Raw genomic sequence first — 144,179 nt, forward strand, 5'->3', positions numbered from 1 at the left:
CACAGTACAAGGATGCAAAGCAAGAGCGACAAAGGGCACGACTTGAGTGGAGACACGGAAGACTACCACCAGTGCATTATCCGACAGTTCTTGAGAGCCTACCAACATTCATGATCTTAAGATGGTTAGACAATGCCTTGAAAAGCATATAATAGTGCGATGAACAGGTAACTGAGGAGGAGTGGGAGTACTCATGAGGATGGATGCCCAAGGTATGCTTATAATCTTAGACCCATGGCTTGTTTTTTGTAGTGGCGGCCACTTATTATCCTTGTTGGTTGTGTTATAAGTCATACACATTAGCATGGTGTAAAGGTCAACATTTCAAGATACAACAAATTGACAAAAAGCGTTTTACACAAGATTGTGGAGTCATGGAAATATTTAAGCAATCAAGTTTCACGACGGTCCTCCAATGCAAATCTTATGGTAGCAAAACTCACTTACTTTGGCACTCTACACAAAATTTTTAGGGTAGACAACATAGGATTTTTCGTGGACTTGTTTGACGTACAATATCAAAACTAATGCTCGCATATGCATAAAGTTGCTCCACAATTTGGAATAAGCAAGCATAAACCGGGACAAACTGCTCAATTGAGTGTAAAACGCATAACCATATACACAAGTAGAGAGAAAACTAGCTCAAAACGCATCCCACAAGAGAAATTGCCTGCAAAAATCGGCAAAAACTTGTGAAATGTGTGACTGTCTATCTGTAGCCACACAAGACACAATCCTCACTCCTGCGAGAGTGGGTAGAAGAACACCAAATTGTGTCCAAGCTGACAAAACCTATCAAAGTGAGAGTAAACACTTGATCACTGTCAAAGTGGGAATATATCTATCAATGTACAAGATGGCATGACACTACCCTGTGATTTATTTTTTAGTGCTCCTGTGAGCTCGCAATAGTATTTTAATAACATTCTTACAAAAATCTTATAATTTATATCAAACAAAAAATCTATACATGTTCTTAGTTAGATTCAATTTCTTCTTTCTTCATGCCCTAAGAAATAGAAGGCATTCCCTAGGTACCAGAAGTAAAAAATCTTTTCCAGAGGATGGGTCTACAAACTTACTTTGAGCTCCCTCCCTGTGGAGTGGACTTCAAAAGAGCTCATGAGTTGCTATCCACAATTATAGAAGAAGGAACAACCCAATTATGAGACACAAACTTAGGGGAGATTAAGCCTTAAGGATATCAAAAGATGTTATTGCAGAAGCCCTAAAGCTACCAATATCCGTCCAGCAGTGAGTTAACCAAAGGGAAGTCTAGTGTAGATGCCAAGAACTTTGGATCCAACTAAGATATTGAACGATACGTAAAGTCTACTCCTCAATGAGGTGCTTATTGTTTGTGTCAAGGACTTCTCAAGTACTCTACAAACTTCAATGCACTCAACGGTTTCTATATACACATATCTAGCTTTCATTTTGTCAAACATTGAGATAGTTTGTATAGATAGGCCCATTCCAAGAGTTATAAAACCAAATTATAAGGCAATATTATCAAAAAATTGTTGATACTAGTATAGCTATTGAATTACCCACATAAAATGGAACAATGTACACAATAGGGCGGGCGCGAGGGGGGGTGTATAGAAGCTTACCTCTTGCTCTATGTCCACGATTGGATGTTCTAGCTCCATCACATGCTTGCTCATTTTCTTTGATTTTTTTGAGCTTTCGTGAGTGCTTGTAGGTCGACACATATTATGGGTAAGATCATAGAGCTTGGTCTGCTCAGATTTTCGATCTGGGCACATTTTGGTGTTTGTTTCCACTACATGCAAAACTGCACGTGCTATTTTATCATTTTGTGCAGAATTTTTGTCAGTGTTGTTTTTTGTATAATATGTCCCATATAGTCTTCTACAATTTGTGCTAGATAGAACGTGTTGTTCCCGCTTTGTTTCTCCTCTTTGTTGCGCAATTTTCACATCAGGTGCAACATTCGTCATGGCTGACAACAACACAAATGTGGTCAAGATGTTTGTTGTTGTTGAGGACAGATTGGATGGGGACAATTACCCTATGTGGGCTTAAATGATGTAACATCTCCTTGTGTCAAAGGGCATTTGGAACATTGTGTAGGGCATTGATGTACATCTTGGTTATGAGGATGTAGGCGATATTCAGGATGTTGCAGGTTTTGGTGGCAGAATTGATGCTACCAGAGCTATTTTGCCTACTACTGACCAAGCTCGTTGGGATGTAAAAGATGTGTAGGCTCATGCATTGATTGCGTGCGCACTTTTACTCCTCGCATTCGTTCAGCAAAATTTACAAAACAGGCTTGGGATATTCTGGCTAGTCTTTATGCAATTCGCAATGAGGCAAAAATTGCATTGCTACATAAATTATGCATGAGGAAGATGACATGGACACTTTCCTTGATGGCTTTGACAATATCAATGAGCAACTTATTTCTGCAAGTGAAGTCGTTTCAAACAGTTTCCTTGTGCAGACTGTTCTTGATGCCTTGCCAGATTCTTACCAAACTTTTGCTAGTACTTGGAGACTTATGATGCAAGGAAATCCCGAAGTTGTCAGGTTTGATGCATTATGCACATTCTTGTTGCAAGAGCCACTTTCTAGAAAAAACAGGACTAGACATCATGAAGTTGAACAGGCCTTTATTGATGCTCAAAGAAAGGGTGGTAACAGCAATGTAGCCACTTTTCATGGTTCTTCTGCGAGTGGTAAATCACATGTTCCTAATGCATCTACTGGCAGCAATTTGTCAGGGAATTTTGATGAAAAGGGCAAAAAGAAGATGTGTTGCCACTATTGTAAAGCTAATGATCATTTGATCAAGCGGTGTCCTAAGTTGAATGCCAAAGAGGCTAAGAAGAAAGAGGCTTGTTCCACTACTAATGCTGGTTCCACTACAAATACAACTATTATTGAGTCTTCTGTGAAAGGAGACAATGATGCTGATGTGCAAGCTCCGTCCTTGAGAAATTACCTTTATTTTGTGACTTTTATTGAAAATTACTCCAGGAATGCATGGGTGTATCCACTTAAGGCAAAGTTCAAAGTATTTATGTGCTTCAAACAATTTTTGACTATGGCTGAAAATGTCTCAAAATGTACTATGGGCACCCTCGGTTTAGATCGAGGGGTGGAGTATATGTCTCATGAATTTAATGCATTTCTGGCTAGTCATGGGATAAAACCCCAATGTACAATGCCCTATATCCCTCAACAAAATGGTGTTGCAACATGCCACTTACAAAAATGGCACAATGTATGGTCAAAAGTCAAGCTTTGTCGCATTCATTTTGGCTTGAGGCCATCATGTGTGCCACTTATGTACTAAACAGGTGTCACTTATGTACTAAACATGTGTGCCACTTATGTACTAAACAGGTGTCCTAAAAAATCTTTGCAGTCTATAACTCAATATGAAGCATGTCATGGTAGAAAGCCTTCTATTCAGTACATGTGTGTTTTTGGATGTTTGGCATACACTTTTGTGCCACAAACACGGCGCAAAAATTTGGATGATAAGGTTGTCAAATGTATTTTTGTTGGTTATAATGTTGAACGCAAAGGTCAAAGGTTGTATCATGTCCACAAACAAAGCGTATCTTGGTCTCACGAGATGTTGTGTTTGTGGAAGATTATGTTCAGCCCTTGCTGGCATGTACTAGAGACAAGAATGTTAGCTCACAGGACATTTATCAAACTTTGTTGCCTCTTTTCAGTGGTGAAAGTTCAAATGTAAGTTCCAATGAGGCAAATGTACAGCCTATGAGGGTTTCCAAAAATGTTACAGATAAGTCTATTACTAATGCGAATGTACATTATGTACTTGATGTGAAAAGTGTTGAGAATCAATAGGCTAGAGGTATGCCAAAATGGTTGGTGCATACTTTGTGTGACTATAAATTGGATGCACATTTGTCTAGTCATACTCGTTCAGGTTCTTGCCATGCATCTTATGCATCAGATTGTTATGCTTTGGCTGTGTCTAGCTTACATGACGTTGAGGAACCTCTATCTTTTGATGAAGCACAAAATTTAGAAAATTGGTGGATGGTTGCCATGCAATCCAAATATGATGCACTTCTAAAAAATGACACATGGACTTTATGTGATTTTCCTCTTGGCAAAAAGGCCATTGGTACGAAGCGAGTTTACAAGTTGAAACGCAAGTCGGATGGTGAGATTGATCGCTATAAGGCTCAACTTGTTGCAAAGGGTTATGCACAACAAAAAGGCATATATTATGAAGAGACTTTTTCTCCCTCTTGTTGTATGACTATTGTGCATTTTCTATGTGCATTGGCAGCTCATTTTGGTTGGGATGTACATCAATCAGACATTGTTACTACTTTCTTTGATGGTGACACATTTGAGGAAGTTTATGTAACGCAGCCTTGCGGTTTTGTCAAGAAAGGACAAGAGGATAAAGTGTGCAGATGTAAGAAATATTTGTATGGGTTGCAGCAATCCCCTCGTGCTTCGTATGAGAAAGTTGACACTCATTTGATCGATCGAGGCTTTCGTAACCGTCCAACAAAAAGCACATTGTATGTAAAGCGTGAGGGTGATGTACTTCTCATTGTGGTTCTTTATGTGGATGATTTACTGATCAGTGGAAAAAATGAGAGTCATATTGTTGAATTTAAGGCTAATTTGGATGCTACATTCAAGATGAAAGATTTGGGGTTGTTGCATCATTACTTGGGTATACAGTTTAAGTAGTGTGATGGTGGTATTGCCTTGTGTCAGAAAAGTTACATACAGACATTGTTATGTAAGTTTGGACTTGAGGATTGCAAACCTATTGCCACTCCCATGGAAATAGGTTTGCAATTGAGTCTTCGTGATGTTGATGATCCTGCAGATGTCACTCTTTACCAAATTGTATGCCTCATTTATGTATGCAATACGAGGCCGGATATTCAATTTGTAGTCTCAGAGGTCGTCAGATTTATGCATAGCCTAGGGTTTAAGCATTGGCAAGCTGTCAAGAGAATTTTTTGCTACTTGAGTGGCACTTTACATCTTGGCTTGTTTCATGGGGACATCATTGCCGCCAGATTTGCATGCTTTTTTGGACTCAGATTGGTCTGGTTGTTTTGACACACGAGTGTCCACAATTGGTTTTTGTTTCATGCTTGGCAGGTCATGCATATCATGGTTGAGCAACAAGCAACCTATTGTGGCCACTTCCGGTTGTGAGGCTGAGTACATGGCAGTCTTCACATCTACGATTGAGTGTGTATGGCTCAGATGCCTTATGGTTGATTGGGTGTTGGAATAACACTATCAACACTATCTACACTGACAATCAGAGTGCATTGGCAGTTTCTTGTGAGGAACCCAATCTTTCATGCTCGCACAAAGCACATTGAGGTGCATTACCTCTATGTCAGGGAGAGGCTCTCAGCAGGAGAGATCAGCTTGGCTTGTGTGCCAACACAGGAGAACCTTGCAGATCTTTTCACAAAGGCATTGTCTCACGAGAAAATTGAAGCTTTCCGCAAATCTTTGGGCTTACTCCCCTTTGTGGACTGATTCTGTCCTCATAGGGCATGGCACTTCCCTCTACTCTAGGTGCCAGCTCTTGTTCACTGCATCACTCCCAAGGGGATTTGTTACCATATACATGTGGTAGTGATGTGTGTGAACACACTTAGGACTGCCGTGGCATTTTTCCCCTCACTGGGAGGTTTTTTCCCCCGTGCATTGTATATACGCCCATCATTCTAGGGCTATCTCATCTTTCCATTGCACACTAAGTAACACACTCTATGTTGTGTGCCTTTAGCTTCCTTCATCTTCTCCAAGCTGTGTGTGTTTTCCTGCAACCCCAATCCAACAAAAAAACCACTTTTAAAGTAACCTTTTTCTCTATCCAAATGTTCATTCTTGTCAAACATTCCGTAAGCTAACTAAAACTTGAATGAAAAAGCAACATCAATATTGCTTTTAGGGTCATCCTTGAGTCATCATAACTAGCAAAAAGGCTTATGCTATTCCCAAGCACTCAGTCCCAGCAAAACCAACAATATGTTAGTACTCACTATTACAACAAGACTAGGATCCCATATGATCAAACAAGCAAAGTAAATAGGAAAAGCCATACCCATTATATACATGTCCTCAGCTTGGGACAATTATTTCGATGTCAAAAGTAAGATCCCACTATAGTATTGAAGCATTAGTCAAAGCTACATCATCGACCATACAAAGCAGAGCATGCCAACCTTATCTAGGATATCAAAGAGTCAAAATCTAATAGCATATGGCAGAAAAGTTCAAAACCGTGCCTTTTAAAGCTAAAAACATATCCACTGATGAACCTGGACTCCTTCACTTTAAAATTCCAAAACCATGCCTTTCTAACTCCATATAGCAAGGAACAGCCAAAGTAAAAAATGAAGCATCCACGGACTGAAAAGTCCTCAAACATTAGCCATAGTCTAAAAAGTCCTCAAGCATCAGCCTAAGGTAGAAAGGAAGTTTTTGTAGATGAAGTTACCAAAACCTAGTCATGCATACCTAGATCAGTTAGGCAGAAAAATCAGAAGACCACTCCATTAGCAATCCATATTAAGATTCCAAACCTAGTTTTTTTGTGAGATCTAGGTAAAGCAACCAGGTAGTAATCAGTCCTCAATATGTTATTTTGTGTGTGTGTGTGTGTGTGTGTGTGTGTGTGTGTGTGTGTGTGTGTGTGTGTGTGTGTGTGTGTGTGTGTGTGTGTGTAATCACTTCTCTATCAATATCAGGCAACCAAAACACATAACCAAGATCAGTTTATGTCCAGGAGAAAAACCATAAGTTTCAAAAGTAATCCATCCAGTATCCAATAGATGCAACCCATGTCATAACAAAATTAGCTTCTACCGTCCCCAAAGAATTGGTCTAATGGTAAGGCTTTGGCTGCTCAACCTACACGTTGTGGATTCAAATCCCCCTTTAAGCCACACTCTTCTAGAGGGACACCTTGTGCTCACCTGGTGTTCACGTTGCTAGGGCTCTTGCCCTTGGACACTCAAGGAGGAGATTCCTAGCTGGTATTTTAAACATTCAAGGAGATATTTCAATGCTAATCCATCACACATGGTCATGTAACAATCCTTAATATTAATATTTTATTAACCTTTACCCTCTAAAAGACCCTGATCTATTATGCCTTGGGCATAAAACATGGAGTTTTTTTACTAAAATAATCGCATTAAAAACATGATCTCTTATTCCTTGGGTATATAAAAACCGACTTTTAACTTAGATAATCTCTCAATTCATCCCTCAACTAACTACGTTCTTATTGAAAAAAGCTATAGTTTAGATTACTTTCAAGAATTATGTCTATTGTTGAGACCATATTAAAGTAAAATCTTGTAAATAAATGGATATTCATAAAAAACTGTTACAAACCATCATTGACTACAATGATAAACCACCTTTGAAGAAATTTCAAAGTGTTTATTCTAAAAACCAAGTTGGGAACTTCTTCTTATTCACTACAAAACCAAGTTATTCACTTAAGAATATGGCAAAAAATCCTTTACAAATCCATCAATAACCAAAACTCATCATAAAAGTAACTTCAACAGGATTCTTTTATTCCAAAAATCACTAACAGAAGAGTTGCAATCATCCACCATGACAGTGTTGTCTACTCCTCACCAATAGACGTGGTTGTCTGCATTTGTAAGTTGTCAAAAGAATATATGTGTGTACAGTTTATTGTACGATAGTGTGCGCTCTTGTCTTATACTAGGCTACTTGTGTATGTGTGTCCAATTTCTTAGGTTCTTGTACGAAACTGAGTCATCTTCTATACCACTAGTACATGGAGCATGTGTGTGTGTGTGTGCGCGCACGCACGCATGCATTGTTGTTGTTTTTAGCTTATACTTATACACAAAAGAACATAACAACTCAAAAGACAGTTGGCTTTGGAAAAACAACAATGATTAGCACCAAAACAACTCAATCTTTGATTCATTTTTTTACATCATAGTGAGAATGAGGTATCATTCTAATGTTTTGTATATAAGATAGTCAAAAACAACTTACTCTAAAGTGAAAGAGGCCAAGTTTGACAATAATAGACAACAGTTAAGCCAAAAAGATCCTAAGTAAAGATAGAGTCCTCACCTACATCCATATAAACAAGACAAGAGATTCGTTAGCCTTGAATACGTATTACAGGTGTCAAAGAATCTATAAATTGTTATCCATGTCCTACTTAAAGCCTTTTGAACTTATACCTACCATCCATGTAGTGTTCAATATCAGCAAGTGTCCGTTCTTAGAACAATAAAACGCTGATGAAAGTAACATATCTGTGTGTTTGTGTGTGTGTATGTGTGTGTGCGTGCGTTGTGCGTGTGTGTGTGTGTGTGTGCGTGCGTGCGTGTGTGCGCGCGCCCTAACCCATGCACTATACTCAATGAGTCGGCAATAAGCCCATTGAGTATGGACCTACTGCCTCATCAAGTTAATGAGAATAGAATAGTCAAGTCTGAAGCCAAAGAGCTGTATCATATCATAAAATCCATGAGTCTCATTTGAGCTATAAGTGACAATTTTAATAGAGAGGCTTATACTCCAATCGAAGTTTTAAGGTTTTGTTAGCTAGTAGAGAATAGTATGGATGCCGTTCATAGTTAGTCGCATAAGTTTTCCATGCTTTAACTAGTTTCTATAGATAGTCCTCAAACAAACCGTCCATCCAAGAGTAGTTCGTTTATAGGTAAAATGTTCATGAAATCATAAGAACCAAAATAATTGCACAAGGATAAGTAATTTTGGATTAACCTGCAACGTAAAACCAGCAGAGTCAAAGACTGCAATAGTTGTGAGCAAGAATCCGATCTATAGACAAGGAAAAACCATCTAACACCTATCAACCTTACAAGGAATTATAGATAGTGAGTCCCTCAAAGCCTATAGACAAAAAATCTCCAAACGTCCTGGATTCCCAACTTCTTGGGAGAGCCTTGTGTTAAGGACATATGTGCTGCTCTTTTTAAACTTATACTTATACACAAAAGAACATAACAGTTCAAAAGATAATTAGCTTTAGACAAAGGACAATGATTAGCACAAAAACAACTTTATCTTTGATTCATTTTTGTACATCATAGTGAGAATGGGGTATAAGACAACAGATTCATTAGCTTTGAATATGTATTACAGATGTCAACGAACCTATCAATCGTTATCCATGTCCTACTTAAAAACCTTTTTAATTTATACCTACCATCCATGTAGTGTTCAATATCAGCAAAGTATCCATTCTCAACACAGTAAGCCACAACTGAAAATAATGTGTGTATGTGTGAAAAAGAGAGAGAGAGGGGGGGGGGGGGGGGGGGGGGGGGGGGGGGGGGGGTAAAGCTTGAGAGGGAGAGATGGAGAGGGAGAGACAACAACTGCGATGGCAAAAATGCTCCAAGAGCAAGGTATGCCCAAAAAACGCGGCATACCTTGCTCTGTTTCTTTTTTATGATCGCCACTTATTATTGCGGTTATTACCATGACTTTTACCATGAATATTACCACAGATATTACCACATCCATGAAAATCCAACGTTCAAGTTTCACACTTGTCGCAAGCCCCACTCTCATTTTCCATCCCCTTTAGTACCTTTTTTCTTTTTGCTTCTCTTTCTTTTTTTACTCATTGCATTTTTTAAAATTATATTTTAAGTATTCTTTTTAACTTTTTAAGTTTTACTCTCTTTTTCTACTCAAAGTACTTTATTTAGATATTTCTATTGTCATTTCTCTCATTTTTCCTATTGAAAATCTAGCTGACACCAAATCTACCAATTGTGTATTTTTTAGAGCATATGTGATTTTTAATAAATTGTTGAATTAACATGTCTCCCTTTCACACGTGTGCAGGATCATCGTGATCCCCCAAACGGCCCTGAGCGTGATCGATGATTGAAGGACAAACTATCGTGTCCTTGCGCAAAGTGCAAAAAGACAATTCATTGCTTGAGGCGCATTGCCTTGGAGCATGTGGAGAATGAAGGACTTTGGACCTCTTGAAAAAGCACTCTGAGTAGATGAAAGTGCAACCCCCCCCCCCCCCCCCCCCCCAGTGCTTGAGGATGCCCCACATTAATCTGTGTTCGGTGGTGGTAGAGAGGCACACAAGGCTGAAAAACAACGACAAGAGATATTGAGGGAAGGCATGGCAAGAGGTGATTGTGGCACTAGCCTCAATTCCACAGCGGCTCCACACATGTCTCAAGGACACTTCCAATTCGCAGACACGCACATGTTTGACGTGGTGGATGAGTTGTTGACACATGAAGCTAGCATGCATTAGGAGAATTGTAGACCTTGCACTAAACGGGCACAGGCAACAGAGGACAAGTTTATATCGAGTGCACAAACACCTCTTTTTGGTGGTGCCTAGTTCTCGGTGCTCCGAGCATCGTTGGAGGTCCTCAACTTGCAAGCAAAATTCGGTTGGAGCAATGCAAGTGTAGATGGACTTCTCGAGTAAATTCTATTTATGCATTTTTGCAAATTAGAAATTCTTGTTGGCCCCCCATTGCATTTGTACTAATTTTTTGCCTCATTGTAGTTTGATGGGCAAAATGCTTCCTACAGATCACAAAATGCCTCCAGATCGTTGACGAGCGAGTTCGTATGTCACCAGACTTGGCATGGAGTATGAGCGCATACATGCTTGCGTCAACAATTGTGTACTATATCGCAATATACATGCACTCACTACATCATGTCCCATGTGCGGGGAAGTACACACAAGACCGATGTAAGCGGGGCTCACCTACTCCGCAAGGTATTGAGGCATTTTTCACTTATCCCTCAGGGATTCAATACGTTTAAAAGGAAGTTTATAGTGGAGCTTCTCACATGGCACTCTAACCTTCCCTCAAATGATAGGATGATGCGTGTCCCTACCACTTCGCCTGCATGGACACACATTGAAACTCATTGACCCAAGTTCGAGCTAGAGCCTCGTTACTTGAGGCTTGGGTTGACAAGTGACGGTGTCAATCCCTTTGGCACCAAGTTTACATCATGGAGCACTTGGCCCGTGTTGATCATCAATACAATATTCCACCATGGGAAGCTATTAAGAAGGACAATATACTTCTCTTTGCTTGTGCTAGAAAAGTACAAAGTGACAAATATTGATGTTTACCTCGAGCCTCTCATTGAGGAGTTGGAGAAGTTATGGAAGGACATCTTCCTTGTGGATGTTTTACTTCCAAAGGAGAGGAGAGGCGCCATTGTTCGGGATATCCTTATATGGACCATGCATGAATATCCTGGCCTTGGAGATATTTCTAGTATGTTATATTCATTCTTCTCTCTTTTTACAATTTGAAGTTTAAAGCTCTCTCTCTAACGGTATGATGTGAGTGTAGCCACATCGGATCACAATGCATGTCTTACATGTGGACCATCATTGGTGACGGAGCGGCTAGATGCCTTACATAAGGTAATCTATTCAAACCACCATCGTCTCCTCTCCCACAGTTACAGCAAATATAAAGCTCCAACAAATAGTAGACGCCTCTAAAGCTTACAATGGCATATTGAGCAACCATTTGACAAGAGCACTACAGTAGTGATCCTCCCCCATCTACTCCACCAAAAGGTATGTCAAGGTACTCCATATTTTTAAGGCTTCCATATTATTAGGACATAAAAATACAACACTTGGATCCCATGCACATATTCAAGAACGTTGCTCACACACTATGGAACCACATGACATGCAAAAAGGACTCGTTTGAAGCTACAGAGAATTTGAGGGTTTTAAAACGACTCCGCTACTCCATGTCGAGCCCCAAATGGAAAGATCGTGCTTCCTAAAGCGCGATATAACCTAACCAAAGATGAGCTAGATCGAGTGAAAGGTTCCATTGCATCTATTCGCACACCCACGAGGTACATGAGGTCACTTAAAAGAGCTTTCACAAAAGCAAAGAAAGGTGAAAACGTTCAATTGTATGGATTCAAGACCCAAGGTAATTATATCTTTCCTCTCTATCCTCTCCCTCATTTTGTTTAGATATTGAATTTTGTGCAAGGCTTAATTAACATGGTAATTTAATCTTTTGACATTGTAGTTCATTTTGCTAGTGAGTATATGCGTAAGCCGGAACAAGAAATTGAAAAAACCTATTTTCAAACTTGGGGAGTTAGTAAGGTACGTGATGTCTTTATTTGAACTAAACTTTTCTATACACACTATACCTTCTGATGTGTTTCTTAGTGTACTTTTGTGTGTTATCTTGTAGGTTTGTGAGCTCCAAAGAAATTGAAATAGATGCCATCCTTGCTGCTCAATCCCTTGCCGTAGAAACCGTGTACCATTGAGGAAGCATTTTCTCGATTTGTTCTTCTTAGTCAAATCCACCTCTTGAATCATGTGGTTGAGATCGTTATATGTGGATTAGTACATGCACGATAGATGTTCTTTCTAGAAAGGTTAAAGACTCAGATTTTATGCGACTACGAACCCAACCAAAGACATACATGGCCGAAGGATGGATCGTGCAAGAGACATTTGTTTACATTTCAAACCATTTGGCACAAGTTGATCCCTCAACGTCTCATATGTGGTCAGATGAGGAGGATGCAAAGATGACTACACACATACCAAGTGGAAAGGGGAAGTTATTTAGCGATCTACACCGAATCGTGAACACCTTTTGCATCCTCAATGCAAAGATTATGACCAAGTGAATCAACTTGTGGACAATGGCAAAGGCAAGGCATTTGCAAGAGAGGAAAGCATGGAAGCAAGCTCATAGAGGCAGACGGACACCCCAATTCCTCGACGACTCGCATGTTTTCCAAATCTCATTAGTGCCGATTGGGCCCATGAGAGAATGACCAAAGGAAAGGCACACAGAGAGGACATCACCACCAAAGAATGAGAGTATGCACGAGGTTGTGTACCAAAGGTATAGATAGAGAATTTGTTGTTAAGCACTAGAGTAATCTATATATACGTAGTAGGCTACAGATGCCCATCAAGGAAGTTATTTCTCCCTTGCACTACCCAATGTTAGAGACCTAAGGAGCCACTTTTGCCCATGCTGCTTTGAGAAGCGACGCCACCTTGCAGAGACCCTCTATTGTTTAAGGCCATGGTCATGAAGCCATGGGATCTAGTGGCTGGAGCCCTGAAGGCTGCCTGCTGAGGACTAGAAAGACCATCTCATGCTTGCAAGCATTCTCCATCTATGATACTGATGAGGATATTGCCTTTTAAGAGTTCATGAAATAAGCTCGCCTGTCTTGACACAACAGCTCCAGACATTTGTGTTGACAATGCATGTTCCGCTGCACAAACACTAAACAGAAAAGAGATCACACCAGGTATTATGACACATATATATGACAGCTATTTTTTCAACCACTATGAGGGAAACTAATTAAGCTTCAATATGATGGGCTTTTGGAGATCCATCGTGCAGCTTTTGCAAGAGTTTCAACGAGGAGGTTTGCAACTAAGACTGTTGCCAAAAGATACATGCATTACTCACAAAGGTTGGTGGAAGGTCATCAAAGCTTTCACCGTGTAGTTTACATGGTCGAAGCAACTTGGAAGGTGGGCCACACATGAGAACAATGAGGGGGGCTGCCTTGAACACCTCGGGGTTGGGGCAGTGCAACACCATCAATGGAGAACTGAGAGAGAACGGGAGAGCCATGAGAAAAAGAGAAAGAAGGCCCTGCTAGCTGACATCCCTTTCCGTCCTCTCTGAGGTGTTGCGGTGGCTTTGGGCTGTTTATAGCCGGCCAACTGCCATGTAGATATGGCTGCTGTGAGTGCCAAAACAGCTCAGAAGCTTCCCGTGTAACAAAGAGCTTTTGTTTGCTTCAATAATAACAATAACAGTAGCACCCAAACCACGAGCTTCTGGCTTCAATGAAATCATGCGACTCAACATCATTATAGAAAAACAGCTTGTAATAGCAAACACAAGAATTTCCCACTTCAGGGAGGGAGAGGCAAGCCTCTAGCTTAACTCTGGCACAGTTCAAAAGCGACTGACAGCAATGTTCGGCTAGCACTTATACATTTACCATCATCAAGACACCTGCCCTAAAGTCCCATCTTTAGAAGCACAAAATGAAACAGCAGCATAAAACCCACCTATCTACACAGATAACAAGAATTCTATAATATAGTAAACTGGCAGAAAATCACACCCAACAGATGATAGTTCCACAGAGAAGACAAATATGTCCAGCATGTTCGACAACATACAAAGGACATTCATTTGATAAATTGATAAAGAATCAGAAATAATCAGTCAGGAGACAGAAAATTCGACGGTTGCGTGAAATCTCCTCTCCTTAAGCTTTAGTCCTTCATTTCTCCACCAAACAATGGGATTAAAGAATGTGATTGGCTGATAGAATGTAATTGTTTGCAGTACCAACTAGACAACCAGAACTCTCAACATATAGTAGTTAGTTATGTTAGTTAGGCCACCTACTTGTCAATACCTGCCGCTGAACTCATCAGAGAACAAAATTTAGCAAGGCCCCTTTCCCAGAACTTGCAATACTTGTGTAAAAGTGCGGTTGCAGCTTTTGTTTGCAAAGTTGCCTCTGGCCGCCACAGCTGAATGTGATCCAAATTACATGTGCTGTATGCAAAAGTATATCATCGAAAGGAACTCAGGCCTCAAATACCCAGGCTGCTCAAAAAGCTCTACTTCATCGAAATTGCTTCAATCGCACTGCCCAAGGGCCATGCTGCCTCTACGGCATCGTTCTTGTATTTGACCTTCTTAATCAGAGTTATCTCCTGTTCTCTATCAATAGCTGCAACACGAGCCATGTAAGACATAAACAAGTAATAATAAAGATTATAGAGAGTATCAGGTCTGGAAAACATTACCAAATCCATCCACAAGGAGTGTATATTGATAGACAAGATCCAGACAAAAATAGGGGCGCTGATGTTCATCTGTACTTGGGTAATTCTTTCCAATATCCTCCAGACTCATTGCACACACTTGCCTTCCTGCCCTTCCAAAATCTGCTGGCTTCAGCTTAGCTTCCACTGCATCCGGATTCTTGATAATACCTGCCTGCACACCACCAACTGACGAACTATAAGAGGGTCTAAGACACAAATACTGTAAAATGTGCTCTACATGTACCTTTTTGTTTGGAAAAGCAGCTGTGGAACTTCATCATTATATACACACAATCCGTAAATAACAAGTAGCAGTTTCAGACATGCAGTCCCTTATTTCATCTTCAAGTTTTGTGTACACATTCATTCACATGTTCATATCTTATTTATTTACTTCTTCCATACGTAGCGTAATTCTTGTTCGAGCCAGAATGACCTTCACTGTACAACAAACAAATTATCAAGTGTGTGAATATATTCCTGTGAAAAGGAGCGATGGGGGTTTTTCAAATAAAAGCTACAGAGATTGTATCAAATATAGGTAGAACCAAGCTTGAGAGAATGTACTTTAACAGAGAAAAAAGTAAGCGTGTGTGAGGGTGCCGTGGCAAGGAGAGGAAAGAGGTGCGCTTTTGTTGGGGGGGGGGGGGAGGTGGGGGGGTAGGGGTATGCCTGCATTTACCTGCAATGCTCTGTCAAAGAAAAAGGATGCCACAAAAAGCTTCCTCTGGCCATCACCCCCACCTCCACTCCAGACTCCACCAAATGTGCATTGCATATGCTCACAAGCATGATCCTTATTGAGAGCTTTCACAAGTAGTTTCTGGCATTTCCGGAAATCAGCACCAGATGCAGATCCCTCAGCTGCAAACTGCTCTGAGCTATATTGATACTCCCCTACAAAATAATTCTTTCATAAAAAAATTTGCAAGCAGGCACATGGGCATAAGGCAAGCAGAGGAACTGCCCTCATACCTTTGAATCCTCCAGCTAAACAAGGGCAGGTTTCCGTTCCCTCGACAAGTTTTAAAACTTCTGCTCGAGCTGCTAACAAGCCGTAGTGCAAATAACTGATTTTCAAAAGTAGGTCAAGTCATGGATAATATAAGATAACCTCACAAAAGCTAAACAAATTAACACAGAAAGTGGCAAGTAGCACATTCAAGTTACCTGTGAACATAAAGGTGATATTTTTTGCCCAAAAGATTCAACTCCTTCACATACACATCCTCCCCTTCCACAGCCTTTGGAGCATTTCCTGCAGCATCTTCTGAAATTGCATATGCCATTTGAACAGAACCACCTCCAAGGTCAACCACACCAACTGTATTCCCATAGTCTTGCCCAATGTTTCCAAGCAAATAGTTAATCGTTACCTGCAGGCCAACACAAATTGCCAACATTTTACATATATATACCTAGATGAATCCAGATTAAGCCCAGATTCACCCACAAAGTCAAGTGCAAGGTATAGACTCATGGTAGCATCCACGAGCCTGGACCAGAAAACCCAGTCCAAACCATACTAAATCTGTGTGTGTGCGCGCGCGCGCATCGCTAGAGCCCGAAAGATGCCTACCTACAGGGAGGTAAATCTGATACAACCAGCCGAGGAATACAAGGCTGCCCGAAGGCATACAACCTGTAAAGAGCTGAGGCCCAATGAAAACTGAACAAACTGAAACATAACGCCCATAGGCTGTAGTAACAGTATAACCGGAAAAACCAGGGGAAAACCCGCCCTAGGAACTAGGTGGAGAGCCGAGAAGAGAGGGTATCCACATATGCCTCTGGTAGATAGGGACCTCATAGATGTGAGTGAAGAGTCCTACAAATATATGGTAAGGGGGCAGCTATGCTGTCCAAGACCGCCAGGCGACCAGGAAGAAACTGAACAGGCAGGAAGGAGGATCAACGAGAAGAAGCATTGGAAGACACCTAAGAGAGTTGCTGTGATACCACAAGCCGGAGACAGGTGAAGGATGGAGAAGACAGCGAATTGCTTAACAAGGCCTCATACTGTGGAGGGAACAAAGCCTGTGAAACAATCGTCAACGACTCTACATGCGAACAGCCGGGAAATCCTCCAGCTTGAAGGAGCAGCAGAAGCACACCGCAACGCCGAGCAAGCACGCACAACCCACACACCATGTAACCACACACACACACACACACACACACACACACACTCAGATGCACCCACCTGCAAGCAAACAAACATTATACAAACCAACGCACAAAACCCTAACAAGAACCAAACAGGAAAAAACACAGCAGAGAAACACGCACATAGAGACACACCTTTTTTATTAAAAAAATTTGATTAATTTACAAACACTGAACAGGAAACCTCAAAGTTAGGAAAACCCATCAAAAAGGTCACATACAAAGGGAAGAACAAAAAGTGTGTCAAGAGGTGTATTTTTCCTATTGCCTTCTTTAGATATGTACTACATATTTTTATTTATTTTATATTTACTTATTTTTCCCGAAACCCTTGAAAAGGTGCAAGTGGACATTGCATGGCCAGTGTGAAACGGCTGTGGCCGAACGGGTTTCTCACATCAGGAATCTAAGTCAATCAATTTGGGACAGGTCAAGCCAGTTAGCACTAAATTTTGATGAGTATGGAAGCTTGTGTGCGCCAACTGGAATCCGTGCACTCAACAAGTCACTTACAACTTTATAAGTTGGTGGGAACTAGGCAATTAACTGAAAAGAGGCAAACTGAACACATGACAGTAGGAGAGCAACCTGAAAGTAAACACGCTTCCAGAGGCTCTCATCCCAAGAGGGGGTGCCCAAAATTGAAGTCAAGGCTGAAATTTATTCATAAGTGACCTACACTGTGTGTGTGAGTAGTGGGTGCAAGTTCACAGCTTTAATGGAAAGCTTGCCTTCTCTTTTGTCTCATGTAGCGCGATGATTTGCTCTTGTGCATCTCTCTCCCCCCTTTGCACATATGGTAATGCCCCACTAGTTGGGCTACGTAGATGATCATCTACAGTTCTGGGGTTTTATGCACGTTTGCCAAGGGAAGAGCTTTCTAAACAGGAACCAGATTAGCTAATTGCTAATTCCCCACACGTACACACAGTTACATCGCAGATTACAAATTTGGAGAGTTTCTCATGTGAGAACTCGTCCAAATCAAAGGAGGACTGCCCCATTGCGTGCGGAAGCTCTTGGGACACGCGTAGACGTGTTCGCTCCGCTCAAAACGATCCAAAACAGAGAATTACAGCCTGCTGTGTTTTTTTGCAGGTTTAGGGTTTCGCACCTAAACTGCAAGAAATCACCAGGGGAGCCTCCGGAAGGTCTTGGAATGCTTACACAAGGCTTTGGGCACCTGGCAGTGACAAAACAGGGAATTACAGCACACTGAAATTTTGTTACATTTCACCAAAAAGCATCTAAATTGCAAGGAAATCCATCCTATGTACTTTTCGAAAACCTACAGAGGTTTTGGTGTCGTTATGTTGCAGAAATTGGGTCAAAAACCTGCAATTTCAATCCTCGCCAGGTTTGGACAGCTTTGTGAGAGTTTGATCTACGTGTTCGGATCGTTTGTTCTTAATTGAATAAAGAAATACCGAAAGGGGCGCCACTCTTTGGGGCCTACAGGGTGTCGGTCTTCATGTGCACAGAGACATTCTAGTCGCTAGATGCCTCTGTGCTCTCTTTTCTTCTCAGTGCTCTGTGTAAAGTTAACAAGGTAATTGAAATAGTACTGCCCTCTACTGTGTAGAGGCCGGTTAAATGGTTCCATCGACGGGATAGTCACTGTTTCTTCAAAAAGTGCAACATGGATTGTTGTGGGTGAAAGCAACACAGAGCTTGTCGTTATGGCAAAGAAGAGAGACCAAGTACGTGAAGAGAGATCTTCCTCACATGGCACAGAGAAAGTTCCTTCAACTCTTCAAGAAGAGGACAGGTCGTTCAAAGCTCAACTACGTAGCTGCATGGAAATGTTTCAGCAGTTGGCTAACAACCAAGGATGCAGGAGTTCTTACAAGCTCCAACGCAAGGTTTTCAGGCTCCGACAGAGGGCATGACTGAGCCGTTGCAGGAAAAGGAGATTTCCAATGCAGAGAGTACTCCTGATGCTCGAGGGAAAGCCCATGTGATTGAGCAACCAACGGTGTCCATTGATCCCAAGCAATTTGCTTTACCTGGACAAGAACCGTTCGAGCATAGTCGAGGGAGTAATGAGCAGTGGAGGTGGTTCAGTGTTTCAAGCTATGGTTGGACCTTCCACAGGTTATATGCCAAGGAATGTGTTTGGGACAATGCAAACAGGCATGGTTAACCCTATGTATGGGAACATGGGTGTCCAACCTGGTCTTTAGGGTGCCTATGGTCAATTTCGAATGCCTGGAACAGATTTAGCATGGCTGGTTTTTCGCAGCCATACGCCCAAAATGCAAATATGACAAGTAGAACAGGTGATGCGAGTGTTGGAATGAACAATCCTTGAGCACCACTTTTGCAGGCACCTATTTATGACAATTTGACTCCTTTGAGTCAACCTAAGGATAACAAGGAAGGTGGGCAGGGAGTCCGAGCATAAAGGAAAGAAGCCAAAGCCTAGTGTAGGACTTGTCCAAGATTTGGTCGGTGACCAACCAAACATAGATTCCACAAAATTGTGCAAAGCTTGGGGCAAAGTTAGAGACCACAAAGTATTGGTTTTCTTTGATCCATAAGCCCGTGCAAATTTCATATCACCAGAATTGGCATCAAAGTTGGGCATTCGTGCAGAGGAGATCGGTATGACAGGTGAAGCAAGTTTAGCATGACTAGGTCATTCAGAGCCTGTTACTCCCATTTTGGGGAAGCTTCGTCTACACATTCAGATTAAGGTGGATGCGAAAGAATTTCACATTATGCCACTTGAGGGTTGTGATGTGCTACTAGGTATTCCATGGTGTTAGGTTGCATGCTATTGGGTATTCCATGGTGTTAAGAGGTTGCATGCTATTGGGTATTCCATGGTGTTAGAGGTTGCATGCTATGGTAGATACTTACAACAAAAAGATTACCCTTGTACATAGAGGAAAGACTCATGTCCTTGATGTAAAGCATAAAGGCGAGTCTGTTCCAGGAGTCTGTTCCAAATGTTTCTACTTCTGCTATTCCATTTGTAATAAAGAATCATCTTTCTGCGTACTTGATCTTTCCAAAAGAAGTACCTAAAGTTGCATCTAATTTGTCTACCTTAGACCTAAAGAGTGGGTACCACCACATACGCATTAGGCCAGCAGACGTTCATAAGACTGCGTTCAGGACAACATTTGGTCTCTCTGAGTTTCTTGTCATTCCATTCGGTCTCACAAATGCTCCTACCACGTTCAATAGAATGATGGTCAGAATATTTAGACCACATAGAAACTTCGTGGGTACCTTCTTTGATGACATGATTGTTTACTCAAAGTCTGAAGAGGAGCATAGGGATCACATGACCGTAGTTTTCAATGAGTTACGAAAGAACCAGCTACTCATTAATGCGAAGATGAGTGAATTCTTTTTAATAGCGATTCACTTCCTTGGGCACATTGTTTCAAAGGATGGGGTACGCATGGATCCCACCAAAGTGGAAGTAATTAGGCCATGGCCAAACTTGAAGTCCGTACATGACATTCGAAGCTTTTTAGGCTTATGTTCCTACTACAGGACAAGAGATTTGAAGCAAACAAATATGTGCAACATATGGATGAAACATACAGGAAGATAAAGATTGCTCTTGAGAAGACTCGAGCTAAGCAAAAATAAATGGTGTTGATCGTCACCGTCATGAAGTTGTATTTTCACTTGGTGATTGGGTACTTTTGCGCTTTGAAAAGGCCGGGTTAAGGAAAAGGAAAGGCAATGAATGTTTGTTCCCTAAGCTCAGCATGCGATATTATGGTCCTTTTCAAATTTCAAAAAAGATCAGCGACGTAGCTTACACGTTGAAGCTACCAGAAGGCTGGAAAATACATAATGCTTTTCATGACAACCTTCTAAGGCCCTTTATTGGTGATGTGCCAGAGAATATGCTTGATGAGAAACAATCCGAAGTGGAAGAATTGGATGAGATTCTTGTTCTTGAACAGATATTGGCACATAGGAGGAAAGGTTGCAAGACACTATCTGGTGAAGTTCAAGAACTATCCATCCTTGGATGCTAAATGGATAGAAAAGTCTGAATTGGTTGATTCACCTCAGCGATTGCAACTATATCTTAAAGCCTTTCAGATGGAACCCACGGTGACTTGATGTAGCTCCTTGGAGCCAAGTGAGAGCATGGTTCATGATGCTCAAAGGAGTCGTTTAGCAATTGTATCTACTCTTTCCATACAAAATTTGGTTGAAGAAGTTTGTGCTTGAGAGTACACCAGAAGACTTCTATGCTTGATATATGTGTGGTAGCCAAGTTGGTGGGATTGTCTAATCGTCCAACGCTACATTCCAAAAGCATGTATATTCTTGAATCCCATCGTAGAATATATGTGATATCACGAGATATCAACATGTATTACTGGCATGCGAGTGAGATCGTTTGCAGTATTTCAAGGGTGGGGTGTGTCACCAGGTGGTGTATTTTTTCTATTGCCTTCTTAAAATATGTACTACATATTTTTATTTATTTTATATTTACTTGTTTTCTTCGGAACCCTTGAAAAGGAGCAAGTGGACATTACGTGGCCAGTGTGAAACGGTTGCGGCCGAACGGAATTCTCACGTTGGAAACCTAGGTCGATCGGTCTAGGACTAGTCGGGCAAGTTAGCACTAAATTCTGATGAGTATCGAAGCCTACGTGCGCCAAATAAAATTTGGGCCACTCGACAAGCCACTTACAGCTTTATAAGTTGGTGGGAACTAGGGAACTAACTCAAGAGAGGCAAACTGGACACATGGTAGTAGGAGAGCAACCTGCAAGTCAACTGTTGCTAAATTGACTTTATTTGACAGAAAAATAATTCTAAAGGAATTATTGGATTTATAAGTGAGGGTTTTCTCGCTTGGAACACCAGGAAAAAAATAATTCTAAATAAATTATTGAAATTTTAAGTGAGGGTTTTTCTCACTGGAGACATCCGAGTACAGAGTATTCCTAGTGCGTCATTCAAAGAAATGACGGGAGCATTGTGAATGGGAATATCTATAAGTCCATCAGGAACGGGTACTTCTGATGCGTCACATCGGATGGGTGACAAGACGCATCGCGAAGAAGTATCCGACCATCCGGGAACGGACATCTCTGATGCGTGATAGGATGGGAGACATAGAGCATCGTGAAGGAGATTGTACCGTAAGTTCGATAGGAAAGGACTAGGTGATGGCTATTCCTGATGCGTCACAAGGTGGGTGACGGGTGCATCGAAAAGGATTCATCCATAGTCAGGAGGAAATTCCAAACTGTGTTAGAATTTTGCACAAGGAAAAGCAAGCAGTTGAATGAAGATGGGTTCAGAGGAAACTTTGAGGAAGAACAGATGCTTTCTGAGAAAGCGGGATTGCAGCACATGCTTTCCCGCGAGGAAGTCTATGTCTGCATTGCAAATGTGCATGTGATTGCATCCAGGGACGCCTGGGAAGTGTTGTGAAAGCATCAAGGTTTTATTGAGTTTTTGGGCAGATTTAGACCATTTTTAAAGATGACCAACCGCCCACTTATTAGCCTATGGTTAAATAAAGCAATAAAAACCAGCCAGCGATTTTTCTCTCTTTTTTTCTAGCAGAACAACGCCAAAACAAAAACGAACCCAAAAAAAAAAAAGTTGCAATCTCTACGCGAGCAGCCAATGCTCTGCTATCTTTGTCGTGGCCAAGGAGCTAAAAAGCATCACACGTCCTCTCCCAGAGAGAAGATCAATTTTTGCAAGAAGAAGACGCTGCTGCACATTTCATCCGCAAAGAAGACGTTGCAAGTGATGCCCATGGCTGCCCCAAGTGTACCACATGTCGCCAAGACCAAGTGCGCGACTTCCCTCACGAAGAAGTGTTGGGGTATAAAGCCCAATGTGGTCGCCCAGGTAAGTGGGCGGGCCGCCAGGTATGTACACATATTCTTTTGTTAAAACCTAATAAGAACTCACTATGCTCTACACATTACAGTAGAGCGAGTTCACCATATCGTCGTGCTCTTCTTCTCGCACTCTCTCTCGCGTCGCACTTCCGCTCGTACTCCTTCAACTGGTATCAGAGCTCAGATCGAGCCTCGGGGAAGCACTGCAGGAAGCTAGAGTCACCAACTCAGATTGGAGTCAAATTCGACAGGCGAAGGCACGGCCCCAAATCTCGTGGGGAAGCCCGAAGGGCTTGGTGTTGTCAGAATTTCATTCTGAGGTCATCTCGGCTTCGACAAAGGTCTGCGCAGGCCATTTTCGACTACGTGGTCTCGACGGGTGCAGATCCGACTCTGCAAATTTGGGGTTTTCGGCCTACGACTGCAGGTGCTGAGGATATCGACACTCCCAAAGTGTTGATTTGTGGCTGTCTACACATCGAAGGACGGCTCACAGTTCTTGGAGGCGTGTCACATACGACACGGGCGCATCTACACACAGACTGTAGGCGACATCCACTAGTTCATCAGGTTCATATTGATTCAGAGGTCAATTTACAGGGGAAACTCTGCCGAATTTTTCCCAGGAAAGTAAACTACTGTGAACCGTAGCTATGGCTGGATCACAAGACACTGCTCTTTACAATATCAAGAAGTTGGATGGAACCAATTTCCCATTGTGGAAGAAGCAGATTTGGCACGTGTTGGTACAAAAGAAGCAGATAAAACCTATAAAGCTCAAGGGGATAAAACCAGAAGATATGGACGAAGATGAATGGAGCGAAATGGATGAAATGGCACTTTCTACCATTATGCTGACTTTGGCAGAAAGCGTTTACTTCAATGTAGCAGACGAGATGTCGGCTTATCAAGCATGGTTAAAGCTGAGTGATCTTTATGAGAAGCAGAGTGCAGCTTCACAGGTATACTGGCTTAAGAAGCTTGTTGATTTGAAGATGAAAGAAGGGACACCTATGTCCAATCATCTGAATGAATTCAACACAATCTACAGTCACTTGTCAGCTCAAGGTGTCAAGTTTGATGAACCTGTTAGAGCTATGTTCCTGTTGATCACATTGCCGGAAAGTTGGGACACTTTTCGCACAGCTTTGAGTAATTATGCACCTCCAGACGGTTTGAACATAGCAGGTGTAGAAGGAAGTCCACTTACTGCTTACCCCATAGCTTCCTGTTGGGGTATAAAGCCCAATGTGGTCGCCCAGGTAAGTGGGCGGGCCGCCAGGTATGTACACATATTCTTTTGTTAAAACCTAATAAGAACTCACTATGCTCTACACATTACAGTAGAGCGAGTTCACCATATCGTCGTGCTCTTCTTCTCGCACTCTCTCTCGCGTCGCACTTCCGCTCGTACTCCTTCAAGAAGTGCCTACGGAGCATGTTTCCATCGCGACAAGCTGCTGTTTTTCTCTGTTTTCAACCCATAAACGTCGTAGACGGGACTGATTTACGAGAAGAACCCGAGAACACACCTCTTTTGTGTGTAGGATTGGAAGAGAGGATTTTCTATGTAGAGATCTCTTCCGGGGAATTGCTTTTCAAGAACCGAGCTGTGTTTCAAGCGTCGAGATTGTGAAGGTAACGATTTTCATGTTATAATCTATGAGTATTTGATTGCAGATGTACTTCCTCTTAGTAAGGGAGTAGGAGCAAAGAAGTGCTCTGAGGAATTAGAGCCAGATCAGCCCAAAGGTTTCGTACCCGAGTTTGTCGGAGAGAGGTAGTCTCTCGAGTTGTGATCCGGAAGTTGAGATTCCCAAGTAAGGACTCCGTGTCCGGGAAAGCAGAGTTGTTCTGTGGGAAGAGGACTCTGGAAACAGAGTCGGAAAGAGTTGCAAGGATGCCGTGCCCTAAGTCTGGAAGGTGAGATCCAGAGGCGAGAACCTTGGTTCTCGAGGATTTGGAAAAAGGAACAAAAGTTCCTTGAAATGGGGTTTTGCCCTAGGAATAGGAAGCTAAGGCTTCGAGGAACCATCAAGTCTTATTCTAGAACGAATGTTGTAATACGTTCGGTTCAAGTGCTTGTATAGACTTCTCCTCAGTACTAAAGATACTATTATGGGGGAAGACCAACCCATCTTTTGGTCCCCAATACTATGTCGATCTTCTCACTCTCTCTCTCTCTCTCTATCTATTTCTCTCTATATCCTCTGGCTTAGTAATAAGTGATAAATCCTATTTATCCGAATGTATTTTATATTGCTATGCGCTCCCTTTTGTGACATCAACACTCTTCCAGAGGCTCTCATCCCAAGGGGGTGCCCAAAATTGACATGGAAGCTGAACTTTATTCATAAGTGACCTACAATGTGTATGTGAGATTGTGAGTAGTGGGTGCAGGTTCACAGCTTTAATGAAAAGCTTGCCTTCTCCTTTGTCTCACGTAGCGCGATGATTTGCTCTTGTGGATCTCTCTCTCCCCTTTGCACATATTATAATGCCCCAATAATTGGGCTTCTCAGTTGACTATGTACAATTATGAGGGTTTTATGCGCAATTGTCAAGGCAAGAGCCTTCTGAACAAGTATCAAATTAGCTAATTGCTAATCCCCCACACGTACACGCAGTTCCATCACAAAGAATTGGGAAAACGGAGAGTTTTCTTGTGTGAAAACTCACCCAAATCAAAGGGGGACTGTCCCATTGCGTACGGGAGCCCTTGGGACACGCGTAGACGTGTTCGCTCTGCTAGAAAGAATCCAAAATAGAGAATTACAGCCTGCTGTGTTTTTCTGCAGGTTTAGGGTTTCGCACCTAAACTGCAAATTAGCACCATGGGAGCCTTGTGAAAGCGTGTACAGGGCTTCACACACATGGCAATGACAAAACACGGAATTACAATGTGCTGAAATTATGTTACAGCTCACCAGAAAGCTTCTAAATTGCGAGGGAATTTGTCCTAGACATGGCTTTTTGTTACGCTTACACCACTCTGCTGCTTCACACAGGTCTAGGGCACTTCCTTGTACGGCTAGTGTCTCCGGGCTGGCCACCCATAGCATAGGTTGTACCTTGTCCAGCCGCCCGAGTTTGGGGCCGGCCGCCCGCTTGAGTTGGGCGCCCACCTGGGCACTCCTATATAGGGGGACCGGGGGGGGGTACACATTTCATTATCATCTAATCATTGTACGGGTCTCATGCTCTGGTAGTCATGGAGGGCTGATCGCCCCCTCTTCCCTACTCCAGCGTTTTGGTTTGTGGTCTCTCTCTCTCTCTCTCTCTCTCTCTCTCTCTCTCTCTCTCTCTCTCTCTCTCTCTCTCTCTCTCTCTCTCTCTCTCTCTCTCTCTCTCTCTCTCTCTCTCACCGCACACGCGCACTCACACACTTTTGACCTACAAGGGTTTTGGCGTCGTTATGCCGCCGAAATTGGGTCAAAAACGTGGAATTTCAGGCCTCGCCAGGTTTGGACAGCTTTGTGAGACTTTGATCTACGTGTCTGGATTGTTTGCTCTTAATTGAATAAAGAAATACCAAAGGAGCGCCCGTCTTTGGGGCCTACAGGGTGTCAGTCTTTGTGTGCGCAGTGATATTTTAGTCGATGGACGCCTCTTTGCTCTCTTTTCTTCTCAGTGCTCTGTGTAAAGCTAACACGTAATTGAAATAGTATCGCCCTCTATTGTGTACACACCACTTGTAAAGTGTTCCATAGAGTGAAGGCTCCAAAAGCAAACATATGAGTGTTGTAGGATATCCGGGGACATGTCCCCAACTTCGGGTAAAATGTAAGGATCGCCTAAATGAAATCTTGAGCGAAGGAAAGAGATTTGCATCATGTGATGGAGCATGAGAAAATTGTGTTGGCGCCACAAAGACCGTAGAGACCAAAATCTAACCCTGAGAAGAAGACCGCAAATCGTTGAGCAGAAGTTGGGAGAATGCCAAAGACCCAGAACTGTTTGTGGAAAACTACAGAGGGAAAGCAGAGGCTTATATAGGCTGATATGCGGTCATAGGCTGATATGCGGTCAAGGAAGGCCCTAATGAAGCGACAATCCCAAAGCAAGTGTCTAACAGTCTCATCACAAGCTGAATATCTGACACAATGAGAAGAGTTGATGTGACGCGCACTAAGGAGAGTTCCAACAAGGAGAACTCCCAACAAGCAACGCCATAGAAATAGACGTTCCCTCAAAGGAAGTGGCTCTTCCAGATTGCAGTACGAGCCTTGATGACCGGGCGGCGGTGTGTGCAAGTGAAAGAGCAAGCAAGGAAGTGCAATGTGTGTGCAGAGAGGGGAGGCGAAGGCCAGCATGAGAGGAAGCGCTATCAGAAGAGAGAGGGCTCACTTTTTTTGGGGAAAACTCAATAAGTGAGTTTTGGGTTTTCCCACTTTTATTATAAGTGACCTTTAAAAAATGTGTCCAGGAACCTAAACAAAGTATAAAAATGTACAAAAAGGGGTTATTTAGGCCTTTAACCCAACAACCTCCCACTTAAAGGCATAAATGGCGCCTTTAAGCTACGTGACTCCCACCATCTCTATGCATAGATGATGTTGTGCTTTGGGTAAGCACTTAGTGAGAGCATCGGCTGGATTTTGTGATGTATGGACCTTAACCAATGTAATAAGACCATCCTCAAGCACTTCTCGTATGAAGTGATACCACACATCAATATGCTTTGTGCGTGCATGAAATATGGCGTTCTTTGCCAGACATATGGCACTCTGGCTATCACAACCAAGCATAGGTGCCTTGGCAGGCAAACCAAACTCACTGCATAGGCGTGCTAACCAAATAGCTTCTTTGGAAGCTTCAATGGCTGAAATATATTCAACCTCTGTCGTAGACAATGCAACAATCTTTTGCAATCTAGAACACCATGAAACAACACCTCCCGCAATAGTAAATACATAGCCACTTGTGGATTTCCGTGTATCCACATCACCAGCCATGTCAGAGTCACAAAATCCCTTCAACTCCATTGGTCCTTTACCATAGCAGAGGCATATGTTTTTAGTCCCTTTCAAGTACCTCATAATGGACTTCACAGCATCCCAATGCAACCTGCCTCGATTAGCCATAAACTGGCTCACAACTCCCATTGCATGGGCTATGTCAGGCCTAGTAGCAACCATAGCATATGTAAGTGAACCACAAGCTGAAGCATAAGGCACACTTTGCATGTCATTGGCTTCTTCCTTTGACTTGGGACAATCATCCTTGGAGATTTTAACATATGGCTGTAATGGCACACCAAGAGGCTTTGCTTCAGCCATGTTAAATCTGTCCAGCACCTTTTTAATGTACTTTTCTTGAGACAAATACAATAGGCGCTTGTCTCTTTGCCGTGTAACACGCACTCCAAGTATATGTTCAGCTGCCCCAAGGTCTTTCATTGAAAACGCAGATTTCAACTGCCCTTTAAGAGCATCAACAATGCTTCTTTTCTTTGCAACTATCAACATATCGTCTACATAGAGCACAAGAATAATAGGGCTACCATCCTCATCACGTTTGGTATACAAACAATGGTCTGCATGGATTCTTTTGTAACCATGTTTAACCATGAAGCGATCAAACTTCTTGTACCACTGTCTACATGATTGTTTCAGCCCATACAAGCTTCTATTGAGCATACATACCAAATGTTCCTTGCCAAGCATGACAAAACCCTCGGGTTGCTTCATGTAAAGCTCTTCTTCCACATCACCATGCAAGAAAGCGGTATGTACGTCCATTTGGTCCATTTCCAAATCAAGAGCAGCCACAATGGCAAACAATACACGCAAAGTGGTCATCTTCACAACAGGAGAGAACACTTCCTGAAATTCTATGCCCTTGATTTGAACATATCTCTTTGCCACAAGCCTTGCCTTATACTTCGGTTTTGCATCAACAGTTTTGATTTTATACACCCATTTGTTAGGAATAGCCTTCCTTCCTTTGGGCAATTCAACCAAATCCCAAGTATGATTAGCATGCAAAGCTTTAATCTCTTTCTGCATAGCAAGCTCCCACTTGTCGTTGTGCTCACATGTCTTTGCCTCTTTATACGTAAGAGAATCTCCCTCATCTGTCAACATAATCTAATGCAAAGAGGAGTCATATCGACTCACAGGCCGTCTTTGACGAGTAGACCGCCTCACCCAATGATCCACATTATCCGGCAATGGGTTTACATCAGGTGGCACTACAAAATCATCAACAATGGGCTGTTGTACATCATTTTCAGCACCATTTTCAGCATTGTTTCTTGGCTGCAAATACCCTTCAAGAGCCTCAATTTGCTGTCCAACATCATCTGGCTCAAACACCACTGGATCATCTACATTTTCAGCCATTTGTGGTGCATCCTGAGGGTCAAAAATAGGCTAATAGGTGGCTGGTCATGCTGAAATTTCACCCTTTTATGGTCATGCTTTGAGGCACAATTGTTTTGAAGCAACCTTGCCTCATTAAAACAACATCTTGGCTGCATACAACCCTTTTGAGCTGAGGTAACCAAATCCTGTAACCCATTTCGCCTTCTTCACCATATCCCATGAAGAGGCCTTTAATGGACTTCACATCTAGTTTACTCCTCAACTCAGGTCTAACATGCACAAAAGCTTCGCAACCAAAAATGCATAAGTGATCATATGAAGCAAGCTTGCTAGACCAAACCTCTTCAGGGATGTCACCTTTCAAAGACATGTAAGGGGATCGATTGCATATATGCACTGCAGTTTTCAAAGCTTCTCCCCAAAATCCATGAGAGAGATTAGCTGTGGACAGCATGCATCTCACCCTCTCACAAAGTGTCCTATTAAATCTTTCAGCCACACCATTAGAAGAGGGGTTGTATGGCACATTAAGCTCCCTCTTAATGCCCAAATTTTCACAAAACTTGTTAAATTCAGCACTTGTGTACTCCCCCCCATTGTCTCTACGCAAGCGTTTTAGCTTTCTACCTGTTTGGGTGGTCACAAATGCATGAAATCTCTTAAACGCAGCAAAGGCTTCATCCTTAGTTAAGCAAATAAACCCAAATTTTCCTAGAATGATCATCAACAAAGGAGACAAAATAACATGTACCACCCATAGACTTAGTAGGCATGCTACATACATCGGAATGTACAAGATCAAGCACACAAGATTTACGAGAGACACCAGAGTAATAAGAACGCTTTACTTGCTTGCCATATTGACATTCATTACAAAAGTCAAGCTTTGTGCCTTTAGCATCAAGCTTGTTCAAAGTACAAAGCTTAGAAAGGCCCTTTTGGCTCATATGGCCAAGCCTCTTGTGCCACAACTCTATGTAAGAGTTAATTTCAGCCAATGCAATAAACTTGCCCAACACAGCCTTTCCATGCATGCAATAAAGTGTCCCTTTATTTGTGCCCTTTACAATCAGCCTTGAGCCTTTAGTCATTTTCCATGACCCTCTCTCAAACAAGATGCTGTAACCATGCATATCCATCTGACCAACAGAAAGCAGACTCTTCTTGATTCCCGGCACATATCGAACATCATGCAAGACAAGCTCATTTGTGCCATCTATGGAGAGATACACAGTGCCTTCTTGATTCCCGGCACATATCGAACATCATGCAAGACAAGCTCATTTGTGCCATCTATGGAGAGATACACAGTGCCAATACCCTCAATGGAACATGCATGATTGTTTCCAAGGTATACATGGCCAAGCTTGCCTGCATCAAAAGTAGAGAAACACTCCTTGATAGGAGTCACATGAAATGAAGCACCGGAATCAACAATCCAAGTCTGGGACAATGCATCATTGACACTCAACAAAGCATCAATAAGATCACTCTTGGTGATCTGCATGTCCTGTGAATAAACATTTAGAGAGGCATCAAAGTCATAAGCATCATCATCTGACAAAGTGGCACACAAGATGTCCTCTACATCTGACAGCTCCTCAATTACGACACTAGAAGCCACATTGGCCTTCTCTTTGTCCTTTGAGCTATCTTCTGCATCTGCCTTGACTTCCTTCTTCTCTTTCTTTTTGTCTCCGCCATTCCTTTTCCTTTCTAACTCAACTTTATAGTACCTGCAATCAGGTTTCTTGTGACCTTTCCTACCACATTGATAGCAAATCACATCACCCTTGCCTTTGCTTGTATTTCCCCTTTCTTTACTCTTACTCTTACTCCTTTGTGCATAAGCATTCTTCTTTTCTGTCCTGCCTCTAACCATGTTGGCAGAGCTGCCTCCCTCTCCACTTGCTTTCCTCCTGATTTCTTCATTCAAGATAGAACCCCTAGCACCATCAAAGGTCAAATTGGGGTTATTGGATAAGGAAACCACCAAAGTTTCCCATGACTCGGGTAAGGTCATAAGCAAGAAGATAGCTTTCAGCTTATCATCAAAAGGGGGCAAGCCAGAATCCTGTAACTGCGACAAAGTACCTGCGAATAATGACAAGTGCTCTGCCGCGCTCTTGGACTCATCTAGTTGTATGCAAACAAGTTTTCGCATCAAGTGCACCTGGTTGACAGGCGTTGTATTTTCATACATTCCCTTTAACTTCTCCCACACATCAAAAGCCGTCGTGACACCTTTCACATCAATGACGGTCTCATCTGTCATGGCCATTTTAATGTATGTAACGGCTTTCCTGTTCATGCTAACCCATGCTTCATCTGTCATATTCTGTGGCTTCACTTGTTCAAGTGCCCCTTTGCAATCCTTAAGGAATAGGATTTCCTGAATCCTATCTTTCCAAAGATCAAAACCTATTCCATCGAACCTCCAAATCTCGAAAAGGTTCTTCACATCCGAAGAAGATGAGGCCATAGTTGCACGAAATAAGAGGGATAATACGCTGAATTTTTGGGCAAAATGCGCAAAAATCGGAGTATAGCCTCACAGAGATGTGCACTACAGCTCCAAATGTTCATAAGAGCAATTTGGGGCAAAATAGGTCGATTTGGGCACAAAATTCAATTTCTGAAATTTATGCGCAAGAAATTTCAGCGAGACGAATTTGTGCTCGAAAACAACAAATTTAGTTGTTTTTAGCCTAAAAAGACATACGTAAGGCTAATACATAGCCTTTAGAAGCATGTACGCACAAAAGCCCTAATTTGTGGCATCAAAATTGCATGAAATTGAGCCACAAATGGTCATACATCGACAAAATTTGTCAAATGTGCGTAGATTGCATCAATTTGCACTTTCCCCAACGTAATCGCACCATAAAAACACTTGCAAAAACCTGCATAAATCTGAAATTTGCTTAAAACACCTGTTTTAGGGCTTGTTTTTCGGCAATTTCAGGGTTTTCGGGTAGCAAGGACTTAGCAAAAGTATTCCCACACCTTAATACATCATTTGCAAAACCTGTATTTTGCTGCCATAACCTGTAATTTCCTGTTTTTGACCTAATTTCAGCCTGTTTTAGGTCAATTTTGGTTGCCGGGAGCTCTCTAGTGTCCACGGACGAGTCCTTTGGCGACGAAATTGCAAAATCTCGCGTGAAAGTTTACCGTCTTGGCTGAAATTCAGCGTTTGCAGGTTTGGGGACAAATCCTGATCAGGCTCTGATACCAGTTGATGAGCGCGCGGCGGTGTGTGCAAGTGAAAGAGCACGCGAGGAAGTGCAGTGTGTGTAGAGAGGGGAGGCGAAGGCCAGCAGGAGAGGAAGCGCTATCAGAAGAGAGAGGGCTTGTGGGAGACTTGTGGGAGGTGTCGATGCCATATATAGAAGGAGGTATGGAGGCACTGAGGTGGCAGGACTAGCACAATCAGCCAGGCCTGAAGCAATTTTGAAAAAGAGGCAAGAGGAGCAACTGGTGACCGATTTCCAATTAGTAGGGGTGGGCTCAGAGAGCTCTGGACACCAAACTGAGGAGAGGGGGCTCTCCAAGCCAGCATAAAGTCGAGTGCAGAGCACCAATAAGGAGTTGAAGGTGGGCTGCAGGTGCCGCCAAGGGCAGGTAAAGCCAAGGGGTCACCATGCTCAGGGGGTTGCTTTCCAAGACACACTGCAAGAATTAGCCGGAAAGAGAGGGCGGCTTGTTCCAGGAAGGAGGGCAAGGGCTAATCTGATTGATGAACCAGTCACGGGCAGATTGACAGGGCGGGCCGCCATATTATCAAGCAAATAAGAAGATGCATTTTGTAGTTACAAGTGGCTCGCTATTGCAGTAAAGAAGGGCATCTCCAAGGCTCGTCATCCAAAAGCATCCACGGCATTGAGCATTTAGCGTCAAGTTCTTCCATCTTTAGTTCTATGATTCTATGTAGATACGATTCCTTTTTTGTCTCAATATGCTTTGCGTTCTAGCTCAAGTGTTGTCTTGTGTAAAGCAAGAGCGTGAGGTCAGCTGAGATCTATCGTCTATGGGTGTGTTGAGAGAGACTTCCATCTGTGTGTACTCAAGAGTGTGTTTTTGTTGAAGAGGTTTGTTTCCAAAGAGTCTCCAATGCTTCCACTTACGACGAGGTGATGCCAACAAGGGCCTTAGAGTGATAGGCTACTGACTATTTGAATGCTTGACGATGTGGGCGAGCTATTGAGTTGTAGCATCTTGCTCTACCACTTTTCTTCCTGTCATCGTTTTGGTACCCGCCACGGAGGAGCTTTCTCAAGCGACATTCAGTTTACAATATGACAACTAGTAGGTTTTTCTCAGGTACTTACGGCGAAGATGTCCAAGCATGGCTACAGTCTGTGGAGTGGGAGTTTGTTCACTTGGGCATTTTTGAGGATGATATGAAAGCAGATTATACACGGCAAGGCCTAGAGGGTGTTTAATCCAAAAAGGGCCGTAGACCTTAGACTTAAACCTTATTTGCTTTCACCCCTTTAATTTGTCGCCCACTTTACCTGTACTTTCAAGACACAACAAAGGGGAAAGGGATACAGGTTGCTAGACTGCACCTGTATGAGAAGACACAACAAAGGGGAAAGGGATACAGGTTGCTAGACTGCACCTGTATGAGAAGACCAACACCAGATTGGCCCCTAAATAGGCGCCCCTTCCGGTATTTCTTTATTCTTTAAAAGAGGGAATAAACGTTGTGGTTCCCTACAAGCTGCCCCGCACAACCTTGGCTGAATTTCAACTGTTCTGGCCTGATTTCGGTAGCATAACTGTACTAGGACCCTTCACAGTCAATATTCCCACGCATTGGATGACTTTCCCGACGCATACGGACACTTTGCAAAACCTGGCAAGAATCTGCAGCACGCTGAATTCTCCGTTTTCTGCCCCGAAAATGCGCCAAATCACCTGTACAGCGGTCCCCTCGCGTCCCCGAACCTCCTGGGGGTATTAGAGTCCGTTTAGGGCCAAAACCCTAAACCTGCAAAAATACACAGCAGGCTGTAATTCACTGTTTCGGGCTCCGTTTTGCGTGCCGGTCGCATCCATAGCAAGTCCTCGAGCTCCCGCACATGTAGGGCTACTTGCCCTTTGAATTGGAAGAGATTTCGCACGTGAAACCTCTCCGAATCACTTGTACCTGCGGGGGATTAGCCGCTAGCTAATCCTGTACATGTGCAAGAGGCTCTTGCCTCGGCAATCGCGCATGAACCCACACAACTGTACATTGGTCAATTGGAAAGCCCACTAGAGGGGCATAACATATTGCCATAGGGGAGAGAGAGGGCAGTGCGTAGCGTGCAGGGCATCACTCCTGGCACCGCACTATACATAAGAGGGAAAGGAAGCACTCCATAGCTCTCAACCTATGACAGACTGAAAATAAGCCTCCCTTCTCCTAAAATCAGCACCACTTCTTCCTGCATGAGGAAAGTGCACAAAAATGTGCCACTTGGCACATTTATAGGCTATTTCCCGTTTCGGGGTTGCCGCTAAAAAAGTCCCGACCAGTTGACTTTACGGCAGAGTAATAAAATGTTCCCCTTGTCATTCCGGAGATAATGAAGAGAACACATTTTCAGGTCCCAAAATAGCAGTTCCCTAAATTCTAGGAGATGCTGCCATTGTATCTTTCTAGGTCATCTGACCCTCTTTGTACACTGCAGCCACACCAAGAACTGAAATGTAGCCTCTGTAGCAAAGGATTCCACTTTGGCTAGTCAATGACCCCACTTTGGCTAACCATAGTCCTTGTCCAACCTTAGTGCTCTCTTGCCCTCAGGCCTAGACTCCCTCTGAACAGTTCCACACTAGCTATGCAATGCAGGGCAGTTAGATTTCCCGAGGGGTGTTTCCAAAAAGTGAAAATGAATAAATAATAAGAAAGAAATCAACAAAAATGATAGATAGTAGTCACACGTTGGTGACAGATATCTTCCACAGTTAGAGTTTGCCTATAATAGTAGCAAGCATTCTGCTATTGGATTTACCCATTCATGTTGATGTACGGATTTGGGCCTAAATCCCCAATTGCTATTGGCTTAGAGAAAGCCAAGGAACGCCAAGCTCGGGATTTCCAGTATGACATGCAAGAAATGCTCGAATTGGCTAAGGATAGTATAAGAACGGCTCGTGATCGAGTCACTACTTATGCTAATCAAAAGAGATCTCCAAGGACTCTAGATGTGGAACAATGGGTTTATATGAAGATACCCAAGGATTCCAAGACTATGCGAACCGGAAAGCATTATAAGCTTTCAGCTAGATATTGTGGCTCGTTCTTGATCACAAAGAAAATTGGCCAAGTTGCCTATAAACTGGCTCTTCCTTCGGATGTTAGTGTACATCCAGTGTTTCATGTCAGCCGCCTTAAAGTAAAATTGGACGAAGCCGACGTTGTTGTGTCCATCGACGAAAATGTATGGCAAGATATACTAACTGAGTATTTTCCTCGAGAACCAGAGGCACTTTTAAATCATCGTACCCGTCATTCGCGCCAAAAGGCTTATGACGAGTACTTAGTAAAATGGAAGGGTCAATCTGAAAGGTTTGCTACTTGGGAACCAGTTAGAGCTCTGAAAGCTCAGTACCCCCACTTCATTGATGAGGACATCAACGGTTCTTAAGGGGGAAAGTATGTTATGTCCTGCTCATAGGAGAGGGGATCTAGCCCAGACGCCGTCGGGATGGGCGTCCAGTGTCCGAGCGGACGTAGTGTGAACCCGGCCAATGTGGCCGGCCATTATTATAAAAGGGAGGCCAAGGCCTCATTTACAATTATCGACCCCCATTGGTAGAGTGACAGTGGTTAGCACGCGAGGCTAGGAGTGCGCAAGGTCACCTCGAGGAGGTGAGGCCAGGTGGTATGGGACGCTCGGTCTTACAGGTGCACGCCTGCGTCCTCGAACGTTGGCCCCAGCACAAAAGAGCTGCCGAGTGGTGGCTATGGCATAGTAACAGGGAATGGCCGTTTTCAAGTCTCCGTTCCCCGTTCCCATTCCAAGTTCCCGTTCCGAATCCCCGTTGCGTGTTTCAAACGTGAGTACGCGTAACAGGGAATGGCATTTTGTTCCGCGTTCTCGTTCCCCGTTCCCGTTCCGGTTTCCCGTTCCTGGTAACTATGGGCTATGGTCGGGTGGTTCGTCCGACACGTGTCTGTAGGCGGTCAATGTAGCCGGGAGATCCACTCCTTGGCTCGTTTCATCGGTATAGGTTAATGGGCAGATATGTTTCTTTTGTTTGCCACTTTTAGCTTGCATTCCTTACTCTCACGCACGTGTATGTGTGTGCACGCACGTGTGTGTGTGTGCATGCATGTGTGTGTGTGTGTGTGTGTGTGTGTCCACGCACGTATGTGTGTAGAATCTGGTTTTTGCAAGCCTATTTTTCTCTTACTCTCTACACTTGACTTTCGGGTGGGTGGGTGTTCACGCACGCGTGCGTGCACACATGGGTGTAGGTTAGGTTTGTTTTAGAGCATTTTTTTATTATTTTCTTTTGTTTACTACCTTATGCTTTTCCTTCTTTATGTGCCTCGTCTGCCTTGATTTCTTGTGCAGTGTGTTGTTTGGGTTTACTGATGTTAGCTTGTTGTTTTGCTCTATACCCCCTCTACCAAGTTTCTACATCAGATCTTAGAAGGTGGTGGTCATCAGAGCCATCTTCACCATCTTCTTGGAGTTCCTTGTGGCTAGTCATATCTAGGTTTTTCAAATATTGTCTTCCGGTCCGCTTTGCAAACATACTGTAAAATTTGAAAAGACAAGGGGGGAAATCTCTCCTAAAGAGAGTAAAACATTCCCTAGTACAATGGATGGACGATGACAGAAACCTCTAAAAGATGGGCACTCCCACCAAAAGCTCACTCTGCAACTGCATGCCATAAGCCAAAATTATCAAAAAGCCACCAACTGTGATGTGCTGTAAGGAACATCTACAATGGCAAAAACTTGATTTCGAGCAAATGCCCACCTGGCACCACCTAGTACCATCTAACTGTTAGAGTTCATATTCCCGTCCGGTGGTAGCTCCGATATCTCCCAGGAGCAGATTAGGGAGTGAGGGCTGTTTTGTGGCTGAGCCCGGCCAGTGTGAGGTTGTTCTCTCATGTCAGGTCATGTCTAGCCATCAGGGTAGTTTTCGTACGTCGAACGGAACCTCTCGTTCCGTCTGGCCGGACCCGTTCCGTCCGGCCGGACCCGTCCCGTCCCGTTCGTTCCGTCCGGTCACTTTTTCCGGCAGTTTATGACCGTTGGCAGGTTTTTGACCGTTTGCAACGTCCACTTTGTAGGCCTTTTGGAGCCGTTTACGGGCAGTTTTGAAGCCAAATGCAAGCCCATGGCCCATGGGCCATTGCCATGCTTATTGCCCAAGGGCCAATGCCCATTGCTCAAGAGTCAAGCCTCACATGCTCTTCCTCTCCTATTTAAGCAACCCTTCCCCTTTGTTATCCAACACAACCTACAACTACAAGCTACAAGCTTTAGCCCTAAGCCTCTCAATGCTCTACCCTCTCATCTCCATGTGCTTCCATTGAAGCTCTCAAGTGGGCTCAAGCTCTCGAGTCTCCATTGGGTCTACCATCTCTCTCCTTCAAGCTCCCTTGGGTGACGGGTCTCTCCTTCAAGCTTCCTTGGGTCTCTCTCTCTCTCTCTCTCTCTCTCTCTCTCTCTCTCTCTCTCTCTCTCTCTCTCTCTCTCTCTCTCTCTCTCTCTCTCTCTCTCTCTCTCTCTCTCTCTCTCTCTAATCTATTGATACATCATACATCATACTAGTAGCTACTAGCTACATACTCCCTCATCCACACCAAAATCCGAAACAAGCTCTCAACCAAGCAATTAGAGCGACTTATCTATTGTCGCTCCAATTTACGCATGTTGCGCTCTATGCATGAGATGCCTATGGCTCGACAGGTATAAATTATAAATTATAAATTATAATCACTACTCACTCCATTTTCTATACTCTAGAGTCTAGTCTTTAATTAGTTTGAATATACTAATTAAGTTTTCATTGTCCAATGTTGTAAATGTCAATTAGGTCAACGTGGATGAGCTCACACTTACGATTGACACTCTAAAGAGTGTCAATAAAGAGCAAGACCCTGAGGAGCAAATGATTTTTCGTGAGCTCTACTTGCAGGTTGAGGAGATTGATCGTCGGGTTTCTCGCACACGATCACGCAAGAAGGTCGTCATCCATGGAGTTACATCGGCTACAAGAGGCAGAGGTGCCAGGGCTACAAGAGGTAGAGCCAAAGCATCAACAACACTCACGGAGGCTCCTACGACCTATGTGCGGCGAGGCTCCGGAAGCGGCTCTTGTGTGGCGGCCATCACTTCCGAGGATAGAGAGCCTCAAGAGCCAGAGTATGATGATAAAGGTAACCGCATTAGTGATGGAGATTATGAGCCGTCATCCTTCGACTCTTGTGAGGAAGAGAATGATGTTGATGAGCAAGGCTCAGAAGAGGAAGATGAGGAAGATGATGAGAGCACTAGTGACTAGTGACTTTACTATTTAGTCTCTCTATTATGGTGTGCCAATTTTTGAGTACTTTGTAGCCCTTGACACTTGGTCCCCCCACTTTTTTGTATCCCTTGCCACTTTTTGAGTACTTTGTAGCCCTTGCCACTTGGTCTCTACTTATCAAATTTCAATGATCATTTTGGTTTATGTAATGCTCATTCTCTTTAGTCTTTGAGTCTTGACTCTTTACATTGTACTATGTAGTATTGTAACTACTAACTTGTAATCTATACAAATGTCAAGTTTCTGTAAGTAAGTATTAAGGCCTAAGCCTTACACCCTTAGACTTGAGAATTATTTGTTTTTTTAAATTTGAACGTACATAACGTCATTGTACATCATTATTTTTTTTAGTTCGTTTAGTACCGCACATCATCGTACGCGTACAAAACGTACGGGACCGTACGAGACTACTATGCTAGCCATGTTTAGCTCAGATTTTGGCTCTGTTCAGGTTGTTATCTTCAGTCGACTGTCGGTGCTCCATTCAGCGGAGTACCACGCACGGTGTCTTGCAGTCCTAGGTTTCCCTTGCCCATTTCTTGCGGTTTTGGATGGTGTGCTTCAACCCACAGTGCAGTTATTATCTTGGAAGATGTTTTCCTTTAGCCATTTCGGTGGTTGCCTTGTCTTTCGGAATTGTGGTGTGACGGTTGCTCTTCACAATGCACCCGAGCAGTAGTTCCTATGCCTCGTCTTCCACTTCCCTTATCCTTAGACCGGTATGTTCTCTTTTGTACAGGTGGATAGTGGTCCTTCTCGGACTAGGAACCAGTTACAGTGAGCCATCGCATTCGGCATTCTTCAAAGAGGGAGACAATCTTCTTGCTTCTCCCAGATTTGGTTCCAGGTTCCACAGGTATATCATTATCATTTTTTCCTTTCGAATTCACCTATCCTTGGTGATCCAGTTACACAGGCAGAGACTGTTGGAGAGTTATGACAGTTATCCATGGTTCAGGTGTTCTCCCTTCAACGGGGGATATGGAGCCAGCTTGGGAGTCGGTTTCCGTAGACTACTTCCTTTTAGTTCTTGTGGTTCCATGTGCAGCAAACAGGATTGACAATCTATTTGGTTGCTTTCTACGACACCCTGTTCTTCTCTTGCAGAGCTTGAGGATCTTCCTTTGATCTTGTAGTGTTAAGAGTGTTTCCCAACAAAAGTCACTTAATAATAATAAGTGAAAAATGGCTAAAATAGCAAAAATAGGTCTATGCACTGTAAAAATGCTCCTGATGGGTTTTGACTGTAATCTAATGATCATGTTGTGTGCAACCAAAGGATATGCATCTACTCTTAAGTGCCTGGACATGCACGGCCTGCGCACAGGCTCACAAAGGTGCCAGAACACTTCCTAAGCTAACTTGAACCCTTGCCATGAAGTAGCTTGTCCACATGCACATAGGGTTAGATGTGCATGTGACACTACCTCTCACTCTCATTCAAGGAAGGAAGACATTGGAAGAGCCGCTGCCGAAGTGATCACATTAAGGGGAATGCATGAGGAAGCCATTGCTGAATTTTCCTTCATCAAAGGACACCACTCTCGCGCATTCGATGAGCAAGAGAAGACAACCGTTGTGTGACCCATTGGTAGGCCTTTGGGGTGGCACACAGACAAGTGTGTTTCTCTGACTCTTGTATGTGCTTGTAAGGGCAACACATGCAAACGAGGGGAAACCAACAAAATTGTTCTGTTTACTTGTTTGATCGTGATTCCATGCTGAATTTTCAGCCTATAACTTGTAATTTCTGGAGGAATAAACATATTCCTATGAAGGGACCTGGCCATTCCGGGACAGCGGTGTGTCACTCTCAATCTATCACTATCTAATATGTGTCTCTCAGTGGTGTCACTCTCAATCTTCTCTCACTATCTAATTTGTCTCTCTCAGTGGTGTGTCTCTCCAACAGTGTGTCACTCTCAATCTTCTTTCACAATCTAATCTATCTCTCTCAGTCTTTCAAGTCATCCATATCTCTACACATCTATTATATAGGTCCTACAAGTCATTACTTTTCACACTTTTGCTAATCCTTTTACCAGCCGTGAAGGTCCCTTCGAGGTGACTGAATGTCGTGATTACTATTTTTAGTATGCAAGGCCCCTCCAAGATCACAATTTTCAAGCCATTATTGTGTAAGGTATGCTAATCACTATAAATGATTGCTTTTCTTTCTTCAAACTCGTGACTTTTTCGTTTCTTTTCTTTTTTCATGCAAGGCTCAGTAGCTGTGAGCCAAAAGATCAATATCAATCATGTCTCAAATTCGATTGGACCCTTCTGCTCATGATAGATGTGCTACATTTTTCATATAAATTTTTATGATACAATCAATTAATAAATGGGGACAAGCATTAATTTAAAATAGATCCGCATACACACCCATTCAAATGCACCTTCTTGAATTCCATCCAAGATGCTGACCCAATCTGGCTGAAATTTAAAAGGGCTGGCTGTTAACAAATTGGTCACCTGAAATTGAAGAGAAACTTCACAGTTAGAACTTGCAAAAGTAAAAAGAAACTTACAATGATCTACAATCCATCTCAGAAACATTACCGCTTCTAACAAATTTTGTGCTGCAGTTCCAGGGAGCGTCCGCAATCCTGCTGTTGCCTGAACAACAACGGCTTTGATTTCACACTTAAGCCAAAGCAATTGTGTTATTCTAAGGCTGAAGCATGCTTGAAAGGTAAAAAATTACCCCAACACGAACTGGGGTTTCTGACCGCTGTTTTGAAGGCACTGCATTGATTGCATCATCAAGAAGCTCCTTCAAAGAGTTAGCACCTCCTTCAGAATCCGTGGCGAAAGAACTTAGCCCTGGCTCTGTCTGCACCCAGCTTCCCAACAAAGTTAAGTTGATCGCATATGGACTAACACTAAATGTAATGCATAAAATAATAATCCTGGAGTGACTCTGAAGCAGGAGAATGCATCTTGGCACATAGAGGTGTACACTAAAAGAACCAACCAACTAGGTTTCTATCACACTTTAGAGGTAATGGGCAAACACATGCATGATAAGGAATAGCACTTGCCATGTAAGAGCAGATATACTTAAAGTACTGAAGACAGCTAAATAATAAAATAGTGCACACTAAATTACACAGTAAATGGGCCTTTAAGCTCCCCACTTTCATTAAATTTACTACCAATTAGCCAAAAGAAGATATATTGAAAATAAACTTAGTACACGAATGGTTAATTGTATTTTATGATTCTTTTCACTCGGTATCCTACAATGGCAAGCATGAACAAAATAATCACATTATAGAACAAAGACGAGAAAATCGAATCACTCGGAACAAATAAAATCATAAGTAAAATAGACAGAAAGTTTGGAAGAAATGCCTACTGATAAGATTGGCATACACCAATTCATGGCATTTCCACACAATGGAAATATGAGACTTATTGTACGATTAATACTGACTCGTGCGATTAGTACAATGACATTAGTGGACCAATAGAGCTCTTTTCCTATCACAAATTGCTGACGTGCCAAGCCACTGAAGACCTGAACCAACCTGCAGATCCAAGCTAAGGTGCGTTGACAAATGATGACGTGGCAGGCCTATACGGACAGCCCGCAATCTACGCTGACATGCTGACATGGCACTGTACGGACAGCCTGTAATCTGCGCTGACATGCTGACATGGCACTGTATGGACTGCCGCGATTTGCACTGACACTTTGCTGACGTGGCAGAACTGTACGGAATTCCAGCTTTTGCGCTAGCTTGCTTTTGGAGACCTCATGCTTTTAGGAACAAATGCTTTTGGATGTAATTTGCTTTTCGTGGCTAAGGGCCTTTAAATAAGACCCATGGGCTCTCACTCTGGAATTCTACCCACGAGAGATGCAGAGAAGAGCCATGGGAATTGTACTTTGGTGAAGCAAGATAAAGAAATATCGAAAGGGACGCCCAAGGTTTGGAGCCAGTGCTCTCTTGGGGTGGAACTGCGCCACTCCGTGGCTCATGTGTCATGCATCTCTTTCATATCAGTTACTTAAAGTTTGTCTCGTCTATTCTTTTCCATTGGCACGTGGTGCCCTCCCGTTACATTTCTTGTGCTACAAGAGCTTCTAGCCAATTTCTTTATAATTCAATTTGATGCAAAGTCTCAAAGTTCAACCTAGAGAGATTGAATTTAAGTACATTACATCTTAAAAAGAAGGAACATCGGAAACAACAAGATCATCTACAAAGTGTTAAGAGTTCAAATTCCTCTCCACTGCTGGCTGCAATATCTAATAGGCGCACATTAGGAAGTGAGGGTTGTTTTGTGGATTTACCCGATCGAATCTGAGATAGGCGTACTGTCACGTGCACATCTAACCTTATGTGCATGTGGACAGGCTACTTCAGGTCTAGGGTTCACGTCAACTTAGGAAGTGTTCTGGCACCTTTGTGAGCCCGTGCGCAGGCCGTGCATGTCCAGGCACTTAAGAGTAGTTGCATAACCTCTGGTTGCACACAACATGATCATTAGCACGACGTTTAGTACACATCATGAGCATTTTACATTGCATAGAACCCATTTTCCCCAATTATTCATTTTTCACTTATTATTTAATAGGTGACTTTGTTGGGAAACTCAATAGGGCCAAATTTGTTAAGCTACTATAAAAGAAACCTAGCGCTAGTAGGTTGTGACAGAAGAGGCAATAGAAAAGTTCGAGTAACTTGAAGTGCACCTTCTCAGTAAGACCGCAGGAGACCTAGCGTTCCCCGTTCCCGTTCCGGGTAACTATGCCTTGAATGCAAACTAGTTGGAAGGTTAGTCACAAAATCCATAGAAATATCCTAAAAAGGTCCATCGGGACAATGATGACGACGACGAGGACGGGCTGAAATCTGCAAACGCTAAGGCTGATGTCACCAACGTGTGACTACTATTTATCCTTTTTGTTGATTTCTTTCTTATTATCTATTTACTTTCACTTTTTGGAAACACCCCTCGGGAAATCTAACTGCCCTACATTGCATAGCTAGTGTGGAACTGTCCAGAGGGAGTCCAGGCCTGAGGGCAAGAGAGCACTAAAGTTGGACAAGGACTATGGTTAGCTAAGTGGGGTCATTGACTAGCCAAAGCGAATCATTTGCTACAGAGGCTACATTTCAGTTCTGGATGTGGCCACAATGTACAAAGAGGGTCGGATGACCTAGAAAGATACAATGGCAACATCTCCTAAAATTTAGGGAATTGCTATTTTGGGACCTGAAAATGTGTTTGTATCATTACCTCCGGAATGACAAGGGGAACATTTTCTTACTCCGCCGTGAAGTCACCTTGGCAACCGGTTGGGAGATTTTAAGGCGGCAACCCCGAAACGGGAAAATGCTTATAAATGTGCCAAGTGGCACCTTCTGGTGCACTTTCCTCATGCAAGAGAAGGGGGCGCTGAATTTTAAGCTGAGAGAGGCTCATTTTCAGATTTTGTCACAGGTTAAGAGCTATGGAGTGCTTGCTTTCCCTCTTATGCACAGTGCGGTGCCAGGAGTGATGCCCTGCACGCTACGCACTACCCTCTCTCTCCCCTATAGCAGTATGTTATGCCCCACTAGTGGGCTCTTCATTTGACCAAAGTACAGTTGTGTGGGTTCATGTGCGATTGCCGAGGCAAGAGCCTCTTGCACAGGTACTGGATTAGCTAGCGGCTAATCCCCCACAAGTACAAGTGATTCGGAGACATTTCACGCTCGAAATCTCGTCCGATTCAAAGGGCAAGTAGCCCTACAGGTGCGGGAGCTCGAGGACTTGCTACGAATGCGACCAGCACACGAAACGGAGCCCGAAACAGTAAATTACAACCTTCTGTGTATTTTTGCAGGTTTAGGGTTTTGGCCCTAAACGGACCCTAATACCCCCAGGAGATTCGGGGACGCAAGGGGACCGCTGTATAGGCGATCTGGCGCATTTTCAGGGCTGAAAACAGAGACTTCAGCGTGCTGCAGATTCACACCAGGTTTTGCAAAGTGCCCGTATGCGTCGGGAAAGTCATTCAATGCATGGGAATACTGACTGTGAAGAGTCCTAGTACAGTTATGCTGCCGAAATAAGGCCGGAACAGTGGAAATTCAGCCAGGTTTGTGCGGGGCAGCTTGTAGGGATCCACAGTGTTTATTCCCTCTTTTGAAGAATAAAGAAATACCGAAAGGGGCGCCTAAGTTAGGGGCCAATCTGGTGTCGGTCTACTCATACAGGTGCATTCTAGCAGCCTGTATCCCTTTCCCCCGTGTTGTGTCTTGAAAGTACAGGTAGAATAGACGACTAATAATGGGTGAAAGCTAAATCAAGGTTTGAAGTAAAGTCTACCATCCTTTTTGGATTGAACAGGCCGGTTTCATGGTTCCGTCGACAGGATTAAATCACTTTTTCCCATAGAAGTGAGCCTTGGTCAGTTTAGGCTTGAATACACAGGGGATCATAGACCAGACACAGGAAATTGCAATTATGGCTGACAGACCAGATGATGTGACTGAAGAGGGTTCCTCTTCACAGGGTCAACAGACACATGAAGTGGGTGAGTCCTCAAGACCACCACAGACGGATGATGATATATTCAAGACCCAGTTGGCTACTACTGTGGCTATGTTCACACAAGTAATGCAGAATCCGAGGTTTTTAGCCTTTTTGCAACCTCCTGTTCCGTCTCAGCAAGTTGGGTCACTGGATCATATTCAAAAGCCTGTTAAGGCTCGAGCACAGGTGATTCATACTACACAGTCAATGGAAACACCTGTACACTTGACGGAGAACATGCAGTCTCCACAACCTGTGCCTAAGGTGCAAGAACAGGTGGCTGAGATGCCAGTCTTTCAAGCTGTACCAGTTCAGCCCGCCACCTTTCAACAGCCTATAGCTGGTTCTAATGGGCAGGGAAGCAACCTACAGGCTATGCAACAGGTCTTCCCACCACCTTTAGTACACCCTAGCTATTTTGAAGGTGGATCGGTATTCCAGAGCATGGCTGGTCATGCACCTGGAAATCAGTTTTACACGCCAGGAACAGTGTTCGGAGGTGCTCAAACGATGATGGCCTAACCCCATGTATGGTGTCACGGGCATGCTACCAGGGTTTCAAAGCACTCAGGGCCAATTAGGGATGCCACAGGCAAATTTTGGTATGGCTGGAATTACAAATCAGCAGCCAAATATGGCATTTCCAGGTCAACTTAATTGCGGTCAGGGAACACAAATGAACCCTAACAGTGTTCCCATGTTTCAGTCACTTCCATATGACAATTTAATGCCGTTGGAGAGGCAAACTCCGTACAAAGAAGGTGGCAAAGGTGTGTCATTCACGACCTTTGCAGGGTTTGATGACAGGAAGAAGGCTCTCTCATTCCTCCAACAGTTTGACAAGGCCTATGCAGGGGGAAACTTTATAGAGGCTTCAAAGGTCCGCAAGGCAGCCACTTTCTTGACAGGGAATGCGGGACAATGGTGGACAACTTTATTGCTTCAAGGGCAAGCTCCATCCACATGGATTTACTTCAAGCAGATTTTTGCAGCAGCATGGTTATCTGATGACTTTGAAGCAGATGTCATGACAGAATGGCACTAGCTTAATGCTGCCACTTGCAGAAATCTGGATGATTACAATCGGAAGTTTTGGAAAGCTCTACTTCCAGTAACTTCCTATAGGTTTGTGCCATTGACAAAACAGATTGAAAAATACTGTTGTGGCCTACCTAAAGGATTGAGAAAGTACTGTACGAAGACAAAAGTCACTACTTTGACGCAGCTCATCGAGGTAGCAAACACTGGCAATGGTTTGCTCAAGGCAGAAGATTGTGAATTCAATATTGGCGTCAAGGAAGGATCAGCCAAGAAAAATTCAACGACGAAGTATGTTCCCAAGGAGGCTCCGAAAGGGACTCAGGAGCCGGCCAACGCAGGGAAAGGCAAAGCTTCGACTGAATCAGAAAAGGGACCAGCGAAGAAATGGAAAAGACGTTTTCCTCGCAAGTCGGAAGAGCAAAAGAAGGTCCTGAGGTCAGAGAACAAATGCTTTATCTGTGAGCAACCTGGCCACATTGCTTACAACTGTCCTACAAAGAAAAGGCCAACTGATTTTGAAGACAAGGAGGACAGGAAAGGAAAGAAGCCCATGGCTAGTCTAGTGCCAGATATGGTGGGCGACAAGCAAAATTCAGATGCAAGTGAGCTTTGCAGAGCATGGGGAAAGGTCAGGGATCAAACAGTGCTTATCTTCTTTGATCCAGGTGCCAAAGTCAACTTCATTTCCCCAGAATTGGCTTCAAAGTTAGGAATCAGACCTGAAGAGATGGGGTATACAACAGAGGCATATTTGGCATGTCCTGGCCATACAGAGGCTGTGACACCCATCATTGGAAAGTTGCGTCTACATATCCAGTCCTATGTAGATGCTGAAGAATTTTACATCATGCCACTGGACGGATGTGATGTGTTGTTAGGTATTCCTTGGTTGTTTCGTGTACAGGGAATCATGGATGCCTACAACAAAAAGATCACTGTCCAGAGCAAGGGAAAGACTCACATTTTAGATGTAAAGCTTAAAGGGGAATCTATTCCCACTGTATCAGCTTTTGCTATTACTTTTGTAATGAAACAGCATCTTTCTGCGTACTTGGTTTTTGCACGTGAAGTGTCAGATTGTGATGAATCAAATTTATATGTGCTAGATAAAGAAAGGTCAATGTTTTTACAACAGTATAGTGACTGTTTTTCTGATTCATTACCGTCTCAATTACCGCCAGAGAGACCCGAGGACCATGCGATAGATTTGGTGCCAGGCAATAGCCCACCAAATAAGCCTCCGTACAGGGTTAGTGCGGCTCAGCAGAAAGAGATAATGGGCCAAGTACAGGAGCTGTTAGAAAAGGGGCTGATTCAGCCCAGTTCATCTCCATTTTGTTCTCCAGTGTTGTTGGTGCAGAAAAAGGATGGCTCATGGCGTATGTGCATAGACTACCGTGCACTGAACAAGAATACCATCAAGAATAGGTTCCCTATACCTAGAATTGATGATATTATGGAAAAATTAGAAGGAGCAGTTATGTTTAGCAGGATAGATCTAAAGAGTGGGTACCATCAGATCCGCATTAGATCAGAGGATGTGCACAAGACTGCTTTTAGAACGACGTTTGGCCTTTACCAATTTTTAGTGATGCCCTTTGGTCTCACAAATGCTCCTGCTACGTTCAATAGGATGATGGACAGAATTTTCCGTCCACACCAGCAATTTGTAGGTACATTCTTTGATGACATGATAGTCTACTCAAAGAGTGAAGAGGAGCATAGGCATCACTTGGCCATTGTGTTCAAAGAGCTACGCAGTCATAGGTTGCTCATCAATGCAAAGAAAAGTGAGTTTTTTTTTGGAAGAGATTCATTTTCTGGGACACATTGTCTCAAAGGATGGTGTCAGAATGGATCCTGCAAAAGTGGAAGCGATCAAGTCATGACCAGATTTGAAGACGGTGCATGATGTCCAAAGTTTCTTGGGACTATGCTCCTATTACAGAAGGTTTATCCGAAATGTCGTTGAGATTGCTTCACCTTTACATGCTCTTCAAAAGAAGGCAATCACCTTTAGATGGACACAGAAAGAGATTTCAGCTTTTAATCTCTTAAAGGAAAGGATGACTTCAGATCCAGTCATTGTGTTGCCAGATCTTAGGAAGTCATTTGTGGTCCAGTGTGATGCATGCGGTAGTAGCATTGGTGCAGTGCTAATGCAAGATGGCAGGGTAGTAGCCTATGAGAGCAGAATTTTGCAAGGGCCAGAGATGACCATGCAGGTCTATGAGAAAGAGTTACTGGCTGTGATTCATGCGCTCTTAAGTTGGAAACACTACCTGCTAGGTGCAGACTTCGTTGTCCAAACGGACCATCAGACCTTGCGATACTTATTGACACAGACAAAGTTATCTGAGAAGCATATGCGATGGGCAAATATCTTGTCCATGTTCCATTTTCAGATTGTGCATGTGGAAGGCAAGAAGAACGTTGTGGCTGATGCCTTGTCAAGGAAGCCACAAATTTCAGCTGTGTCGATTCCTTATCATCATGCACTTGATGATATGAGGGAACAGTATAAAAATGATGAAGATTTTGCAAGGGTCTTCGAGCAGCTAATGCATGGACAACGTCATGAACACAATCTTCTCAAAGATAGGTTCATGATGATGCATGGCAGATTGTGTGTCACAAAGCCATTGCGACGCAAGTTATGGAAGAGAGTCATGTCCAACCGTATGCAGGGCATCGTGATATCGATGCTACAGTTAAAGCGGTTGAGACATTCTTCTACTGACCTACATTGAGAAGAGATGTGGATGCCTTTGTGCGAGAATGCCTAATTTGCCAAAAGGTCAAGTTTGACAGGCAAAAGGCACCAGGGTTATTGCAACCACTACCTATTCCAGATAAACCATGGGAAAGTATTGCTATGGATTTTATCTTTGATCTTCCGAGAACGCAGACAAGAAACGATGGTATTTGGACTATTATTTGCAGATTCAGCAAGCAGGCTCATTTTATTCCTGTCAGGAAGAAGATGGCACGCTTGTTTCTGAGCAATATTTTCAAGTATCATGGCATGCCACAATCGATTGTTAGCGACCGTGATCCACGCATGACAAGTTTGTTCTGGAGAGGCTTGTTTGAGAATATGGGCACCACGCTCAAATTCTCTTCGTCATTTCATCCTCAAACAGATGGGCAGTCAGAAGAGGCCAATTCTACTGTCCTAGATCTGCTGAAGTGTTATGTGTCAGAGCATAAAGGAAAGTGGGAGCAATATTTGCCATTGGTGGAGTATGCATACAATAATACAATGCATTCATCAACTGGCAAGGCACCTTTTGAGATAGTTGAAGGTGGCAAGAAAGTTCCTCCCATACTGCACACAAAGGACAAGATATTTGAAGCAGATAAGTATCTTGAGGACATGGATGAAATGTACAAGAAGGTCAAAGTGGCCTTGGAAAAGACTCAGGCAAAGCAAAAGAAAGCAGCTGATCGTCACCGTCGTGAAGTGGTATATTCACTTGGTGATTGGGGACTTTTACGCTTTGAAAAGGCAAGGTTAAAGAAGATGAAGGGCAAGGAAAGACTGTTTCCAAAGCTCAGCATGCGTTACTATGGGCCTTTTCAAGTGTGCGACATAATCAGTGATGTTGCATATAGGCTGAAATTGCCTGACAGTTGGAAGATTCACAATGCGTTTCATGTGAGTCTTCTCAGACCCTATGTGGGTGATGCGCCAAAAGATATGCCAGCTGAAGATCAGCTGGAAGTCGAGGAACTTGACGAGATCTTGGTCCCCGAACAAATTTTGGCACATAAGGAAAGAAAAGTGAAAGGCAAGGTTGCTAGACGTTACTTGGTAAAGTTCAGAAACTATCCACCAATGGATGCTAAGTGGATGGAAGAAGGTGAACTTGCAGAGTCACCAACTGTGTTATCACTTTACCTTGAAGCCTTCGATTTGCAACCTACCTTGATCCCTTGAGTTTCAAAGCTACATGGATTGTCAATGTGACAATGGCTTTCCCTCGAGCATCATGAGTCCTCTGCACATTGGAAATCTCCTTTTCCTGCAACGGCTCAGTCATGCCCTGTGTAGGAGGCTGAAAACCCTGTGTCGGAGCCTGTAAGAATTCCTGCATCCTTGGGTTGTTAGCCAACTGCTGAAACATGTCCATGCAACAACGCAGTTGAGTTCTAAACAACCTTTCCTCTTCTTGAAGAGTTGAAGGAATTTTCTCTGTGCCATGTGAGGAAGATCCCTCTTCAGGTACTTGGTCTCTCTTCTCTGCCATATCGACAAGCTCTGTGTTGCTTTCACCCACAACAATCCACGCTGCACTTTTTGAAGAAAAAGTAACTATCCCGTCGATGGAACCATATAACCGGCCCGTACTATTTCAATTACCTGTTAACTTTACACAGAGCACTGAGAAGGGAAGAGAACACAATTGCGTCCAGCGACTAGAATGTCACTGCGCACACGAGACCGACACCCTGTAGGCCCCAAAGACTGGCACCCCTTTCGGTATTTCTTTATTCAAATTAAGGTAGACGATCCGACCACTTAGCACAAGCTTTCACAAAGCTGTCCAAACCTGGCGAGGGCTGAAAACGCAGGTTTTCGACCGGATTTCGACAACATAACGGCGCAAAAACCCCTGTAGGTCAAAAACACCTGTCTAGGACGGATTCCCTCGATATCTGGAAGCTTTCTGGTGAGCTGTCACAGAAATTCAGCGGGCTGTAATTCTCTGTTTTTCACTGCCGGGAGCCCAAAAGCCTGTACACGCATCCCAAGGCTCTCACGAGGCTCCCCCGATGTTCCCTTGCAGTTTAGGTGCGAAACCCTAAACCTGCAGAAAAACACAGCAGGCTGTAATTCCCTGTTTCGGATCGTTTTTAGCGGAGCGAACACGCCTACGCGTGTCCCAAGGGCTCCCGCACGCAATGGGACAGTTCCCCTGTGAATTGGACGAGTTTCCACGCGAGAAAACTCTCCAAACTCGCAATCTTTCGTGATGGAACTATGCGTACCTGTGGGGGATTAGCAATTAGCTAATCCGGTTCCTGTTCAGAAGGCTCTTGCCTTGGCAAACGCGCATAAACCCCCAGAACTGTACATAGGTCAAATGAGAAGCCCACTAGTGGGGCATAACATACTGTACGTAGGAGAGAAAGAGAGCAGTATGTAGCGTGCGGGGCATCACTCCCGTCACCATACTGTGCATAGAGGACAAGGTAAGCATTCCATAGCTTCTGTACCTGCTACAATCCACCTGAGGCTGAAAATGGCGCCCCCTTTGTTGATATGCAGCTCGTTTTTGCCTCCCAGAGTGGCAGAATCGCTCACAGGCTGACACATCGCCCAGTTTCCGAGTTTGGGCTTTCCCTGCTAAAAATATCTCAACTGGTGCGTCACTTGACTTGGCAACAAAGCAATAAAATGTTCCCCTTGTCATTCCAGAGCTAATGACGCGAACACATTTTCCGGTCAAAAATAGCAGTTCCCTAAATTTTAGGAGATACTTCCATGGCGTCCCTATCGGTCTCCTGACCATCATTGAAGACTACCATTTGACCAACATCTACAATGTGGGTTAATTTACTGGCCCCTTTCAACTAATAAAGTTGCAGTGACTTGACGAGTGGCCCAAATTCCAGTTTGGCGCACACGAGCTTCCATACTCATCAGAATTCAGTGCTAAACTGGCCCGGGCATTCCCTGTCTGACCGACCTAGATCCCCGATGTGAGAAACCCATTTGGCTGCAGCCATTTCACACTGGCCATGCAATGTCCACTTGCACTTTTTCAAGGGTTTTGGGACAAACAAGTAAAAATAAAATAAATATATCTAATACTTATTTACGGAAGGCAACAGGAAAAATACACCTCCTGGTGACACACCCCACCCTTGAAATACTGCAAGCGACCTCGCTTGCATGCCAATAATACATGGAGATATCTCCTGATATCACATATATTCTATGATGGGAATCCAAGATATACATGCTTCCGGAAATGTAGCGTTGGACGATTAAACAATCCCACCAACCTGGCTACGACACATATATCAAGCATAGAAGTCTTCTAGTGTACTCTTGAGCACAAACTTCTCTAGCTAAATTCTGTATGGAAAGAGTAGATACAATTGCTTAACTACTCTCTTGAGCATCATGAACCATGCTCTTGCCTTGCTCCAAAAAGGCTGCATCAAGTCACTGTGGGTTCCATTTGAAAGGCTTCAAGATACAATTGCAATAGCTGAGGTGAATCAAGCAATTCAGACTCTTCCATCCATTTGGCATCTAATGATGGATAGTTCTTGAACTTCACCAAATAGCGTCTTGCAACCTTTCCTCTAACCTTTCTTTCTTTATGTGCCAATATCTGTTCAGGAACAAGGATTTCATCTAATTCTTCCACTTCGGGTTGTTCCTCATCAAGCATATTCTCTGGCACATCACCAACAAAGGACCTTAGAAGGCTGACATGAAAAGCATTATGTATTTTCCAGCCTTCGGGTAGCTTTAACCTGTAAGCTACATCGCTGATCTTTTCTGAAATCTGAAAAGGACCATAATATCGCATACTGAGCTTAGGAAACAAGCCTTCCTTGCCTTTCCTTTTCCTTAACCTAGCCTTTTCAAAGCGCAAAAGTACCCAATCGCCAAGTGAAAATACAAGTTCACGATGGTGACGATCAGCAGCTTTCTTTTGCTTAGCCTGAGTCTTCTCAAGAGAAATCTTTATCTTCCTGTATGTTTCATCCATATCTTGCACATACTTGTCTGCCTTAAAAATCTTGTCCTTAGTCTGCAAAATGGGTGGGACTTTCTTTCCTCCTTCCACTATCTCAAATGGTGCCTTACCTGTTGATGTATGCACAGTGTTATTGTAAGCATATTCAACCAATGGGAGATGGTGTTCCCAAGTTGCCTTGTGCTCTAAGACATAACATTTGAGTAGGTCCAAGACAGTAGAATTTGCCTCTTCTGACTGTCCATCACTTTGCGGATGAAACGAAGAAGAGAACTTGAGCGCAGTGCCCATGTTCTCAAACAATGCCTTCCAAAAAAGACTCGTCATACGTGGATCCCTATCACTGACAATTGACTGAGGCATCCCATGATATTTAAAGATATTGCTCATGAATATCTTGACCATGTGTTCTGGCTTTATCTTCTTCCTAACAGGAATGAAATGGGCCTGCTTACTGAACCTACAAATGATAGTCCAAATCCCATCATTTCCTGTTTGCGTCCTTGGAAGATCAAAGATAAAGTCCATTGCAATACTTTCCCATGGCCTATCAGGGATCGGCAATGGCTGCAACAATCCCGGTTGCTTTTGTCTGTCAAATTTGACTTTTTGGCATACTAAGCATGATCTTACAAATGTGTCAACATCTTGACGCAAAGCTGACCAATAGAAGAATGCCTCAACCCCTTTCACTGTCGCATCAATTCCACGATGCCCAGCATAAGGTGGAGCATGACTTTCCATCGAAATCTTTGGCCGTAACTGTTTAGTAACGCATAACTTTCCATGCATCATGAGAAAGTCATTCTTAAGCATATAATGCTCATGATGTTGCCCATCAACAAGCTGGTCATAGATCCTTGCAAAATCTGAATCTTCAGCATATTGTGTCTTCATTTCGTCTAGTTCACAATGGTACGGAATTGACACTGCTGAAATTTGGGGCTTTCGTGACAACGCATCAACCACCACGTTCTTTTTCCCTTGCACATGCACAATCTGAAAATGGAACATTGACAAGATGTTTGCCCATCGCATGTGCTTCTCGGACAACTTCGTCTGTGTAAGAAAATATCGCAAGGTTTGATGATCCGTTTGGACAACAAAATCAGCCCCTAGCAAATAGTGTTTCCAACTAGTGAGAGCATGAATTACTGCGAGCAATTCTTTCTCATAGACTTGCAAGTTCCTTTCAGTCTTCAAAAGAATTCTGCTCTCATATGCGACTACTCGGCCATTCTGCATCAGAACTGCACCAAGACTATGGCCACACGCATCACATTGAACCACAAAAGGTTTAGAAAGATCTGGCAAAATAATTACTGGATCTGAAGTCGGCTTCTCTTTCAAGTGTTTGAACGCTAAAATTTCCTTGGCTGTCCACTTCAAAGTAACTCCTTTTCCTTGGAGTGCATGGAGTGGAGAAGCAATCTCAGCAAAATTTCGGATGAACCTCCTGTAATAGGAACATAAGCCTAGAAAGCTTCGAATGTCATGTACGGACTTCAAGTCTGGCCATGACCTAATTGCTTCCACTTTAGCGGGATCCATGCGTACCCCATCCTTTGAAACAATGTGCCCAAGGAAGTGAATTTCTTGCAAAAAGAACTCGCTTTTCTTCGCATTGATGAGTAGCCTATTCTTGCGTAGCTCATTGAAAACTGCGGTCAAGTGATCCCTATGCTCCTCTTCAGACTTTGAGTAGACAATCATGTCATCAAAGAAGGTACCCACAAAGTTTCTATGTTGTCTAAAAATTATGTCCATCATTCTATTAAATGTGGCAGGAGCATTTGTGAGACCAAATGGCATGACAAGAAACTCATAGAGACCAAATGTTGTCCTGAACGCAGTCTTATGGACATCTTCTGGTCTAATGCGTATCTGATGATACCCGCTCTTTAGGTCTATTCTTGTAAACAATGACTCTCCCTCAAGCCGATCAAGAATGTCATCTATCCTCGGTATGGGGAACCTGTTCTTGATAGTATTCTTATTCAAGGCGCGATAGTCAATGCACATGCGCCATGAACCATCCTTCTTCTGCACTAAGAGTACAGGCGAACAAAAAGGGGATGAACTGGGCTGAATCAGCCCCTTCTCTAAAAGCTCGTTGACCTGACCCATAATCTCTTTCTGCTGGGCTGCACTAACCCTGTATGGTGGTCTATTCGGTGGACTAGAACCTGGCACAAGATCTATAGTATGATCCTCAGGTCTCTCAGGAGGTAACTCCCCTGGCAAAGAGTTTGAAAAACAATCACTGAAACCACTCAAAAAAGTTGACCCGTCTTTATCTAAGGTAGACAAATTAGATACAACTTGAGGTACTTCTTTTGCAAAGATCAAGTACGCAGAAAGATGATTCTTTATTACAGATGAAATAGCAAAAGCAGAAACAACTGGAACAGACTCGCCTTTAAGCTTTACATCAAGGACATGAGTCTTTCCTCTATGTACAAGGGTAATCTTTTTGTTGTAAGTATCCACCATAGCATGCAACCTGTAACACCATGGGATACCCAATAACACATCACAGCCCTCAAGCGGTATAATATGAAATTCTTCCGCATCCACATAGCTCTGAATGTGCAGACGAAGCTTTCCCAGAATGGGAGTAACAGGCTCTGAATGTCCTGGGCATGCCAAACCTGCTTCGCCTGTCATACCCATCTCCTCTACACGAATGCCCAACTTTGATGCCAATTCTGGTGATATGAAATTTGCACGGGCTCCTGGATCAAAGAAAACCAACACTGTCTGGTCTCTAACTTTGCCCCAAGCTCTGCACAGCTCCGTGGCATCTGTGTTAGGCTGATCTCCAACCAAATCTGGAACAAGTCCTGCACTCGGCTTTGGCTTCTTCCCTTTATGGTCTGACTTGTCATCCTTATCCTATGACTTCTTCTGTGGGCACTCATTTGCAAAGTGTCCTTGTTGTTCACAAATGTAGCATTTCTTGGCCTCCCTAAGAGCTTTCCTTTCTTGAAAAGTTTTGCCAAAAAAATGCCTTTTTTGTTCTTGTCCTCGTTCCGAAGGAGATTTAGACTGCTTCTTGGACATATCACCTTCTTCAGTGGAGGGCTTCTTTGTGGGAGGCTCAGAAGGCTTTGCTGCAACATTGCCCTTGGCTGAAAACTGTTTGCCCTGGGACCCTTTCTTGTGGCTATTAAATCCATCGGAATCTCCCTTCGACAGATTGCTGGCCACTCTTGCATTCTCTATCAACTGAAACATATTCATGACAGTAGTCTTTGTGCAATAGTCCCTGATTTTCTTGGGCAATCCGCAACAATACTTCTCAATCTGTTCTGACAAAGGCACAAACCTGTAAGAGGTGACTGGCAACAGTGCGGCCCAAAACTGTTTATTGTACTCTTCCAAATTCGCACACTGTTTAGCATTCAACTTGTGCCATTCTGTCATCACATCCACTTCAAAAGTGTTTGTCAACCATGCAGGCGCAAAAAGTTGTTTGAATTGGACGCACGTTGTTGGGGCTTGACCTTGGTTCAACAATGCGGTCCACCATTGAAGCGCATTCCCTTTCAAGAAAGTGGCAGCCTTGCATATCTTTGAAGATTCCGTGAAGTTGCCTCCAACATAAGTTGCATCGAACTGCTGTATGAAGGTCAAAGCCTTTAATTGGTCCTCAGTTCCTCTGAAAGTTTCAAACTTCACTCCCTGCCCACCTTCCTTGTAATCCTTAGGCTGACTCAAAGGAGCCACATTATCATAAACAGGTGCCTGTAACAGTGGTGCTCCATGAGTGTTCATTCCAGCACTCGCATCAACTGTTTTCCCTGTCATATCGGCATTTTGTACGTATGGCTGCGAAAAACCAGCCATACCAAATTGTGTTCCAGGCACTCGAAATTGGCCATAAGCACCCTGAAAACCTGGTTGGACACCCATGTTCGCGTACATAGGGTTACCCATGCCTGTTTGCATTGTCACGAACACATTCCCTGGCATATAACCTGTGGAAGGTCAAGCCATAGCTTGAAACACTGAACCACCTCCAAAATAACCAGGATAAGTATTCGGTAATGGAAGGGTCTGACGCATAGCCTGTTCATTGCTCCCTTGACCATTCACAACCGGTTCCTGTCCAGCTAAAGCAAGTTGCTTTGGATCATTGGACACCGCTAGTTGCTCAACCACATGGGCTTTCCATCGAGCATCATGAGTCCTCTGCGCATTGGAAATCTCCTTTTCCTGCAACGGCTCAGTCATGCCCTGTGTAGGAGGCTGAAAACCCTGTGTCGGAGCCTGTAAGAATTCCTGCATCCTTGGGTTGTTAGCCAACTGCTGAAACATGTCCATGCAACAACGCAGTTGAGTTCTAAACAACCTTTCCTCTTCTTGAAGAGTCGAAGGAATTTTCTCTGTGCCATGTGAGGAAGATCCCTCTTCAGGTACTTGGTCTCTCTTCTCTGCCATATCGACAAGCTCTGTGTTGCTTTCACCCACAACAATCCACGCTGCACTTTTTGAAGAAAAAGTGACTATCCCGTCGATGGAACCATATAACCGGCCCGTACTATTTCAATTACCTGTTAACTTTACACAGAGCACTGAGAAGGGAAGAGAACACAGTTGCGTCCAGCGACTAGAATGTCACTGCGCACACGAGACCGACACCCTGTAGGCCCCGAAGACTGGCGCCCCTTTCGGTATTTCTTTATTCAAATTAAGGTAGACGATCCGACCACTTAGCACAAGCTTTCACAAAGCTGTCCAAACCTGGCGAGGGCTGAAAACGCAGGTTTTCGACCAGATTTCGACAACATAACGGCGCAAAAACCCCTGTAGGTCAAAAACACTTGTCTAGGACGGATTCTCTCGATATCTGGAAGCTTTCTGGTGAGCTGTCACAGAAATTCAGCGGGCTGTAATTCTCTGTTTTTCACTGCCGGGAGCCCAAAAGCCTGTACACGCATCCCAAGGCTCTCACGAGGCTCCCCCGATGTTCCCTTGCAGTTTAGGTGCGAAACCCTAAACCTGCAGAAAAACACAGCAGGCTGTAATTCCCTGTTTCGGATCGTTTTTAGCGGAGCGAACACGCCTACGCGTGTCCCAAGGGCTCCCGCACGCAATGGGACAGTTCCCCTGTGAATTGGACGAGTTTCCACGCGAGAAAACTCTCCAAACTCGCAATCTTTCGTGATGGAACTATGCGTACCTATGGGGGATTAGCAATTAGCTAATCCGGTTCCTGTTCAGAAGGCTCTTGCCTTGGCAAACGCGCATAAACCCCCAGAACTGTACATAGGTCAAATGAGAAGCCCACTAGTGGGGCATAACATACTGTACGTAGGGGAGAAAGAGAGCAGTATGTAGCGTGCGGGGCATCACTCCCGTCACCATACTATGCATAGAGGACAAGGTAAGCATTCCATAGCTTCTGTACCTGCTACAATCCACCTGAGGCTGAAAATGGCGCCCCCTTTGTTGATATGCAGCTCGTTTTTGCCTCCCAGAGTGGGAGAATCGCTCACAGGCTGACACGTCGCCCAATTTCCAGGTTTGGGCTTTCCTTGCTAAAAATATCTCAACTGGTGCGTCAATTGACTTGGCAGCAGAGCAATAAAATGTTCCCCTTGTCATTCCAAAGCTAATGACGCGAACACATTTTCCGGTCAAAAAAATGCAGTTCCCTAAATTTTAGGAGATGCTTCCATGGCGTCCCTATCGGTCTCCTGACCATCATTGAAGACTACCATTTGACCAACATCTACAATGTGGGTTAATTTACTGGCCCCTTTCAACTTATAAAGTTGCAGTGACTTGACAAGTGGCCCAAATTCCAATTTGGCGCACACGAGCTTCCGTACTCTTCAGAATTCAGTGCTAAACTGGCTCGGGCAGTCCCTGTCTGACCGACCTAGTTCCCGATGTGAGAAACCCATTTGGCTGCAGCCGTTTCACACTAGCCATGCAATGTCCACTTGCACTTTTTCAAGGGTTTTGGGACAAACAAGTAAAAATAAAATAAATATATCTAATACTTATTTACGGAAGGCAACAGAAAAAATAGGAAAAATACACCTCTTGGTGACAGTATCCCTCTCTCCTTTGTTGTGTCTTGAAAGTACAGGTAAAGTGGACGACAAATTAAATGGGTGAAAGCTAAATCAAGGTTTGAAGTAAAGTCTACCGCTCTTTTTGGATTGAACAGGCCTATTTCAGCTGAAATCTGCAAATGCTGACCTATAATAGAGATCTTCCTCTCCATTATTTTACTTGTATAACCCCACATAGACGTTGTCTGTGTTGATTCTAATCATAAGGCATACCATGTTGAAGTGCAAGGTTGAACATATCACACATCCACTCATGGGTAAAATCTCCCGTCCATTTGATCATCTCCGGCTTGATACCTTGAAGATCTTCCGCTTTGCGAGTGGCCAACTTTTCAAGCCCACCGCATACATCCTCAATAGTAAAAAAAGACGGCATACATGGGAGTGAACCATAAAATGGCATTTTTTCAGTATTTGCTTGCTCATATAATTTCCTACAATGTGTGTACATATCCACTAGACTCAAGTTACCAGAACACTGTGTCGACAAGGAAAGCGAGGGCAATGACACGATGACGATGCACTAAAAACGCAGATGCTGAAATTTGCGAATAACAAGCTGGATCTGATGTGTCTTAAGTGCTGAAAACTGAAAACGCTAATGTGCTTGGGCCGAACTGACATCGGAATCTGCAAACGCTAGGCAAAGTGCTGCAAACTGAAAACACCAATTGATCTGTAGCAAAAACGCAAAGGCTGATCTGCAACCTGAAAACGCTATGCTGAATCTGTTGGCTGAAAACGCTAGGTCTCCTGTCGGTCTTGCTGAGAAGGTGTACTGCAAGTTACTTGAACTTCTGTTGCCTCTTCTGCCACAAACTGCTAGCGCTAGGTTTCTTTTATAGCAGCTTAGCAAATTTGCCCTACTCAGTTTCCCAACAAAGTCACTTATTAAGTGAAAAATGAATAATTGGGGAAAATGGGTTCTATGCACTATAAAATGCTCATGATGGGTACTGAATGTCCTACTGATATGCAACCAGAGGATATGCAATTACTTTAAGTGTCTGGACATGCACGGCTTGCACACACGCTCACAAAGGTGCCAAAACACTTCCTAAGCTGACATAAACCCTAGACTTGAAGTAGCTTGTCCACATGCACATAGGGTTAGATGTGCACGTGACATCCTCCTTTTCAAAGTAAGGTACTGGTACCGAGCTACATGGCATCGAGGGAGGCCGCCAACAACGTCTGGAATCCTGCGACGAACTCTCGCCGGCCCACTCTGATGTGTGGATCCTGCGATACTTGAACTTCATGAAGATCTCCAATGCCGGCTTCTTTGGGTCGCGGCGAAAGCGACACAGTGATCTGTGGCTCCTTCAATGCTCCGACTTTGGCTATGGACGTAAGTCCACCTTCATCAAGAATTACCGAGGAAAATTCATGAAACCATTTCCAACATAAAATCATAATCATATCCATTCCATGTAGAGTAACGAGAAAAATACGATTCTTCCGAAATGATTGTATATGCAATGCAAATGAACAAAGTGACGGAGTGTCACATCGTTCACCAAACACACGTAACAAGTGAGATCGAATCTTGACTTGTTGACCTAAACCTATCAACTGTGGCAAATCACAACGGAAATGCCTATGCTTGATGGACAAGGTAGTTGAGTACGTAGTGTTCGGTACAAATTCTGTACGTAAGGTACGTAGTACAGAATGGATTAAGTTTTTACGTACGTAAAAATTCGTCCTTTTTTTCACAAGCCTAAAACTAAGAGTACTTCATACATTTACTAATGCATTCACCAAGACTTCAAATAAAGATTAGCAAATCAACAGTACACAGTTACAAATGCCAAAAACTGGAGTCCACAACTCTAAAGAACAATGAAAACGCAAAGCTGAGATTAGCTAACCATTGATAAATGTCTACAAACAAATAGTATCAGATGTCTGCTACCATGGTCACATAAAACCAAGAGCATCAAAATAAATACATAATGAATCATAAAAAAGATAAATCCAAGACTGAAGGCTGAAGTCCTGACTCTAATAACTAGTAAGCACTAAAAACCGCACACTCAGCACCGCACTCAAAAGCCATCATCATCATTAAAGGACGATGAAGATGATGATGAGGACTGCAATAGGACTGAAGATGATGATGAGGACTGAAATCGGCTGAAATAGGGCAGAATTTTTTTTACTAAAAAAACACTTGTACGGAATCTATCCGTACGTACTGAATCGTGCGGTACGAATGTACGGTACGGATAGAATCCCTACATACGTACGGATGCAACCTTGTTGATGGACAATCTTACTTGTGCTCTTTATAAGACTGTGTCATGCCAAGGAAGAGATATGTGAAAGCAATTGACAAAACGGACAATCGGTAAACAATATACTTCATGAGTGGGTTCCTTGGACCTCGACTCGAGAGCCAAGATCGGTCCTTCGTGACTGATCCAATCTACAATGAGGTTAGCTTCGCTAGAAACATCATCATACAAACCATCATCCTTGCGAACAATCACATCTCTATCATGCAAAACATGTGTAAAGGATTGAGAGAGTCTCCTTCGCCTGTTATTTTTTGTGTTCCGTTTCATGTGTCTTTTCTTGTTCTTTGTGGTGCAACAAATCATGCTTCTCTAGAATGAGACTACGTGTTTCATCCTCGTCCAAAACATGAGAGTGAGAGATTAGTGTCATAGATGGAATCTTAGTGTCACATTGAAGAACCATGAGAGGTGCTCCTTCAACTGCAAAACTGAGAATGTTTTCTTTCCAACAAACTTGTGGATTATGACCTTTAAACCACTTAATGCCAAAAATCACATCGTATCTTGAGAGAGGAGAAATCACAAACTTTTGACAAAAACTGACATTTTGAATGGACAAGGTCACATCAGGAAATTCATGCGTAAACGAAGAGTGCATGCCAGGAGCAAAACCAGAGGTCTTAATGGGATCAATGGGTCGAGCTCCTAGACGTGCGCTCTTCACGAGTCGCTAATCACATCATGCATACTATAAGAATCAAAGAAGACCACAATGCGTTGACCATTCACATAACCATAACAATGCATGAGAGATGCATCGACATAATCGTGAGAAACTTGGGACACATTAATGTGTTCTCTGATTGCATCAATAGAAGATGTTAATTATGTGGGTTCCTGCGTGGGTTTTTTAGGTGCGTTCCAAGGACAATCTTGTCTTATGTGACCCTTAGTGTGACATTGATAACATCTACCTTCCATAGCATAAAAGACTTGGTCTTATGACGTTATGTATCCTCCTATAATTCCTTAAGAAGCTTTTTGATCTGGGGTGAGCTTTAGGTTTAGCAAGTGTGTTAGCTTTACCCTTAAATTCATTCTAAGAGTTCTTTTCCGATGAATGAGAGGAAGATTGTCTAGAAGAGTTACCGTTCTTACCATTCTTGCCGTTTTGTGGGTTCTGAGGAGTCTGCGAGGTACTGTGAGAAGACTTGTTCTCCTTGGGCTTTCCTTTGTTGTGCTTCATCTCCTGTGCGAGAGCAATCGCTACAGCCTTGTTGAGATCTAGCACGCCTTCTTCGACTTCCTCTAGGTGTGCGGTCAACTGTGCCTCTTGCCATGCGTGATACCAATTAATGGCATCACCGGCAAGAGACATGGTTGCCGTCAAAACTTTGCTATTTCCTATTTTCTTAGTTGTCGCAAAGTAAGCATTAAATTGATGCAACCAAGAACGAATAACATTAGCATCCATCTGACTGTCATACTTATTGAACGTCAACTTCTCAGTGACAAGGTTGTTGGAATCCGCTTCTCAACTTGTGCTACCTGATGATTCGCCCGCATCCTTGAGTGGCTCGGACCTCGAGGAGAGTACCTATAGGACCAACTCTTACATACATTGGTCTCTCTGTGCCTCACATTCTAATTCCAAAGCCGCTCGTCTGTCTTCGGCCACTATGCGTTGGGCTTCGCGTGCTTGCTCACGCTCACGCTCTAAGGCTGGCTTTCTTTCTTTGGCCGCCAAGCACGCTTGCTCACACTCACGCTTACGCTCTAAGACTGACTTTCTTTATTCGCGGTCGCGATCCAAGGCGGCGCATTGCGCCTCTTCTTGTAGCATCATGTCCATCATCATCTTGACCAAAGCCTCTATAGGTTGGTACAACCCGTGGCGTAGATGGGGAAGGAGGAGGGTCGGAAAAACCTCCTGGTGGGGAAAATTCTTCGTCACCACCTCCATGCTCATCACCTTTACGCAAAGTATCCATTCCGCTTCGGGTGTTGACCATACACTTAGATCTTGGGTACTTAAGTTCGCGAGGAACTTAGGGTCTCAAGGTTCTTGAGTTCTTTCTTTAGCTTGCAATCGGTGTCAGAGAAGGCTTTTCTCTTACCCGAGCTCAACTCTTCCCTGCGGGCGCACCCCTTCGCGGCCTTGCGCTCACATCAAGGTTGCTTTTTCCCACCTCACGTCAATTGGCCGGCTGCTAAGTGCACAGTCCGCTCTCAATGAGTGAAAAGAGGAACAAGGGGAGGCCGAACAAGCCCTTTGTAAGGTGCAGCGGAATGAATGATGTTTTTTCTCAAGATTAGTGATCTATATTTGCTCAAGGTTCCTTTTAGTTCTTAGAAAAGGAGAGAGCCTTCCGTCTTAGGGAGAGTGCTATGATCACGAACAAAGTGAGTGGATATTGTGCATGCAAGTGAATGAGACTGAGAGAAAGAGAGAAGAGAGATACCACACCCGAGAGTTTGTAAAACCCTCCTCCGAAGGCCCCACTCTCGTCGGCGAGAGTGGTCTACTTTGATTGCACAAAGGTGTACAATGCGTATGCAATGGACTGATGCAACTTGGACTATGCCGATGACGATGACGGTGATGACGACGACGACTTGGTGGTTGAAATCTGAGATCTTCTAATCGCTGAATTTCGGGACTGTTTCGGGGTTGAAATTGACTGTTGTGGCTGCGTTTTCTTGGCTAAAGATGGGGGAACTTCTGCAACCTATCTGGGGCTGATCTGCTACTTTGCTAAAGGCTGGATCCTGCATTTTTTATTGTTGAATTGCTGATCCAAAAACGCTGAGACAGCTGATCCAAAAAACGGTGAGATGGCTGATGTTGCTGGAGTTTTTGGCTGACATCTCTACTGCTCTGCTGAGGTTGAAAAACGCTAGAACTGCAGGCTTTTTCCAATGCTAAAAACGCTGAAATTGCTGATGTTGCATAGCATTAGTAAATGCTGAAAACGCTAAGGGCTGAGGCTTGCAGGTCGCGGGAAAAACGTCAGAGAATGGATTTCGTAGGCGAGGCTTCTGTGAAGAAAACGCCGAGGGAAGTGGAGGTTGATCTAATGCCGAGGGGGGGGTACTATTGAGAAGTTGCCTGTTGAGCGGGAAGCTCCTGCTGCCTCTTCTACAGGAAAGTGCTAACTTGGGTTTGCTTATATATTAACTTAGCAAAATTGCCCTACCTACTTTTGTTGGAAAGTCACTTAAAAATAATAAGTGAAAATAACCAAAAATAGGAAAATAGGCTAAATGCACTGGAAAATTTCCCTGACTGAATCTGATGAATTCTGAAGGGAATATTGATGATCATACTGTGTGCAACCCGGAGGATATGCATCTAAGCTAAGTGACTGGGCATACACGATCTACGAATAGACTCACAAAAATGCCAGATCACTACTAATCTAGACTGACTGGACTGACTGAACCCTGTTGTGGTGTAGCTTGTCCACGGACACATAGGGTTCGGATGTGTCACGTGACATCCCCTCCTTTTCAAAGTGAGGTACTGGTACCGAACTGTATGGCATCGAGGGAGATCGCCAACAGCATCCGGAATCCTCAAAGGGACTCTTCGCCGGCCCACTCTGATGTGTGGGTCATACGGTACTTGAACTTCATAAAGGGCTGCAACGCTTGCTTCCTTGGGCCGCGCCGAAAGCGACACAAAATCTTCTGTGGCTAATTCAATGCTTCAACTTCGTCTAGAGACTTGCTTCTTTCGTCTTCAAGAATCTCCATGGCTGAAAATTCGTGAAACCATCTCCAACACAAAACCATGAACATACCCATTCCATGTAAAGTGAAGGAAAAAAATCTTGTCCTCTCTAAAGACTGTGTATGCAATGTAGATGAACATAGAGACGGAGTGACAACCCGTTCATCAAACACATGCAAACAATGCGATCGAATCTTTTCTGTTTGATCGAAATCAATCAACTGTGGCAAATCCCAATGGAAATGCCCATGCTTGGTGCTCATACTATCATGTGCTCTTTCGGAAACTGTGTCATGCCAAGGAAGAGACATGGAATGTGACTTCCTTACATACATACCTTTCAGCTTTTCATGAACAATCCGCATACATTCGTGCTCATCCATGAGAGAAACGTGCTCAACATACAATATGTCATGCCTAGTAAAAGGGATCACATAACAATGTTGACTAAAATACAAGAAACCGTCACGAATGAAACACTCGAACAATGCGTGCGTATCAATCATGCGAACACATAATACTTCCTATAAGGGTTCTTTGGACCAAGGCTCGAGAGCCAAGATCGGGTTCGTCTTGAATGATCGAATCGTCATATGGGGGTTCTTTGGACCTCGACTCGAAAGCCAAGATCAGATCTTCGTGACTGCTCGAATCTACAACGAGGTTAGCTTCACTAGAAAAAACATCCACTAGCACATCATCCTTGTGAACAATCACATCATCTTCATGCAGCTCATCATGCTTGTGAGAAATCACATCTTGATCATGCAAATCATCATACTTGTCATTGTCATCCAAATCATCATGCAAATCATTATCCTTCAAATCATCATGCTTCTCATAATCATGCAAATCCTGTGTCTCATGTTGTGAAGAAAAAGAGACTGAGAGAATCTCCTTATTCCGAATCCTTTCAACCTTGTCCTGCATATTAACAATGAGAGATGGAGGAGGAGTAATGTCCACTGCATGAAAGACAGTAGGAGAATCACTTTTGGCATTGAGAGTTAAAGTGTTAGCCTCAAAATCAATGACAACGTTAGTCTCACGAAACCATCGAATGCCCAAAATCATATCACATCCTGAGAGAGGAGAAACAACAAATCTTCTAGTGAAGGCGGTCTGTTGAATTGCAAACAACACATCAAGGCATTCCTCTGTGATGAGAGTGTCCATACCGGGACAAAAGCCAGAGACCTCGAAAGGAGATGTCGGACTAACCTCGAGGCGGGCTCTCTCAACAAGAGAGGAACTGATCACATCATGCATACTACCTGAGTCAAACAATATGACAAAACGGTGCCCCGATGTACGACCATAACAGTTAATGAGAGAATTATCAATGGAAGGGTCCTGAGAAACTGTTGGCACAATCGTGTTATCATTCATTGCATTGACAGATGTAGTGGGTGTTGTGGGTTCTTTAGATTCATTCGATTCAAGCTTAGGACATGTTCTTTTTATGTGACCCTTAATGTGACAATGAAAACAACGAGCTTCCTTAGAATAAGTGCTTTGTTCTTCCGAAGTGATGTATCCTCCTACAATACCTTGTGCTACCTTTTCATCTAAAGTAAGCTTAGGTTTAGCAATTGTGTTAGCCTTACCCTTAGATTCATTGGAAGAATTCTTTGATGAGAGACTGTTGGAAGATTGGTTAGAAGAGTTATCATTCTTACCATTCTTACCGTTCTGCGGGTTCTGAGAAGTCTGTGAGGTACTTGTGGAAGTCTTGTTCTCCTTAGGCTTTCCCTTGTTGTGCTTCATCTCCTATGCGAGAGCAATCGCTACCGCTTTGTTGAGATCAATTGGATCGAGAACCTCGACATCGTACTTGATATACTCGTCCAATCCAAAGAGAAAAGTCTCTTTGCGTTCATCATCCGACATGCGTAATTGGGTACCTAGCTACAAAACACGATTAGAAAGACATAACCGGCATACCATTTTGCTTGAGAGCGCGCCAATTGTCCTTCAATCGTGCGAGGTACTGAGGTGGCATAAACTGCGCCTTGAGCTGGTCTTGGAAATCAGCCCAACTAAAAGAGGGACGTAAAATCGTCGCCTGCCTCTAATTACGCGGCTAGCTGTCCGTCTTGCCATGCGTGGTACCAATTAATGGTATCACCGGCAAGGTACATAGCTGCCGTAAAAACTTTGCTATTTCCTGTCTTCTTAGTTGTCACAAAATAAGCATTAAATTGATGCAACCAAGAATGAATAACTGTAGCATCCATCTTACCGTCATACTTATTGAAAGTCAACTTTTCTGCGACTGGATGGTTGGAATCCGCATCGTGGCTTGCGCCACTTGACGAACTCCCACGATCTTTGGGTGGTTCGATTTTCGAGGCTAGTGCTTGTCGAAGCAATTCTTGAGTGCGTAGCTCTCGTTGAGCTTCACGCTCGGTCTCCAAAGCCGCGTTTCTTGCCACCTCTTCCGTCTTCCTGAGTTGTTTCCTTTCTTTGCATTCGTTGCGCTCGCATTCTAAAGCAAGTCGATTGTCTTCTTGTTTTGCGGCAAGTTTTGCGTTTCTTTCATCGCGCTCACGTTTCTGAGCAAGGCGCTCACGTTCCTGAGCAAGGGCGATTTGTTTCTTGTCTATCCATCATGGCCATCATCTGCTTGACCATTGCCTCCATAGGGTTTGGTGCACTTGGTGGCGTAGATGGCGAAGGGGGAGGGTTGAAGAAATCATCTCCGAGTGGGTCGCCTCTCTCATGCTCATCACCTGTATGCGAAGTATCCATTTCACTTCGGGTGACGATCATGCACTATGATCTTGGGTTCTTAAGCTCGCGAGGAACTTGGGTTCTTGAGGGTCTTGAGGTCCTTGATTCGTGAGAATCTTAGGTTCTCGAGGTTCTTGAGTCTTGAGGGTCTTGGGTTCTTGGGGTTCTTGAGGTTTTCTTTCGCTTGCAAATCGCGTTGGAGAAGGATCTTCTCTTGACCCGAGTTCTACTCCTTTCTGCGGGCGCACCCCTTGACGGCCTTGTGCTCACACCAAGGTTGCTTTTTCCCACCTCACGTCGATTGGCCGGCCACTAAGTGCACGGTCTACTCTCAATGAGTGAAAAGAGACACAAGGGGAGGTTGGACAAGCCCTTCTTTCTTGGGATTCCTGTCACTCTTCAACAAAACACGATTAGGAATCGACACGCCCAAGCGAACTTGGGTTCGAGCGACCGCAACAAGCCAAAAAAAAAATTCTTGTGGTTCTTTCCTTGAGTAATGCAGGACACTTCCAAAGCTCTGATACCAATGTAAGATGCAACGGAATGAATGTTGTTTTTTCTCAAGATTAGTGATCTATATTTGCTCAAGGTTCCTTTTAGTTCTTAGGGAAGGAGAGAGCCTTCCGTCTTAGGGAGAGTGCTATGACCACGAACAAAGTGAGTGGATAATGTGCGTGAAGTGAATGAGACTGAGAGAAAGAGAAGAGAGATACGATACCCGAGAGTTTGTAAAACCCTCCTCCGAAGGCCCCACTCCTGTTGGCGAGAGTGGTCTACTTTGATTGCACAAAGGTGTACAATGCGTATGCAATGGACTGATGCAACTTGGGACTATGCCGATGACGACGACTTGGTGGCTGAAATCTGAGATCTTCTAATCGCTGAATTTCGGGACTGTTTCGAGGCTGAAATTAACTTTTGTGGCTGCGTTTTCTTGGCTAAAGATGGGGAAACTTCTGCAACCTATCTGGGGCTGATCTACTACTTTGCTAAAGGCTGGATCCTGCATTTTTTATTGTTGAATTGCTGATCCAAAAACGCTGAGACAGCTGATCCAAAAAACGGTGAGATGGCTGATGTTGCTGGCGTTTTTGGCTGATATCTCTACTGCTCTGCTGAGGTTGAAAAACGCTAGAACTGCAGGCTTTTTCCAATGCTAAAAACGCTGAAATTGCTGATGTTGCATAGCATTAGTAAATGCTGAAAACGCTAAGGGCTGAGGCTTGTAGGTCGCGGGAAAAACACCAGAGAATGGTTCTTGTAGGCGAGGCTTCTATGAAGAAAACGCCAAGGGAAGTGGAGGTTGGTCTAATGCTGAGGGGGGGTACTGCTGAGAAGTTGCCTGTTGAGCGGGAAGCTCCTGCTGCCTCTTCTGCAGAAAGTGCTAACTTGGGTTTGCTTATATATTAACTTAGCAAAATTGCCCTACCTACTTTTGTTGGAAAGTCACTTAAAAATAATAAGTGAAAATAACCAAAAATAGGAAAATAGGCTAAATGCACTGGAAAATTCCCTTGACTGAATCTGATGGACTCTGAAGGGAATACCGATGATCATGTTGTGTGCAACCGGAGGATATGCATCTAAGCTAAGTGACTGGGCATGCACGGTCTACGAATAGACTCACAAAAATGCCAGATCACTGCTAATCTAGACCGACTGGACTGACTGAACCCTGCTATGGTGTAGCTTGTCCACGGACACATAGGGTTGGGATGTGTCACGTGACACCCTTCTTTCTTGGGTTACCTGTCACTCTTCAAAAACACGATTAGGAATCGACGGGCCCAAATGGACTTGCGTTACGTGCGACCGCAACAAGCAAAAAATTTCTTGTGATTCTTTCCTTGAGTGATATAGAACACTGCCAAAGCTCTGATACCAATGTAAGGTGCAGTGGAAGTGAATGTTGAACTTTGCTCAATATGAGTGCTCCGAACTGTGCTCGAGGGTTCCTTTTACTTATGGAAGGAAGAGCCTTCCGTTCCTTTAGTGAGAGTGCAATGATCACAAACAAAGTGAATGCGACTGTGAATGAAGGTGTTGAGAGAGAGAGAGAGAGAGAGAGAGAGAGAGAGAAGAATATGACACCAGACAATTCTCAAACCCTCCTCCAAGGGCCCCCTCTCTATGGCGAGAGAGGTCTATGCTATTGATTGCACAAATCTGGTACAATCGTCTAGATGCAATGGACTTGCCGGCAATGTCAACGACAATAATGACGACGACGAGGATGGGCTCAAATCTGAAAACGCTAGGGGGCTGAAATCTGCAAATACTGACTTTTGTTGAATACTGACACTATGTGCGACGACGATGCGTTGCAAACGCAGATGCTGAAATCAGCGAGCAGCAGGCTGGATTTGCTATGTCTTAAGCGCTGAAAACTGAAATGTTGATGTGCTTGGACTGAACTGACGCCAAAATCTGCAAATGCTAGGCAAAGTGCTGCAAACTAAAAACGCCAGTTGATCTGTAGCAAAAACACCAAGGCTGATCTGCAACCTGAAAATGCTATGCTGAATCTCGTGGCTGAAAACCCTAGGTCTCTTGCCGGTCTTGCTGAGAAGGTGCACTGTAAGTTACTGGAACTTCTGTTGGCTCTTCTGCCAAAAATTGCTAGTGCTAGGTTACTTTTATAGTAGCTTAGCAAATTCGCCCTACTCAGTTTTCCAACAGTCACTTATTAAATGATAAGTGAAAAATGAATAATTGGGGAAAATGGGTTCTATGCACTGTAAAATGCTCATGATGGGTATTGAATGTCCTGTTGATGATCATGTTGTGCAACCAGATGATATGCAACTACTCTAAGTGCCTGGACATGCACGGCTTGCGCACAAGCTCACAAAGGTGCTAGAACACTTCCTAAGCTGACTTGAACCCTAGACCTGAAGTAGCTTGTCCACATGCACATAGGGTTAGATGTGCACGTGACACGTCCCTTTTCTCAACGATGCACTCCACGGTGTTGCCCACCCGATAGGCTTGCATGAGGTGGGGCCCTCCCGTTCCTAGGGTTTCATATGTCGTGCATCTCTTTCATATCAGTTGTTTTGAAGTGCTTAAAGTTTTTCTTGTCTCTTCTTTTCCATTGGCACATAGTACCCTCAAGTTACATTTCCTCTTCTAGCTAATTTCTCGAATCTTTTATGATTTGATTTGAAGCGAAGTCTCAAAGTTGAACCTATCGAGTACATTACATCTTGAAAAGAAGGAACATCAGAAACAAAAAAATCATCTACAAAGTGTTAAGAGTTCAAATTGCTTTCCAATGGTGGCTCCTCCACTATCTGCCACGAGCAAATTAGGAAGCGAGGGCTGTTTTGTAGATTTACCTGACCAAATATGAGGTAGACGTACCTTTTCTCGGCTATACACCACGACGTTGCCCCCCCGGTAGGCTTACATGAGGCCGGACCCTCATTCCTAGGGTTTCCAAGGGTCAAAGTCTCTAGTGTTCTGCAGTTCTGCTACTAAATATGTGTCCCAGATCACCTTTGGTGAGTTTACACAATTATTAGCATTTCTTAGGCCATTTATCAAGATCTTGGGGATTCTGAGTAGGTAAGGCAATTCAGGTAATTGCCTACATTCTGCTACTAAATATGTGTCCCACATCACCTTTAGTGAGTTTACATATTTATTAGCATTTCTTAGGCCATTTATCAAGATTTTGAGGATTCTGAGTAGGTAAGGCAATTCGGGTAATTGCCTACATACGCAAACCCCCCCCCCCCTTGTACTTTTTGGCATGTTGTTCAGTGCACACTTCGAACGTTTGGGCACCTACTCTCTGTCTAGCGTTTTCCTCTTGCTAGCATTTTCTATGTGTGCGACCTCTCTCTAGCGTTTTTCATCATCATCGATTTCTCTCATGTGTTTTTGCACAACAATCTCACTTCCTCTCTCTAGCATTCCCTCTCCCCACCATGTAGACACCCTACACATGCCGTGTTTGCTTGCAGGTGGTTTCTGTGCCCGTACGATGGGCGGTTCGTGCTAGGAGCTTGTGTACGAGGAGATCTATCGCAAGAGATCCGAGATCCGATGTCTGCCCAGTCCCTAGAGATGGTTTGCTCGCAGTTGCAAACAAGATCATCACCCAATTCACCCTTTTCCACTACACCTTTGACACGGAATCACACCCCCGTTGTGCTCTCGACTTCGATTGGTGATCTCTGCGAGTTTTTGGTGCTGAATTTTCGCGACGAAAAAAGACGGTTTGCTGCTTTTTCTGCATTTTTCACTCCCATGGAGCTAATTTCAGCTGTAGTGGGCAAATTTAACGATTTTTCTTCTTCTACCTCGACCTAGCCGATAGCCTTAGAGGTGCAATTGAGGACCCTGGATGCAAAGAACTCATCCATAAGGGATCATATCAACAAGATGCAAAAGCTTCAGCAGGAGATACTTCATATGGGAAAGCTTATCAGTTTAGAGGACATGGCCATCCAGCTTTTGGCCCAATTACCTCCTCGGTATACCAATTTCTATTCTTCGTTAATTATTAATAGCCAACTGAATACTAATTCTTGGAGCGAGATTGTTCCAATGGTGTTGCACCAAGAGCAGTTCAATTCAGGGAAGGAGTCGGGCTCCAAGGCCTCAATCGATTCTTCCAACAATAACAACAACACAAAAGGGGGTCAACACTTTGCACCATGGTCCAAGAGCACTAAGGCATCAAAAATTACCTTCGTTTTAAAACGCCGTCCCGTGCTCTCCTCTCTTGCTAGTATTGTCGCATACCACGCTATGCAAGAGGGTAGAGAGCCTGTCACGTTAGGTTATCACGGCATCCATCTTGCACACATGACATGACACAAGCCATATTCGCGGCCGACTTCAGGCTCATTTCCCAACTATAGAGCCAAAAAGGGCTCACCCGAGCCTGGGAGCCTGTAGCACGAGCTAGCCTCTACCGGGTGTGCGGGTAGAGTTGCCAAGGGCCTAGAGTCCAAGTGTGGTGATCACATAAGATGGCTCACAAAATGAGACCTCATTCCTATTTATAGGACTTCTTAACCACCCTTCGTAACCTCCCAAGTAAGGGGGCGTTCACACATAGGGTTAGTTCACACTTGTTGGACATAGCTCAAGCACCCATCCCGATGTCTAGGGACGTAACACGTAGAGTGACCACAAAAGTGTAACAACACTAGTAGAAACATTTGGAAAGAAGGTTATGCAAAGGACCTGACTAATCAGATGGATCTATCTAAGCAGGCAGGTCCTAGGAATATGCTACAAAAAGTACCGAATTAATTCCCTTACACTATGACTAAGGGTGGCTCACAGTCGAAGTAGCATGTTTACATGGCACACACATCCACAATGCATGTGAATGTACGCATACGAATATTCATACGCCCATACATATATATACATGCCCACATGTTTGTTGTGATTTGAATGCTACTGCTGATAAAAAATGTCAAAGTGAGGAAAACACACGAACTACATTATATAGGGTATGGAGAGCATGTCATTATCCAAGAGTCAAAAAATCATAGCACTACAGAAAGTAGAGCTTTAAAGAAATCAAAATAGAGCTCATAATTTGGAGATAAAGTTTCTCATAGGAACCAAAACTGATCTGAAGTGATTGTCAAATGGAACTTTGAGAAAGACAAAACAATTAACGGCATCATATGAAACATAAGGAGTGTGCGAGATCTCCAGAATTGTCCAAAGCATACAAAACCTGACTCGAGCAAAGAAAGGCAGATACTATGGAAACATTGACAATAGTTTCGAAAATAACTGCAAATATGATCACACTTCAAAAACATATTAAACAAGCAGTAATCCATATAACGAAGTCTCTACGGTGACAGAAACACCAAGGACTGACGATTGAGCCCATCGAAACTCCACAATGCAACAACTCACTAGGCCGTAATGAAAAACAGTTATACTACCTGTCCAGTGATCTATCTTTGCCAGTGTGGCACTCTATTTTTCAGCAAAAGCTGGACACAAATGAGCAAGTATGTCCTGATGGGATGGAAAATGCACTTGCACTACACAGACATGCACACATACCTCAACATATCTACGTAAACCAGACCACTTCTAAGAACAGAAAATAACGTCACTGAGTACAATAAATTTTACCTTACGAAAGAGCTCCATCTCATCTCCAATGGGGATGAGCTCTACGTTGTCCCCAAAACAATAAACATGGACTCGGCTCCCAGAGCTCCCAGCGTCAAAAACAACAGCATACTTGTTGTCAGATCCAGATCCAGAGGAAGCTGAGGAGAGGTCAAGGTTGTGTGGAAAATGGAGGGCAGAGTTCTCAAAGGGTCCTATAGAGGACAGAGTGGATGGATCCACAGGATGTCTCGGCATGGCAAGGAGGACAAAAATGATAAGAAGCAGGGGCACGCATACTACAAATACGACGCCCCTATAGCGATAGGCCTTCTCGCCCAAGCTCTCTTGGCGGAAACGCCGCATCCTCTGTTCCTGCTCTTGCCCTGCGGCCCCCAAGTCTTCCAGCTCGATGCTAGAATTGGAGCGATGGCGGACTGCGTGCTTGGTGGACGGATCCAGTTCGCCTACACTCTCTGTGCAAGTATCTTTAAGTGTGTATACGTCGAATGTACGCGTATGTACCTTGACGTGCGAGAGAGAGAGAGAGAGAGAGAGAGAGAGAGAGAGAGAACACTAGTGACTACACAGATATAAAGCTATCAGGCATTGAGTCTGTGTCTGGACTCTGCGTTACATCCCGATTCCAGAAGATCTTCGCGCAAGCCTGCAGGACAAGACTCGCAATTTCTAGTAAACATCCGATCGTGTGACGGGCTTCAAACTTCAAACGTCAAATTTTGGAGCATCACACGTCCCACAAGTTACGACACGTGTGTGAGTGTGCGAGCATGCAATATCCAAGTGGCGAATGTTGATTGGCTGATCTTTGAAAAGTACTCAGTTATAAAAAACGTCGTCGAGTCAAGTGGAATTGGCCTATTGGTAAAGGCAAGGGGCTTTAAGCGTGTCTGCGATGGTTCAACCCTTGCGATATGCGGGTGTGGGTGTGTGGGCGCAATCCAAAGGAGGTGGACATAGAAATTGAGATCTATAATATTAGTGCTATGATATTAGAGGAGTCGTGAGAAGGAGGTAGACAACCTTTAATGTAGTGAAATACTAGCTCACACAACCTGCCTTCGGCGGGTCTCGCTCGCTCTTACCACCGATACGTGTATGTGTGTGCGCGTCTATCTTCATACATCTCCCCATGACACAGACGATCAACCCAAAAATAGGTTGCTCAATTTGGATTATTCCTAAACAGGTTATGGGCATTCATACAACGGTGTTATGAGAAGGGCCTTCTATTGTTTCACAAGGCCTTCTCAAGTGAAACACCTTGCTCATACACTAGCTAACATCGAGGCTTTACCAAATGCCTTTTTCCCCAAACTAAAACAACACACACACACGTCTACTCCTAAAATTTAGCTGACTCTCCAAGCGCAATAAGTGAAACACTATCAAAATGTACCGATCACATGTTGCCTTTTGCATGCTTTACTCACCAAGCCTCTCATCAACAAAACTACATGTGTTTTGAATGTTGCATATCTCCAACTCTACAATAAACATAGACCAACAACACTTACATGACATAAATTCATCCAAACATTTAGTACATGAAAGATAAGGTGGCCAACAGATTCACAACAAATGCATCACAAGAAGGTAGAGCTCTCATATACACAACATGCATCAAAGGCCCATGCTAAGCATACCTTGCAATTAGTGTTGTCCAAGAGACGACATCTTGAAGCATGGGCTTTGTGATTGCATGTGTTTGTGCATCGCAACCCTCATTCCCATGTACAACCCATACATATTACACCATGCCCTTGTGTGTGTACCCATAGCTTCCTAGTCATGTACTGATTAGGCACATCTAGCAAGCAATGTAATTAATGATATGGCATTTCATAATAGACTTCTTGGATCCATATTTACTTAAAAGAGCCTCACAATTAGTGCATCCCATAAGAGATGTCCCAAATAGCACTCTCTTCAAGACAACCTGTGCTTTCAAAAGTACAACACCTCTAGCATGGATGTCAATCAAAGAATTTTCAAGTGGCACCTTTCAACATCCTATACAAGGATTGAGATGAGTAGATCCTTTCCAACCCCTACCAACATTGCAAGAGACATTGTCACCATGAACTACTCATACTTGTTTACCCATGCTCAAATGGCAGTTTGTCTCACTCCACCTTTCGACGAGAATGTGTGTGTGTGTGTGTGTGTGTGTGTGTGTGTGTGAGAGAGAGAGAGAGAGAGAGAGAGAGGAAAAGGAACAAGGTTAATGTTTACGTCTTCATTGTTTGTTATCATGCATTTTTTGATATAAATTTCAAATTTTGATACAAATTGTCTTTTTCTCCTTAGATAGATCTTTGAGGTCTCTTGAACATTAAACCTTTTTCTGTTTCTTCTTGTTCTCCTTCCCCCCTATGCCTTCAATGAGAGATAGACACAGATTGAGAGAGAGAGAGAGAGAGAGAGAGAGAGAGAGATTACACAAAAGCACATCACTAGGGAGAGATATTTAATAAAAAATAAGATTTTGTTCTGCAACCTAAAAATTTCAAAAGTTACAATATTGCCAAAAAGGCTATGGAATATATGTACATAGCACTCTTAGTTGTGCTATTTTAACAGGATCAAGATATTGAGATGGAGCTCGACACACTTCTCTTAAATATTTGTTTTGAACCCAACTCAAGTACAACTTGTAATGACGAGTCAACCCAAGCTATTGCTTTAAGAGCATGAGCCTAAGATTGGGAAAGAAATAGGGATAGAGCAACCTGATGTAAATTATATCCAACACTTCATCTACACATGACCCCCATACAATGCAATTTTGTTCGATCAATTCCTATGCCCATTGCCAATCCCATTTGGTAGATAACAAACTTTCTTCAAAAGCATCAATATTAAGATTTTTTACGCTTAAAAAAATATCCACAATTTTGTGAGCCTTTTTTTTTGGCTACAAGAAAAGAAGACAACATTAGTGTTTAAAGATTAAAATTGTAATGGAAGTGGCCTAAGAACATAGAGAACAGCGGAATAAAGAAAACTCTAGTGAGCATTTTATGAGACTACTTTGAGAGAATAGAGGGTGAACTTGATTAGAGGTAGCAACATAACCATTATACTTAATTAACTTGGCATGAAAAATACTTTGCAAGAGAGAGAATTAGAGAACTTGACAACAGTTGAGGACCAGATTTATGTGGAGCCGGTCCCCCCTCGGTCCCCCCTCCAACTTTTGTATTATATTTCTCCCATAAAGAGAGACTTGGTACAATACAAGCTTTGTGTTCCTTGAGACCTTGATGGGACAGTGAAGATAGTGAGCTTCATGCACCACAATTATGCCCATAACTTAGCTAAATGAAAGCATTAACTTGTCCCCGGACTCATTCCCAAGACCTCAAACACCTTCGAAGGTGGAGAGAGCTAGCAAGGAATGAGGGTAGGGAAGAAGAAGAAGAAACATTCTTACGAGAAATAAATAGTTCCTCACTTATCATCACTCTTCTTGCTTAACATAGCATAATAGCATAGTAATGAAGATGGAAAATAAGGCAAGATTAAGCATTGAAGCATGGCTCTTGGTTGGATTTGCATTCCATAGCCAAGAGTGTTGGTGTAGGCTCTCAACTCCTCAACAAGCTTGCAGAAGGAGATGGAGTTCTTGCACTTAGCACTTCACACAATGAGCGCGTGTGTGTGTGTGTGTGTATGTGTGTGTGTGGGGGGGGGGGGGGGGGGGGGAGTATACCCCTCAAGCTAGCCCCCAAGTTGCTTTGGTCGACCCCCTCTTTTTGGCCTTGGTTGAAGCTCATTGGCTCTCTCAAGCCTAGCAAATCACAAGCCTAGGTCATAACTAGCAATAGAGGTAGTCTTTGGACAAGTGTCCTCCTTTTCCCTTTGAGAAAGAGAGCTTGATAAATGCCTTAAAAATTAATTAATTATTCTTAATGCTCATTGGACCCCTCTTTAGCCTAGCCAATAGGATTCAAGCACCCCATGTGGCTAAGCATAGGGAGAACCTGACATGTGTCCTCGTGCCCCTTAAGGAAGGGGTGCCCTTTGGGTGAATAGAAGGTCAAGTCAAGCTTATCCCTAGCTTTGGGGCTCGCCCCCTCCTTTGTAGGGACCCTTTTTGACTTAAGCTCATCGAGCCCTTACCTTCCAAGCATGGGGAAGCTTCTCAAGCACCTGAGTCAATATGCATAGGCTTAGTATGAGCATGAGCTCTCTCTCTCTCTCTCTCTCTCTCTCTCTCTCTCTCTCTCTCTCTCTCTCTCTCTCTCTCTCTCATATCCCTAGCTTGAAGGCCCGCCCCCCTCTTTGTAGGGCTCAACTTTGACTTGGTGGACACCTCAAGCACATGGCCAGCTTGGCCAAGGACCTTAGCTATCAAGCATGTCAAGCACCTTAGTTATTAATACCTAAAACATGAACCTAGCTTAACCTAAGGTCCTAGGTCTAAGGACTTTCACACTAATCTTTGGAGGTCTTTAATGAAGCTAACCCTAAGGTCTTTCAAGCTCCATGAGCTAGCATTGCTCTTTGACATACCATCTCCCATTTGGACCCATTGAGTTTGGCCCTGTGCTGAGATAAATCCATAAGCACATGTCTATATTCTAACTCTTGTTCCCATTTATTCTCCCACATTAAATGGTCAGTTCAATATGAGAAAATCATTTGGGTTGGTTAGATATTATACTTTATGACATTACCTCTCTCTTGAAATCATAGTCATCCTCAACTATGAGGTAGAGAGATAAAGTCTTAGTCATTAGTCAGAGTTTCTTAGCAGGTAGAGGATCCCTTTTTACCCTACGACATCATTCCAAGATGGATGACTAGTCCATTTGGGACTTGGGAGCTTAGCGATCGCCGCAAGCATGTCTACTCTTTAGTCCATATCATAGTTCCAAAGTAAAGTGACAATATCTACTTGGTGTTCGAGAGATGTCGTGAACACAAACATGATTCTAAGCATGCATACTACTTAAAGTTGTGCACAATAAAAAGAGAATTAGCCTTATAAGACAAAAACATTGATCATTTAAAAGAAACATGTACATTTGCCTACTCTAATGTAGCATTGTAAGCATTGACAAGTTTAATATTATCCTTAAGTTGTATTCCTTGGATCCATCTAGCACCTTCAAAAGGATAATTTTTGAACTTAATAAGATATCTTACCATGTCAGAGTACCTTGTCCTCATGCCGAAGGATAGCTTCAGGTTGTAGCACCTCTTCTTAATCTTTGATCTCTGGTGGGTCTTCAATAATTAGTTCTCTTAGTGGATCTCCTTTGTAGGGCTTAAGTAGGCTCACATGAAAAGCATTGTGTATGAGCCAATGGTTGGGCAACTTGAGTTGATAAGCCATGTCATTGATTGGCTTCAAGATTTGAAAAGGACCATAGTATCTTTTTGCTAGTTTAGCATAATACTTTTGATGGCCCGTAGGATTTTTGCCCGTCGTTTGCCTAAATCGAACCTTGAGAAACTTGAGTAAGACCCAATCTTTTTCTTTGAATGTTAAGTCCCTTCTGTACTTATCAGCATCAATTTTTTTTTCTTTCTTGAGAGATGGATATAGCCTCCTTAATATTTTGGAAAGATTCTTGTAGGTCATGGCTATACTCATCGTCGGCACAATGAAGATCTTCCCATGTATTTTAAGTAGTAAGGGACTTTTAGGTCTTCCCTCTATGATCTCAAAAGGTGCATTTTTTGTAGTAGTATGGACAATATTATTGTATGCATACTCTACAAGGAGTAAGTATTTCTCCCATTGTGAGCGTTGATCTACTTTTGTAACATAAGTCTTTAGTAGATCAAGTATCGTAAGATTGGCTATCTCACTTTGGCCATCCGTTTGTGGGTGATAGGCCGAAGAAAAATTCAATCTTATACCTAGATTTTCAAAGAGACCTTTCCAAAAATTAATGGTTATTCCAGGATCCCTATCTGACACGAAGGATGTTGGCAATCCATGGTGTTTGAAAATCTGAGATATAAAAGGGTTGCCATTTGGTGTGCCTTAATATTCTTTTTGACAGGAATAAAGTGTGCTTGCTTGCTAAACCTGTCGACTATTGTCCATATTCCCATGGATAGACTTGGGTAATCCAAAGATAAAATCCATGGATATACTCTCCCATGGTGAATTAGGGATTGGCAATAGGTGGAGTAATCCAAGTTGCTTCCCTCTATCATACTTGGTCTTTTGGCATACCACACATTTTGAAACATACTCTTGTATGTCTACTTTCATGGTAGGCCAATAGAAGTATGTCTCTACTTCTCAAAGATTAGGTTGAATGCCTCTATGTCCTACATAGGGAGGAGCATGGGATTCGTACATGACTTTCTCACGAAGGGAGTGATTAACACATAGCCAATTGCCATGGAGAAGATAACTTTTTGGCAAGGTGAATGGTTTAATTTCTTTCTTCCCCAATGCAAGGGTTGACATTATGTCTTTAAAGTCAAGGTCAGTAGCATACTCATCTATCATAGAAGATAGATCATTGTGAGTTGCTATAGACATCGCATTGACTCTTGGTCGTCGTGAAAGTGCATCGGCCACTTGATTATGCTTACCAGCAATGTGAGCAATACGAAAATAAAATTGCAAACAAAAATTTGCCCACCTCATTTGTTTGTTGGAAAGCTTGGTTTGCGCCATGAAGTATTTGAGACTTTGGTGGTCCGTTCGCAAAATAAATGGAGTCCCCAATAGATAGTGCTTCCATGTGTCGAGGGCATGTAGAGCAACTAAAAGATCTTTTTCATATATGCCCAAGACTTGTTCATCGGTATTAAACCTTCGGCTCTCATATGCTATGACATGCCCTTCTTGAAGCAATACTACTCCAAGGCAATCATCACAAGCATCACATTGGACCTCAAATGGTTTTGAGAGATTTGGAAGCATAAGGACTGGTCAGGAGGTAAGTTTCTCTTTGAGCTTGTCGAAAGCATTTTGCTCTTTAGCAGTCCATGATTACTTAATGTTCTTCTTTGTTAAGTCATGTAATGGTCCTACTATTTGAGAAATTTTTGCTATGAAGCGTCTGTAGTATGCACACATACCAATAAAGCTTCTTAGCTCATGTAGATTCCTTGGATTAGGCCATGCTTTGATGAGAAATTTTTTGGAAGTGCATAGCTACATGACGTAGCTTAGAGGACTTTGTGAAGCCCTCGTCTCCAAAGGCCACGTCGAATTGTTGGATGAAGGCCAATACTTTGTCAGTAGCACCAACGGTGCCATCATAGGTGAGAAAAGAGATACTCTTTCCTCCCTCTTTGAACTTCTTAAGCTTCTGGGACCTTCTCTAAGCAGGGTAGGATTTGCAATGTCCTCTCCTCTTGTATTCTCTAGGAGAATAACCGCTGCTTTCGTCGGAAGAGGAAGAAGGTGAAGAAGAAGGAGAAGAGGGTGACCTCTTTCTTGCCTTTTCCTTCCTTTGTTTCCTCTCTTCCCTTTTGGAGTGACGAGGAGAAAGACTATAGGTTGATCTTTTCCTCTTGGGAGAAGTTGGCGATCGTCGAGACGACCGTCTTCGTGGAGCCATATCTTCAAAGGAATTCGGGGATTCACTTCTTGCTCGTTCATTGGATTCTTCCTCCTCTCTTATCAGAGAGAGCCTTCTTTTGGAAGTCTCTACGAGAGGCTTCCTAAGTTCACTCTCTTCTTGGAGAGGTAGGGAAATCCCATAAGCATGAAGTTGTTGGGTAACTTTGGCTTGCAAAGCGGGGTGCCCATAGCTTGTTGCAACCTAGTAACAAGATAGTTAACAAACATTGGGGCATCATCAATAGCACCTTCATGTACAAAATCAAAGTTGTCAATACTCATTCTACTCTCTCGGCCGTGCCCTCCTAGTCCTACCCTTGGCATGACATTACTCCCCCCTTGGAGAAGTGTTTTTGTCCTTGAAAACAAAAGTGGTAGTATCTTCATAATAACACTAATGTTTTCCACAGTGGCATCCTTCATGGATCTAATAGTTTGTTTGACCGTAATACGATTCACTGGGAGGTCCAATGAAATCAAGAATAACATCTTGATTGTGTATATTGTTGTCCTTTTGGAAATGTATTGTTTAACCGATTCGTAAGCAACATAGCGTGTAAACTCCATTTAGAACTCATTTGAGTATGCTAAACAAGTTATCACAACTAAGATGTTCTTGAAAGAGTACCTCTTTGCACTTTCCATGAAAGTAACTTGTTGAAGTAACTCATCAACCAAGTTTAAGTCCTTGACTTGTTATCTTCTCGTATCAGCAGTAAACAACCCGACTATAACTAGTGTTCAAGGTTGAGAATGCGACATAAACATGAGGAGACTAAATTAATCACAAACATGCTTTACCTTATGGTAAGCAAATTCCAACTAGAGTAACACATGCTTTTTAATTGGATTGCTTTGTGCTAATGTATGCACGTAGTATATCCTTTAGCACAAGTTTACACTTGTAACCTACCTATCTTCTGTGGATAACTGACAGTAATGAGGTGTATCTCTCCTCTGTTTACAGACAATCTTCTCAAGGGATTGGTAAACAAGGATCACAATGTCGTACAATATTGTTGAGAAATTACAATGTCCTAAATCACCATCTTCCCCCCCTCCTCCATAGCTCTCCTCCCCCTGAGCTCTGATACCAATGCGAGAGACTAGGAAGATAGACATGCCAATAACCACCCAACCATACCTATATATAGGCCCTTGGCCCTCTAGCTCTTAGCTATATATAGCCCCTGTACTCAATATGTATCCATAGGCCCTTGGCTAGGGCCGTGCCCTCCTAGTCCTACCCTTGGCATGACACATATTCTACTCTAGATTTGTGGACGGTTGAGGATCACTCCAATATATTTCATTGATAAACTTTACAATTAATTTCAAAACTTCAAACTCTTTGTCTAAAATATAAGATTTTTAATTGTGATATATCTTTCGCAATGGAATATCACAAACACAAACATTGATATAATAAACATCAACCATATGTAGTTCTTGTAGAGCTCTCATCATTATGATCTCGCTCAAATTTCGTGACACTTTATAAAGTGAAATACTTAAGTGTCCATAATTTGTGTACCATCCATCTGCGCCACCAACACCATGCACCATTTTCTTGACAAATATACTCATCTTTCATTTTCAAATAAATAAGCATCTTTATATGTATTGGAAGAATAGCCAATACATCATGACCCATGTTAACCTAAATTAGCAATTAGCAAAGTTCTCTCTCTCTCTCTCTCTCTCTCTCTCTCTCTCTCATATGCGTGTGTGTAGTAAATAAAAACCCACTTCAATAGACCAACAGGGATAACAAATAGTTTCAATGTAAGTAGAAAAACATATGGTTCTTGGAATGTAAAGACAATGTGTCCATTTTATTGATCATCTAGAGAAGTTTAGCCTACTACACACTCTGCTAGGTCCAACGCGTCGAACACTCTAACCAAGGCGTTGAGGTGTGTCACCCAAAGAATACATTCTAAAAATCCATTCATTGACTCCATAGGAATCATATGAAAAGTGACAATCTATAGGCCTTTGCATACCTAACTCTTGTATAGTGACCTGCACGTCATCTGTATCAGGCTCTATGTGATAATAACCTATGCTACTTCTCAAAAAGTGTGCTTCATAAAATGCCACATCAGAATGCCTTCTGTGGTAATACTGAAGCTTGGAATGAAGATAACAATCCATTTAAGCATCAAGAATAACAAATTATTTAATGTCATATCAATTCAAGTTCGACCTATTCGCATCAAAGGATCTTAAAATCCTCAAATATGTGAACCATGTCCTCAACATGTGCGAGATCCCTCCACAATGGAGGATCTACAAAGAGACTTCGCACGTGTAAATACATAGAATAAAGACACCGACTTCTCATCGAGGTAAGAGATGTTGGGGTAAAGGCGATGCGCCTTTGTCCGGGGCCGGACGTTCAATGTCCGATCGCCCGCCCATGTGTGTATACTTCCTTATTCTTTGTATACATAAGAATAAGGAGCTCCTGACTCATATAGTACCAAAGGTTGCTCCACCCACACTATCTCATGCTTCTCCCCTTCCCCGCACGCACCGCATTTCACTGCGCACGCATGCATCCGCACACACGCACACTCACAATTGGTATTAGAGATGCGACGATGAACCGCGCACGCGACCGCTCTTCAATGATCGACGACTCGAAAGCAACAGAGCTCACCGGCTATGGCGAAGCTCGGAGCTCAAACTTGAGCTTGGCGGTGGCAGTAGATCCGACATGGATCGGAATTTGCTCGAAGGAGATCGGTCGGTTCGCGGCTACCCGGTGTGTGCAGCCCCTCTTGGCTTGGAGGGGATCTTGATGATTCTTTGACAATCGGATCAAGAAAGAAGTGAGATCTACAGGAACAAAGGGTTCTTGGAAAAGCTTGAAATTAGGAGCTTGAGCAGGTGCCGTTGGGCAAAGGAGGAGCTCAAAGCATTGCCTTTTGAAGGCTTGAAGCAAGAGACAGAGAGGTCGAGCAGCGGGTCGAGACAGTGCAAAGCAAAGCATTTGGAGCTTCAAAGCAAGGAAGCTCTACATGTAGCTCACAGACAGAGCTTGGAAAAAAATATTGGAGAAGCCAATAAGAAAGAGAGTTTAGGCAAGCCTTGAAGGCTTAAGCAAGGAGTAAATTCGACTTTTGGGAAACAAATTGAAGCCAAGTCGGCAAGCAAGTCGAGCAGCAGCTCCGCACTGAGCAAAGCAAAGGGAAGCTAGAGTCGAGTTCAGAGGACAATTTGGGGCCTTGAGCAAGATTTGAAGGATGTGCACACACACACACACACACACACACACACACACACACACACACATTGGTACTTGTCTTTATGTTTATGTTTTAAAACAAGTGATAAAATCACGAGGCCTGCGAGAGAAAGTCATTCATAATTTATTGCGTGAGGAAGCCATCGCCCGCTTGAATGATAATGAGAATACGCTTGTCGCGGAGGGTGAAGGTGCAGGTTCACAACCGCACTAGAAGCCCCGTTTGGTAGCTAGCATCTTTTGAATGTAGTTGGCCACCTCGTAGGTAGACTTTCCATCGACATGGATCAGCTCGTGCGGTAGCTGCATGCGCAAGAAGGAGATCTCATAGTGTGGGCATGGGTTCATGAGAAAAAAGAAACGATCGAAGGCCTTCTAGCCCCACACCGTGATTACATGGAACATGCTCATCTTGGGCAGCATCGTCACCGGCACTATTTAGTCTTTCATCTCTACGAACAATCATAGCAGCACCAGCTCCGGCTCTTCGGACATATCACTAAATGCCCCGCGAGAGCAGTAGCAACTTTATATTGCCTACATATTTCTCCCTGTTGCGCGTCAGCCTGGAATTGTGAGCCTTGTACATCACAATTGACACTTGCTTGCCCGGAGCCACAAAGAGAAACACAGGCCGGTCTATGCATGTGTTGTGGCAACAAAGGAACAACACCCCCTGGCCACTTGTCTTTAATGACGCTTCTGGCACGTTCTCCCTTACAACCAATTTTATGCCCAGCAGATTGTACATGGCTGCATGAGAGCGCCCTCGAATGGCGTCGCGCCTTGCGCCAATTACCTATTGTCATGAAATACCATAGGATTGAAGAGCTTGTGCATTGGCACTGCCTCCACATTGCTCTCGGGCGGTTCTGCCTCCTCATGCAAGCACAAGCACAAGGCATGTTCAGAATAATGCATTGCTTTAGGTCTGTGTGATGGCGAGTGGCAAAACAAAAATTAAGTCATACCTTGCAGAAAATATATATGGAGGAAGGGGTGGTCGGACTCTCGATCACCAATGCCTAATCAGGTACTTGCTGATCGCCAAACTCCATCTTCACCGCATGGCGCTTGTAGTCGCCTACCAGGACTCTTTAGTGACAGCAACAGCAGCCCGATGGCATGGAAAGACACAAAATTAGCACCCAGTTTATGGTAATTGCCTCCTTTGACAAGTAATGACAGAGCATCCATGCCAATGGCGACACCAGCATTAAGACAAGAGCCCGTAGAAAACCACTCTCCATCAAGAAAAAAAAAAGACTAGACTCACTAGAGTCCACCAGACTCAGTGACGACTGTTGATACGCATGTGAGGAAGATATCTCAAAAATGGCACGCTACTCTTTTGTAATTAGAAATGGGATTTGCAGCACTGTAGGTCTAATTCCATGCATGACAACCTAGCCTAGTGGAACATGCAGAGATCTGTGAAGGCTAGGTTTTTAGTTTTCATTGTTGAAGGCCCCCACTTGCCGCACTGTTTATTTTGCAGAGTTTAGCAGTCCAACTTAAATACTTCGTCCATCACCAAGTGATGCATAATTTTCTCAATTACGATGTGAATGCTACGGTGCTACCTTTCAAAGTAGGTGGCGTGGGTAGGCACAACTAAGCAGCAAAAGCATTTTCGCGCTTCTAAGCGATCGACAGAGACCTCGAGGGGAGGGGGAGAGAGAAGAGCACGCTGTGTGCCTCGAGAGTCGAGACTGAGGTGCTTGAGTTATCAGAGAAAAGAGAGAGAGAGAGAGAGAGAGAGAGAGAGAGAGAGAGAGAGAGAGAGAGAGAGAGAGAGAGAGAGAGAGAGAGAGACAGAGAGAATCATGAATTCTACGTACTCTGTAGGTCTTTAAAAAACCTCATCATCTCAAAAGATGGTCTTTTTACTAATCAATTTTCACACTAACTTTTTCAATTTAATCTATTTTCAAAATAACTTCCCCTTTTTCATTAGCAAAAAAGGAAACCATCACTAAGGCCTCCCCCCTTTGGGGCATGCCAAAAACTAAACTACCCCCTACTGCTATCATCCTGGATATGTATTTCCACTTAAATATGGATTTATATCTTTCCTAGCTATACTAAGTCGGTATCCACCGTGGGAAGGAACCCCTATAGGGTTATGATGGTTGGAAGTCCTTAGTTGGCAACTATAATGTGGTTAAAAATTTCTTACTCTATAGCTGGGTCTCACCTACCCTGCCTTGCTAAAGGCGCAATGACTGCTCTGCTCTACTATGATGGACGCATTAGAGGCGGCTACATGTTGTGGCTTCCCCAGGAGGAGTAGCACCTGGCCTACTTAGTGCTTGGGAAGATAATGATTCTGCACGCTACTCACCATGAGTGATCGTGATCTACCTTCTCCTATTTAAAGAGGTAAGGGTGCATTCTGCCCCTCACTTAGCCTTGTGTGTGTTTTACTTGCATAAAAAGTTAGGACTGTGTGTGTTTGTTCACTCTTTGCTGTACCAATCATGGAGCTTGCAACTCAACCAACACAAGTTGGCTACTGTTTAGTGAGCTTGATATTATGGTTTTTCTCTCCTTTTTTCATACTTGTCTTAGGATAATATAAAAACCGAGCTTATTGGTTGGTGTACCCTGTGCTTAGCCTGGTAAGGCCCACTATGTTGGTTGGCTTTGCTTGATAGTTCGAGGCACTACTGGATGTGTGATATCTTGATCCCTGTCGCTTAGCCTAGTAAGGCCTACTATGTGGGTTGACTAGGCTTGACAGTATGTGGTAATGGTTGAATGGTCTAACACTTTTGGGCAAGCTATGGTCTGGAAACTGGTTTTCGATTCCGAGTAGCTCTGCATAAAATGTTCATTGGTTTGATTAAGTTATACCTTAAATATTGGGGTATGTTATAGTGGTTGTTGCCGCTTGGCTTGACAATACAATACTCTGATGATTCAATGCATGGATAGAAGACGTATTGCGTTTGCATACTGTTCAAAAAAATATCTTGGGGATGGGGGGTTATACCTCGGATGTTTACTGGTATTGGACTATTTACTGTTACTAGTTGTTTCCTCTAACTTGATACATGTCGTGCAAATACTGGCTAATTGGGAGTTGGGGGGTATTTCCCGGCTGCGTACTAGTGTTGGAATTTTTTGATACTGGTTGTTTGGGGTTTGGGGGTACTGACGTTGGACTTTTTTGATATTGGTTGTTTTGATGGTGTGTTACAAAACACTTTTTTGGCATTCACAAGGTCAGGTATAGTTTGAAGAAAGCCCCTAAAGGCAACTGTTCCTTTTTGCTTCATGGTTTGACATTCGTTATGGCTGGATACCACGTCTACATTAAGGGTTCTCTGCCACTTGGTTTGCTTAGAGGTGTATAATTAGTGTAATTGACATACAAACTTGGGAAGGTTGGATTCCATGAACCCTAATGGGCATACACTATATTTGTCCTAAATAAACAAAAACAAGTTTGATATTCTTGTATTACTAATGGAATTTTTAAAGATTTCTTAGGCTTCTTTACTTTATGGCTTCATGTATTGAAAAAAGCAAGAGGAAATGGAGCTTCACTGTTCTGGCAAAGAAAAAGACTGATAAGATGTTGATGAGGGATCAGACACTTGGATTAGAAGGGGTTATGGCCTTCTAATCAGAATAATATTTATGCTAAAAGATCAAGAGATATAAACTTTGGGATAATAAAACATTTTTAATTAAAAAATATATATGGAACACATAAGTACTTTGGATTGTGCTTGTAAGTTAAACAAAGTTGTAAGATGGACATGGATAACAACTGGTATAGTCCATTGATACATGTAAAACACATCCAAGGCTAACATATCTGTTGTCTTGTTTGGATGGATGTAGGTAAGGACTCTATCTTATCTTGGATTTTTTTTTGGCTTAAAGCAGTTGTCTACACATGATCACTTACACCTACTACGGGGGGGAGTACTTCTGATATCTGTATACTAGAATGAGGCTTCATTCTTATAAGCATTGTACAAAGATAATTCTAAGACTGAGTTGTTTTTGTATTTATCAATTCCCTTTCTCTAGAGCCAGCTGTCTTTTGAATGTAAAAGTTTAATTAGGTCTTATTATTTATGTTAAAACAGCTACACACACACACACACACACACACACACACACACACACACACACACACACACACACACACACACACACACACACACACACACACACACATTGCATCAGATTCTGCAGGTGACGGACCATGTACAAGGCAAAGCCAAGTGAGCATGCTCTCAAGTCAGCACCTCAAGAAAGTAGCGTTGGGAATTGGGGGCCCAATTTTTCAGTCGAGAGAAACTACAGGCAACACTGGTAGAGCTGGGCTGATTGCAACAGCTCTTGGGCAACCAGTCTCGCAAAGGCAGCAAGTTGGCATGGAGCAGAAACTGTAGGCTTGTCAGAGCTCATCAATTCTGACAATGCAGCAGTAAATTAAAGTTTTTTTTAAAAAAAAACTTTGCCTTCATACTATAGTATATGCAAGGTCTTGCTCCCATAGCCTTCGACTCCTCAACCCTGTGTGTGCAGGGGATCACTCCCACGGGGTTCTCGACCATGAACCCTACTCCTCGCCCCACTCACTCACACACATACCCGGCTTGCGATTTCCATTGGCAATCGACAACCAAAAGTTTGGACGAGTAAGAGAGCCAAAAAGAGTGAGACCGAGAGCGAGCTTTGTTGAGTAAGCCTGGGCATCACCTGATATCGACCCAAATTTTCTCGGCCTTCTCCTCGGCATTGGAGACTCCTGTCCAATGGTAGGCGGCGACCTCGACATCAACATTCTTCCCCGACATCCCTTTTCGGCTCTCCACATCGGAGAGCTGGAACATTTTGATTCAGAGCGCTTCTCCCGGACAATTTTCTCGGCATTCCTCCTCTATGGCTTCGAGCATCGATTATTGGCATCAGCTTTTGACACTGAATGGCGGCTCGGCTTTACATTCTTCTCGGCATTTTGCATCGGCCTCGAGCATCGGCGATTAGCCGTACTGACATCGATTTCAACATCGATCAGGCGGCTATTTGGCTAGCATACTTCCACTCGACAGCGAAAAACGGCATCGACGACGTTTCCTACAGTTTTGACTTAGGGAGAGCCTAACTTTGGTGTAGCTTCGCCACTGATTTTTGCTCCCATGCCTATTTTGGAGTGGATTTCCTCCGATGGTCCCCCATTATCCCAAATTCGATTCGGCCATTACGACTTCGATAATTTTCTCAAGTTTCCGGCTTCGACGGCACATACCGGCACATACGGCTCGGACAACCCATTTTGGAGCGAGCTTTTTCCTCGAGCGCACTTAGCTCTTGGACAGTGTTTTTGATCAATACGTTTATTGATCGATGAGGTAGTGTGTGCCAGTTTCCAAGTAGTTTTGCTAGTGAGACACTGAATATTTTCATGCGTATTTGGTGAGATTTTTGAGTTTTTGCTCAGTTTACAGGGGAAACTCTGTCGGATTTTTCCCAGATTCTCACCCTGGTTTATGTGTATTCGTAGTTTACTCTCTGATGGTTTAGTGGTCGAGTTGACTCCCACTCTGGCAGTTATGTGCAGTTTTTTGGCTTGCGGTTTGCATTGAGTTTTGACTCATTCTACAAAGGAAAATCTGTCATTTTTCCTTGTCTTCTTGCCATAAAAGGTCCTAAATTTTGGGAAATTGACCACGTATCCTCTTGATTTCATTTGCAAACTGCCTTGCTTCATTGCATGGAATTAGTGTGTTTTGTGAGGACTTTGCAACGATATTCAAAATATTACATACCTTCTCAAGGTTTAAAAAATAAGGCACACATGAGTCCGTGATTCACATGAAGGGACAACTTGAAATGGGTGAAATAATTGTGCATGCCAATCAAACAAAAACTGTGTAGAACTCCACTCATCTTTGCAAGTTTTTTATTTATAATGCTTGCTACTAAATCAGTTACATTCTTAACAAAAAAGAGGGAATAATAGTACGTCTATGCAATGTGCAACATATTTTGTTACTCCGGGATCCAAGTTTTTCTGATCTCTTTCTTTATGCATTTTTATCCATCAACACAATTTTTGATCAGCCCTTTGAACTCTGGCTGCCAACAAAATCTCTGCAAATTCATGTGCATATGATTAGACTCATGTGACTCATGATGCTCTTCTGTGTGTACCGTGTGTGTGACATTGGAGCATCCGTAGGGTGAGGGCACAATATGGAATCCAACAAGTTACTTATGTGCTGAAAAACTATTTGATTTGCGAAACATAGACCCGCGGCACTATGTGTACCACAAATGGAGCATGTACATGGATGTTCTTTTGTGTGATGCCCAAAAATTGTTTTGGCACATTTGATTGAAAGCATCCTTGAAGTATACCATTTGGATATGGTTAACACAACAAGTATAGCACTCTTTCAATTTTCGAACGAAGAATGGTTTGAGTGTCTCAAAGGACCTTAGTGACAACTTCACCGCGGGAAAAGAATAGAATTGCATATAATCTTTGGTGCTATGGTGCTTAAAAGCACCAAAGTTGGTACTATGGATCCCCTAAGGTACTATGCAACACTTTGCATAGTACCCAATTTCGTACTTTTTTGTAAATTCCATAGTACCAAATTGGATCTCTAGTACCAAGATGGATTTTCTTGGTAGAGAAATGCTCCAATGTTGGTACTATGTATCCAATTTGGTACTTCGCAGGATACTTTGAAGTATCTGTTTTCGAACCCAATTTGGTATTATACTACTAAGCGTGAGTGATGCCCGAAAGTACCAAATTTGAGACTGTGAATCTCTAAGGTTATACGTAGGCAAACTCAAAGAACCATGCATAGTACCAAATTGGGTACATTTCCTTACACTTCATAGTACCAAACTGAATTCATAGCACCAAACAAAAACTTTTTTGCATACTGCATAGTGCTAATCTAATTAATTAGTACCAAATGGGGTACTTTCCATTTTCCAAGAAGCTTCAAAATTGGTATTATGCATTTTGTTTGGTACTTTGCAAGTAACATTGAAAGCACCAAAAATCCAATATGGTACTATACATTTGAGCGTAAGAAGATCCCAAAAGTATCCAATTGGTATTGTGGATCCCTTTAGGTAGTATGCAGACACACCTAAAGTAACGTGCATAGTACCAAATTGGGTACTTTGATGTATATTGCATAATTAAAAATTGGATCCAGAGTACCAAATTGGGAACTTTTCTAGATACAAAAAAGAGCCAAAATTGGTACGATCTCTCTAGTTTGGTACTTTGCAGGCCCTTTGCAACATATTTTGAAGGCACCAATTCGTTTCCAAAACGTGATTCGGTATTACACTACCAAGTCTGGGTGGAAATAAAAAGTACCAAATTGAGAATGTGCATCCATACCTTCTAGCATTGCAACCAAAAAATTGTATTGTGCATCCTCTTGGGAACCATGCAAAATCCAAAGAAGCACCAAATTGGTACTCTGCTGGGAAATGGTACCTACAATGATTGTTGCTGAAAAGTACCAAATTGGTACTGTTTGGCCTAGAGTGTTTGTTGGCAAAAAAACTACCAATTTGGTACTGTACATCCAAACTTGAATGCCGCCTAAAGACTACAAATTTTGTGAGCACTAATCCAGCAGAAACCAAGGCCACCAGAATTGCAATGTAGGAAAAACAAATTACTTGAGATTCATCTAGAAGAGGTATTGGATGTTTGATGACACATTTTGCCTCGATCATGTGCTTGCAAATATCCTTTTTGTTAGGTGAGACTCTTGTATTGGATTTAGAGAAAGCGGTCACCAAATCTCTAGTTCCACTTGTGATACTTGTATGCAGAGGCAATTGTCTGTGACAAGCAGTAAGTGGCAACAATTCATCCTCATCTTTAATTTCCATTCAATCGCTTGCTACCACTATATTCCGTCAATGAACACCCAAGATAGCATCGATTTTGAACTAGTTCACTGATGTTGTCCTCTGATCGCCATTGTTCAATATCATCATCAAAGAGGTTCTCTTTGCAAAAAGCTCACTTGAAGAGTGGGGTACTTTTAGCCGAATTAATGTGTTGCAAACGCCAAAAAGAAGACTTGATTGCACATTCAAAGTCGTCAACTTGGAAAATGGCTGATGATGCATGAGCTGGTTTAGAATTTCTTGTTATTGTATGGTTGTTAGTCCTTGGGTCTGCCAACGCCAACATCTAGCCATGGCTCTGCATATATTTTTTGTTGACCTAATTGTAGAAAATTCAACTATCTTAGCAGGGTTGGGCTCCTTGCTCGTGCTTCTTTTGTGCCTAATAGCCTCGCATAAATTCTTGGTTTTGCTGACAAGTTCATGAATGCTCATGGTTTCCAGGACAGTTTCCTCTATAAATGCATGTATCCCTGACTCCAGATTGCTGAAGGGATCACACTCAACTTCCAACATTGTCTTTGTAGATATGGTACTGGCATGAGCTGCCATGAAGGTAGAGGTAGATGTAGAGAGAGAGAGAGAGAGAGAGAGAGAGAGAGAGAGAGAGAGAGAGAGAGAGAGAGAGAGAGAGAGGGAGGGATATGGTGCTCCACAGAGAACAAAGGGTGGGGTGGGGTGGGGGGGGGAGACAGACAGAGATGGAGTGAGAGAGAGAGAGTGAGAGAGCGCGACGGAATGTGAATCCCACCCACGTCTTGCACCCACATCGATGTGTTATGGGATATTTCAAAAAAGAAGATCGACTAAGGTAATAAACCTCCGAGAAATTTCATTTGGTTTTTCTCCTTTATTTCCCTTTTGCCCTCTTTTACTTTAGTCTTGTTCTACTTAGGAACCCACCAAGCCTAGGTGGTATCAAGGACAACCAATTTTGTACCGCCATCCTTGCTTTCAGTCTAGGATAAATGAGAGTCAAACAGGAATACATAGATTGCTACCTAGGACATCCGACATGTTCATGAAAACTAATCGGAGTGTTAAATAGCACATTCAACATCCTAACATGTATGTAATAGGGTGTGTTGACTACCATATACAATGTTTTCATTAGCATAATAGGTATGCTAACTAGCATACTAAGTGTGCCAACAATAATATGTAAATAGCATTGCATGTGTGCTAACTAGCATACATAAATATCATAGCATGTGTGCTAACTAGCATACAAGGTATGCTAACTAGCATGGACAATGTTGTGATTAGTATACCCAGGATGCTAAATAGCATACTAGTTGTGCTAACAAGCTTAATCAATGTGTAGTTTAGCATACCTCATATGCTAAACTACATAGAATGTGTGCTAAGAAGAATAAAAGGTATGCTAACTAGCATGACTAGGTTCTGACCAGCATATCCTGAATGCTAACAAGAATAATTGGTGTGGTGATTAGCATACCAATTATGCAGTTTAGCATACACAGTCTGGTAATTAGCATACTAGGTATGCTAACTAGCATAAAATGTTCTAACGAGCATAGACTTTATGCTATAGTTAGCATACTAGGAAAGGTAGCTAGCATACTCATTATGTCAAACAACATGCTAGTTTGCATACTAGGAAGGCTAGCTAGCACAAACATTGTGTTAAAAGCATATGCAGCATGCTAGTGAGCATACTAGGTATGTTAACTAGCATAAAGGGTATTAATTAGCATACATATTGTGTTAATCAACATACTATGTATACTAGGTAGATTAATGGGCATGCTAACTAGCATACTCATTATGCTAAACAACATACCCAACATACTAAGAATGCTAGCTAGCATAATTCTTGTGCTAAACAACATACTCAACGTGCTAGTGAGCATACTAGGTATGCTAACTAGCATAAAGAATGTTAATTAGCATACACTGTTGTGTTAACGAACATATTTTGTAAGATTTCTAGGCATGCTAACTAGCATACTCATTATGCTAAACAACATACCCAACATACTAGGAATACTAACAAGCATAAACCTTATGTTAAACATCATACTCAAAATGCTAGTGAGCATACTAGGTATATTAAATAGCATGAAGGTAATTAATAAGTATACATAATATTTTGTTAACCATCATATCTTGTATGCTAGGTAGATTACTAGGCATGCTAACTAGCATAGTCATTATATTAAACAACATAGCCAACATACTAGGAATGCTAACTAGTATAAACCTTGTGTTAAGAAACATGCTAAATAGCATACTCGGTATACTAACTAGCATAACATATTGTGTTAACCAACATACTCTATATGCTAGGTAGATTACTAGACATGCTAACTAGCATACTCATTATGTTAAACATCATACCCAACATACTAGGAAGTCTAACTAGCACAAACCTTGTGTTAAACAATATACTTAGCATGGTGGTAAGCATACTAGGTATGCTAACTAGTATATAGTGTGATAATTCAATAGCATACATCTTGTTTGACCAACACACTAGGAATGCTGACTTCCATACTAGAAATATCAACTAGCACAAACATTGTGGTAACTACCACACATAGTTGGTTAAACATCACACCTAGTATGCTTACTAGCATAGACAATGATTTAACCATCTTACATAGTATGTTGACCAACATATACAATGTGTACCAGGATACCAAAGTTTCCTAACTAGCATACTTGGCATGAAACCTATCTTACTTAGCATGTTAACAAGCATTCTGAGTATTATGTACAATATTAACAAGCATTTTGAGCCACTTTGTACTTCCCTAGCACAAGCAAAGGGTTGAGAAGTATATTTTCCTTCTTGGTACACTACAAGAGGTTGTGTGCACTTGTGACATTTTTAGCAACGGAAATACATTGGGTTTTTATACTCTCGACATCGCCAAGACCGTCGCTAATAGCGTCACTATATATAGCGACGCAGATAGCGACGATTGTAGGCTTCCTATAGTGACCCTCATAGCGATGTTGCAGAGCCTTATATAGAGATGCTTATAGTGATGGTTGTAGGCTTCCTATAGCGACGCTCATAGCGACGTTGCAGAGCTTTATATAGCGACGCACGAGAGTAAATTTTTTTGGGTGACAGGGCATTGAATGCCATGTCACCCATCAACCATATTGAATGTTTCAATAATAGAGTAAACCTAAATGAATCCAAGATAAGCCCAGATTCACCTTTGAAAGAAAGTGCAAGGTATAGACCCAAAGTAGTCACCCACAAGACAATATAACCATTAACTCCATCATGCATAGCATTGTTTGCAGAATAAAGATACAAAACTGACAAAAGTAAATTGATGAAAGTAAATCAATGACAATTGTACACATCATAGGCAAAATCACTTGATTGTTAAGCTTTGCAAATGTAATAGTTACAACACCATTGTCATGATTGAGAAAATACACGGTTTTCCAATAGTTACAAAAAGACGTATACACGTCATCTCATTATATATGCTATGACAAAAGGAAACTTATGCTATCTGGCTACGGCTAGACTGACGTCGTCTAATCAGATGTCTCATTGTGTCCAAGCGGCGTATTTGTTGGATTCTGCAAAAAAAAAACAATAAGACTTTCTGTAAGTATAAACATATAACAAAGCAATCTATTTTCTTAGCTTATCATTAAAATACAACAAACACTGTTCAAAACATACAAAGAATCCATTATGTTAGAATTTAAAAGTTCAAATAGACGTAACTACCAAACCTAAAGAGCAATGCAAAAACACTCGCAAAATTGACCTCAAATGATGCCCACCCGCCGCTCCCCAAGTGGTGCGAGCTCCCTGCCTCTACTCGCGCTTTGGCTGCCTCCTTTTGCTGCTTCCACTTGTCAGGATTCTTGCGTGCTGCTCGCTTCGCATTCTTCCAATCTTCTTTGGCTAGCCAATCTGGTCTGTTCCACCCATGCTTTATTGCTTTTTGTACTTCAGAACGCTTGTGCTTGCAGTATTCGTGCATTCGAACCTTCATGAGGTCTTCATTGAAGCGCTCATCCCGACTTGACACGAGAAACTTGTCATGCAACATGCTGATGACTCTGTCTTTTAATTCACTTGGAACTTCACTCCAGGTATTTAGTATGTAGTGTCTAAACACCTGAGAGCAAAGACCACACATGCGCGAGATCACCTTCTTGTCTTTGTCAGCCAAGATGATGCCGCCGTTGATGTCGACCGAGTATGGCAAGCCCTCTCGCCTGTGACGCATGAACTTGGGTGTCTCGGCAGGGGTCTCCAGCGACATCTCGATGGGGGTACGGACGTCAAGTGTCTCCACTAGAGTCTGCGTCCCGAAGCGAGGAGTGTCGATTGGGGTGACTCCCGGAGGAGTAGCTAGTGGTGTGTAGCCAGGAACGGCCGATAGACGCGCAAAACCTGGTGTAGATGGCGATGCCATGGGTGGTGTGGGGGCAGGCAAAGAAGGGGAAGGTAAGGAGCCTCATCGAACACAAGGCGGTGTCAAGGCATCAACAACGGCATCCCCATAGCAACCGCCACCACCAACACTAGAGCATCGGTGCCTAGACGAGTGTGAAGATCGTCTCATCGACATCGAAGCTTCAGAGCGCGCTGAATGCTCCGAAACAGAGGGAGACGCTGAAGGAGTGGAACGAGATGATGGTGCTCTAGAGTGATGATGCTCCTCGTACCACCTCTTCTGCTGGGGTGACAAAGAAGAAAGAAACTCATCATCATCCATACCTGCATTAAACACACGAACATTTAATCTTAATATTGAATGGACAAGAAAACATGGACAAGTTATAATCTATACTATAGATAACAGGGAGAGGGATTCTTGTGGAGAGAGAGAGAGAGAGAGAGAGAGAGAGAGAGAGAGAGAGAGAGAGAGAGAGAGAGAGAGAGAGAGAGAGAAAGAGAGAAAGAGAGAGAGGGACTCATAAAGGGGGAGGGATTCCTGTGTATAGAGATTCTTGTGAAGTTCTTGTGAATTTGTCTCTCTTGTGCATTCTATGTATCTTGTAAAAAGATGAAACTCATAGTGCGATGGATACTGAGGCTGCAATTGCGAAAGAGGTGATCTGTCCCTACTCATAGATGTAGCATCTATGAGCAGAGACGGATCACCTCCTTCGCGATTGCAGCCTCAATCTCCATTGCACTCGGAGCGCAGTGTTGCGTCGGCGTATCAGACTTTCACGACACACCGAGGAGTGTCCCTGCTTGCGAGAACATACCTGGAGTATACCTGGAGTGGAAGCAATGACAATTAAACACAATTTTTATTTCTCAAGCACTACAAGAGGTTGTGTGTACTTGCGACGCTGTTAGCGACGAAAATACATTGGGTTTTTATACTCCCGGCGTCACTAAGACCGTCGCTAACAGCGTCTATACGGGAACGTCGCTATGAGCGTCGCTATATGCATCACTATAGACGTTGCTATATAGCGATACCTATAGCGACGATCATAGCGACGTTTATAGGCCACCGATAGCGACGTTCATAGCGACGCTGTAGAGCCTTATATAGCGACGCCCAAGAGAATTTTTTTTTGGTGGCAAGGCATTCACCCATCAACCATATTGAATGTTTCAATAATAGAGTGAACCAAAATGAATCTAAGATAAGCCCAGATTCACCTTTGAAAGAAAGTGCAAGATTAGATATAGACCCAAAGTAGTCACCCACAAGACAATATAACCATTAACTCCATCATCCATAGTATTGTTTGCAGAATAAAGATACAAAACTGACAAAAGTAAATTGATGAAAGTAAATCAATGACAATTGTGCACATCATAGGCAAAATCACTTGATTGTTAAACTTTGCAAATGTAATAGTTACAACACCATTGTCATTATTGGAAAAATATACATGGTTTTCCAATAGTTACAAAAAGACGTATAAACGTCATCTCATGATACATATGCTATGATAAAAGGAAACTAATGCTATCTAGCTACGGCTAGATTGACGTCGTCTAATCAGACGTCTCATCGCGTCCAAGCGGCGTATCTGTCGGATTCTGCAAAAAAAACAATAAGATAGCTTTCTGTAATTATAAACATATAATTTATAAAAAAATACAACAAATAGAAGAGAGTAAACCCTAATACTAACCATGCCGCAGCGAGAACTCAGAATGTCCATCAAGGCGTTTAAGCCCTTCCTGCCTGCGTACTCGTGCTCATACGGTGTGGGGTCACGTCTTGTCATCGACCACTGTCAAAACATACAAAGAATCCATTATGTTAGAATTGAAAAACCCCTAAATCCTAAACTATCAAACCTAAAGAGCAATGCAAAAAAACTTACAAAATCGGCCTCAAATGATGCCCACCCGCCGCTCCCCAAGTGGTGCAAGCTCCTTGCCTCTACTCGCACTTTGGCTGCCTCCTTTTGTTGCTTCTACTTTTCGGGATTCTCGCGCGTTGCTTTCTTTGCATTCTTCCAATCTTCTTTGGCTAGCCAATCTGGTCTGTTCCACCCATGCTTAATTGCTTTTTGCACTTCGAAATGCTCGTGCTTGCATTATTCGCACACTCGAACCTTCATCAGGTCTTCATTGAAGCGGTCATCCCGTGTTGAAATGGGAAACTCGTCATGCAGCATGCTGATGACTTTTCCTTTTATCACTTGGTACTTCACTCCAGGTGTTTAGTATGTAGCATCTAAACACCTGAGAGCAAAGACCGCGCATGCGCGAGATCACCTTTTTGCCTTCATCATCCAAGATGATGCCGCCGCTGAAGTCGACGGAGTAAGGCAAGCCCTCTTGCCGGTGACGTGTGAACCTTGGTGTCCCAACAGGAGTCTCTATCGGCATGTCGATGGGGATACGGATGTCAGGTGTCTCCACTGGAGTCTGAGGCCCGAAGCGAGGAGTGTCAACTGGAGTGACTCCTGGAGGAGTAGCTAGTGGTGTGTAGCTGCTAGGAACGGTCGTCAGCCACACAAAACCTGGTATAGATGGCGATGTCGTGGCTGGTGTGGGGGCGGGCAACAAAGGGGAGGGTAAAGAGCCTCATCGAACACGAGGTGGTGTCGAGGCATCGAAGGCGGCATCCCCACAACAACCGTCGTCGCCATTACTAGAGCGCCGGTGCCTAGACGAGTGTGAAGATCGTCTCGTCGACACCGAAGCTTCGGAGCGCGTTGAATGCTCCAAAATAGAGGGAGACGCTAAAGGAGTAGGAACGCGTGATAGTGCTCCAGGGCGATGGCGCTCCACGTACCACTGTCTTTGCTGGGGTGACAAAGAAAAAATAAACTCATCATCATCCATACCTGCATTAAACACACGAACATTTAATCTTAATATTGAATGAATGGAGAAGAAAACATGAACAAGTAGAGAGAGAGAGAGAGAGAGAGAGAGAGAGAGAGAGAGAGAGAGAGAGAGTGGACTCATAAAGAGGGAGGGATTCCTGTGTAGAGAGATTTCGTTGAATTTCTGTGAATTTGTAAAAGCACTGCGCTCCGGGTGCGATGGAGACTGAAGCTGCATCGAAGGTCTGCTCATAGAAGTTGCTTGCTCCACCACTAAATCTAATTGATCGGGTGAAAGAAACACTGAGAAGCAGTAGTAGTGCTTCTTAGTGTCTCTTTCACCTGATCAACTAGATCTAGCGGTGGGACGAGCAGCATCTATATTGAGCAGACCTTTGCGATTGTAGCTTCAGTCTCCATTGCACTCGGAGCGCATTGCTCGTCGTCCCTGCTTGTGAGAACATACATAGAGCATACGTACCTAGAGTGGACGCAAAGACCATTAAATACAATGATGCAATGACGCATATAGACAAAAATGGACAAAAAGCCACGTGAATACAATATATATTATAAAACAGAGCAAAATTGTTCAAATACAATATTTATGGCTTTAAGAGGTCTCTCTCTCATCCTCGCAAAGCTCAACATAAATTCCTATATCTATATAGAGCTCTCCTTTAAACAGATGTCCTCCGTTTCATTTTGTAGATCCTCTGCATGCACCCCATAGAGAGTAGCAGCTTGATGCTTGTCTAGCAACACCTCAGCGGCTTCTGACTAAGAATCTTCTCCGATCTCCTCCATTGATGCCGCTGTGATTGGCACATGGTAGCCTTCATACGTCCGTGCACTACGAGGGGCTACCTCTATGACGTACCATCAATTTGATGCAGACTTTGTAGGATGAAATATCACCTGCCAGAGCCACATAACTTACATGAGAGCTTCCAAGCACATAACTTCTAAAATTGGATGTTAACTATTTACATACTTACTTGTTCACAATGCTTGGGTAGTACGAAAGTGTCTCTTAGGTCAGTCCATTTCTTAGTTGAATCCACCTCAAAAAAACCAGACTCTCCTCTACGCACAGTAGTGTTGCGACCCTCTATGATTATCTTGAACCATTGCACGTTGAACAAGTCAACAAAAAATCCTCTATAATCAATCCTCAAGATCTCTTGTAGCGTGCTAAAGTGCATCAGAGGACCGTCGTCGACTAGACTATTCAAATTTTGCCATGATTCCACAATCTTGAGTAAAATGCTTTTTGTCGATCCGTTCCACCCTAAAATTTCGACCTTTACACCATGTTACCGTGTATGACTTATACTACAACCAACAAAGATTATGAGTGGCCATTCAAACATCTAGAAAGTCACTAGTTGTACATTGCAAACTTACCTTGGTCGCGCAACCCCGAGAGTACTCCCACTCCTCCTCAGTCACTTCTTCACTGCACTGTTGTGCGCTTTTCAATTGGTTGTGCAACCATCTTAAGCTCATGAATTTTGGTAGGCTCTCCAGACCCGCGGATAATGCATCGGCGATCGTCTTCCCCATCTCCACTCGATTCGTGCCCTGTGTTGCCCTTGCTTTGCATCCTCATATTGTGAAATCCACTTTTCCATCACTGGATTGTGAAGCATGGAAAACTGGTTGATTTGAGCCTCTAGATCTTCCATTATCTTCTTCTCAACACCGAGATTGCACATGACAATCCCAGATATGCGCTCATCATCTATGGTGCGCCATAGCGTGTCCCGGGCTTTATCAAATCCGTCTAGCCACTCTCCAATGTACACTAGGGACTCTGATACTAGTCAACATTCTTTTATGCTACCCTGCGGACGTGCCTTCTGATGCACATATCCCTTGAGCGTTTTCATGAAACGTTCTAAAAAGAACATCCATCTGGAATGTACTTTGCTAGCTATTTCCACCTCATCAACTATGTGAACAAGAAGATGCACTTGAATGATTAGCATGGTAGTAGGAAAGTGTTTCTCAAACATGCACACAACCTCCGCAGCGTTTAGTTTGGCGAATGGTATGGAGTCTATGTTGATCTCCTTTTGTGAGATCCATTGCACCAACTTTGCAAGTTTGTAGATTGTGTTACGGACCTCAAGAGACAAACATCCCTCAATGGCCACCGGTAAAATAAAATGCAAAACACGTGCAACAATGATATTAAAGTCCACACACAAATTTGTTACAGAATTCCCACTATGATATATTCCACTTTGAACATACCTGACATATTTTATGCCAGTCGTGTGACTTCAAACCGATAAGCTTTTCTTCTTTAGTAAAACACGTTTGGAGTGAGTGCATTACTCCAGTGGGGGTCCACACAGATCGAATGGTCTCTTTTACTTTGCGTTCTTGGGCTCTTGTGAAAATCCATGGCGCTTTAGGGAGTTTCATCGATCCATCGGATGTTGTCTGCGGCCAATATTACTCCATACGATCCACATTTCTAAGGTCAACTTGGCTCCCAAAGTGTCTTTCTTGCCGGTCAGATGGTCCCCTAGCAGATTACCCACATTCTTGAATATGTGCATTGGATCGAGCAAGTGATTGATCATGAGCCGGGGCCAATATGGTAACTCGTACCATAGAGAGAGTCTCTTCATCCCTGGGGGCAAACCGTCATCACACATCTCCTTCTGCTCTAACCATGCTTGTGTAGACATCCTCGGTGGCTCTCTTCCCAAAAAGCCGTCGCGTAACACATGATTCTCTGGAAGATACGCTTGATGACCTTCATAGATTTGCTTCTTCAATGAGGACGCTTGTTGTGCATTAAGTCTAGGTCCACATGTGACACATGCTCTGTATCCGCTTGTTTGAAGCCCTACATGTATACACATGATAATAGATAAGCTTGAGAAAACCAAGATTTATAGTGTTTGAGTTTACGTGTAAGGCACCTTAGCATTCTGTTAGTCCGGGATAGTCATGCATGGTCCACATTAGAATGCCTCTGATCAAAGCATTCTGTCGACCTGTGTATCGACTCATATCCACCACTTCTATGCCAATCCACAATTGTTGTAGCTCTTCCAATAGTGGACGAAGATACACATCAATATTCTTCACTTTATACCGCCCCGGCACAATCAAGCTTAGCCATAGGAACCCCTTCTTCGTAGTCAACCACGGGGGAATGTTGTAGTTGACGATGACAACGTGCCATACACTGTAAGATGTTGATCTTTGACCAAATGGATTTACGCCATCCATAGCCAGGCCTAGGTGCAAATTTTGAGCTTTCCTGGCAAAATCCGACCATGTTTCATCTATATGTTTCCAGGCTGTGCAATCTGCAAGAATCCGTAGCACATCATCCGAAGATTTATTCTCCTCATGCCATGATGCTAGGGCGGCCATGGACTTACATTCGAAGAAATCTTGATATGAGGAAGCAGAGAAAAATTTTGCAAAACCTTTTGTGGAATTTTTGTTCCGTGGAGATCTACTCGATATCTCTCGGAATCACATTTCGGACACTTCTCCATGTCTATGTATTCCCTTCTAAAAAGAATGTAGTCGTTAGGACAAGCGTGGATCGAATTGTAATCCATCTCCAAGTTTCTCAAGATCTTTCTTGCTTCCTCTCTGGAATCTGGCATTACATTATCAGCTGGCAATATGTGCTCTTTGAGCAATCTACACAACGAAAAAAATGCGGTACAATTGTGTAAAAATCTATCAGATCATTATACATCTAGAGTTTTTTTATTAAAGTAAACACATTGTAATAGATCACCTGAAAAGCACTATGATGGTAGTGTCACTCCATCCAAACTTTGTCTGCATGTTGAGAAGAACCAGGAGCGCCTTCAATCTAGACACATGGGCTCCATCATACGATGGCGAATCGGTTTCACTTTTCATATCATCATAGATAAGCCTTTCTAAATCCATGATCGTCTCAATCATTTTATCTATCTCGGGCTCAAACATTGCCTCGTTGGGAATGTGGTCTGCATGATCATCCCCCGAGCTGTCAGAGGCTACATCTTGTGGCCTCACATATGCTGCTTGACCAAAGCACCTGCGAGCACGTCTATTGGGTTGCAAGATTGCTGCCTGTTGGCCAACATCAGAGTCCAACGAGTTATAATTGGCAACAACTCGAGCTATAATAGATGGATCAAACCCGTCAAATTCGTGAACGTGCTGCAAAGAAATGCGTCTTGTCCATCGCACAACATGCTTGCATTTATTACAAGGAGATAAGATCCTTGCCCCACATCCTTGTCACTACTCAAAATGAGGGTGAAAACCTTATAACCTGGACATAAATTTAATCTTCTATTGGCATCCTGCGTCTTTTATCTCTCTCTCTCTCTCTCTCTTTGTTGACACTGTAAACTACCTTACATTCTCTAGTCATGTCCAATCCCCACACACCTCGGTCTAGAGGTGCACGTAGATAAGAACCACCGGGTTATAATCTCGTCTTTATTGGTCAATGCCTATATTTGTGGGTACAAGAAATCTACACACCCACATCTACATGATAGTGCATGTAGTGGACAAAACCCCTTTGCCTCTTCTCTAGCTGTAGCATTTCACAGCATCTTAACATCTTATCACAGTAGATCTTTGTTCAAGGGATTACTTAGCACATTACATGTTGGCCTTCAATTTGAGTATCATGCCATAGAAAGCTTTCCAGCTTAAGGTCGCATCTGTAGAGAGGAAGAGAGGGATCACCGTTCGTCTAATTTTTACCATAATCTCGAAGGTAGACTCTAATATCAGAATCTAATCTTAAATCTAACCTTATTGAGCATGTGGAGATTCGCGGCTAATTGAATATGGTTAGTGTGTGAGTTAATAGGTGTCAAATTCTAGGAATATACATATTGTTGTGTAACTAGTGTTTGCTCTTTGGGCAAAGCGCACCTTCATTGACATGCACTAAAATCTAACTTAAATCTAAAAAAAACTAGTCCATCGAACATAAATCTAGATCTAATTTAATCTTAAACTCAAAATAAACCTAAATCTAATATAATCTAACGTAAATAAACCTAAATCTAATCTAGCATAAATCTAACTCAAAATAAACCTAAATCTAATCTAATCTAGCTTAAATAAACCTAAATCTAATCTAACCTAATCTTAAACTCAACATAAACATAAATCTAAATGTAATCTAATTTAATCTAATTTAAATTTTAACATAATCTCTTTCTCTCTTTGTTTTCTCCCCTTACCTCTCACTTTCGTCTTCTCCCCCTCTCTCTCTTTTTGGTTTTTTATTCTCTCTCTCTTTCTCTTTGTTTTCTCCTCTCTCTCTCTCTCTCTCTCTTCTTCTCTCAATGTGTGTGTGTATGCATTCTTTGTTTATTCATGTGTGTGTGTGTGTGTTTTGTTTATGCATGTGCTCTCTCTCTCTCTCTCTCTCTCTCTCTCTCTCAAACACACAATGTGTGTGTGTGTGTGAGAGAGAGAGAGAGGGAGAGAGAGAGGGAGAGAGAGAGAAAGAGGGGAAGGGAACATGAGAGAGAGAGAGGAGAGGGAAGGAGTATACGTGGCTCTCTTTCCTCTCCTCGTGTATGTGTGTGTGTGTGTGTGTGTGTGTGTGTAGAGAAGAAAGAGAGAGAGAGAGAGGGAGAGCGCGGGTTACCTCTTTGCTTGCTTGAGCGCTAAAAACTCAAATCTGAGATATGAGTTTTCGGGCGCTCTCGGTTTACTTTTTACCCCTATCGGCGTCGCTATGAGTGTTGCTATGTTACAAATAAACTAACGACGCTTATAGCGACGCCCATAGCGACGTCGTGAATTTTCACTTTTAAGCGTCGCACTGCGAGCGTCGCTAATGTGAAGTACCTCTTGTAGTGAAGTATAGCATATAGACAGCAATTGACAAAAAGCCACATGAATACAATCTATATTATAAAAACAGAGCAAAATTGTTCAAATACAATGTTTATGGCTTTAAGAGGTCTCTTTCTCATCCTCACATAGCTCATCATAACTCTCTATGTCTATATAGAGCTCTCCCTTTAGGCGGATGTCCTCCGTTTCATTTTGTACATCCTTTGCATACACCCCATAGAGAGTAGCAGCTTGATGCTCATCTGGCACCACCTCAGCAGCTTCTGACTTAGCATCTTCTCCGATCTCCTCCATTGATGCCACTCTGATTGGCACATGGTAGCCCTCATACGTCCGGCACTACGAGGGGCTACCTCTATGAAGTACCACCAGTTTGATGCAGACTTTGTAGGATGAAATATCACCTGTCAGAGCCACATAACTTACATGAGAGCTTCCAAGCACATAACTTCTAAAATTGGATGTTAACTATGTACATAATTACTTGTTCACAATGCTCAGGTAGTATGAAAGTGTCTCTTAGGTCCGTCCATTTTTTAGTTGAATCCACCTCAAGGAAACCAGACTCTCCTCTACACAGAGTAGCAATGCGACCCTCCATGTTTATCTTGAACCATTGTACGTCGAACAAGTCGACAAAATGTCCTCTATAATCAATCCTCAAAATCTCTTGTAGTGTGCCGAAGTAAGTGAGTTCCGCCACCACAGGATTTGCATTAGAGGATTGTCGTCAACTAGACTGTTCAAATTTTGCCATGATTCCACAATCTTGAGTAAAATGCTTTTTGTCGATCCGTTCCACCCTAAAATTTCAACCTTTACACCATGTTACCGTGTATGACTTATACTACAACCAACAAAGATTATGAGTGGCCATTCAAACATCTAGAAAGTCACTAGTCGTACATTGCAAACTTACCTTGGTCGCGCAACCCCGAAAGTACTCCCACTCCTCCTCAGTCACTTCTTCACCGCAGTGTTGTGCGCTTTTCAATTGGTTGTGCAACCATCTTAAGCTCATGAATGTTGGTAGGCTCTCCAGACCTGCCAAATAATGCATCGGCGGTCGTCTTCCCCGTCTCCACTCGATTCGTGCCCTTTGTCGCTCTTGTTTTGCATCCTCGTACTGTGGAATCCACTTTTGCATCATTGGATTGTGAAGCATGCAAAACTGGTTGATTTTAGCCTCTAGATCTTCCGTCATCTTCTTCTCAACACCGAGATTGCACATGACAATCCTAGATATGCGCTCATCATCTATGGTTTGCCATAGCGTGTCCCGGGCTTTATCAAATCTGTCTAGCCACTCTCCAATGTAAACTAGGGACTCTGCTTGAACAAAGCGCCCGCAAACACGTCTATTGGGTTGCAAGATTGTTGCCTGTTGGCTAGCGTCAGAGTCCAACGAGTTATAATTGGCAACAACTCGATCTATAATAGATGGATCAAACTCGCCAAATTCGTGAACGTGCTACAAAGAAACGCGTCTTGTCCATTGCACATCATGCTTGCATTGATTACAAGGACATAAGATCCTCATTGAGAGATAGGTGTTTCGGTTGGACGGCCCCACATCCTCGTCACCACTCATAATGAATGTAAAAACCTTATAACCTGGACATAAATTTAATCTTCTATTGGCATCTTCTCTCTCTCTCTCTCTCTCTCTCTCTCTCTCTGTTCACACTGTAAACTACCTCACATTCTCTAGTCATGTCCGATCCCCGCACACCTCGGTTTAGAGGTGCACGGAGATCAGAACCATCGGGTTATAATCTCATCTTTATTGTTCAATGTCTATATTTGTGGGTACGAGAAATCTACACACCCACGTCTACATGATAGTGCATGTAGTGGACAAAACTTCTTTGCCTCTTCTCTAGCTGTAGCAATTCACATCATCTTAACATCTCTTCACAGCAGATCCTTATTCGAGGGATTACTCAGCACATTACATGTTGGCCTCCAATCTGAGTATCATACCGTTGAAAGCTTTTCAGCTTAAGGTCGTATCCGTAGAGAGGAAGAGAGGGATCACCGCTCGCCTACTCTAATTGTTTTCGGTAATCTCAAAGGTAGACTTTAATATAAAAGCTAAATCCAAAATCTAATCTTAAATCTAACCTAATTGAACATATGGTGATTCTGAGCTAATTAAACATGGTTAGTGGGTGAGTTAATAGGTGTCAGATTCTAACGGGAATATACATATTGTTTGTACCTAGTGTTTGCTCTTTGGGCAAAGCCTTCATTGACATGCGCTAAAATCTAACCTAAATCTAATCTAACATAAATCTAGATCTAATCTAATGTTAAACTCAACATAAACCTAAATCTAATGTAATCTTAAATCTAACCTAAACCTAAATGTAAATCTAATCTAATCTTAAATCTTGTCTTAATCTTAAATCTAAATCTAATCTAATTTTAAACTCGATCGACATAAACCTAAATCTAATCCAATCTTAAATCCTAAACTTAAATCTAACCTAGCTAATTTTAAATCTTGCCCTATTTTGAAATCAACATAAATCTAAATCTCAACATAAACCTAAATCTAACCTAAACCTAAATGTAATCTAACCTAATCTTAAATCTTATTTAAATCTTAACCTATTTTTAAGTTTAACGTAATTTTAAATTAAGTGTAAATTTTAAATATAAGTTAAATGTAATCTAACTTAATCTTAGATCTTAATCTAACCTAATTTCTTATGTAATTTTAAATCTAACCTAACCCTCAATCTTAATAAAACATTTCATTTTATATTTTCTCTACTTTTTTAATCTCTCTCTCTCTCTCTCTCTCTCTCTCTCTCTTTGTTTTCTCCCCTTACCTCTCTCTTTTCGTCTTCTCCCCCCCCTGTGTGTGTGTGTGTGTGTGTGTGTGTGTGTGTGTGTGTGTGTGTGTGTTGCACGCATGTCTAACCTCACCATCCTATCTTATTGCAGTATTAGCGAGAACCACGATTAAATTATCAATCCATGGGACAACACCAATTCGACTAGTGGATAGAGGCTAGCTACAAGAGGTTGTCAATCTCTCGGAAAATAACTAACAACTCGCATCTAACTCATGCTACACTCAAGTGATAGAAATCACCAAAAGCCAATCGCTCATCGGCAAACAAATCACATCCGTTACAGCATCAAATGACATCCAAACGTAACGAAACTTCTAGGACATGTTTATAAGACCTAAGCACACATGCTTATGGTCTCAAACCCCACTTTAGGTCAACTTCCAAAATCTTGATTATTAACAACAGTGGATTTTTGACATAGTAGTTTTCGACCCAAGATGCATCTAAATGCTTAGCAATGATGCCCCAATACCCCCCCTATGCTTAGTTTTTGATTTTGAAGTATAAATACATAGTTATGATGAAATTACTCTGTGGGTCGGTGATGCCAAAAGCTACGAATTACTGTGATGTGCTTACGTCAATGCGTAGAGCTCTTACCTGTGGTTGCAATGCAACAAACGCGACTGCAATGGGACAATGGAGGAGGGAGTAGGAAGTGCGAAGGAGAGAAGTGAGCGTTGTTAGCTCACACTGTGTATTTCATTATCCAAAAACTTAATAATAACTTACAAAAATTGGCTTTTATACTTTAACCAAGGTTTTTGGTGGTCAAAACTAATAATCTGGGAGTTCTACCAAAGATGGGTAATGACAGGTTGATACAATCTGGAAGCTTGTAGTCCTGGCTCATTAATTACAGAGTTTATCCGATCAAAATAATAAGTGTTTTACAATGAGAACTCTGAAAAATGGTATCCGTGTTAGCTTGCTGCTAACATTCTTCTCCTTCTCGTCTGTGTCGTCCCTTGACACAACTTTATGGGCTGAAATAGTCTTCGGACTGGCTGCTGGTGAGGTGGTCTTTAAGCGCACTTAGTGCCTTTTGGTATCTGATCTTCCTTTCTTTCTCTGGCACTTGCGAAAACTGCATAGTTACTCTATTCTTCAGCTCCACTGTTGAGTAGCATACAAATCTTGATGTGAGGTTGCTCATCATTGGTGCAAATATTTTCTTTCGCCAAGTGAAGAATCCCGTGTAGAACGCTTCCTCGAACACTAGCATATTATGTGAAGGTAGAAACATGCATTTGGCGTAGAAGCCATAAAGGACTTCTTCAAAAGGTTGGCCATTGAGATCATGGCACAAACCTTTATTATCCTCGAGGAATGACATCCAAGGGGTGCCTGCTTGCTCTGGCTCATTGAACACTTCGATGCATGTGAGCAGCATTCGGTAGATCTTATCTAGCATAGCACATGACAAATCAGGTAGACTTTAAAGAATAACATGGCGCCCTTTAGGGTTTTCACCATGTATTCTTCAGTCGCTGGGAGTAGTGCCTCATGTGCTATCCATGTCCTTACTCTTGGTACATGACAGAAAGTCGGATCTTTTTGCAGGGCCGCAAGTGCTCTCGTGAACAAAATCAAATATCTTGGGTTTTTGTTCAGCCAGCTCAACCTCCACTTTGGGTGGTCTTTATCTGCGCCCTCGACTTGCATGTCTACGTAAAGCCTTTCTTTTACCTGTAGCAACTCAACTTTTATCAGAGGGTAGGACAGGGATTGATGGTGCTATTGCGCATTGATTTGATTGGGAGTGAGTTGTGTAACATTGACGGAGTGAAGACTTGAATCTTCTGAGTTGACAAGGTTGTCGTTAGAAGTTCGTTTGTAACTTCTGTCAGCTATTCATCTTTTGCTTTGTAAGCATTTGACAACTTTGTAAGTAGGTCACCTAACTCCTCCATCTCCTTCTGCTGTCTATCTCTTGCTAGCTGATGTTGTTCAACTTCAGCTTTCATGTCCTGCACTTGCCTCTGAAGATTGGTGATGACATTCAATCTATCTTCTAATTGTCCTTGGAGAGCGTCAATCACCATCTCTAGTTCTTTACCCTTTGAGATGTGGCTAAGTGTTGCTGATCGGAGTCTCTCCATCATATCATGCATTTGCCTTGCATATTCGTTGACTTACATGATTACCTCATCATTTGATTGCCAGTCTTCATGGTGTGGCAATTGGGTTGATGATTCTGCAGCCTCTTGTCTGTCTTTTGGCTATGTCAGGATGACTGGTTGTTGTTTTCTTGTAGCCGTGGTTGTTCTTTTTCCGTGGAGGTAGAGGGTTGTGCCTCGGCCTTCTCTTGCTGTGTTGTGGTAGAGGGCGGTTCCTCAGTCTTTGACTCCGTCTCTATTGGCTGCTCTTGAGTAGTTCCAGTTGCTTGTTGTGTAGATTCATGTGCCTTTTGCTGTTTAGGCTCCTGTGTAGCTTTGGCTGCTTTCTCTTGTTCAGGTTCAACTTTTTTCTCTTTTTGTTGCTCTTGTGTAGCAAATAGCCTCTTGTGCAGATTCTTCTGCTTCTTTTGATTCAGATTCTCTCTCTTTGGTGGGCTCAGCTTCTGTGGCTTTCGTTGCTGGTGATGGTGGTGGGCTTGGAATAGGGTTATCCTGCTGCTCCGTAGGCGGTGAAGTGGGTCGGGGAGGCTCGTCACCTTGGTCGTGTTGTGCCTCTTCCCTTTCCATTTCCTCGGCTTGTCTCTGGTCCTCCACCTCTTTTGCTTTCCTTGCCTCTTCTTGCGCTTCTTTCAGCTTCAGGGCTTCTGCTTCTTGATACATTTTTTCCAAAGTTTTTGTTGAATCTTTAGCCTCTTTCCTGGTGTGATGCTTTGTCCTTGGTCCCTTAAGTCCACTAGGTACCCATTTTTCCTGGTCCTTTCCTTGTGCTTGTTGGCTGTGTCAGTATGCATGTTTCTCTCTTTCAAACCGCGCTTGCTTTTGCAACACGGGCTCTTCTTGGTGTGCGGCCATGGCTTCTCTTTTCATTTCCTCTCTTCGCGCTCTCTTTTCTTCATTATCTAAGCTTTCATTGCTGTGTCTTTCAGGCGAGCTTTCAGACGACTCTTCATCGGATTTGTAAGATCTCTTGGCTGATATTGTAGCTCCAAGGGTTTTGGTCTGGGGTAGGTGGTAGGTTGTCGGACATGCCGATGGCATGGTATGCAATCCTTGTCAATACCTCTGGTGTAACCAGGTAAGTGATCTTTCCTTCTTTTTTTGTGCCTTTTAGAGTGATCAAGACATATTGTGCGTGGTCCACCGGTTGCTTGGTTGTTGACTTGAGGACTTGCGTGAAAGTGGTGGCAACCGTTTGGCGTGGTATAGCTTGGTGGCCTTTTAGCCAGGAAGTGAAAGTGTTGGTGGTATAACCTGGCTGGCTCTTCGACCTGCTTGTGAATTAGGTCTGCAAAGGTGGCTGCGGCGGTTTCTTTGGTGAAAGTACCTGCCGTTTTTTTGTCCCTTGCCCTCAGCGTCATTCCTTCTGTGGGCAGTCTGAGTGCTTCTGCCACTATTTCCTTGGTTATTACCACTTCGACTTTATTCTGCTGTGGGTTAGACTTCTGGGCCGTTCAATCTTCTTTAATCGTGGATAAAAGCTCGTAAGCTTTTTGGAAATCCACATCGCACAGCTCCTGTTTATAGAAATCTCTGAGTCCTAGCCTACGGTTGGCTTCTTTGGTCTCAGGCTTGTGGCGACATCATATACTTCTTTCATTAGGAGTTGCAAATCTACCTGATGTCCCTCCTCACTCTTGAATCTGCCGGTGAACACTGTGGTGTGATGCTCTTCTAACTATTCTTTAGAAAGATAGGATGCCTTGGTGGCTTTGACTGAATCTGGATCCAATTGGTATGCGGGCAGCTCCTGCAACTTTTCTTTCTAGTTGAGCTTCTTCTTGGCCCTCTCTGCTGCTTGTATGGCTCATGTTCAATGAATAGAGTGTCAAAGTTAGCAGATTTGTCAGATTTTTCTCTGAAATATCCTTGAGTCTGAAAAATGATGACAATTTTGGTCCAATTTGCTTCAAATCAATTTTTGAACAAGCATAGATGCATAAAAACATGCAAGGAGCAAAATGTAAAATCCAAACAAATTTTTGCATCCAAAGTAAATAATCACAATTTGGACCAATTTGGATCCGATTGAAACCAAAATTGCCCGATGGTTTTGTATTATGTTGGTCTAATACTTTACAAGTTCAAAAGTCAAAACTGATGTCCCTGGGTAGCAGTAGTAAGTAATCGCGATTATTTACTTTTGCTAGTTTTTTGCACTTTTTGGCTTGTTTGGCAAGTATACAACTTGTTGAAGTCCGTAGACAAGTTTCAACAAGTTTGGACAAAATCTGATCAAGTTTATCAACTGTTTTGTATCCGCAGACTCTGATTTCAAGAATCTGGCTTAAGTATCAATTTTGTGATCTAAATTTCATCAAAATGGATTTGTGGGGTCTTCTTGATATGCTTGACCTTGGGATATACTCAAATGTGCAAAATTTTCAAGTTTTGAAGCAGATGTAAATAATCGCGATTATTTACTTTAGCTAAATTTTTACAACTTTTTGTCCCATCTGTGATACAGATTTGTTAAGCACCTCAAGTTAAGGTCACTAGCCAAGTTTTATCAAGTTTGGACAATTTTTGGTCAAATGGTCATCACTTTTTTGTCCGCAGACTTTGTCCGCAGACTAACTTTGCAAATTTGGTCACAATTTTCAACCCAGTGATCCAAATCTTACCAAATTTGGGTTGTGGGCTTATTAAAACATGGTAAAACTAGTGGTATGCTGACTTGAAAAATAGAGCAGATGTAATAATCGCGATTATATACTACTGACAAGTTTTTGCATCGTTTTGGTCAACTGAGCATGTACACAGGTTTATCACATCAATATAAGCGTATGAATTAAGTTTCAACAAGTTTGGATAATTTTTTTCCAAATTTACACTCAAGATTCAGAAAGTCAGTACAAACTTTAGTTTTTACCCAGTTTTTTGCCAGTTTGGTGATCCAAATCTTTTGGGCCTTTACAAAAGTTGTTTGTACACATGCAATGAGTCAATGGTATGAACCTTGATCAAATCTGAGCTAAAAGTTAATAATAGTGATTATTAAATTCAGGCTTGAAATGAACACTTTTTTGTAATTTTTTCAAAGACAATCTTTACATGAGCTATTTTAAGCCTATCAATAAAGTCAAAACTTAATTTGGCCTAAATTGTCAAGAAAAAGTAAATAATCTGAGTTTTGGCCAACTCTTGAAATTTTTACCTTGAAGTGTCCTTGAGCTTACCAACTGGTTCAGACAACTTTTAAGCTTACTCTCCAGTCGGATTGAGTGGTTTCGAGTCTTTTCATGCTATTTCTAGCCGTAGACCTAAAATTCTGCAACTTCCAATAACACTCACAATTGATTCTTTCAGAGAGAGCAATGTTTTGAAATCCACCTCGGATCCTACTTACCCTACTCCTAGATTCTCATGCAATGGGGTTGTGGAAAGTGTCCACAAACACTCGTTTTCTTGTCTTTTATGGTTTTCTGAGTATTGATCGTAAGACTTGTCTCGTCTACCAATCAGCCTCAAAATCCTAATCTATTTGAATAATCCTATAATCCTAAAGGCACTCAGCAAGTACGATTATTTCCAAGCTACCTCTATACAACAAAAGACGACAATCTTAGGCTATGCGGTTTCTAAAAGAAAGTTTTGAACTCTAGACGATCCTAGAGGAAGTTAAAGGATAACTTCACAAGATGCTCATGTTTTTTCCTAGTTTAGGTCTCTTTGATTCCCGACAGCGGCGTCAAATGTGGGACCCATGTCTAACCTCACCATCCTATCTTATTGCAGTATTAGCGAGAACCACGATTAAATTGTCAATCCATGGGACGAAGCTGATTCGACTAGTGCATAGAGGCTACAAGAGGTTGTCAACCTCTCAGAAAACAACTAGCAACTCGCATCTAACTCATGGTACACTCAAGTGACAGAAATCACCAAAAGCCAATCGCTCATCGGCAAACAAATCACATCCGTTACAAATCAAATGACATCTAAACGTAACGAAACTTCCAAAACATGTTTATAAGACCTAAGCACACCTGCTTATGGTCTCAAACCCCACTTTAGGTCAAGTTTCAAAATCGCGATTATTAATAGCAGTGGATTTTTGACATAGTCGGTTTTGACCCAGAATGCATCTAAATGCTTAGCAATGATGCCCCAATACCCCGCCTATGCTTAGTTTTTGATTTTGAAGTGTAAATTCCTAGTTATGATGAAAATAGGCCGTGGGTCGGTGATGCCAAAAGCTACGAATTACTATGATGTGCTTACGTCAATGCGTATAGCTCTTACGTGCGGTTGCAGTGCAACAAACGGGACTGTAGTGTGATAACCGGGGAGGGAGTAGGAAGCGCAAGAAGGAGAGAAGTGAGCGCCGTTAGCTCACGCTGTGTATTTCATTATACAAAAACTTAATAATAACTTACAAAAATTGGCTTTTATACCTTAGCCAAGGTTTTTGGTGGTCAAAACTAATAATCTGGGAGTTCTACCAAAAATGGGTAATGACAGGTTGATAAAATTTAGAAGCTTGTAGCTCCGGCTCATTAATTACAGAGTTTATGCAAGAGAATAGAAGTTACAATATTTTCGATTTATCAAAATAATAAGTGTTTTACAATGAGAACTCCGATAAATGGTATCCGTCTCTCTCTCTCTCTCTTTGCTTTATTTTCCTCTCTCTCTCTCTCTCATTCTCTCTCTTTACTTTATATCTCTCTCTCTCTCTCTCTCTCTCTCTCTCTTCCTCTCTCAATGTGTGTGTGTGTGTGTGTGTGTGTGTGTGTGTGTGTGTGTGTGTGTGCATTCTTTGTTTATGCATGTGTGTGTGTGAATGTGTTTTTTGTTTATGCATGTGTATTCTCTCTCTCTCTCTCTCTCTCTCTCTCTCTCTCTCTCTCTCTCTCTCTCTCTCAAAGACACAATGTGTTTGTGTGTGTGTGTGAGAGAGAGAGAGAGAGAGGGAGAGAGAGAAAGAGGGGAAGGGAACATGAGAGAGAGGAGAGGGAAGGAGAATACCTAGCTCTCCTTCCTCTCCTTGTGTGTGTGTGTGGGGGGGGGGAAGAAAGAGAGAGAGAGGGAGAGCGTGCGTTTACCTCTTTTGCTTGAGCACCGAAACTTAGATCTGAGATCTGAGTTTTGGGCGCTCTTGATTTATTTTTTTATCTTTGTCGGCGTCGCTATGAGCGTCGCTATAGGCGTCGCTATGAACAAAGAGAATAGCGACGCCGTGGATTTTCACTTTTGAACGTTGTAGTGCAAGCGTCGCTAATGTGAAGTACCTCTTGTAGTGGTAGTCTCTCATGGTGGAATATTGTAGTTGATGATCATCACGGGCCAAGTGCTCTATGATGTAGACTTGGTGCCAAAGGGATTGACATTGTCACTTGCCAACCCAAGTCTCAAGTGGTGAGGCTCTAGCCCAAACTCACGCCAATGAGTCTCATTGTGTCTCCATGCAAGTGACTCGATAGGGACATGCATCATCCCATCATTTGAGCGGTGCTTTATAAAATTCAAGGACCAAGTGCTCGACTATGCATGCTACATCAAGAAAGCATTGCATACTCGGTTTCCAAATGCCCTTGACCAGCGTTTCTTATCACAATGGCTGGATCGAGGGGTCTATCAAAGCCTTTTGAAAAAATAAGCAATGAAGTGTTATAGGACGAGCACCAGCAAATTAAACCAGGTCGCAAATCTAGACTGGAACTATTGTGGTCATGGGAGTATAGTAGATGTAGAGTGGGAGTGGGAAATGCAAAAAAAGACTCAACAAGCTACAATGGGCTCATCCCACAATGAACAATGCCAAGCTCGGGTTATAAAAAATCCCACATGCACTACGGTTTGGGAGGCAAAGCAGCATAGAAAGATAAATATGTAAGTTATTTTTAACTATGCAAGTTTGAATAACAAAGTGTTTTAGCTTGTTAAACCTTTTTGGTTAATGCTAACTTACAAAAAGATCACTTTAAGCCGTCCTACTAGAGAGATGGTCAAGTAACGCGAGAGACACATAGAGTTCCATACTTGGCAATGGTTGTTGAAAAACCATCATATCTCTTCCAAGCAATTCGACTTAGCAGTCAAAACGCTACAAGCGATAAGTGTACAGCATGAATATTATATTGAAAGGTAATTTGGGTTATTAATTTCTCTGAATTGTCTTTTGTTGGTGTAGAGCCCAGGCGATCCAATGTATGCAGCTCAGGATGAGAACGAGGATGAGGAGGAGGAGGATTAGAATAGATAGAAATTTGTTATGTGATCCTCTTTTATAAGTGCAGATGTAGCAACCCCCCCCTCTCCCCTCATATTTTGTATATAAAACTCGTTTTTTAATTTGGCTTTATTTGTGATTTTTCCAAAGTATTATTATGTTCCGCCTCAATTTATAAAGGTAAAGTATGAGTTGTAATTTGTATGTTTTTTTATACTTTTCAAAAAACGAATGATACATTATATGTTTTATGTAGGTAAAAAATAAAGATGCTCATTTGGGTCACCCAATTTTGGTGGCCCAAATGAGCATCTTTATTTTTGAAAAGCGTATGGCGATAATAACCACGTTAATAGATGGGGTAATAGTCGCAAATATATTATCGCAGTTATTATCGCTCCTATTATTGTTAACCCGTTACCGCATCGGTTCCCGCTTCTATTATTGGAAATGCAAAAAATTCTCTCTCCATATTTCTTTATTAAACTGTGACAATACCGACAGTCTTGGAGTTTTCCTCTTATAGTGTAACTATAAGAGTCTATGTAACTATAGACACTTGTAACTATCGTACAAGTGTCGTGAGTACCAATTACTAACATATAGGTGAGTGTTAGTATATGCTAGTCAGCATACATGTCTTTTCTAAAGAGCATATGGGTGTATGATGATTAATATTATCCACAACACCACTCTTGAATATGATAACTAACATAAACTACATACTATGTTGACGTGATTTCACCCTATGTAGAACTTGAGAGAGTATACACAACTCTTGCTATTTGTAGGCATTTAAAAAAACATAGAGTTTCTTTAGATGGAGTGAATCTTGTGGTCAATGGTGGAAATTTTAGAGCTCTTGCGGCTTGTGGAATAATCACTTTGCATCATATGTAGAGCATATGTAATGGCATCTCTCTTATTTCATGTGTCACATCATGAAGAAGATTGAATTTTGTGGTTTACACCATCAACTTTTCTTTCTTTCTTTCACACTAAGTGTTCAAGGTAACTATCCAATCCTTTTCTAGTGGTCTAGGTAGTAATATTAGTGATTGTAGGGTGATTGCAATAGTTCTATTGTGTACATTGTTCCACTTTACGTGGCTAAATCAATAGCTATATTACTAGTATCAATTATTTCTTGATAATATTGACTAAAACTTTGTTTTATAACTCTTGGAATGGGCCTATCTATAGACTATCTAAGTGTTTGACAAAATGAAAGCTAGATATGTGTATATAGCAACCATTGAGTGCATTGAAATTTGTAGAGTACTTGAGAAGACCTTGACACAAACAATAAGCGCCTCATTGAGGAGTAGACTTTATGTATCGTTCAATATCAATGCATGAATACATATAAAGGCCAAAGGGTAATGTTTCCAATGGGTAGAAGGTACTAAAGACTAGTTTCGAAAAATTGTTCTTAGTTGGATCCAAAGTTCTTGGCATCTACACTAGACCGTTCCCTTTGGTTAATGAGTAATTGCTTAGACGGATATTGGTGGCTGCTTTAGGGCTTCTACAATAATATTTTTTGACATCGTTTAATTTTCCCTAAGTTTGTGTCTCATAATTGGGTTGTTCCTTCTTCTGTAATTGTGGATAGCAACACATGAGCTCTTTTGAAGTCCACTCCACAGGGAGGTAGCTCAAGTAAGTTTCTAGACCCATCCGTTGGAAAATATTTTTTACTTTTGGTACCTAGGGAATGCCTTCTATTTCTTAGGGCATGCAGAAAGAAGAAATTGGACCAAGGGGGGGCGGTGACAACTATTTAGCCCCCCCTTGGCGGGGGAGTTTGGGGGCAGCGCCCCTGAAGGTTGGAAATAGATGATATGATATTTATCATGTGGTAGAGAGACTCTTATACACATTGTATGAGGGGAGAGAGAGAGAGAGAGAGAGAGAGAGAGAGAGAGAGAGAGAGAAAGAGATGGAAAAAGAGTCTCAATAGAGACAAGGAGTGATAGAGATTTGATCCAGACATTCTCTGAGCTAGACACTCAATATGATTCTCGTGAAAAAAATCCATGCACGCATGTGGGTCCATGTTCAATAATCTCTGCAAGTCTCATCGAGTGCCACGTAACTCACCAGGTTGCGTGGAATGCAAACGGTTGGAGACGTGTCCACGTAACTCGCCGAGTTACGTGGACTTATGACGTGTATGCCATGTCATTGTTAAGAGTTTTTACAAGAAGGCATCCACGTAACTCGCCGAGTTACGTGGCTTGCCTATGTAGCAATATAGTAGGCTTTGCCACGTAACTCACCGAGTTACATGTGGCTTGCCTACGTTGGCATAGCCACATTACTCGGCGAGTTACGTGGCAATGCCATGTGTGCATGTACGTGAAAATAACATGTCACCTTTGTGACATGACCAGTTACGTGGAGCTTCTTATCGGAAACTCACCGAGTTCTAGAAGTATGGCACACATCGCAATTTCGTGCTTCGGGCACGAGGGTAACTTAGCGAGTTAGCCGCATTGTGGAGGTCACGCTTGGGTGCGGACTGTGGGAAGTGGGTACACTCTATCTTGCATACACCTCACATATAGTTCTTGGTGATGGTTGTTAAAAACCATCATATCTCCTGCAAGCAATTCGACTCAGCAGTCGAAGTGCTACAAGCGATAAGTGTATAACATGAATATTACGTTGAAAGGTAATTTGGGTAATTGATTTCTCTGGATTGTCTTTGGTTGGTGTAGAGCCAAGGCGATCCAACGTATGTAGATCAGGATGATAACAAGGATGAGGAGAAGGAGGATTAGGATAGATAGAAAAATGGTATGTTATTCTCTTTTATAAGTACAGATGTAGCAAAACCCTCCCCTCATATTTTGTATATAAAACTCGTTTGTCAACTTGGCTTTGTTTGTGATTTTTTCAAAGTATTGTTCTATTCTGCCTGAATTTATAAAGGTAAAGTATGAGTTCTAATTTGTATGTTTTCTTTATAATTTACAAAAAACGACTGATATATTATATTTTTTATGTAGGTAAAAAATAAAGATGCTCATTTGGGTCACCCAATTTTGGGTGGCCCAAATGAGCATCTTTATTTTTGAAAAGCTATATGGCGATAATAACCACATCAATAGACGGGGTAATAGTCTCAGATATATTACCGCACTTATTACCGTGCCTATTATCGTTAACCCATTACCACATTAGTTTTCGCGTCTATTACTACAAACGCAAAAAATTCTCTCTCCATTTTTCTTTATTAAACGCCGACAATACTTGCGGTCCTCGAGTTTTTCTCTTATAGTGTAACTAGCTATAACAGTCTATGTAACTATAGACACTTGTAACTATCGTACAAGTGTCTTAAGTACTAAGTATTAGCATATAGGTGAGTGTTAGTATATGCTAGTCAGCCTACATGTCTTTTAATTTAACGAGCATATGGGTATATGCTGATTAATATTATTATCAACAACAACACTTTCGAATATGATAACTAACATAAACTACATACTATGTTGACGTGATTCCACCCCATGTAGAACTTGAGAGAGTATACACAATTCTTGCTATTTGTAGGCATTTAACAAAACATAGAGAGTGTCTTTAGATGGAGTGAATCTTGTGGTCAATGGTGGACATCTTAGAGCTCTGCGGGCTTGTGGAATAATCACTTTGCATCATATGTAGAGCATATGTAATGGTATCTCTCTTATTTCATGTGTGACATCATGGAGAAGATTGAATTATGTGGTTAACACCATCAACTTTTCTTTCTTTCTTTCACACTAAGTGTTTAAGGTAACTATCCAATCCTCTTCTAGTGGCCCATCGTGGTAGTAATATTAGTGATTGTATGGTGATTGCAATAGTTATATTGTGTACATTGTTCCACTTTATGTGGGTAAATCAATAGCTATACTACTATCAATTATTTCTTGATAATATTTCCTTAAACTTTGGTTTTATAACTCTTGGAATGGGCCTATCTATAGACTATCTCGGTGTTTGACAAAATGAAAGCTAGATATGTGTATATAGCAACCATTGAGTGTATTGAAGTTTGTAGAGTACTTGAGAAGACCTTGACACAAATAATAAGCACCTCATTGAGGAGTAGACTTTATGTATCGTTCAATATCAATGCATGAATACATATAAAGGCCAAATGGTAATGTTTCCAATGGGTAGTAGGTACTAAAGACCAACTTCTGAAAATTGTAATTCTTAGTTGGATCCAAAGTTCTTGGCATCTACACTAGACCGTTCCCTTTGGTTATTGAGTCATTGCTTAGACGGATATTGGTAGCTTTAGGGCTTCTACAATAATATTTTTTGATATTCTTAAGGTTTAATCTCCCCTAAGTTTGTGTCTCATAATTGGGTTGTTCCTTCTTCTGTAATTGTGGATAGCAACACACGAGTTCTTTTGAAGTCCACTCGAGAGGGAGGCAGCTCAAAGTAAGTTTGTAGACCCATCCGCTGGAAAATATTTTTTACTTTTGGTACGGCCTAGGGAGAAAGAAGAAATTGGATCTAACTAAGAACAATTTTAGAGATTTTTTGTATAAGATATGAGATTTTTGTAAGAATGTGATTAAAATCCATTGTTAGCTCATTGGAGCACTCAAGAATAAATCATAAGGAGAATATTTTAATTGAATTTCCTTAATTGCTTGAAATTTTCGACGTATCCTCTTTCCATTTGCAAACTGCCTTGCTACTTCAATGTATGGGATTAGTGCCCAATACTTTGTGAGGACTTTGCAATGATCGATATTCAGAACATTACATACCTTCTGAAAATAAGGCACACATGAGTCCGTGATGCACGTGAAGGTACAACTTGAAATGGGTGAAATAAGCGTACATGCCAATCAAACAAAAATTGTGTAGATTTAATGGAAATTTGAGATTTTGGCTTTATGTCTGTGAAACAGTAGATATACTGGAAATTTGAGATTTTGAGCTCCAAATTGGTTCAAACATGGCTAGTGGGCTTAACACATTTTGTAATTTGGATGTATGATGGCAAAATATCAAAATTCTCCCATTTTGGCTAGAAAGTAATAACCGCGATTATTAACAATTCTACCAAAATCAACATTTTTTGGTACAAATTGGTTCTAGGCATTGTGTAGACTCCGTGTATGAGATATGAGGTGATTTGGATCAAGAAATGTTGTCCATAACCCAAAAATTGGCTTGCAAAGACTTCTTTGCGTTTTTTTGGCAATTTTTCAAGTTATAGGTGCTCATTTTGGCTCATACTTGATTTTTGCCTTGTAATAGGTATGTACACACGATAAGTGTGGTGATGATACAATTTTCAAGCAAAAATAGTGCAAAAGTAAATAATCGCGATTATTTACAGCAGTCACAAATTTTGACCTAAACACATTCTATACACCTAAAACAAGTCCTAAATTGAATTTGGTCAACTTTGGTCTGGCCGGCATCACTTTGTGCTTTGTTGACTCTGAAATCACCGATTTCTGTGACTACATTGCCTATTGAGTTGGTTAGTCAATTTTAAGGCTTTGGACTTGTCCGCAACATAGTCGTGAAGCCGCTCATCCAATTCTCGCTCATTTGGAGTCAGTGTGACCCCGTACATCGAATTTGATGCTTTGTAGCCTTCGAACCGTTTTTTGCTTTTCGAGGGCTTTGCTTGATTGATCTCACTAAACCAATCATATACATTGTATATGAACCTCGTAGGCAAGCTGTCAGTGGAGTCAGATCGAAATTCTGGCACACATGAGTCCGTGATGCACGTGAAGGTACAACTTGAAATGGGTGAAATAAGCGTACATGCCAATCAAACAAAAATTGTGTAGATTTGATGAAAATTTGAGATTTTGGCTTTATGTCTCTGAAACAGTAGATATAATGGAATTTTGAGATTTTGAGCTCCAAATTGGTTCAAACATGGCTAGTGGGCTTAACACATTTTGTAATTTGGATGTATGATGGCAAAATATCAAAATTCTCCCATTTTGGTTAGAAAGTAATAATCGCGATTATTAACAATTCTACCAAAATCAACATTTTTTGGTAGAAATTGGTTCTAGGCTTGCAAAGACTTCTTTGCGTTTTTTTGGCAATTTTTCAAGTTATAGGTGCTCATTTTGGCTCATACTTGATTTTTGCCATGTAATAGGTATGTACACATGATAAGTGAGGTGATGATACAATTTCCACGCAAAAATAGTGCAAAAGTAAATAATTATGATTATTTACAGCAATCACAATTTTTTTGCAAGACTTAAACTTTTTGACCTAAACACTTTGTATACACCTAAAACAAGTCCTAAATTGAATTTGGTCAAGTTTGGTATTGCCGGCATCAATTTGAGGCTTCGGACTTGTATGCAACATAGTCATGAAGCCGCTCATCCAATTCTGGCTCATTTGGAGTCAGTTTGACCCCGTATGTCGAATTTGACGCTTTGTAGCCTTCGAGCCGTTTTCTACTTTTCGAGGGCTTTGCTTGATTGATTTCACTAAACCAATCATATACATTGTATATGAACCTCATAGGCAAGCTGTCTGTGGAGTCAGATCGAAATTCTGGCATTTGCCAAAAACCTAGCTTTTCTACTGGGGACCCCCTCGACCCCTACCGAATGGTTAATTGATGATATAGAAAGGTTCTAATATGTTAGGGCATACTACAGTTCAAATCCCATCTGATTTGGTCGAGCTGACAGGCCGCTATGGTCAGTTTTTGGTCGTAGGTCTTCGTGCACTGCTCGATTTCTAGGGCTTTTTCTAGGGGTTTAGCCTAGCTACCGGCCGTACAAAATGGATCATTGACGAGTAAAGAACTTACCCCTCATGTCTTGTGTGAGACGGCGCTGAAAACGGGCAACTATAGACTCCAAAAAGACGCGTGAAAGAGGTCGAAAAGCTCTCTCTGCAAAGGCCACAAGTGGAAATGAGATGGTTTTAGCCTACCTTGGATGTCTATACCCGGACTTCCCGAACCAATTTTCCCCAGATTCCCTTGTTAGTACTATTAGGTCGTGAAATCTATGTTAGAATCAAAATTTCCTTGATTGGATTCCTGTAGCTCATTCTGCAAGAATTTTGCAAAAGTAGGGCTGGCCGCCTAATTTAGGCTTCCTGCTTCCATCTTCTGATTTCATTGAAAATTTTTGTGCTTGTCCGTCTTGTCTTTCTCATCACCATCATCTCTTCCGTTTTTCAATCTGAGCTTCTTTGCCATTTAATATTAATTTTGACCTGTTTATTTAAAAAAATCTAAGAAAATAACAAAATGCTCTAAAAAAATAAAGTGAAAATCCAATAATTAAGAAAATCCATTAAGAAACACAGCTTTATTGTTTTTTTTAATTTTTCCATTTTTAAAACTCATTATCAATAAAAATGATAAAAAATAACAAAAAAGGACTATTTTTGATGATTTTCTGATAGTATACACTATTTACACTCATCGGGAAGATATTATCAGTGAATTTTTCCTTGATGATTAATTATAAGGACATTATTAGGTAATTTTGCAAAAAATCACACGTTAACATCGAACTTTTTCCTCGCTCTTCAAACATTGCCCTTAATTACTTAGTACTTAGTGCCCTTCTACCCCTCCTAGATGGCGTACTCCGGGACGACTGTGTGCATGCGTTGAACAATCGTGTCTATGCATAGCCGTGGTTTACTCTACCATGATTTGAAGATCAATGCAATTTAAACTACTATGATGTGCAAGAGCTGGGTCTTGAGTAGTTAACTCAAGGGTTTCTGATGTCGAGGTTTGCTGCTGATGTCTTTCAGAGAGAAAATCTTGTAGCTTGTGTGCTCTCTGTTTGATTGTACCATCATGATGCTTCAGCACGGTGATTGCTTGAGCTGTTGGTAGCACTTTTGTTTGTTGTCGAGATTTTTCTCGCCATTGGTAGCTTGGTTTGCTTGTTGCTGTATGGTGTGGTGGAGTCTTTTGAGACTTAACTCGCGATTGCTTGATTGGTTTTATGGTTGTGGAGAAGATAAGTGCTCCTTTTTCTTCCAAACCAATTTCATGTTAGGTTCCTTGCTCGGAGATGCTCGTCTCTGTGTTTTTACCCTTGGAACCTTCTTTTGTTTTGTCGGTGAATTTTGGGCACCCAGATTTGAATCGGTTTATCCTTAAGCTGTTCTTTTGGTACCCAAATTTGCCTGACTCCTTGCATGCTACTTGTAGTATTTGCTTGTCGAGGGGATGGAGAAGATTGATTAATTCATGGTTTGGTCTATTGATTGCTTCCTTTCCATTTCTCCTTGCTCGGTGCAATTAGAACAATGAGTTGCCCGCCTTTAGGTGATAGTTGTAGCTGATTTATATCCGAATCTGGTATTGCTTTGTATGTCCATATCTAGGGAATTCCAAGAATCATCGTCTCATTCATGTGTTCATCTGGTAAGCATACAAACTGATGAGGACATGAACATCCATGTACAATCACGTTCAAGTTGACTACTCCCAATGTTGGGGTTGGGTTCTTGTTGCATCCTTTAATTGTCACTATTCCTGCTGTTAACGCTTGACTTGTTGCCTTCTTGTACATGGAATAACTGACTGCATTTACTCTAGCTCCTGTGTCGACCAAAGCATTGGTTCTATGATTGTTGAGCTGTACTTTAATGCGCAGGTCCATTCCGTCTAACCAGTCGTCATCCGTTGAAACTGTATCTTTAGAAAATTCCCATTGTCGGTCATCTATTTCCAGAGTGTTGATGGGAATCGATATCTGTTGATTCCTGAGAGCAGCTTTGCGTTTGAGTACCCGAAGTCAAGCTTCCTTCTGGGCTTCATCAATAACCTGTTTTCGTTTAATCCTCCGTTGCGTGGCTGCATGCATTGTTTCTAACAATTCATTGGTCAGCGGCAAATTGTATTTCTTTAAACAACATCCACTAATCCAATTAGCCATTGGTTCACCCTCTAGGGTGGACAATTTTACGGCTACACTTGGAGATACATCTTCAATGATAAACGGAATAGATTAAAACTAAATCTCCTTTCTTGAAGATTTTTGTGATTAAGTGGGAATAAAAAAACTGTTTTTGTTATCGCTTTTGTGCATATATGTGAGCTACAGCAGTTAGGATTTGCTCATCTAGCTTTTCTAAATCTTTAAGTCTTTCAGACAATTCATGTCCTGTCCACTCAAGATGCCGTGCTACCCTTAATGTCGGCAATAGAATTCTATTGGCAGTATGGCATCAAGACCATAAACAAGGTTAAAAGGTGTAGCATTTAATGCTGTTTTGAATGAAACTCGATAAGCCCATAGAGCAGCATGGAGATTCATTTCCCAGTCTGTCCTTCTTAAACTAACCACTTTAATCAGCACGGAGTTGAGAATTTTGTTTGTATGCTTAGCTTGTCCATATGCTTGTGGGTGATAGGGAGGGCTGATTTGTTATGGATGACCATACACTCATTAAGCAAATACTCGATTACCTCATCGAGGAAATGAGTTCCCTGATCACTTACAATTTCTATTGGCAGTCCATATCTCGTGAATACATAATCATATAAGAATGTAGCACTGGTTCTGGAATCATTCTTTTGAGTCGCTTTAGCCTCGGTCCACTTGGTCAAATAGTCCGTAGCTACAATGATATATTTAGCTTGGGTTCTATAAGAAAGTGGCTGTATTGGCCCAACAAAATCTACACCTCATTTTGCGAAAGCTCTAGTCCCCATCATTGGTCTTAAGGGCATGCTATCTACACGTGTTGGCATTTCTTCTAGTTGATAAGCATCACACCTTCGAACATATTCTTTGGCATCTAGAAAAAGTGTTGGCCACTATATGCCTGTTATCAAGATTGTTCTTGCAGTGGTCTCACTAGAAAAGTGACCTCCAGCTAATCCCGCATGTGCATGTTCTATAATCGGGATATACTTGTCTTCATTTGCACAAAGACGCAAATGTTGATCTTTACCTCTCCGATACAATTGATTCCCAATAAGAGCATAGTCTGGTGCTTCAGTTTCAATTTCTCTTTGACGGCGTTTACTCATATCCTCAGGAAATGTTCGGCTTGATAAGTAAGTAAACAAATAGTTACTCCACTTAGGAACAGGTGACATTAGAAAAAATGTTACATGAGGTATGGGTGTTTGTTTTTGACATTGAGGACAATCCTTTACAAAAGATGGAACATCACTCCTCATAGTCGGCCAAAATACTCCGAGTCTCAAGATTCGTTGCATAGTTTGGTCTTCCGCAAAGTGAAGTCCTACTATGGTAACATGTGCTTGACTTAGGTACTGCTTTTTTTCTTCAAGATTAATGCATAAGAGCAATATTCCATCTCGATTTCTTTTGTACAGCCTACCAGCTAGTAATTGATACATAGCCGATTGCTTGATTAATTCGATCGGAATAGGAAGTGGTATTTTAGATTCCACTTGAGCTATTTTTATCAATGATACCATGTTTTTCGACCATTGAGGTATCATTTCCACGGAGAACAAATAGGCATCTGGTAGATCATCGTCTACCCCTTTAGGTGATTCTCGTGAAACAATCCTTGACAAATGATATGCTCGTTGATGTGTAGTGCCCTTTTTTACAACCACAATGAAATCAAATTCCAGAAGAATGATGAACCAGCTCACTATTCTTCCTGTGCTGTATGGCTTGTTGACCAAATACAACAAGGCTTGGTGGTCTACAAAGAGCACAAACTTGTTGGCTAATAGGTAATGTCTATACTTTTTAACGACATAGATCATTCCTAAGCCTTCCCTTTTGGTGGTGGTGTAATTCTTTTCCGCCATGTTCAACTGTTGGCTAGCATAAGAAATAGGGTAGTCAATTTTTCCGTCTCCTGGTTGAGCTAGTATACAACCGATAGCAAAATTGGAAGCATCTACATGTATGTAGAATATCTCATTCCAATCTGGTGCTTTCAATATTGGAGCTGAGATGAAGCTTGCTTAAGCTTCATAAAGGATTCTTCACATTCCTCGGTCCACTCAAAGTGTGTAATCAAGCTATACATGGGTTTTGCAATTATAGCGTAAATGTAGATGAACCGTCGGTAATATCCACAATGCCCCATGAAGGCATGTATCCCCTTGACCATTGTTGGTATAGGCAAATCAGCAATGACATGATTTTTTTCAATATCTGTAGCTATGCCATTTTTGGACACTATATGTCCGAAGAATTTTTCCTTATCTACCCATGAATGTGCACTTCTCAGGATTTAAGCAAATCTTATAAAGTCTACATTTTTTGAATACCTTTTTGAGGTGTTCAAAATGATTAGTACGGATTGATGAATGTACACATAGATCATTCATATATACTTCTAAGAATTTCCTAAGATATTCTTTAAAAGCATGGCTCATCAACCTTTGAAATGTGGCTGGAGCATTAGTTAACCCAAACGGCATAACCCGATAGGAAAATATACCCCATTCTGTTGCAAAAGCAGTTTTATGCTGATCTTTTGGATCAACCAAAAGTTGATTGTATCTCGAAAAGCCATTTAAAAATCTGCAAGCTTCTTTGCCTGCAACTCGTTCCAAAACATGCTAAGTGATTGGAAGAGGAAAGTTGTCTCTAATGGCAGCTGCATTCACCTTTTTGAGATTAACACACACTCGTAATTTTCCATTCTTCTTGGGTACTACCATAATTGAAGACACCCAATCTGTGTGTTCAATTTCCTAAATGAATTCAGTTTCTTTTCGTTTTTCAATCTCTTCTTTTATCTTCCTGACAAATGTTTCATTATACGCGTATGGCCTTTATCTACTTGGTTTTGCATCATCTCTCATGGGTATGGTATGTTGACAGATTTTTAGATCAACATCCTTGAGATCCTTGTAAGACCAAGAGAAGATATCTCGGTATTCCTTTAGCAAGCTTAGCAAAAGCTCTTCTTCTTCTTCTGTTAGGTCATTTGCAATGTAAGTAGGTCTACGCTATTCTCCTGGTTCAGCCAGCTCTATCTTTTTAGCATTTTCAGGCCCTTCATAGGACTCACCCTGTTTTCTTAGTTCCCTAACAGGTTGTTGGACTACGATTTTTTGATCTTGGAGAGTATACTTTTTGTAATGGGATGGAATAGTCATTACATCCTTACCATCCTCTTCCGTGGTTTCCATTTTGGTCGTATATATCTCCTTTAGAGCTTTTTTCAAATATTGATATTTCTTTTTCCACTCAACTCAGGTCATGAGTGGCTTCTTATCCTATTGGTTTTCTTGAGTATCCTTCCTTGTTTTTCTCGATGTTTTAGACATTTCTGAATTTTTGTTTGAAGGATATCTATCAGTGATTTTGTCCTTGACACAATCATTTGCATCTATCTGAATCAAGAATTGTGTTCTACCAGAGACTGATGGCATAGGTCGTGTTTTCACGTTTCTGGTGTCTTTTTCGTCTATACTATTTTTGTCTTCTTGATTTCTGGTTAGAAAGTCAAAAAACTTTTCCTCTCCTTCTTTCAAGAGTAGCTTGGCCCTCACATGTTCTTTTTTTGACCCCGAACCTTCTGAGGTAGCTGAGTGTTCATCTAACTCATCTGTTGCATCGTAGTAGAGGTCTGAAAAGACTTGTTGAGCTTTCATCAAATCCTTGGGTTCCTCATCTTTTTCTTCAATGTTGAGGGTTGAAATCATTTGGATGGGAATTATGTCGTAGCCTCCTCATTGCAAAATTGAGTAGGCATAGACGTATTCACACATACATCCATTATCGCTAAAATTTGAGTCCACTCAAATGGCTCAAACAAATGCTCCGGAAAGGGTGCAGGTACATAGGCTTCATCTGTGCAGTCCCTTTTTAGAATACATTCTTCTCGTTTTAAGCTTCTGTTTTCTGAAGCTCCACATATCCAAATAAGAGTATCTTTGTTTAACCAGGATGGAAGCTTAGTTTCAGCCGAAGAGACCGAATCAAACTCTTGTATGGGTGTTTTGAAGACATCTCTATAGGTGTGATCTTTTAGATTTACTCTTGTTATAGATCCCACTTGCTTCAAGTACAGATAATTGTTTCCCCAATCTTGGATAAGCTGTTCTTGTCGCATGACAGCTCTTCCCAATATGATTTATAGCTCTTCCCAATATGATTTGATAATTGAGTTTTTTTTCCCAAAGTCTACTATGGCAAAAGTGTGTTCATATTCAACTCCACAGGAATTGACTATTACCTTTTCAAGCAGCCCTAATGGTCTCTCAATGTGTCCGTCAGCCAATTGCAATTTCATTCGAGTTTGTCTAATGGATGGTTGTCCCCAAGATTCCCATACTGCTTTCGTGGCTATGGCTATGCCTGCTCCACTATCCAGTATTGCCATGGTTTCAATGTCATTATATTTCACTGGGAGGGTGGTGTTTTCTTCTTTCCCTTCATAATATTCTTCGACTTTGTTCATTGGAATAGATCGAATCTCTTTGTTGTCCATTTCATTTTTTAAATTTTCCAATTTTTTTGAGATTAACATCGTTATCCCCACCTTCTCTAGGGTTTCCTGTAGATCATTCCATAAGTATGGTATGAGTTTTAATAGTTCTCCCAAGGTAAGAGTGCATTGCATGGGTGTAGACATGATTGAATGAATGTTGTCTACTTCTAGGGCCTGTTCAGCTCTTTTTACTTGAGTGGTCTTACACACTATGGATTCATCTTCGTTATCTCCCAATTAAGAAGGTAATGTTTTTAAGGTCAATGGTTTCGACATTCCTGAAGCTTTAGATCCGCAGTCCCCATACAAGGATTGTACATCCATATCATATCAGAAGGTAGGTTATCCAACCAAACTTCCTCTATAGGAGCTGACTTTAGAGTTAGGCTCACATCATTGATCTTTCTAACCTTTTCCCATAAGTGTCTTGGCCAGTCTTCCTCTACGAAGGGAATTCCGTCTAAGGCATCTTCACTGTTCGGCACTATAAGTTCTGGTTCTTTTGTTTCAAGGTGGGGTTCTGCCACCACATCGGGTTTTTCTTTAGTGTCTCGTACCACAAGCTCCTCAAGTTTTGTGATACTTTCAAGCTTGGGTTTTTGTTTTTCCAGCATTTCTTGCGTGATTCTTACCAAATTTTGATAAGCTTCTAGCTTAGCTGCTTCCATGTCTGGAGAAGGATAGTTTTTCTATTTGTTTTCCATGTTTTGGCATGCTCTAAGTCCTGCTTAGTAGGCTTCCAAGGCTGCGTTAATAGGATCAAAAATTTTATCAACCAAAATGGATCCTCCAGATTTCACGGTTTTTTCCTTGATTTCACTTTCAGTTTCTTTCACCTTTTCCTGGAATAACTTTTTTGCTTTCTCCTCGATTTCAAACCGTTGTTTTTGTTTTCTCATCTCATATCTTTTTCTTCTGCTTCTTTTGATCCTTTGAGAGGAAAATTTTGTATTTTCCGAATCATCAGAGGAGTTGTGTTTCTTTTTCTTGGCCTGTGCTCTAGTGGTTACCTTGATTGGAACAATTGGTTCACTCTTTGATGAGCTACTAGGTATCACTTGGACTACGTTTACTACTGTTTTACCCTTGTTTAAAGGATTTTTAGGAAAATCTTCCGAAAAGTGTCCTCCCTTTTTGCAACATTGTATGCAATAGGCTTCAACTAGTTTGAGGTTTTTGTTAGGCTCTCGACATGCATTTTTCCAATGATCATCTGCACCACAATTGTGATAGTTTCCGGTTCTTGGCTTAATCATGGGCCTTACCATGGGAGGTATGACACCTTGATTAGCTACATAATACATATGTGCGAGCTCTGGTGGAGCATAAGTCACGGTTTCTTCCATTGGTGGTGGATGTGAACTATACCAATCTCCTTCTACCATTACTATAGATGGACTAGGCTCTACATAGGGTATAACATGCACTAATGATCCCTTATTGATCTTAAAGATATAGATGATCTTCATGGCCGTTAGTTGTCCTGATTTGGCATGAGAAGTTCACAGAAGATCTTTTATGTTTCTATCTTCCCAACAATAGACTTCGATCCTAGGATTATCCGTACTAAGCCGTTTCAAAGGCTTCAAATCTACTTGATCGTATCCCTCGAATTCTAAAGTTGGTGGTCCTTCTTTTACTGACATATCTCGGATTATGGTGTTTACTTCTAACCCCTATTTGTCTATTACATCAGGGTTTTCGACTTGTACATACTGAGTTCCGTTTCTGTCCATGTACATTTTTCCTTGTTTGTTTGCCCTAATCTCTTCTTCGAACTCAATACCATGGCCATCAATGCGAATAGCATACTCCTCGTTAGGGTCCAAGTAAACTTGGGCTCCATGGCGGTTAGTCTTGTAAAAAGAGAGTATATGCTTATAGTGCATTGTCGTTCCGGTTTTCGAGTGAGTCGAGTAAGAATACATTTCAGATGTTGAATTTGATAAAGTGTCCGAGACTTCTTCAAGAATTGTGTGCAAGGAATTGCCTTGATTCACGCTTTCTTCGGTGAATACTCTACTGTAGGTTTCTCTGAGTATGCCCTGATTTCCTAGTACACGACCAGATCTAAGGTTCATATAGACTTATGAAGCCCTGGATAGAGTACTTATCTTTGGATTCACCTGTCGTCAATTTCCACTTGACTTGATTGCAACCTCTGCTGAATTGCCGATTCCTCGTCTACAACCTGATTCCTGTACAAATTTGATCAAGTTAGCTATTCTTCTATAAAGACAGTAGAGTTTTTGCTAACTGTCGTGATTGGTCTATGTGTATCACTTCTAATCAAGCTATGTGAGTCAAACTGAATTTCAAATTTGACTTTAGCAAAAAATCAAGGATTAATATGCAACCTGGAAACTGAGTGAACATGTACCAATTTGGATCCGATTGAAACCAAAATTGCCCGGTGGTTTTGTATTATAATGGTCTAATACTTTACAAGTTCAAAAGTCAAAATTGATGTCCTTGGGTAGCAGTAGTAAATAATCGGGATTATTTACTTTTGCTAGTTTATTGCACTTTTTGGCTTGGTTTAGCAAGCATACAACTTGTTGAAGTCCCTAGACAAGTTTCAACAAGTTTGGACAAAATCTGATCAAGTTTATCAACTATTTTGTGTCTGCAGACTCAGATTTCAAGAATCTGGCTTAAGTCTCAATTTTGTGATCTAAATTTCACCAAAATGGATTTGTGGGGTCTTCTTGATATGCTTGACCTTGTGATATACTCAAATGTGCAGAATTTTCAAGTTTTGAAGCAGATGTAAATAATCGCGATTATTTACTTTAGCTAAATGTTTACAACTTTTTGTCCCATCTGTGACACAGATTTGTTAAGCACCTCAAGTAAAGGTCACTAGCCAAGTTTTATCAAGTTTGGACAATTTTTGGTCAAATGGTCATCAATTTTCTGTCCGCAGACTAACTTTACAAATTTGGTCACAATTTTCAACCCAGTGATCCAAATCTTACCAAATTTGGTTTGTGGGCTTATTAAAACAAGGTAAAACTATTGGTATGCTGACTTGGTCAAAAAAGTTGAAAAATGGAGCAGATATAGATAATCGCTATTATTTACTGCGGACAAGTTTTTGCATCTTTTTGGTCAACTGAGCATGTACACAGGTTTATCACATCAATATAAGCCTATGAATTAAGTTTCAACAAGTTTGGATAATTTTTTTCCAAATTTACACTCAAGATTCAGAAAATCAGTACAAACTTTAGTTTTTACCTAGTTTTTTGCGAGTTTGGTGATCCAAATCTTTTGGGCCTTTACAAAAGTTGTTTGTACACATGCAATGAGTCAATGGTATGAACCTTGATCAAATATAAGCTAAAAGTTAATAATAATGATTATTAACTTCAGGCTTGAAATGAACACTTTTTTGCAATTTTTTCAAAGACAATCTTTACATGAGCTATTTTAAGCCTATGAATCAAGTCAAGACTTAATTTGGCCTAAATTGTCAAGAAAAAGGAAATAATCTGAGTTTTGGCCAACTCTTGAAATGTTTGCCTTGAAGTGTCCTTGAGCTTACCAACTGGTTCATACAACTTTTAAGCTTACTCTCTAGTCGGATTGAATGGTTTTGAGTGTTTTCGTGCTATTTCTAGCCGTAGACCTGAAATTCTGCAACTTCCAATAACACTCACAATTGATTCTTTCAGAGAGAGAAATGTTCTGAAATCCACCTCGGATCCTACTTACCCTACTCCTAGATTCTCATGCAATGGGGTTGTGGAAAGTGTCCACAAACACTTATTTTCTTGTCTTTTATGGTTTTCTGAGCATTGATTGTAAGACTTGTCTCGTCTACCAATCATCCTCAAAATCCTAGTCTATTTGAATAATCCTATAATCCTAAAGCCACTCAGCAAGTACGATTATTTTCAAGCTACCTCTATACAAAAAAAGACTACAATCTTAGGCTATGCGGTTTCTAAAAGAAAGTTTTGAACTCTAGACGATCCTAGAGGAAGTTAAAGGATAACTTCACAAGACGCTCATGTTTTTTCCTAGTTTAGGTCTCTTTGATCCCAGACAGCGGCGCCAAATGTGGGATGCATGTCTAACCTCACCATCCTATCTTATTGCAGTATTAGCGAGAACTACGATTAAATTGTCAATCTATGGGATGAAGCTGATTCGACTAGTGCATAGAGGCTACAAGAGGTTGTCAATCTCTCAGAAAACAACTAGCAACTCGCATCTAACTCATGGTACACTCAAGTGACATAAATCACCAAAAGCCAATCGCTCATCGGCAAACAAATCACATTCGTTACAAATCAAATGACATCTAAACGTAACGAAACTTCCAGGACATGTTTATAATACTTAAGCACACCTGCTTATGGTCTGAAACCCCACTTTAGGTCAATTTCCAAAATCGTGATTATTAATAGCAGTGGATTTTTGACCTAGTCGTTTTTGACCCAGAATGCATCTAAATGCTTAGCAATGATGCCCCAATACCCCGCCTATGCTTAGTTTTTGATTTTGAAGTGTAAATTTCTAGTTATGATGAAATTAGGCCGTGGGTCGGTAATGCCAAAAGCTACGAATTACTGTGATGTGCTTAGCAATGATGCCTTAATACCCCGCCTATGCTTAGTTTTTGATTTTGAAGTGTAAATTTTTAGTTATGATGAAATTAGGCCGTGGGTCAGTGATGCCAAAAGCTAAGAATTACTGTGATGTGCTTACGTCAATGGGTAGAGCTCTTACCTGCGGTTGCAATGCAACAAACGCGACTGCAATGTGACAATCGGGGAGGGAGTAGGAAGTGCGAGAAGGAGAGAAGTGAGCGCCGCTAGCTCACGCTGTGTATTTCATTATCCAAAAACTTAATAATAACTTACAAAAATTGGCTTTTATACCTTATCCAAGGTTTTTGGTGGTCAAAACTAATAATCTGGAAGTTCTACCAAAGATGGGTAATGACAGGTTGATACAATCTGGAAGCTTGTAGCTCTGGCTCATTAATTATAGAGTATATCCAAGAAAATAAGAGTTACAATATTCTCGATTTATCAAAATAATAAGTGTTTTACAATGAGAACTCGGAAAAATGGTATCCGTCTCTCTCTCTCTCTCTTTGCTTTATCTCCCTCTCTCTCTCTCTCTTATTGTCTCTCTTTACTTTATCTCTCTCTCTTTCTCTCTCTCTTCATCTCTCAATGTGTGTGTGTATGCATTCTTCGTTTATGCATGTGTGTGTGTGAATGTGTTTTTTGTTTATGCAGGTGTATTCTCTCTCTCTCTCTCTCTCTCTCTCTCTCTCTCTCTCTCTCAAAGACACAATGTGTGTGTGTGTGTGCGCGCGCGCGCATGTGTGTGTGTGTGTGTGTGTGTGTGTGTGTGAGAGAGAGAGAGAGAGAGAGAGAGAGAGAGGGAGAGAGAGAAAGAGGGGAAGGGAACATGAGAGAGAGGAGAGGGAAGGAGCATACCTAGCTCCCCTTCCTCTCCTTGTGTGTGTGTGTGTGTGTGTGTGTGTGTGTGTGTGTGGGGAAGAAAGAGAGAGAGAGGGAGAGTGTGCGTTTACCTCTTTTGCTTGAGCACCGAAACTCAGATCTGAGATCTGAGTTTTGGGCGCTCTTGATTTATTTTTTTAGCACTGTCGGTGTCGCTATGAGCGTCGCTATAGGCGTCGCTATGCAACAAAGAAAATAGCGACGGCCATAGCGACGCCATGGATTTTCACTTTTGAACGTTGCAGTGCAAGCGTCGCTAATGTGAAGTACCTCTTGTAGTGGTAGTCTCCCATGGTGGAATATTGTAGTTGATGATCACCACGGGCCAAGTGCTCTATGATGTAGACTTGGTGCCAAAGGGATTGACACTGTCACTTGCCAACCCAAGTCTCAAGTGATGAGGCTCTAGCCCAAACTCAGGCCAATGAGTCTCACTGTGCCTCCATGCAAGTGAGTCGATAGGGGCATGCATCATTCCATCATTTGAGCGGTGCTTTTTTAAATTCTAGGACCAAGTGCCCGATTATGCATGCTACATCAAGAAAGCATTGCATACTCGGTTTCCAAATGCCTTTGACCAGCGTTTCTTATCACAATGGCTGGATCGAGGGGTATATCAAAGCCTTTTGAAAAAATAAGCAATGAAGTGTTATAGGACGAGCACCAGCAAATTAAACCAGGTCGCAAATCCAGACAGGAACTATTGTGGTCATGGGAGCATAGTAGATGCAGAGTGGGAGTGGGAAATGCAAAAGAAGACTCAGCAAGCTACAATGGGCTATCCCACAATCAACAATGCTCAGGTTATAAAAAATCCCACACGCACTATGGTTTGGGAGGCAAAGCGGCATAGAAAGATAAATATGTAAGTTATTTTAACTGTGCAAGTTTGAATAACAAAGTGTTTTAGCTTGTTAAACCTTTTTGGTTAATGCTAACTTAGGAAAAGATCACTTTGAGCCGTCCTACTAGAGAGATGGTCAAGTAATGAGAGAGACACATAGAGTTCGATACTTGGCAATGGTTGTTGAAAAACCATCATATCTCTTGTAAGCAATTCGACTTAGCAGTCAAAATGCTACAAGCGATAAGTGTATAGCATGAATATTATATTGAAAAATAATTTGGGTTATTAATTTCTCTGAATTGTCTTTGGTTGGTGTAGAGCCAAGGTGATCCAATGTATGCAGCTCAGGATGAGAACAAAGATGAGGAGGAGGAGGATTAGGATAGATAGAAATTTGTTATGTGATCCTCTTTTATAAGTGCATAAATACATATAAAGGCCAAAGGGTAATGTTTCCAATGGGTAGTAGGTACTAAACTTCCAGTTTCTAAAAATTGTTCTTAGTTGGATCCAAAGTTCTTGGCATCTACACTAGACCGTTCCCTTTGGTTAATGAGTCATTGCTTAGACGGATATTGGTAGATTCTTTAGGGCTTCTACAATAATATCTTTTGATATCCTTAAGATTTAATCTCCCCTAAGTTTGTGTCTCATAATTGGGTTGTTCCTTCTTTTGTAATTGTGGATAGCAACACATGAGCTCTTTTGAAGTCCACTCCACACAGAGGCAGCTCAAGTAAGTTTCTAGACCCATCCATTGGAAAGTATTTTTTACTTTTGGTACCTAGGGAATGCCTTCTATTTCTTAGGGCATGAAGAAAGAAGAAATTGGACCAAGGGGGGGGCGATGATAGCTATTTAGCCCCCCCTTGGCGGGGGAGTTTGGGGGCAGTTCCCCCGAAGGTTGGAAATAGATGTATTTTCGTATATGAATTTGTATATAATTTTAATACAAAAAATGATATAATATTTATCATGTGGTAGAGAGACTCTTATACACATTGTATGAGAGAGAGAGAGAGAGAGAGAGAGAGAGAGAGAGAGAGAGAGAGAGAGAGAGAGAGATGGAAAAAGAGTCTCAATAGAGACAAGGAGTGATAGAGATTTGATCCAGACATTCTCTGAGCTAGACACTCAAGATGATTCTCGTCAAAAAACTCCATGCATGCATGTGGGTCCATGTTCAATCATCTCTGCAAGTCTCATCGAGTGCCACGTAACTCACCGAGTTGCGTGGAATGCAAACGGTTGGAGATGTGTCCACGTAACTCACCGAGTTACGTGGACTTATGACGTGTATGCCACGTCATCGTTGAGAGTTTTTACAAGAAGGAATCCATGTAACTCGCCGAGTTACGTGGCCTGCCTATGTAGCAATATAGTAGGATTTGCCACGTAACTCACCGAGTTACATGTGGCTTGCCTACATTGGCATAGCCACATTACTCGGCGAGTTACATGGCAATGCCGTGTGTGCATGTACGTGAAAATAACACGTCGCCTTTGTGACATGACCATGTCACTCGGAAAGTTACGTGGAGCTTCTTATCGGAAACTAACCGAGTTCTAGAAGTATGCCACACGTCGCAATTTCCTGCTTTGGGCACGAGGATAACTTAGCGAGTTAGCCGCATTGTGGAGGTCACGCTTGGGTGCGGACTGTAGGAAGTGGGTACACTCTATCTTGCATACACCTCACACATAGTTTGATACTTGGTGATGGTTGTTAAAAACCATCATATCTCTTGCAAGTAATTCGGCTCAACAGTCGAAGTGCTACAAGTGATAAGTGTATAACATAAATATTATATTGAAAGGTAATTTGGGTAATTGATTTCTCTGAATTGTCTTTGGTTGGTGTAGAGCCAAGGCGATCCAACGTATGTAGATCAGGATGATAACAAGGATGACGAGGAGGAGGATTAGGATAGATAGAAAAATGGTATGTTATTCTCTTTTATAAGTGCAGATGTAGCAAAACCCTCCCCTCATATTTTGTATATAAAACTCGTTTGTCAACTTGGCTTTGTTTGTGATTTTTCCAAAGTATTGTTCTATTCTGCCTGAATTTATAAAGATAAAGTATGAGTTCTAATTTGTATGTTTTCTTTATAATTTACAAAAAACAACTGATATATTATATTTTTTATGTAGGTAAAAAATGAAGATGCTCATTTGGGTCACCCAATTTTGGGTGGCCCAAATGAGCATCTTTATTTTTGGGTCACCCAGTTTTGGGTGCCCCAAATGAGCATCTTTATTTTTGAAAAGCCATATGGCGATAATAACCACATCAATAGACGAGGTAATAGTCGTAGATATATTACCGCACTTATTACTGCGCCTATTATCGTTAACCCGTCACCACATCAATTTTCGCTTCTATTACTACAAATGCAAAAAATTCTGATCTCTCCATTTTTCTTTATTAAAGTGCGACAATACTTGCGATCCTCGAGTTTTTCTCTTATAATGTAACTAGCTATAAGAGTCTATGTAACTATAGACACTTGTATCTATCGTACAAGTGTCCTTAGTACTAATTATTAGCATATAGGTGAGTGTTAGTATATGCTAGTCAGCCTACATGTCTTTTAATTTAACGAGCCTATGGGTGTATGCTGATTAATATTATTATCAACAACAACACTTTGGAATATGATAACTAACATAAGCTACATACTATGTTGACGTGATTCCACCCCATGTAGAACTTGAGAGAGCATACACAATTCTTGCTATTTGTAGGCATTAAAAAAAACATAGAGAGTGTCTTTAGATGGAGTGAATCTTGTGGTCAATGGTGGACATTTTAGAGTTCTTCGGGCTTGTGAATAATCACTTTGCATCATATGTAGAGCATATGTAATGGTATCTCTCTTATTTCATGTGTGACATCATGGAGAAGATTGAATTATGTGGTTTACACCATCAACATTTCTTTCTTTCTTTCACACTAAGTGTTCAAGGTAACTATCCAATCCTCTTCTAGTGGCCAATCGTGGTAGTAATATTAGTGATTGTAGGGTGATTGTAATAGTAATATTGTGTACATTGTTCCACTTTACGTGGGTAAATCAATAGCTATACTACTAGCAATTATTTCTTGATAATATTGCCTTAAAATTTGGTTTTATAACTCTTGGAATGGGCCTATCTATAGACTATCTCAGTGTTTGACAAAATGAAAGCTAGATATGTGTATATAGCAACCATTGAGTGTATTGAAGTTTGTAGAGTAGTTGAGAGGACCTTGACACAAATAATAAGCACCTCATTGAGGAGTAGATTATATGTATCATTCAACATCAATGCATGAATTCATATAAAGGCCAAATGGTAATGTTTCCAATGGGTAGTAGGTACTAAAGACCAATTTCTGAAAATTGTAATTCTTAGTTGGATCCAAAGTTCTTGGCATCTACAGTAGACTGTTCCCTTTGGTTATTGAGTCATTGCTTAGACGGGCATTGGTAGCTTTAGGGCTTCTACAATAATATCTTTTGATATCCATAAGGTTTAATCTCCCCTAAGTTTGTGTCTCATAATTGGGTTGTTCCTTCTTCTGTAATTCTGGATAGCAACACATGAGCTCTTTTGAAGTCCACTCCACGGGGAGGCAACTCAAAGTAAATTTGTACACCCATCCGCTGGAAAATATTTTTTACTTCTGGTACGGCCTAGGGAGAAAGAAGAAATTGGATCTAACTAAGAACAATTTTAGAGATTGTTTGTTTGATATAGGATATAAGATTTTTGTAAGAATGTGATTAAAATACCATTTAGCTCATTGGAGCACTCAAGGATAAATCATAAGGAGAATCTTTAAATTGAAGGTCCTTAATTGCCTGAAATTGTCCACGTATCCTCTTTCCATTTGCAAATTGCCTTGCTACTTCAATGTATGGGATTAGTGCCCAATACATTGTGAGGAGTTTGCAACGATCGATATTTAGAACATTACATACCTTCTGAAAATAAGGCACACATGACTCCGTGATGCATGTGAAGGTACAACTTGAAATGGGTGAAATAAGCGTACATGCCAATTAAACAAAAATTGTGTAGATATAATGGAAATTTGAGATTTTGGCTTTATGTCTTTGAAACAATAGATATAATGGAATTTCTAGATTTTGAGCTCCAAATTGGTTCAAACTTGGCTAGTGGGCTTAACACATTTTGTAATTTGGATGTATGATGGCAAAATATCAAAATTCTCCCATTTTGGTTAGAAAGTAATAACCGCGATTATTAACAATTCTACCAAAATCAAAATTTTTTGGTACAAATTGGTTCTAGGCATTGTGTAGACTCCGTGTATGAGATATGAGGTGATTTGGATCAAGAAATGTTGTCCATAACCCAAAAATTGGCTTGCAAAGACTTCTTTGCGTTTTTTTTGGCAATTTTTCAAGTTATAGGTGCTCATTTTGGCTCATACTTGATTTTTGCCATGTAATAGGTATGTACACATGATAAGTGAGGTGATGATACAATTTCCACGCAAAAATAGTGCAAAAGTAAATAATTGATATTATTTACAGCAATCACAATTTTTTTGCAAGACTTAAACTTTTTGACCTAAACACTTTGTATACACCTAAAACAAGTCCTCAATTGACTTTGGTCAAGTTTGGTCTTGCCGGCATCAATTTGAGGCTTCGGACTTGTACGCAACATAGTCGTGAAGCCGCTCATCCAATTCTGGCTCATTTGGAGTCAGTTTGACCCCGTATGTCGAATTTGACGCTTTGTAGCCTTCGAGCCGTTTTCTACTTTTCGAGGGCTTTGCTTGATTGATTTCACTAAACCAATCATATACATTGTATATGAACCTCATAGGCAAGCTGTCTGTGGAGTCAGATCGAAATTCTGGCATTTGCCAAAAACCTAGCTTTTCTACTGGGGACCCCCTCGACCCCTACCGAATGGTTAATTGATGATATAGAAAGGTTCTAATATGTTAGGGCATACTACAGTTCAAATCCCATCTGATTTGGTCGAGCTGACAGGCCGCTATGGTCAGTTTTTGGTCGTAGGTCTTCGTGCACTGCTCGATTTCTAGGGTTTTTTCTAGGGGTTTAGCCTAGCTACCGGCCGTACAAAATGGATCATTGACGAGTAAAGAACTTACCCCTCATGTCTCGTGTGAGACGGCGCTGAAAACGGGCAACTGTAGACTCGAAAAAGACGCGCGAAAGAGGTCGAAAAGCTCTCTCCGCAAAGGCCACAAGTGGAAATGAGATGGTTTTAGCCTACCTTGGATATCTATACCCGGACTTCCCGAACCAATTTTCCCCAGATTCCCTTGTTAGTACTATTAGGTCGTGAAATCTATGTTAGAATCAAAATTTCCTTGATTGGATTCCTGTAGCTCATTCTGCAAGAATTTTGCAAAAGTAGGGCTGGTCGCCTAATTTAGGCTTCCTACTTCCATCTTCTGATTTCATTGAAAATTTTTGTGCTTGTCCATCTTGTCTTTCTCATCACCATCATCTCTTCCGTTTTTCAATCTGAGCTTCTTTGCCATTTAATATTAATTTTGACCTGTTTATTTAAAAAAATCTAAGAAAATAACAAAATGCTCTAAAAAAATAAAGTGAAAATCCAATAATTAAGAAAATCCATTAAGAAACACAGCTTTATTGTTTTTTTTTTAATTTTTCCATTTTTAAGACTCATTATCAATAAAAATGATAAAAAATAACAAAAAAGGACTATTTTTGATGATTTTCTGATAGTATACACTATTTACACTCATCGGGAAGATACTATCAGTGAATTTTTCCTTGATGATGAATTATAAGGACATTATTAGGTAATTTTGCAAAAAATCACACGTTAACATCGAACTTTTTCCTCGCTCTTCAAACATTGCCCTTAATTACTTAGTACTTAGTGCCCTTCTACCCCTCCTAGATGGCGTACTCCGGGACGACTGTGTGCATGGGTTGAAAAATCGTGTCTATGCATAGCCCTGGTTTACTTTACCATGATTTGAAGATCAATGCAATTTAAACTACTATGATGTGCATGAGCTGGGTCTTGAGTAGTTAACTCAAGGGTTTCTGATGTCGAGGTTTGCTTGTGTGCTCTCTGTTTGATTGTACCATCATGATGCTTCATCATGGTGATTGCTTGAGCTGTTGGTAGCACTTTTGTTTGTTGTCGAGATTTTTCTCGCCATTGGTAGCTTGGTTTGCTTGTTGCTATATGGTGTGGTGGAGTCTTTTGAGACTTAACTCGCGATTGCTTGATTGGTTTTATGATTGTGGAGAAGATAAGTGCTCCTTTTTCTTCCAAACCAATTTCATGTTAGGTTCCTTGCTTGGAGATGCTCGTCTCTGTGTTTTTACCCTTGGAACCTTCTTTTGTTTTGTCGGTGAATTTTGGGCACCCAGATTTGAATCGGTTTATCCTTAAGCTGTGCTTTTGGTACCCAAATTTGCTTGACTCCTTGCATGCTACTTGTAGCATTTGATTGTCGAGGGGATGGAGAAGATTAATTACTTCATGGTTTGGTCTGTTGATTGCTTCCTTTCCATTTCTCCTTGCGAAGTGCAATTGGAACAATGAGTTGCCCGCCTTTAGGTGATAGCTGTAGCTGATTTTTATCCGAATCTGGTACTGCTTTGTATGTCCACGTCTAGGGAATTCCAAGAATCATCGTCTCATTCATGTGTTCATCTGGTAAGCATACAAACTAATGAGGACATGAACATCCATGTACAATCACGTTCAAGTTGACTACTCACAATGTTGGGGTTGGGTTCTTGTTGCATCCTTTAATTGTCCCTATTCCTGCTGTCAATGCTTGACTTGTTGCCTTCTTGTACATGGAATAACTGACTGCATTTACTCTAGCTCCTGTGTCGACCAAAGCATTGGTGCTATGATTGTTGAGTTGTACTTTGATGCGCACGTCCATTCCGTCTAACCAGTCGTCATCTGTTGAAACTGTATCTTTAGGAAATTCCTATTGTCGGTCATCTATTTCCAGAGTGTTGATGGGAATCGGTATCTGTTGATTCCTGAGAGCAGCTTTGCGTTTGAGTACCCGAAGTCAAGCTTCCTCTTGGACTTCATCAATAACCTGTTGTCGTTTAATCCTCCTTTGCGTGGCTGCATGCATTGTTTCTAACAATTCATTGGTTAGCGGCAAATTGTATTTCTTTAGACAACATCCACTAATCCAATTAGCCATTGGTTCACTCTCTAGGGTGGACAATTTTACGGCTACACTTCGAGATACATCTTCAATGATAAACGGTCCGTTTTTGTTTTTCTAAAATTTGGGAATGTGTTGCTTAAGGGAATAGACTAAAACTAAGTCTCCTTTCTCGAAGGTTTTTGTGCTTAAGTGGGAATCAAAAAGCTGTTTTTGTTTTCACTTTTTGCATAGATGTGAGCTACAATAGTTAGG

At 41.9% G+C, this 144,179-nt stretch overlaps 1 protein-coding gene and 1 pseudogene across 1 annotated transcript; both read right to left on the minus strand.

Annotated features, from left to right (window-relative positions):
* Positions 1-14,216: 14,216 nt before the first annotated feature.
* On the minus strand, positions 14,217-74,680 carry LOC147438811 (putative apyrase 1). Its single transcript, XM_086484782.1, has 9 exons — positions 74,008-74,680; positions 41,503-41,631; positions 41,358-41,414; positions 41,181-41,270; positions 16,082-16,287; positions 15,887-15,981; positions 15,594-15,808; positions 14,891-15,083; positions 14,217-14,814 (listed from the first exon to the last, which is right to left on the minus strand). The coding sequence occupies exons 1-9, from the start codon at positions 74,350-74,352 to the stop codon at positions 14,702-14,704; spliced, it is 1,443 nt and encodes a 480-aa protein (XP_086340908.1). The 5' UTR covers positions 74,353-74,680; the 3' UTR covers positions 14,217-14,701.
* Positions 74,681-85,013: 10,333 nt separating this feature from the next.
* LOC147438812 (glycerol-3-phosphate acyltransferase RAM2-like) lies at positions 85,014-89,659 on the minus strand (annotated as a pseudogene).
* Positions 89,660-144,179: the final 54,520 nt, after the last annotated feature.

The sequence above is a fragment of the Adiantum capillus-veneris genome, chromosome 16 (genome assembly GCF_014529385.1).
Source record: "Adiantum capillus-veneris isolate H3 chromosome 16, ASM1452938v2, whole genome shotgun sequence".
Lineage (NCBI taxonomy): Eukaryota > Viridiplantae > Streptophyta > Polypodiopsida > Polypodiales > Pteridaceae > Adiantum > Adiantum capillus-veneris.

Excerpts from the sequence above, each read along its gene's own strand:
- LOC147438811 (XM_086484782.1), bottom strand. The coding sequence starts at position 74,352 with ATGCGGCGTTTCCGCCAAGAGAGCTTGGGCGAGAAGGCCTATCGCTAT. Across the intron at positions 15,982-16,081 it reads TATCACCTTTATGTTCACAG|TTATTTGCACTACGGCTTGT; the intron begins GTAACTTGAATG and ends TTTGAAAATCAG. Across the intron at positions 15,084-15,593 it reads TCTTTGACAGAGCATTGCAG|GCAGGTATTATCAAGAATCC; the intron begins GTAAATGCAGGC and ends GGTGGTGTGCAG.